This window comes from Myzus persicae, unplaced genomic scaffold (assembly GCF_001856785.1).
Source record: "Myzus persicae strain clone G006 unplaced genomic scaffold, MPER_G0061.0, whole genome shotgun sequence".
Taxonomy (NCBI): domain Eukaryota; kingdom Metazoa; phylum Arthropoda; class Insecta; order Hemiptera; family Aphididae; genus Myzus; species Myzus persicae.
The window spans coordinates 36,850-163,324 of NW_019104073.1; the positions used below are offsets into that span (position 1 = coordinate 36,850).

General features: G+C 30.9%; 1 protein-coding gene and 1 long non-coding RNA gene across 4 annotated transcripts; both read left to right on the top strand.

The window, feature by feature from the left end:
- Window positions 1-3,747: 3,747 nt before the first annotated feature.
- LOC111038364 lies at window positions 3,748-19,993 on the top strand. Its single transcript, XR_002604977.1, has 2 exons — window positions 3,748-4,097; window positions 19,936-19,993. It is a non-coding gene; the product is annotated as an uncharacterized LOC111038364 (long non-coding RNA).
- A 31,636-nt stretch (window positions 19,994-51,629) lies between these two features.
- Window positions 51,630-119,415, top strand: LOC111038363 (putative polypeptide N-acetylgalactosaminyltransferase 9). Of its 3 annotated transcripts, none has more exons than XM_022321427.1 (10): window positions 51,630-52,412; window positions 82,885-83,054; window positions 89,350-89,514; window positions 91,014-91,162; window positions 111,738-111,920; window positions 112,457-112,642; window positions 113,974-114,102; window positions 115,158-115,268; window positions 117,633-117,761; window positions 118,659-119,415. In XM_022321427.1, exons 1-10 carry the CDS (start codon window positions 51,883-51,885, stop codon window positions 118,821-118,823), a joined length of 1,917 nt encoding a protein of 638 aa, XP_022177119.1. In that variant the 5' UTR covers window positions 51,630-51,882; the 3' UTR covers window positions 118,824-119,415. The 3 variants fall into 3 exon arrangements, with proteins under 3 accessions (XP_022177119.1, XP_022177122.1, XP_022177120.1); XM_022321430.1 differs by lacking the exon at window positions 115,158-115,268 and adding an exon at window positions 115,725-115,820; XM_022321428.1 differs by lacking the exon at window positions 91,014-91,162 and adding an exon at window positions 104,803-104,948.
- Window positions 119,416-126,475: the final 7,060 nt, after the last annotated feature.

The following is a 126,475-nucleotide window of genomic DNA, read 5'->3' on the forward strand; positions in this document are numbered from 1 at the left end:
TACCTAACACAAACTATTAAACATGAAAAAATGAAATATGTACTTGTATGCAATATGCTCAAGCTCTGAAATATGTATAAAATATACATTTATGAAATATATAATTTCATGCACAAAAGCTAAAAATAGAAAAAAAAACTAACTTTATTTTTATAATAATATGGTAGTAAATATTGATGATACGATGGGTATTTAAGAATGTCCATTTGTAATGGTAGATTCTTTAGGCTGATAAGTTTTGTAGCATACTTGTGGTGTGGGATAGTCTTCTTAGGTTTGCAAGGGCTATACATTGGAGAGAATATGTAATCATACTATTTGAGTGGACCTAAGACCTAACAGTATCTGATATGATGGTTATTACACGGTTTGGTTAAACATCAACTTTACTACACTGAGTGATTCTAGCTACCACGGGTGCACAATATTTGGCAACGCTATACATCAGAGCAAGTACTGTAGTCTTGAGTACACCGGTGTGGCAACCCTAGCTGGTACCAGCGACATTAGTGATGACGTCATAGCACTTCTTCAGTTTATTTTTAAGACCTTCCAAGAGTTTCAAACTGGTTACTTCTATGAAGGTTTACTCTTTGATACTTGGGACATTCTTCTGAGACGATCTTTTCCCAACCAATATGTTTAATTATCTTTTTTATTCCCGATTGTTGAGATGGAACTATGGAAGAGGAAGACTTAAGTCACCAACTTGAGTGGGTTCACTGTTATTAGTTGTCCCTTCTGGAAGTATCTTTGTGTTTTTATTAGTTATTTTATATAGTTCAATTAAATCATTGTAATAATAAGCAATTTCACAAGATTTTAACAATAACTAATAAATTATACGTCTATTATGGTATTATTACATTTTAATATTTACTATTAAATTATTGTAATTTGTAGGATATAGTGTGTAGAATAAAAGTTTTAAATGTATGAATCAATTTGTTTAAGTTAACAGGTTAGCCACTATACTCTTGTTGACAGAGTTAATAACGCTACAAAAGAGTTTTTCATTTGTCTTCGAAGACCGGGATACAAAAAAAGTGCTTAATTTTTAAATATGTTTATTTCTAGGTACCTGCTATTTCTTGTACGTAAACAGTGATGAATAAAATATAGAGAAAATGGTTGTACCCAGAGAATGCCGAATGATGTGCAGTAAATATTTGAACAGACAGAAAGAAATATCTTGGACACGGCTCAAAAGTATTTTGAGGTAATAAATCATGGAAATACAAAAACAATAATTATTGCATCTAATCCAAAGTAGGTATGTTAGGTTACTGAAAAATATAACGATTCAACAGCGTCTTCTACTTTTATCTGTTCTGATTGTTAACGTTTATAATATAGGTAAAGGTAAATATGAATTATAGAATGTATTTTATTTATTAAACCTACTGTGTTACAGTTCATCTTGCCGATGAGGAAATTTCCACCAGTATAATATGATGGTTTTTAAAATCTTATGATAATTAAATAAGAATTTTTTTTTTAAAATTATAAATTGTTTAAATTTAATCTGAATATAATGTATTTATTTATAATTTGTATAAAACATTATTACTTTTCTTAATTATTAGTACAACGAGTAATTTAAATTTTAAACTGGTTACTAAACGAATTCGAAAATTTGGAAATTATAAAATTAAACGAAATAGGATAAAAGGCTCATTGATGGCACCCCTGAGGATTAGTAATTACTAATTATTAAGTAATGAGTATTCTAGTGAGAAAAAATTCCTGGACTAGTTCTTTTTCGAGCATTTAGAATTATACGTGTCACCTATATGGACCATCACTGTCTGGAAAATGTTTTGCTTTTTTATGAGAGGTTCTTCTTGACAGCAACTAATACTAAAATATTTATCATTTATCAGTAAACGTATTATTTTATTCCAAAATAGTATTCAACTAATTTTCGTCCTTATAGTTCCCATGCGAACTTGTCGATTATTATTATTATTATTATTATTATTATTACTAATATTATTATTTAATCATTTTCTTACAAGTTAGTTATTGTATATTCAATTAGACTATATAGGATTTTAGCACTTGTAACGTTATGTAATTTTTTTAAATATTACTTTATCGATTATTGGCTAAACAGCATCTGCAGTGGCTTAGCCAGAATTATGTTATGAGTGGTGACTGGTGATATTTAACTAAGTATTTTTACAGTTTTCGTTACGTTTGGTATTTACAATAATATAAATAATAATACATTATGAAGGGTGGGAAGTCAATGGGGGTTAGTGCAAAATCAAATCTCCCTGGCTAAGCCACTGCATAACATAAAATACAGTTCGGGATGATGGTGGAAGTGTTTTAGAGATCAGAAATATTCAAACTTCTACTTTTTCTAAACAAACCTATTGACGTACCTATTATTGGTTGTTGTATAATATTATACTAATAGACGATAATAAACGAAATAATCTTAATTAATTTATAAATCGAATTATTCTTTTCTCAAACAACTTTCTATTCTTACGAATGAACCCTATGTTATTTTAGTTGTTTAATAATAATAAAACACCAAGTCACCATTATAAATTTTTTCGCTAATTTCAATAGATGTTCAGGAATTTGTATACATTTTTAACTAACAAAATGTTCCACAATAGTGTAGACGGTAGGTCTATTAATTATAATACATCGTTAGGTACCTACAGGTTAATTACCATAAAAACAAATCGTGATCAAATAATATCTTCATTAATTCATAATCTCATATATTATTATAAGTGAATATAATAATATTATCAAAGTGTGTCAGTTTTATTACTTTTTATTTGCTTTGAGTAAATGCATCAGTTGTGTTTTCTATTCGTTATAGAATATATTTTATTAAATGTCAGCCCCTGCAGGCGTATTTATTAAATAAATAAAAATGTACAAAAAACTCACAGTATAATTTGTAATTTTCAACAACAAAAAAAACCAAATCGATACAATTCCAAAACGAATTTCACTTGGAAATAACTAATAGTTGGTGAACGAAAATTGATTGCAATATGCAACATAAATAAAAATATAAATTATTCTGGCCAATGACAACAAATAAAACAACAATGTACTCTGAATTTAGTCATTTTTAGACGACTATACTGAAACACTGGAAGGGCATCAGGTGTGATGTGTGACTGTGCGAGTGACATTGATAAGGGCACGGATGAAGCACGGATAAGGTTAAGATGAGGCACGGATAAGGGTCCTTAAAAGTCCTGTCATTTATCTCACGGGCTTGGATTTTAAAATAATATTATTATCATCTCGCGATTACTTGTTGCACACGACCTGAGACAATGATACGTATTGTTTAAATCAGCCACGGAAACATTCGTAGTAGGTATTGTACTTCTATCTACATACTATATAAAAATTAAAATATGTTAAAAATAATCTTATGGCATTAGATAATAATATAAGTAATAAAATAATTATTATAGTGTAAAATATAAATAATAACTACAGATAATGTTATCGAGTAAACAATCGGGATTCGTACCCGGTGGTGCCATAGAGTAATATGTCTATGGGTGGTGCAGAGGAGGTCGAGGAAAAAAATTCGACCGATTGCCATAGAAGAGTTTTGGTTGGGTTAATAACAATAATAATAATTAATAACCAACAGAAAAATAATAAATAACAACATAACGTGGTCCCAAGAAGACGCGGTCGTAGGGAACAGTTACTGGGTGCCGGCGATAGGTGGCATTGCCGTCGCCACGCCGCCGCCGTCCCGTCCGTCAGTCTTTGGTCGGTGTGCCACCGCTGCCGAGGAGCGCGCGCGATTTCCATTATAATATTTTTTTCTTGTTTCTATCCCCGTCCGATTTTATTCGCCCGCGTCGCGCGACCAGTTCACGTCCGTCGACCGTCTGGTCTTGTCCGTCGATCGTGTTATCGCCGTCGCCATTAGCCGGCTGTGTACAAAATCGTTTCGTTTTTCTCGATCGGGAGTTTTGGTTTTTTTTTTCTAATTCCATCGCCGGGTTTTTTGTTATATTTCACTTTCCGTACCCAACGACTGTCCGTTAAGAATAAGTGCCGGCGAACGACAGAAAACCCTCTGCGAACTTTTGGCAGTGAGTACCTATGACATACAAATTATTATAAAATAATACTCAAGTTAAGATAATAAATTTACGGTTGATTATTGTCATCTCCACGACCTTTCAATTCATCCCTTCCCTCCCCATGGCCGTTATGCTAATCGGAAATCACCATATTATTATTATTATTATATTTGACGCCAAAATCGGAACGATGAACTGTTTTGTATCGATCTATTTAATATTAAATTATTTATTTTATTTGTATCGCCTTCTCGTTTTCCAGGAAATTAATTTTGTCTCATCTTATGATATTATAATTTTTTAATGTGGTTGGATGTTTTAAAAATCAACGGTAGGTAGTGGTACAATTTATTTTATTATCTCGTAACGCAAGTAGGTACTCGTTGAAGTCGTGTAACTATTATACGAAAGGACCTATACATTTGAATTAATTGGTGAAAATGAAGTTTGTTCGTAGTTATACGACAACAACTGATTTCACCGTTATCTCGATTTAATAATTATCTGAGGCACGCAACATTTCTGCGCTTTAAATGTAAGTCGATTAATTTTTCAACGACGAATGTTCCCTGATAATTTAAATAAAACGTTATGAATCATAAATCATACAAGTTATAATTATAGGTACCTTATAGTAACATACAATTTGGAAAAAATATAATTTTATGTTGGTAGGTATAAGAGTTACCTGCCTATTACTATAATTTTATCGTCATTCTTTGATAATATTAAAGTTGTGTACAAAAAGGTAAAACAGTGTAGTTATTATCAAAACAACACAGAATGTTGTAAGTAGTGATATGTGTACTTTTGCCTATTTACTTGCATTATTTAATTACGTAAATTAGATAGGCAACTAATTTATTTTTGACGTCTAAAATATATTCTATTAAATCATGAAACTTTTCATCGATAAAAATTGACGGTAAAAATCGGAACTAAATATTTTACGCATTATATTAAACTCCTTTTAATATTATAATAACGTCTTACAGTTAATTATATTTTCAAATCGAACTTCTTGAAATACGTTTTTTTGATAAGTTTACCTAACCTATCTGTTTATTTATTAAGTGAATAAATTAATTTTACATATATTTAAAGTTTAAATTAATGTGAATTTCATTTTTTAATATAAACATGAACATAATATTTTTCAATATTTGTATTATTTATTACCACGATGGCTATCAAAATTAATGCCCTAAAATTAATGCTCTATGTTCAAATAAAATTGTAATGTGTCAGTATATTTTATTATTGTGAATTATAAAATTCTGTGTATCTGTTATTTTTCTAAAATAAGGAATAACAATTCGTATTTAGAAGCCATATACGATAAGGTTCAACAACATTTCGTGGAAACAAACCATACATTGTATCATCGATTTCTAGAGTCGCGTTAATAGGAAAATATGCAATTATCATAATTGTATGATGTATATTAAATAAAATATGTTGACATAAAATGACTGTCTATAGTGGGTTTTTAATAGAGCTTATCAATTATTACGTATACTAGGTTTTAGTCGCTCTAGATAATAGATACCTACAGGGTGAACAAAAAAAAATTATAAGTATCTATGTAATATTCAAATGCCAAGTGGTACCTAAGAAGATACCTATACATTTTAGTTGTAACAATAGTACCTTAAAAATATTAAAATAAACTTAGTTCCAAAGGTTTTTTAGTAATCAAGTAGTTGGTAAATACCTATAAAGTACCTATATTAAATAAAATAAATAAAATACAGAAATAAACTAAATTATTTTTTAAAAAAAATTTTCTACTTAACGCAGCAGCTCTGATTTTAAATGATAAACCATACTATTTGATAACACAATGATTATTCGTTACCCGGTAAATATGGTCTTGGATCATTATTATTTGATCGCATGGTATTTAAAATAAATTAGGTAAGTCGTAATTTGACACTTAAATTAAATTATTAGTTTAAGTTCTTAAAAATTAAATTGTTTTATTGGGTTTATCTAAGTTACATTTTAAATTATTGGTGGATTCTAAATTCTTGCTGCAAATGATCTGAGGAAAATATAATAGTAGCCAATAGGTACCTACTGTAATTAATCAATTACATGCACATCATTTTCTAAATATGACGAGTAAAATGCATAAATATAATTCAATGTATAAATAATCATTAATTGTACTAAGTGTCAATTGTATTAACAAGTGTCTTCCCATAACGGTGTCTCAGTATGTAGGTTAATTTATTTGAGTCACCTTTATGATTGTGTGTCTGTATGTCTGATTACTGATAACTGATAAGTGATTAACTTTTTATGTAAACGTCAATATTAAACAAACGAGGTCAAACATATATTAAAAAAACAGAAGTTTTTCAAAAAATATAATGATGTAAAGTTTTGGTATAGGTACCTACATTAAGTAACATAATAAAACATTTTAATAGATATTTGATTTCATTTAAAATAGTTTATTATAAATGTGAGTACCTACAGTAAGTAAAGTAACTTTAATACTTATACCTAGTTCAAGCTAATTATGACGTTTAAATGTATAGTACATACATCAATATCCCGTTTACTTAAGGTAAGGCCTAACCTAACCTCTATAGGAGGTCCTAGACTAGTTCCTACCTATTTCACTTAAAAATATTACAAAGGATTAAAATTTAAAAATAAGTAAAAATAAAGGAAGGTAGTAGGTAGTAGGTACCTTGCTTGGGCTTTAAATTATTTATTAAAGATACATATACTACGATATACTGTATACATTTTGGCTAAAAATGAATAGGTAACTTTATTGTTATATTATTTTTATGAAGCTAGACTATAATTAAAAAATGACTAACCTCTACTTACTTAGTTATCCAAAATTCTAATATTTAGCTACCTATAGTACCTACCAGCAACAAAATCTATTATAATTGTTTATTACATTTGTACCTATAATATTATTATTTTATTATTATGATCCGATATGTTAGTAGGTATACTATTAAAATTTGAAGTATAGGTAAGCAATGTATATATTATGCCATAATGTTTTTTTTTTTATAGCTGTGAATAATTGGGCATTGTAAATATATTATTATCGACCATAATATGTCAAGTACCTATAGGTTTCCGTAACACAAAATACATATTTATTAGTTATTACTTAAATATAAATAAAGTTTGAGATAAAGTTGTTTGCGTGTAATTTAATTTACTAGGAAAGAATTGGAATTGAAGCCACGTGTCTTCACTCTAGTCTTGGTAATGTTTTTTCATATTGTTTTAAGTTATATCGTACTGAAGCCTACTGGTTACAAAATAATCCCCGAAATAATCCAACAATTTAAAAAAAATGTAGGTATATTTTATAACTTTGTACGTACAAACACAAAGATGAAAGACCTAGCTTATATAGTTATAATTTATATTCCCTAAATATGTACATTGTATATCCATATTCCATACATATCATATATTCGTATTTAGGTTTTAATAAGTAATAAGTAATAACACATATTTAGTTCGATGATTTTTGTCACTTAAGTTATAAACGAGGTTATAAATAAACATATAATATTAATTAAGTGTTATAGGCATAATGCATGTACCTACACAGTGCACAGTGACGGGCGTGAGAAAAGTAGCAGAATTCATTAAAAGTCGTATAAATCTATACATTCATGCTAAGACTGCAAGTTTAAGCAGAATATAGTAGATTATATTACCTACTATTTTATAATTATGATTATTGTAATTTGTATGTTAACATAATTAACTAACTGGATAGTTAGGTAGGCTCTAATATTATTTATTTTATAAATTTATAGAATTTATAAAAAAATAAAATAATACTAGGTAGTTTAATTCTAAAAATCTTTTAACACGAATTTTATACTACATGGGCACTTCAAACTCGTAAATACTCTACCCTAACTATTGGAATTAGTGAAAGTATACAAAGAAACTGACAATTGTTTGTTAATACCCTGAGTGGTGCATTTAATAACTATTATCCAATAAACTCAAAATGTCTTTCTGTTTCAAACAATATTCAGAGTATATATAATCGTAATAAGTGTTGACGTATCATGTATTATGGTAAGATTCTTGAGAATGATGTGGATGTGGGTTCCTACTAACTATAGTAGTATACCTATTTATTTTGTTTTGGTTTTTTACAATTAATATTGTATATTCTATTTTTCATAAAAACTCAATCCTAAGTACACAATTCGTTTAGTCTGGGTTTTATTCTTCTTTTAGCATGAGCCGAGAAACTCAATTATACGTCAACAACAACCCATTTATGATCATTATTACTCTTCTAGCGTTGCAATATTATTATTTTTACACATATATAATATATATGTATAAAAAGCTGATATATAAATGACATTTGTTCTCTAATGGTAGCTTTGGCCCACCTGCTTCTTGTAAAATACATATTGTAGTCTGTTTGTTCGTGGCTGAGCTGATTAAATTAAACTATAGAGGTCTTTCGCACCTCATAAAAAGCGCACACTGTTTTTAATGGATGCAATATTCCAAACGAACGCAAACAAAAATGGCCATCAAAAGTGCTTTTATATGCCAATGAATTTTGTAATAATATTTCTGTTATCAAAGTTATACTATCAGAGTTATTGTGTTATACTTGGTTATGATTACTATTTGTATTTATATTTTTGTACAACTTTTAATACATTCATTATGTTCTGAAGTTATATGGATTGTGTTTAAATGGTCCTGTTATGTGCTCATTATACAGTTCAATGAACAGTATTATATAGGTACCTAGGTCCAAGTCATTTTTATTGACTGTTGGATTTTATTTTCTTATTTTGTTTCACCATTTAAAATCTTTATCACCAAGCAGATCTCCAAAATTAATATTCTTTCTTTTTATCTGTGTTCTAATATATGGTGATATCCATAGGCTGCTCCTTATCGCTATATCTATCAATACAGCAATGTAAATTTTTGGTTGCAGATTTGAATACAAATATATTTTTTCAACATCAAATTTTGATTAAGATTTTATTTTGACCGAATGAGCTGCAGAAATGTTCACTCATATATTATGTTTTATGATACCGTGTTTCTATGTCGGCCGTCTTAGTAATAGTAGACACTAAACTATTCATTGTTATGTAATGTAGCTACAATTTCGTAATTTTTTGTCTCATGAGCTATAATGGTAATTTTGATTTATAGGTACCTACAATCAAAATTACCATTAAAATAAAATAATTTTTTTAGTTATAGTACCAACCAATTATTTAAAGTTATTATTAATATTCTATTTCTTTTGATGGAATTCAAAATGTGTCATTTTTAGTGTATTTCTAATGCCTTGTGTTTAGTGCTCCTTATATTATTAAACATAATTTATCTGACTCTTTATTAAGCTTATTTCATATCACTTTTTATGCATTGCCGCATTACAAATGTTTTGTACGAGTTTAAATTTAAAAGAAACAAGTTGGATTTGTTGACTCGCATACTCATTGTTTTACTAAGATGGAAATTTCAGGAACGTGAGTTATCGACAGATGTCGATGAGTTGAGTGGAGGTTGTAACAGAAAAACGATTAGAGTGTCCGTCAAAGTTGTTTGCGCTTCGGAAAACTCGCATCGCAGACGAGTTACAAGTTTTATATAATCAATTCGGCTCGACGGCGACCGGCTACTGATTGATAACATTGTGTCAAGTAGTTCTTCTTTAAAACGATCTTTCCAGACGTCCTCTTATTATGGTTGCTCGTAATCGATTAAAAGACGTTTTTCTCAACACGTGAATGTCCTTAGCTATATCAATCCCTTTTTTTAGACCCTAACACAAATGTTGTTAGAGGCAATTTTCACTTTCCTCATAATTAATCGACAATTGTACAACGCGTTTAAAATAATTAATATCGTTAATTTAGATTATTTCACACGTTTATTGTTACGGTCAATTTCTCATAATGTATTGTACAATGTAAAATTATTTTGTTTTTTAAAAAAATATTGTAGTAATAATATCTATACTTTGTAAACAACAAACAATTCTTTTACTGAACTTGCAGCATATTATGTACAGTTGAGAAATGTATATATTATCAAGTCTCAACTATCCAAAAACGTTGAGCTGTCATAAAGATAACCTTTTTACTTAAGATTATTATTTACATTGTAATTGAGCCACGCGGGAGTAGTGTTTGTCATTTGGATAAAAACCGGCATCGTTTATGACGTGGGGGACGGTTGGCGAATCCTGACACTTTTGGAGCAAATAAATTCTTTGCCAGTATTTTGATATGTGAGTATAACATTAATATCACTACCTACTTTAATTATGACAATTTGTTATAATATTTGTATTAAATAGAAAAACCACAGATCGTCACTGGCATGCTTATCATACAGGTTATAAATGCGATTTAAAAATAATTGGTTGTGCAGAGGTTCCAGAGGGGAATGGAAAAGTGGGTATGGAGTTCGATTACTTTGAGCAGAGGCTTAAAAGTTAATAAGTTTATTATAAGATTTATTTTGCGCTATACAGCTATATACACCTATTTATATGTACCTAAATTATTTTGAATAAGTATTTGTAAACGTTTCTAAAATATAAGCAAAGTTCCTGATGTACTTTATGTAAGAAAAAAAGTTTTTGTTTCACAGTTTTCTCTGTTGTACCTAATATTCTATGTTGTCTTGTATGTTAACGTATTTTATACTTTTTAGGCTTTGACGCTTTGTTAATCCATTATAACTTTTGTTGTATGATAAACTCTTTATATAGCATAGGTACATATGTCTTGCCAATATACCATGGAACTAAATCGTATTCTCCTGAGATTTCCAGAGATTTTATACACTTCAGTAGATGATATATATTTCTATTAAAATACTCCCGGACCAAATAACATTAGAATTTCATAATGCCACAGGTATCTAATTATATTTTATCCATATACATACATATTATGTAGATCAAAGCGGAGAATTTATTACTCAATGCCAAAATATAGTATATAGACACATACTTATATGATTTAATTAGGTATTGAGTAATGATAATAATCTGAACATACATTTCAATAATGAGAAATAAAACAATATAGTTATAAATAAAAATAAAGAAGATAATGTTAAAAATTCTTTTTATTTATATCTTTTATATTTTATTTTTGTGGTCTTACCTTTAGTTTTATGATTATATTCGATGTGCGCCGAAGCCGGCGGGATGACATTGAGGTCAACGAAGGATGAAATTATTCTTTATACGCAGCAAAAGCGGTGCGAGAATATATTTTAGAAAAAGTATTGCCCCTGGGAAGACGATACTATCATAATAATAATAAAAATGACACTACCTAGTACAAAGAGCACAATAACCAAAAAGTGTATAGGTACCAGGTACCTACTACTGATAGATGAATACAGCTATTCAAACCAATGAAATATTGAGTTGAGTAATTGGTTTTTATTCTTAATACATGTATCGGCGGTATCTATAGTTTAAATGAATCTAGTCGAGACACTTGGTATTTTACTGTATTATTGTTTATTAGTGACCTGGCTTTGGCTACCCTTAGTTTGAGACTGTAGACCAATTATATATTTAAATAACATTTAAACATTCACCCAATAACTGAACTAAAATATTTAAATATGGGCATAGGGTGCAAGCCATCAAGGTAAATGTCGACAAATATTATTTCAAATTAGTAAATTATTATATATAATATATTTGATTATACATATATGTACATATATTGTTGTTCTCAATAAACGATTGCAATGTCACAGAAACACTACAAAAGCTGTTCTCTTGTCATAGTCAGTTTAAACTTGGAATAACACATTTACCTACACTGCTATACAGACGTCAGACATATAATATTATAATATTAACATTTAAAACCGATAAATTAATTATAATTATAGTTAAAAGCTCTTTGAAATTTTTTTTCGGTTTTTTTTTCTAGAAAAAAAATAATTCTGGTAATAATTAAATTTTTTACAATTATTATTATTATTTTTCATGTCGATTATTACTTTATTTTTTGTCTACATTTCACAAGAATATTTTACTAAAACTTGTAAGATCTTTGAATTACATGTGAAATACTTTTAACTACCTTATAATCAATGTTTAAAAAAACTTTTTACAAGCCCTTCATTTACATAATATCAGCATGCGATACTATATAGCTCTGTTATGTTAAGGTGAATGGGGTCAAAAGCGCTTTTTAATTTTTACATCTTATAACTACATCAAAGTTTATATTGATACACTCCCATACAAAATATGCAGTTGATATATTTCAGGTAATAATCTGCCAGATTTAAAATTAAAATATTTAATTATTATTATTCAATTTATTAAATATATTTAAAATTCTGTTGGAATAAAATATTAAATATATGCTTTAAATATCTGCTTATATGTATTATATTATTTACCCCGTTATTTACTATACATGAAACATAATATAGTTAATGTGTCTTAATATAAACATTAAAATTGTATGAAGGTATTAGGATTGGGCACATATTAACTCGAAAATTGTAAGAAACTATTTTTCAAACTCAGATCTTGACTCTTATTGCAATTATTATAGAAGATAATATCCATTTAGATTACAATAATTTAACAGCTTAAAAATATTGGGCACGATGTATCATATTATGCGGTTTTAAAATATCGCAGATATCACAATAAATTGGTCCCTACCTGTTTATTTACTTCCACCTAGGTATTTATTTATTTATTTTATTGAAAAAAACGCTTCAACGGAAATGCTTTTTCTTATAAGCGTATACAGTTATTTAATTACTCTTTTCTTTTTTAAACAATACTTTTTTGATATTTTGCTAGGTATATTTATTTGCAATTTAGAAATAGGTATATGCAATTTTTCAGACTCTGTCAAACTCGGAATTGTTATAAATTGTAGTGTAAGTACTAAATATCCATGGTAAAATATTTTAATTTTATAATATTTCGAAGTTGCTATCAAAATAAATTCTTCAAACAAATAATTGAGCAAATTATCATTTGTACATTGAGAGGATGGACAATTTGTTGATATTAAGTATATCGTATATATAACATAATGTATAGTTTATATGACATAATAATATATATATATATTAAAAGGATAAATAATATGTACAAAAAAAAACATTGTCGTCATATTTCGCACCTATCGTCCGTTCTCGAACGTGAACGAATTCGTTCGCTAGGTATACGAACCCGCGAAAATCGTATCAGGTTCAGGTAGTATAGACGTGTATACACATACACACACACACACACACACACACACACACACACACACACACACACACACACACACACACACACACACACACACACANCACACACACACACACACACACACACACACACACACACACACACACACACACTCACACACACGCACGTACGACTTAACCATAACCATTATTATCCTATATACCGGCGACCGGCCGACCACATGCGTCGGCGAACCGTGTAGGATGCACACACATTGAGTCAACGTCCTCCACGCGTGCACTCAGTGTACGTACCATGGTATACGTACGAAGATGTATAGTTACTGTCCGTCGAGACGGTTTTTAATGTTTTGTTATTACTGTGGTAGGTTATAGGCGGGCGGAGGTGAGTGCAGATGTGTAATGGACGAAAAATAATAATATTAATGGCAAATAAACTGACGGATCCGTCGTGTCGTACCGGTTTTCTTGTTGCTTGACGTCTGTAAATCGAGATCAAATAATATAAGAAAAAATGTATAACGAGAATAATGATAATATAATGTTTTCAACTGTACTCCTGTGGCGGCTAGGTACTACTGTACTAGTATAAGAATTACAATGAGTATATTGCGTGTATGAGCGTTTTATCATTATATTTACATGGGTATAATATATCGTGTATTTGTTATCCACTATCCGTATTTGTCTTATTCGCTGCGTGTGTCTCTCTCTTTTCTCTCAGCTACTCCTACCCGGCTTCCTTAATAATAAACCTTCTCGCCGAGACCGCCATAGTTGTCGCGTAGTGAACTATTGAGGTAGACGGGTCGCGGTCGTATATAGCCGTCGGGTTGCGCGTAAGATTATTAGAATATCGATCTATCTGATGTACGAAACTAGGAACCTTTTGTTGGTTATAAATTATAATCGAGATTATATCACATAACGTATAATGCCTATATTATTGATTATGATTAAAATACTTATATTTCGTACTTTTCTCTCTATACCCCACTTTTATTTCTGTTGTCATCTCTACAATCTATAATTGATAAGTATAATATTATGTACATAGTACATTCGTAGCAATAGTAAGAAATAATTATTACATTTATAAACATTCAAAAAACACTTTATTAAATATCTTGAAAATACTTGAAATAATCGACATTTTAATGATTGTTAAATGAAAAGTAGAAATGATCAGTCTGTAATATAAATTTATTTGTGACAAATTGTTTTATTTTTCGAATTATCATAAACACCATATGATTTATATTAACGCATTGTAATATGTCTATGCAATACGGTTAACGAGTGACTACACTCTGTTCTAAAAAACCTCTCGTAAGTTGGTATAATAGTATAATAGTATTTATATATTATTTTTAATATGCTCGATGAATAATAAACCTATATTAATACATAACCATGTAAATAAAACAGATGTATAATGTCTCAGATAAATGTATCTGTACGCGTATTTGATAATTAGTAAATACACTGACCTGACCTCTGATATTGTGTCATTAACAGTCATATTTTTCTTCCAACAATATATTAACCTTATTTACCATTATGAAATCGTAATTTAATTACCTATTGTACCATAATGATTGCTAGTATAAAATAGTTGCATATATAATATAGATATGTTGGTTAGACGTCATATGGTACCTACTAAATAATTCTCGTTAACTGTAATAATTTTAAATTTATATGTATTGATATTTTAATTAAAATCCCAACTCTCAATGCTAATTAATGTAATAACGATACATATAACTGAAAAATTGCAGTAATTGTAATCATTTTATTCTTTAATTTTAAATTAAACTATAATTAATATGATGATTGCCGATATAGCTCTGTATTATTATTTATACACTTGATATTTCAGCCGTTGCATTTTTTATTCTTAACTTAATTATTCTGTTTTATTTATATCAAACGTTATTCTTAATTTTTTTTTTTTTATCATTACCAATAATCTTTTTGAAATTATTTTAAGGTCTGTATTACATTTTTTGAGCCATTGCAGATATTTACGTACCTAAATATGAACTACAAATATCTCTTCCGCAATATAATAAGCTTATTCTCTCTAATGCGGCTTTACTACATTTGGTAGGTACATTTTATTTCTTTTCACATTAATATATATCTTGTTTATATATAGTTACATATTAAAACTGCATTTTAATTTATATGTAAACATAATTTTATAACACAATTTGTTCAACATAACATTACATAGCAAATGACCCAATGTAACCTTGCTCCCATATTTCGTTGAAATTGCATAATTTTTTTTCTCCCACGAACATCAATGTAATGTTCTTTCCCACGTAATTCGTCATCATCGTCGTTGTCGTCGTTGTTGTTATTCGGATCTAATGGAGCATCATTGTATCTTACATATTATCTGAAATTGGGGTCACACATATACATAACACGTAAACCTACGTACATACTTGTATAGTAACTCCTTATTAAATTGAGTTTATGTGTAAAACATTGCGAAGCACATAGAAATTAAGAATAACTACCAACCGTGTCTTCTGCTAGATTCCTAATTTTTTGTAGGTATTTATTATACTTAGTATACTTATGTAATAAATCTATTGTATATACTAGATACATATTATGTTTGTGCAAAATAACCTAGTAAACCAAGTTTATATTGGTTTGTTATCGAAGGATAACAGATTATTATATGTGTGTCCACTTTCCAATTTACATTTATGAAACAAGTTTTGTAACTCAAAATCACCAGAGTTATTAACGTATACATTTTTTAATTATTGTTTTTACGAACAACAATACTATTGAAAATTAATCTTACTATAAAAAAAAAAAAATAAAAATGTATTTAATTAAGTTTTTGAACTATAAATCAATTAGACGATTTTGTAGTTCTATGCATTTATATATATTGTTAATTTATGTTGTATATTTAACAACTATCAATTATTTTAGCGTGCAGTTAATTTGTTTCTTTTTAAAAACGAAATAGTACTATTAATTATCATGTATACTTATATCGTACTTTTCAAGTTTATGATGCTACTTACATTTATGACAATATGAACCCTTCATCTGTAAATTTATCTAAACTTAAACTTGATATAATCTGTAATGGTTATCTATAAGATGCTATATTAGCCATGATAATTAAACGGTACAGTTTAGCAAAATAAAAATATGATGTTAATCTAAGTATTCAATATCATGATTATTTTTTTGACAATAATTATACGTATAGTTTATTTTATAATTATATTAAATAAATTTAATTTAACTCGAGTTAGGTATATTAATTACACTCACGAATGTATTTACATGTTGAGACCAATTTGACTATTATTTAACTTGCTGAGGTCTATTTCACTTAAATACAATTTATGTCCATTAAAACTGATGTATTTGGAATTTTATTTGACTATAACATCACTTTACAAACAAGGAAACTATAATTCGTGCAATAGTGGCCTTTCTACACTTTTGAAACAATTTTAATATACGTTTAAAGCTTTAATAATATTAAATGTATTTAACACATTTTATTAAAGTATACTCCATCGTATATGAATGTAGCTCTATGGCTAAACATAAATATTGAAAGTATTTTGTATTTTTATCTTTTGAACATATTAGTCGATTGAATAAAAGTTACTCTGTACAAATGTATAATAGGTATTCTCAGTAGGTACCTACACCATTAACCTTACCACGCGGACTACCAAACATAAAGTGCAGGACTTAATTACAATTCTAAGCCACACTCTTTCACTACCTAATAAACAGTTCTTTACAAGTTAGTGTCCGTTTTTATTATACCGCATTTAGTTTTGTTTACAGTTATAGAAATAATTTGAGTACTTACATAGGTAATACGTTATACGCAGGGTTAAAAAAAGTCACGACATTATCGAGGGTGATATGATTTTTTTAAAGGGCGTTTAGCCGTTGAACTTTCCCTGAGATATAAAACTAGGTGTCAATATAAATACGAACATTTTAGTAGCCGTTATATTTTATTATTACGACCTTGTGATGGGCCCGCGTATGTATACATATAAAATATACTTAGCATTACAACGGCAATGTCGACCGGCGGTTTTGTGGTCCCCTCCCGCAGTAGTTACTTCCTTCTCCGGAACGCACAAATGCACAATCAAATCGGATTAGTATATTATTAAATTATATATTATTGTTATTACTATCATAATCTTCATAATTTGTTGTCACAGTTATGTTAATTGTTAACACCTCTGCTGTATACGGGATTAATATTGCAGCGGTCGTCAATCTCCTCCTTGTCGATTATTGTTCACTATCACGTCATCATGTGCACGTTCGTTTAATAACACTATATTATACGACAATCTGGACACGGTTGGTAAGATATATAGATGTAATGATCGCTTCAAGGTTGTGACCGGATACGACGACAGTGACCATCGGGAGAAAGACCCTCATCTGCGTTCATGACTTAAGTTTCCACGCGCGCAATGGATACGACTCGGTTTATACAAATCGGAGGTTAACTCCCCCCTACTTGAAAAACTCCGTATACCATTTTTACTTTATATACCTGTATATAGCGTTTGCGCCGTGCAAAGGTTTTTTTTCGTATATTTCGACACGATAATGGAATAAACAATTCGTCACGTCTGACCATTGGCGGCCTAGGTTCACGCGCGCGATTTCTTATATTGTACAAACGGGTGGCATGTTCTCATCTAACTAACGTGGTCGTCACTGTACATCCTTTGTTTGTAAAAAAAGAAATTCCGTTCAATATTTTCCAAAATGCCTTGCTGAATATTCTTTTTATTATGTATATGTATATTTTTTAATCAGTCATTTAATGTAGGTACTCAATATATTTAAGCTTTAAGTATTTGGGTGTGACGTTGTAGTACACCTTGTGACTGACTTTGAAGATTTTTAAAAAATTGAATTATTTATATTTTTGTCTGATGAAAAAAAGAAAAGATAAATCACTCTTTATTTTGGTTTTATTTTGCAACACCTATTTAAATTTAATTACTTAATTTTATTTAGGATTTCAAAGTACAAAACTATACGAAACGTAGATAGTAGATACTGTTTAAGAGTTTCTTTAAGAATACAAATTATCAAGATGTTTATAAAATGGAATTTAAAATATTAATTATTAATGTAGGTACATTTATAATTAAAAATTAATAGCATATTATTTTTAAAATAATGGGTAGGAAGTATTAATGAATATTCATTTTTCACATCTCTTATACATTATAATTCATATTATATGTTACTATAATAGTGTATTACTGTGATATACATATATCTAGGTATTTTCATATTAACTATATTAATAACTGTTGAAAAAAGTAATATTTAGTCCTTAATTATTTGAATAGCAATAATAATATATTTCTATATTTAAATTTGCTAAATCATTTATTTTTTCGTACACTTATTGGCAGTATAATAATACGAGTATCTACCTATGTATATCCAACGTAATACACTATAGGTACTGTTAAACTATTGGGGATTTTAATCGATTCGATGGGGTCAGTGGTAAGTGTGACTGATTTTTGGTGTGTGAGTAAAATAAAAATCTGGTAATACAAATAGTTAGGATTAGTTTGGTGTTTTTAACTTTATGTTACGCCTGCTTTCATTTAGATGAACAGATTTTAGGCTGTTTAGTTTATTAAAAACATTTTTAAATAAATTCATGAAGCTCATATCAGTAACAAATCTTTTGTGTAGCCCCTAAACAAAATTTCCATGTAAACTCTATCAATGATAACGACTAGAACACGTGAGATTATCTAATAAAAGATTTCGGAAAAATAATTACAGCAGAAAAAGAAAAAATGAACTATGAGGTGTGATAAATAGCGGAACAATTTAGTTATGTAGGTACTCTTATAGTTGGTTACCGCTGGGTAAGGTGACATTTTGCTAAATCTATTATTGTATCCGTTATTATTATACTGTATTAGTTTGTTCCAAATATTTTTTTCAATTTCTTTCGTAGTCCTTTATATATTAAAATATTAAAATATTAATAATTTATTGTTAGTTTTTAATTTATAACTGTTTATGTGCTGCACGAAAAAAAAAACAAAATAATAAAAATAATAAAATAATTAGTATGTAGTTTAACATAATATTAAACTCTTTTTACAATTAAAAAAAAATGAATAACATTATTAAAAGTTATTCAATTTATTTAAAAAAATCTATTGTTTAAAACCTACCTCGTAAAGATTTCAACTTCAAGTCTTAGAATAGTCAAGTCGTTAGGGACTTTATTTCTATTAAATTTATTTAGGTTTTTATAAAAGTCTTCAAGTCACGAATTAAAATTAAAATTTATTCATAAAATCTGTTTCTACTATAATAATATTCAATCTGCGAAAGAAAATAATTTTTAACCATAATTATAAAATGTAAGTACTTATACATTAATATAACATCTAATAACCGAGTAAAAATCTATGTGTTGTAAACATTATGTATGTTATGTAGAATATCTATGGTCTTGAATACCTATATATTATTTATGTTATGAAATTACTAATTTACTTTTTTTTACATTATTTTTCAGAATTACATTTTGTATGAATTGAGAAAAATCAAATTTTAGTTATCATATGACGTAGGTAAGTTCAACATACAGTTTTATGTTATACCTATCTGTCAACTTTTAGATTTAAAATAATAGTGATTTTTACCTTTTGTTAGTATTTATATGATAATGATATATGAGATGATATAATATATAAGTATGATGTTGTTATAATATATATGTACCTATTGTACCTTTTATAATATATATATAATATATATATTTATTTCCAATTTGTTTGGGGTCGTTGTTTTAATTTAAAATTATCTTATTTGTATTTAATATGAAATTACCCGGAAATATTATATAATGTACCTAATATTGCAAAGTAAAATAATATATATCATATATGTATTATCTTATCGAGATGACATTATGCATGCGTTGTTACTTGTTTACGTCTAACAAACGCACTACAAAAAAAAATTTACGTTTAGCATAATCCTGTTATTCTTAATATATGAATGTATTGATTTATTATAAAACTAAAGGTAATAGGTACCAATTCTGCAAGGTTTTCAAGCGAGGATATTTTGATACTTAAATTTTGAAACAATCAATGAGTATTTAAAATTTCACAATAAAAATGTATTGTTATTATAATATGATCAAATATGAGAACTTGCTCCAAATTCAAAATATAAAAAAACTTTCGTATTGACCTAAATAATAATCTTATTAAATTTGATATAGATCAGTTTACTCCAATATTAAACCAAACATGATTAAATGGATTATTAATAACTTATACAATTTGTAAGACGGAATAAACACATACTATGGAACACTCTTAAATATTAGTTCTTGATTAAATGTGTAAAACGTTTAAGAATAGTAAACATATAAAAACCATCTATTTGTATTCAAATTGTGAATTTTCGATTCGAACATTGGTACACTTACACTTTACATTTTGTAGACCATATATGTATATTGAAACTAATTAGTTTTGATGTTTAAATAGCCCAGACTCTTTGCTGGTTGTCCGAATCATAATCATCATGCAAAAAAATAAAATAAAATACTAAAATCTTTATGCATTGTTTTAATCCTGGTTTTCAGATACTATATGTATAAATATTTTAATGTATGTAAACTGTAATCTCGCTAGATCGTAATAATAACATACTGATTTACTATTGTTCGAAGCTGTTTTACATATCGTGCCGGAAATAGGGAAATGAAAATAGTAGAGCATAATATGTAATCATATGAAGTTGTTGTTGGTGATTTGTTTTCATATACCAACATAACCATTCCTGTATCGATGCGATTTTTTTACATTATGCAAATTAAAATAAAAAGGCCAAGTTTTACTACATCTACATCACTACCCTACCCACCTATATATACCAGTATACACGTGTGAACCTATCACAGTCGACATAGCAGTTGTAGGGTTTTGGAATAATAACGACAAAATACAATAGCTAACGTAAACGGTTTTGTTGGACTAGATTCTCCAAAAACGACATTAGATAATATTGTAATAAGGTTTTTTTCATGTTTTACTATTTTATTAAATGATTGGAAAACATGGAAAATATTCTGTGCGATATTACATTTAACGAATACCTACCGATTATTTTGTTTGGGAGTATTTTACAACTCGGATTTCAAAGCATTACAGAGGTTGGTTTTATTTTTTTTAATATTAAACCATTTTCTAGCCTGGGCACTTACCGCTCCCGGGAGACTATTGATAAAAAGCGTTTATGACCTGTTCTCCGTTCACGAACACACGACTGTCAACGCGCAACGCGATACGTTACTGCAGTTAAAAAATATGTTACCGGACACGATTAAACACGACTACAACTGCACGAGTGGATATATTTAGTTGAAATCACAACGATATTATGTTGAATGAACCGTAACAGTTTGATTTCCTTGTATAGTTTTTTTTTATTTCGTTTACCAAAAATGACTAGAACCTAAATCAATAATGATACAAAGTGTCCTATACGCACGGAACTCAAATGAATCCTATTATTGACGGTTTCACTGTTACTTTAAATAGTAAACACTCCCAATAATATAGCGCTGAATGCAATGTGACAATATCCCACACCGAGGACGGTCGAAAGGTTGCCTTTTTAGTTTCAACTGGGCCCTGTGCATAGCTCCGCGAAATATTTTTCAAACGCAATGATTATGATCTGTATAGTTATAATTATAAGCCGGTAGATTTAGACATTTCCTCATTTTAGTTACAATCTACATAATATGATCTTATATCAAGATGACTGAATTTCTCTGATGTCTTTTCCCTAATGTCCCTTACATATTTTTGTTGACTTTATTCGACCATTTTAGTCGAAGCGTGCCTAGAAAGACAAATGCCGAGAATTGTACGAATAATACATTTATAAGTTATCAAACTATTATGTGATAATATTAAACATTAATAATTTAATAACAAATACAGAATATACCTTCTTATAATATCGTGTGTAATTTTATATTTTGTGATAGTAGGTATGTTACAATTTATTTTTTTTCTCATAATTCTTTATTAGGCCATATTTTATGTTATTGAGCTGAAAAATAAGTTTAATTGATAGAATATAGGTAGTAAATAATAACATACAAATATTGTGTTTAAAAACTTCCCGGTAGAGGTACTTGTCTAAACGTTATTATATATTCAACTATTTTAAAACAGTTAAAGATTCTATCATTTTAGTGAACTGCATTATTTATACATATATGATAATATTACTACAGAGTATTTATGTTCCAACTCAATGACTCAATAGTGTTTTAATTTTTAATTTAAATATAACAATTATTTTCTACTTATCTACATAATTTCGTAGAACTGTAAACACTTCACTTATGGCTCATTTATGTTATAGTTAAAAATCAAATTAAACTTTTAATTATAATCAAAAAATTGTATACCTATTATTCTGTTCTATGATAAGTATGAGTTTTTTAAATTGCTATATTGTGAAAAAAGTGCCCTATTATATTACAAATAAAATTACCGAATTCGTTTACTAAAAAGCGAATTTATTATTATAGTATAGTGTTATAATTAGTAATATAAGCATGGTTATATATGTGTAGATAACTGTGGACCTAACGTACAATTGTTCATGTGATATTTGTATGTATAATTTAATTTAAATATTAATACCTATACAATATAAATGTCATAATTATTTCCTTGTGTCTTAATGATTTATAAATTTCATTTTCGTGAGAATTATGTAAAAGAGCGACTTTATAGTTTATAAAGTGTAAATATACTGCCTGTGCGTTCGAAATTGTTAATTTGCAACCGTGGTTGGGGAGACGATCGATCCCCACTTTACCACGCACTGTAACAGTCGGACTTTAAAAACAAATATACGTTAATAGTCGACGGCCCAGTACTCAATAGATCTCTATATATTATTTCACAAACTTTTTCATGTGAACTACTTGAAACGTTTTGTAAATTACCTTTTCGGGAAACCGTAACCGTTCTGTATCTATATTATATCACTGTGATCGATATTATTCACGTTAAAATCTCTGTCAGTGACGATATATCGAAGAGAGTTTGGAGGTGAGACGTTCCACCGGGTAGATCTCACCTGCAGAGAAAAGTGAGTTGAAAGAATTTTCTGGATGTGCCGGTGAAATCAGATAAATCGCTAACGTCCAGGACTATTATTCGTCGTCGCATAGGGGTCGTAGATGCTGCAGTACACCGGTCCTATCTGTATACACTCCTCAGTCATATATTTGATGTCGCCGTCAGGTTTTACACTTTTCAAGACCATTGTCTTTTAGCCCACACTCACTTTTTTATATGTGAATAACGGTGGATGTATATATATTATGTGGAGAGAATACTTCACACGCATAACGTAATAAAATATTATCACATTAAAAAAAAACATTTTAGAAGTTGACGCTTTACTTTTCTGCCCCAACGACCATTTATCTCGAGTACCGAAGCAGGGTTTGTGATAGTCTCGCCGTCTCGGTGACTACTTACTATATAATATGACTATTGACTTCTACCTGAACGGTATATAATATATATGCAATATTGGTACCTTCTATATTATGATTTGATGGCAATCAATGATCGTGACTTATCTACCGCCCATGTGTAATCACGGCCCGTCGTGTCGTTCACACGGCTCTCCGCAATACGCGCGTGCTATAGGAGCACCCAAAACGATGAGTTGTGGTCGTCCGATTATATAGACGACCACAACTTGTTTGTCGGTCGTGTATCCCGGCAGTGGTATGTTATTTGTGTTGACGACAACGACGACGACGACGACGACATCGCATCGTCTTCTCTTTGACGCGATTATTTTACATTTTTCTTAAATTCGTGCTTCGATATCGACTTTCTAACTGCCGCGGTTTTCTCTGTTTTCGCGTTTGATGATTTGTAGTTTCATTCTTATACTTATCCCGAATGCCAAAAGTATTTGATGAATTAGGTGGATACTTAGTTTAAGATTATCAGCCAATATTCATTATTGTGATTGCTTGAATTTATAATTTTACCAATTATTACATATAGATTTTACATAATTTCATGACTTTAAATTAACTAGTTGTATTGCGTTCCCAACATATTCCAATTCACGAATAGTTTGTGTATGTGACTATTATTGATACATATCCCGAGTGTTATGTTATTATTCATCAATTTTTTATCAGTACCGAGTCATTTAATCTGCTATAATGTACGCTTCGAAAGTTTCGTTCAAAAATTAACAATAATACTATAACAAACCAGCCGCGGCTCGACTGTGGTTCGGACGACGCACGCGGTAAACCGGTTTGGTGACTGGTTTTTTTTTTCGGGGAGAATTTAAAAACAAGTAAGATACCTGGTACGCCAGCAGAGGATTGAGAGAGTCTGGTTTTAAATGTATACATATTATATTTTATCGGTTCCAAGTGGAACATTCTTGAAGACTTTCCCCACCCTGCTAAGCTATACGTCCACGTTAAAAATAATATGTTTTTTTTTTTTTTTATCGAAGACGACTACGACTCCAACGTGTGACCATGTGACCCAAGGTTGTTGCATTGTCTGCAGTCCGAGACACCTGATTCATTTTTGCATGTGCAACTTTCATTTTCCTCCTTTGACAGTGAAATAAAGAGATTATCTGTTTGTGGAAACGTATAACAAATAGGCCCATATTTTTCATGTCAAGAAAGATGGGCAAAATAAAAATGTAATGGAATAAATACTTAATGCGAGTTATTATACTTATAACCGCTTTGGAGCTTTATGATAGTAAGCGTTTTAAAGTAATTTGACAAATTAAAGAGCTATTTTTAAGATTTACCTTCAAGAAGCCGGAATCATGATTAAATGTAAACAATAAAATATATACCTAGATGCTATAATGTATATTTCAACTGTGGATTATTATATGATTTTCAATTATTTATTAGTAAGATTTTGAATTAAAATCCAGTTTACAATAATATTAAAATTACACATTCAGTTTTAAAATAATATTAGTCTTATAAAATACATAATGAATATTAATAGATGTATTACAGTTACTAATTAGTCTAATTTAATATAGGTAGTGTTATTAAAGTGGTGATTTAAAATTTAGTTCATGTTTTATTGTGACTAATGCAATTATAATTATAATAAATATGCTCATGTTTATACTTCAACGATTAATTAACAATGAACAGATTTTAAAGTATTTCAATTATCATATGTATAATAAACATTTTAATTAATACATTATTCAATATTTATGTAAAGTGTAATTATTTAAAGTAGGTATTGAATTGGAAAATATATTTATATGAAATACTTACCAATCTGTAGACGCATAATTTATAATGTATTATTTATAATAGGTATTTTACAAAATTTAAGAAATATTATGACATTGCTAATATTTGTAGGATTTCATTATAAAAAAAATTATGTATATTGTATATAATTAATATAATATTATGTACCTAATAATTCAAATTCTCAGTGAAATTTTAAAATCAGTAATTTTCAGCTCCTCATTCTCCTTTTCTAATTAACGTCGATTACCCAAACCGTTGCTGGACGTTTAGTAGGCATTATATTGTAAAATAAATAATAATACCTATTTCAATGGGATTGGTAGCTTTATATTCATACACATTTTAAATTAAACCAACTGTCGAAAATCAGAATAGGACATATCTCATTTATAATTCAAATAATATATATACTATTTTTTATCATTCCGTCTACTATCCTAATCCTGCTAGTAATTTATTATTAAACTAGGGTTACAATAGTACATGACATCAATATGTTATGCTAGATTAGAAAATAACAAGATTTATTCCAATTAAAGCATCATACATTTAACAAACATATTTTGTTAAGATTTGTATGGATTTTTGTCCTGGTACAAAAAAAGGTATTTATTTTAGGTATTTTATTTATTTAAGTATTTTATTTAAGGTACCTTTAATGTATCCTAATGATACTATTTTTATCTATTTAATTTCTAAAATATTATAGCATTTTATTACAAATGAAATTCCATTATTAAACTCATCATTAAACATAGTAATAAGTTAACCATTAACGTTTAGATTATTTTTTAATTTTTTTTTTCGGCACTCTAATGTCTCCAATTTTAAAGCACTGGTTAAATCATCTGTTGTTTACTACTAAGCGTTAAGCCACAAAAAATAAATGTCATATTCGTATGTGGCTACTTAACGTATAGGTAGACATTCTTATTAATTAATTTGGTTCAAAGTCTAGCATGGTTAAGTGGAAATAATGTAATCCATTAAGTGGCTTTTGAATTTGGAAATATTCAAGCACCCAGTTCATTCAGTATGTATTTTATTCATATCTGCCGTAGATATTGTATTATTATTATTGTATAAAAAATGGTTTTCAATAATTTAACAATAATAGTTATATAATTATAATGCATAGGTACTATACTTTACTATACTTAGTATATATATTATTAATTTCCATTAATTTAATGTTAGTTTAAATGTAATGAAAAAAACAATACTTTGCTCCACTCAAAATCTTCAAACAGGATATACATATTGTACAGTAGCTATGGTTCCTGGTAGTTGGGCATGAGTCTGGATTCGCTCGCTTGAAAAAAGCCAACATTATATATTAATTTATTATTATTGAATGTAAAATGTACTCATTGCGTACTTGGCATATCTAAAAATAATATGAACGGCGGAATGCATAAAAAACACTTAGGTGCCCATAAAATTTCAAAATGTTTGTATAACCTAAAAATTGAGTTAACTCGCTTAGAGTATGCAGTTATATTTATATATTTACTACAATGCAAAAAATGTAATTTAATTATAAAAAAAAAAATAAACATGTTAAGTTGTTTTTTTAGGTATGCTTTTTTTTAAAAAATAAGACAGTTATAATATTCTCAATAATTTTTTGGAAAATACAATGTTCAATTATAATTATACATAAATATTAAATTGTGCTACTTTTGAAAAAGACTGGCCTTGTCTGATTTTACTAAGTTTCATACTATAGTTATCCAAAATATTTGATAAAAAGATGGTTTTGTCGGGGTAGCGTGTATACTTTTTGTTGTTTAGTTGAAATTATATTATCTGTTGTAGTAATTTGTTGTTTTTGGTCTCTCTTTCTCAGAAATTGTATATAACGTTATTCAGCTCGTGAACCGTTGGGAATTTTATCAATAGTACACTCGCACCATCAATTTTAAGGTTTAGAGACAACTACAGTGCAACGTGGATAAAAAGAAATGTATAGTAGTGACTAGCGGGTGAGAGAGACAGAGACACCCAAAGAATGAGAGTGCAAAGGACTCGTAAATGGCATCAAGAGATAGAGAGACTAGTGCATTAATAATTTCCTAAGTTTCAAAAGCTCCAGAGAAAAGTTATGTAACAAAAAATATTAGGTATAATAAATATTTGACGTTAGTGACTCCGATGTGACAATATCCAGCAGATACCTACATGTCAGTTATGTCCACAAGGGTTTTATTTTCAAAAAAAATGACGAAGCAATATCAATATTTTTTCCTCGACATTATTACGATATACCAGATTATATATACTGTGAAATAGTAACTTTTATGTTGCTAACTCTGCTTATACTCGTCCAGAACACCTGTTGGAGAATTTACTAAAACTGCAAAACGCAACATTTTTTAAAAATGTTCATTCATTATTTTATCGAATTTAACTAGTAATTACCTTTTTTCATCAAGGTCTTTACATTATAATCTATAAATTATTTTTTTATTTGGCTCTATATTTTCGTGAAAAATTTCTTGAAAATGATTCATACTACATTGATATTAAAATTATTAAAATATTATTTGCCATAAAGATTACTTAGATTATTTTATTAATATTGTCGGAATCGTTTTAGTCAACAAATTGTTTGTAACTTCTGCACCATAACCAAATTATAAGTTGTATATAGAATGACATGTAGTGGTGGTGAATCTTTGTTCTCTGACCGTCGATGAATAGTGTATACATTACCTATATATATATTTTCGTGTTGACACTTAGCTGTTTTTGTTCCATAACATTTTAACCGATAAATAAGTTGAGGAACATTGTATAATTTGATGTGTATATTATACCTATTCACTACTGGCATAAATTTTGAACTCATGACTTGTACGACATCTATATTCGTATACACCGTACAGGAGCTGCGTATCTTCATAACTATTATCATGCGGTGGTTAAGCCAAAAATTAACCTCAATGTAACTTTTCACAAAAGACTAACGGGATTAAAACTTTCCGGACGGGAGCCAGGTCGCGCTCGTCGTGTGTACACAACTGTATATACTTTTGTTGTTTCGTATCCCATGATCTGCAGACTAATACATATACTACACGAGCCCACCGCGGAGCTACAGTGTATATATAATCAAACTTCCGGATTCCAATTGTGTAATGGGCGTACGTATACGCATACACGCTGCACTTACACTTATGCCTACCGTATTATAGTCGGTCCAATCAGAAGTTGATTCTGCGCCGGCAGAAAGGCGGGTCCGACGAAACGAGAGTTTAGGGTGAGCAAGAGCGGTGTTGGAAGAAAATTAATCAACATTGATTAGAGGTCTGCAGAAAATAAGTATATTTACTTCAATATCGTAAGATATTATTGCGGTGTAACAATAATATGACAGTAATTCAAGATGCATTTTATAGGTAGACATATACCGCACTGCAGGTATAAGCTGGACGAATTGAGCTTGAGAACTTTTGTACGACGAAAATATAATAATATTAATAATAACTTAAGTTGTATCACTCTGCACGTGCATGTTGAAGTGTGTTTTTTGCAACGATGAAATAAAGTGACTTATCCAAGGATCTTGTGGTCTCGTATCGTGCTGTACACGCGATACCTTCCTATATAGTCTACCGATAAAATATGTTCAGTGTATTTACGGTTACAAAATCACTCGCGTCGTTCATATTATTATACAAACGACCTACGTCCGCTAAAGTAGACCTGTTTGCCGTCGTCTAGCTAGACCGTGACACGTACACCACTCAGTTCAACCGCTTTAGTCGGCGTCACCGCTGCTCGGAAGTATAAAAAATATGTAATGGTATATCGTTATATTATATACATAGGGGGAATCTCATAATTTTCAGTATCTCCACTTGTATCAATTTCATTTTCTTAGTACGAAATTATTAAATCAGTACCTATAGTGACTATATTACAGGGTATAGTGGATAGATATTAGTAAATATTCAACAATATATTCAAAAGAAACTATGACATGTGACATCGATTTGTCTATTAGTACTTAAAAATATATATCCCATACGTTCAACATAATAGATTAAAAAAAAAACAACATAATAGTAAATAATAATCAATATTCGTTTGTGATACAAGGAGTTAAGAAACGACTGCACGTTCTGTTATAATTTCATTTTTATAATTGTTATTGGTAAGTATATAATTATTATATTTTCATATTTTTCCTGTTTAAGTTTGTTTAAAATGTTTTCCCCGCTGCCTCCGCGTTATCACTTCAGTTCAATAAACTGGTCTCGGGTGTTATTTAATTTATTTGGAAGCATTATTATATATACACCATACAGACGCTATTGTTGTCGAGGCTTGAACCAAGGCCAATTGTGTCGTGGCACGAGTGTGTGTACACACGTACATTGTGTAGAAGGAACCGTGCTATTATGATTGTTATTACAACCAGAAAGGGATAGATGTGTAAGGGTCGATATACTGGCGCGAGTAATGACTAACAATAATAATAATGATCCTAAGTACTATTGTCCACGGAACCTAATATTAGCCGTTTATTCAAATTTCACGGTGACGGGGATGTTGGGAAAACGATTCACGGACCTCCCACGTGACGGGTGGATTTTTATATTGTTGGACCACACATCCGGCCGCTGTGAGAACTTTTTTTTACATATTCTTTGACAGCATGACTTATACACCTTAATCTTCAGATGAATATATAAAAGTCAATGTGGTACTGAAATATAGTTGATGGTTTGTTTGGTGATTGATTTATACTTCAAAAATGTAGGACATTGGCTTTCATATATTTCATACCTGGCACAAGAACAAATTTTTGTTACTTAGTACTTACTAATCTTTAATTATTTCAATAGGAACTAATAATTTTACATTCATCTTTATTTTTATGGATATAAAATAGTATATTATTTCAATACATAATATATAATTTATTTGTATATATAAATAGGTGGACACGTGTTACATAGTGCATATGTGTACACGGATTTTAATTTCAATGTCAAAGTTTATTTAATTCGCTTCCGTACATTAATTCACAATTTTCATCAAAATAATTTGCACTCATTGATCTCATACTATTTATGATCATTTATAAAATACATTTTTGCTCTTTTTAATGTGATGAATTTAACTAATTTAACTATAATGTACTAAAATTATAAATTATGCAACTCAAAATCATCAATAGCCTATAAATCTATGACTTTTGGTTTTTATACAATTTATTATTCATTAATACCTATATGTAATAAGGTGAAATATTGATTGAATGAAACTAATGCACACTCTAATATTATCCAAATTTGTAATACTCTGTATGATTAATAATGTACCTACCTATTAGTGTAAAGAAAATTAATTTTGAACGAGAAAATTTGTGCTTCCATTTAATTTATTATATTATACATAATGTTCATCCATATAATATGTCTTTATTTTTAATATATTTGATGACTGAAAATGTATGCCTTAAGTTACCGTTGAATTACATTTGATTTATATCAATGCATATTATGGAAATGTGATTGCATTATATCATGGTATGTGGTACTTTTTATATGTTGTTAGGTTCGTACACTTCCTACCAAAAAATCATCATAATAAATAATAATTAAATAAATATTATTCTGTCATTTTTTATATGTGAAAAGTTATTGAATCGATGACATTTGATTGTTTGGGTTTAATAATATACTGTAAAATTAAAACCTTCAGGGCTTTTTTGTACAATAGGCAATTACGTTATTTTTATTTAATATGTATTAATATGAAGGTTCCATGTTTCAAAATATTTTAAATAAATATCAATAGCTGAAATATATATTTTACAAGTTTATAAATGTCATAAGAACTTATACTATTTTTTTACTTATCAGCTCATGAATGGCGTGTACTTCGAACTCTTGTTTAGGTTTTAAAAACTAATATACTTTAAACTTAAATAAATAAACACACTTTTGTTTTAAAAAATACTCGGGTGCATTTAAACGTCGATACAAAAATAACAATTAATCACTCCAGCAACATGCGTAGTCATTACACTCTTCTGTGGTCACTGAACAACCGTCCCCTAGAAAAATGTTATATTAGGTACTTATACTTTAAGCTGCTTGAATTTATTTATATTATTATTTACTTTTATTTACTTATATACTATCTAAACGTCTTTGATATTTGTATATTATTAATTAATATTACTTTATTAAATTATACAATGTGTAATTGTTAATGTTTGTACAAGTGTATTATCATGTATGATTTATATTAAATAAACAAATGTCTATTACCAATATAATTTATTATGATTAACAATTTTTTCCAATTTTTTATCGTCTGACCTCTAAAAATATTGTTGCTTATTTATTCAAGTATGGCTGTATGACATACATATTATAGCATTATATCTACCACCTAAAAGTTATAAGTTTGCATTCTACAGAAAAAGTTACCCACACAGTTTATACTGCCACAAAAAGTTTTGACGGCTTACTTTAGTCATGGCAGTTTTTTTATTCATTTGATCCCTTTTTGAGGTGTTTTTGTTTTTTTTCTACCGCAATAGCGCATAAACGTTTCATCAATAATTCTGATGCTCGGTTTTTGTAGCATAATATTATTAATATGAATTTATAATTGTGTTTGAATAACAATTAGGCTTTTGTATATTTACATTTTTATTATTTTTGATTTTCAATGGTTACATATTTTTATATTTATAAACGTTACACACAATACGTATCATTATATTTGTGTAACTCATATGGTTTATTTATTACGAATTCACTTCTATGTTAATGAATATTAATTATTTGTAAATATATTATGTACGATCAGTACCTTGATCTGCAACACAATAAGAAAATACACAAAGTGAATATAAATAAAGCAGTGCATTTATTGATATATTGTACTAATAGTGGTAACACAAGTTTTTGTTTTTAATTTGTACCCATGTTTTAACTGGGGTTTTGACCGCTTATCAAATCACTGCAATAACAATTTTGTTGAGCCGTATCGAAAGATCTCTTGGAATATGAATGTGATTGTGTCAGATATGACTATATGAATGGGTTGGGATGAAATGTAACTCTGGAGTACAATCGTTTGTTTTATTAAATATTATGTAAATATTGTTGATGTTCCAGCATTCAAGTTTTTTTAATGTTAAATAAGGTAGGTACCGTAGGTATGCTGCTTTAAATTAGTGATATGTGGGCGTATGTTGTTGGTTTTACAAAGTGAAGTATTTTACAAAGTTTGTATTTTTGCATCACCCCAGAGTCTAAGCTTGGCCTATTTTTGTTATTCAGAAATCAATCGCTGTCAATGAAAACGGTCTAAGAAGTTAGTATCAAAAACAATAAAAAATGCTAAGTGTAAAAGCAAACTTGAATATTGTAATAGGTGTTCACAGGTTTCCAGTTGTTTGAAAAAAACGATTACTGATTAATGTTTTTCAAGTATCTTGGGTAATTAATTATGGTTATTCATTTATTGTTACAATTTAATTTTTAATAATCTACCGTGGTGAATAATGTCGTGTAAAATATAAGATATATAGATGAAATAATCATTAACTACATTATAAACGGAAAAAAAAATATTTAAACTTTTATTAGGTCTGTATTTAAAACCCACATAAATGTTATTATACAGTTTGACATACTATCAGCTAGTAAAAAATATTATTGTTTTTAAATAAAAAATATTGTTAGTATATTAGCCGCTATACCTACATATATCATAGTCACTAACTTCTAATAAGGAGATGTTTATATAAAAAGCGAACTTTAGCGATATGAAGTGCTGTACGCGTGTATTGCAGTATAGTGGTTCGTAAGTAATACTTAGGTTGTGTAGTTATTTTAATTTATAAATTTAGCAAAAAAAAAGAAAAAACAGAAAGTAAACCATTACATTCCGAAACGTATAATATTGTTATTGTTTTGTAGGTCACCCAGCTGGATATTGTTCTGTTATTTTATACGCTGTCCTCGTATATATGTATATAGCTCTTTTATCCCTAGTAAACATCAACGAATTTCCTACTTCAATTACAAATTATTTGAACAGAAACATCGAGTAAATGTGTTCCCTATACAACGCATATAATATAGTTTCTACGCCATTTCAAAAGTAATAAAGAAGATTGGTAATTGGTTCCGATCAAATTGTATTTTTAATCAAAGGAAGGAGGCTATTAAGACGGCATTTGAGGTCCAAGTGGATGAATAAAAAAGAAAGAAAGAAAAAAAAAACAAATGCCATTGAACCAAATGCCGTGTAGTAGCGAGTGTCAAGTTGAAATTATCATTGCAACTATAACAATCTTTTAGACAAGAAAAACACACAGAGTTTAATTTTGTGATGACCGACACGTGAATTCGAGTGTACACAAAGAGTAAACGTGTTATGAATATGCCCTTTTTATTGTTATGGCCTATACGAAATTCAGTTGATATCGTATATAATTTATTGTTACTATTGTTAAAGAATTTATCACTGATGTCTAACGAAATTGTGTACCTTGTTCGTTAGTTTCAGACGTTTCAGTTACTGTGAATTCGTTTTTGTGAGCTAATCATTTTCAAGTTTCGTATTTACATTTATCTTCATACTAAGTCATCATTAATTATCACATTGATATTGCTATAAAAAAAATGAACTAAATATTTATTTTGTCAACATAACCGTTCTATTTTAAATACATATTTAAAAACGTTAGTTCTAAGAATATGTATAGTACATAGGTAGCAATATACTGACTATACTGACAGATGACAGTTGTAAGTACCGAAGTGCTTTATCATTTATGATTATATAAATACATATGCATATATTGCATAGGAATAAAAACATTAACATACTCTAAAATAACTATATTTAGTAGATTTTATAGAAAGAGTAATAATATTACAATAATATTTAGGATTGCAATATGTTCAGTAGCATATTTATTCTCTTTTTTTGTGTATTTTTATGATTTATTTCAAAAATAAAAACAATAGGTACCTATTTAAAATAATTTTTATTTAATATAATATTTTCATAGTTTTAGGTATAACATAGTATATTAATAAACATATAATACATAATATATTATATATAAATATAATTTAAAGGTATGGGTATTACTTTATTATTAGGTAATCGTTGAGTGTTTCGTGTTAATAAACAATGACTTTTAATCTGCAATGGTTAGCACATTAGCAGATTATAAAAAAGTTTTTATTTATTTAAAATACAACACTTTTTACTACAATACTGATATTAAATCAAAATGAGCAGAATAAAAAATAAATTTCAACCACATTATAATGTAATAAAGCAATCTTTTCTTGAATCATATGCGTTACAATTTAAATTCAATATTTCGAAATCAAATATATAACACGCGGTGCATAATAATATTATATATATGCGGCATATCCTAAATTTTACTTACCAACCAATGTTCATACGAGATTTAGGATAATCAATCTTTTGCGTGGTGTGTTCACAAACATGGTGATGACAATTTTGATTGTCTCCTTGGGGTCTTAATAAAATATACATATATATATATATATATATATATATAGTAATGTCTGTAACAGACTCGAGCTAAGCCAATGGATCGAAGCATCCGTATAGTGGTTCACTGTAGTAAATAGTAATTTAATTTGTAACCGATCGGCGTCTACTTCGTCCTACAAATTAAGTTCGCAATTCCGTCTCTCATCGTGCTTTTCTTTTTCGTGTTCTGCAGACCACACTTCGAACACTTTAGGACTTTCTAAAACTGTTATTCTTCCTCCGGTGTTTTATAAATAATGTTAACTTGTTCGAGTTTGTATTTTCAGTATTCCGCTTAAAAAGAATAAAGGATATTCATGAAATGAATTTGTAACCATCTATAGGTAATAATTATCTAACCATTTTACTATGGCATTTTCATTAGTTATAGAAACGCCGTATTTAATAGTAATAATTATTAATATTGTAGTTGATAACAAAAAACTGAATTTTCCTCATAATCATTTTTAATAAATGCGTACATAGAGTTATAGTTGTTTACTTGATAACAAAAAAAAAAAATGCGTTTTTATAATATACACCAAATATTATGTTTAGTATTGAATCTTTCCAATGACAATATAATATATTGTAGGTATAAATTAATACAAATTTATTCACGTGTTTGTGGATCATATTTTAATAAGTCATATAAATAACATAATATTGAATTACGTTTACTCATAGATTATTATTATTATTATTATTTTTTTTTTTTTTTTACATTGTCAAAATAAGCTGATGAGTTGCGAATTTGTAATTAAATGCCACTAAATCATAATTTACTATACTGTGTAGCTACTACATATTATACGCACTGTAACGTATGTATATAATTTCGTATAATTTAGGTACTATTATAACTATCTGACACGAGTGAGTGTTACAATATACATTCAAGGACAAAACGCACGTGACCGATCGCTCGGGCACGTAATTTTAAAATCTATAAACCAATCAATACGGATACTAATTTCAATGCAGAAACGCGAATGCTTATTTTCGTTTCCGTTGAGAGATCGATCAAATCATGTTTTATTGTTGCGGACATGTATAATAAAATTTGGTAGGTAGGTATTGATGGTACCTATAGATGTACATTTGAGCGAGGTCATATAACTTAAACCAAATGTAATAAATGGACAAGGAAGACGACAATTTGCGGAGTACAAATATAGGCACTTAACAAAAGGTGGTGTCGAACGTGAACATAGGGGATTTTTCGCGTAGAAATCGTAAAGGCTATGTGTGTAAGGCTGGTGCTAAGGTGTCGATAGTGGTGGAGAGTGGTGGTTGGTGCGGTGTCGACGCCAGTGAAACCACGAGTGAAAAAAATGTTAGCGAATATCTCTCTAGAGAGACTTGCAGTCGCTTTGTAGTTTTCGACGTTCTGGTATCTATAATGTTACTGCGTGTTCAAACACCCACACAAACGACCTGCGTATCACCGGAAGTGCGATTAAAGGTTGCCGTAAACTTGTCCAGGACAAAATCGAACTGACCAAACGAAAAAAATGTTTAATTTAATGTACGATATTTTTAAATATTAGTCTGCATACTTCATAACTAAGCAAAATTGAATGGAAAATATTTTAATAGATTCCGAGGCGTTCATATGTACATTTTCAAATCATATATTGTTCTATATAGTTGAACTTTTTGTTGTTAACCTTTTACAGTGTACCTGAGTATACGAAAATAATTTTTACTGTATTAAATTATTATAAAAATATTAACCAACTGGTATTTTACTTTATACTTTTAAGTTCGTAATCGTAAAACGTTACCAACACAAACTGTTGCAATACACTGAAGTACATAATATACAATATATTATTAAAACAAACAAATAGAGACTAAAACGACCTAATAATACTTTAAACCACATTTATAAATTTAGTCATGTAATTCCAAATTTATCCGATTCAGATATTATATGGATAATGTGCAGATAAAATTTTGATTTTAAAAATGTCTGTTCTACAGTTTTGTGCAATGCTTATTGCTTCATCTCTTATAATATTTATAATACGTATAATTTTGAATCTCGACGACGAATGTTTTGTGTACCTGAGTAAGTGCGTCGTCGTCTCGCTGGCCATTATTCCAATACATCGCGAATTTATTCATCCCACATGCACGTATCGTAGTATGATATATAGGTACACCCTACGCATATTATTAACACGTGTTGGATTGCGAGTTAGAGTTCTACGTAGTTTTTCACACGTCGCTGAGTACTGCAAGACGTTCACAATAATTTTGATAGTTTTTTGTGCCTTATATTTGTCCACGACGTCACGACGAAATAACAATGGCGTGTCGGCAACTCTGCAATTTCGAGTTATAAAAAGTGAAATGACACGCGTACCTGTGTGATATTATCGCATAACACATTTTGTTCGTTTATTAAAACTAGACGACGATGAGTTTTTTTTATCCTCAAACCAAGTATTATGTATATAATATAACTTTTGTGTTCATAATAGTTGGATAATTAAAAACGTACATACCATTATATGTTGTCCCTTGAAATTACTACAGTAAAGTATTGTAATATTATATTTTATACCGCTTTGAACACGCATACGATGTTAGACTGAAGATGACTTGGAGCCAAATACTAATATGAAGCTCATATTATTTTTCAGGCAGATATCGCAACTATCTAGCGTAGTTCTTAATTTATGTTTGACTATATATAGGTGATATAATACGATTCCATTAATATTTTTTTTTTTAACAAACGTAATTGATACATTTTAGGCTTTAAAGAAACATTTTTTTTGGGTATTATCCTTGAATGAACAATAATACTTAGTATTAAACATTGAATATTTGTTCTTTAACAATCCTTATAATACAATAATATTATAAAAGGTAGGTATATCCATTATTATAGATAATACTGAAAAACAAAATTATTATCGTTTGATTAATCTTTTTGATTCAAATATTAATTCAAGTATTTATAGTTATTGGAACGATTAGAAATTTAAAATTCTACTTGTATGGAAATATATCCTTTAAAATATCTTTAAACGTTTTCTTAAGGATTTAAGTAGAGGATTTACCTTGAAAAATTAAACCAGCGCGAAAAAAGTACTATACATATATTGAATATAAATGTATATATCTACAGGAAATTATTTAAAGAATTTAGAAAATGCATTAGAGTTTGAAGACGTCGTTGACATTTTGTAATAATTGTCATCTGTAACCTTTATTGAATTTCATTATTTTAAAGAAGTCGACAAAAGAAGAAAGCAACTTTGAGTGGTTGTGCCGGGACAAATTTCGTCATTGGTTCACTTTAAACAACGTTGACGGTTTTTACTCTGGTTTTTACGTTTAATTGGCTTCCGTTCGCTATTACAGGTCCTTTTATATACATGCCTTTTCAGAGCCTTATTAAAAAAGGAATCTTTATAAAAAATCTTTATTTTCTCTTGTTGTATTACGCGTAGGGTATATATTATGAGAATATCTTCGTGAAATAATTTCACCCTTCGTCGTATAATTACTGTATTCTGTGTGTGTACTCACTCATGTGTGCGCGTGTGTGAGCGTGTTTATGTTTATGTTTTTAATAATAGTACCGTCGCGGAGAGAAATAAAGGTTTTCGCATTAATAATAATTGTTTACCGGTCGGGCGAGAGAAAATTTAATGCTCGTTTTCTCGCCCTTCCTCGATATATATATATATAATATAATATATTTATTTATATATAATATATATATATATATATATACGTACGCGTTTAACACTTCACGTATGCATATATATTATATATATATATATACGGTTAAAGGTCGGATGGTTTTTATTTTTTATGGTAGTTGCCTATCCCAACCCTATAATATATATGAAGCGGAGAGACCCTTGTTTTTTCATGACTTGGTTGTATATGCTAAATATAGGCATTATATATATATATATAATAAAAATATTATGTTTAATATAATATATTTATTGTATACACACGAATGAGATCGCATAAGAAAGAATGGATATTTTTCTATGTATTATGAATACATTTGTTTTTATTATTATTATTATTGTCGTGCACAAACGCCGGAAGTAGAAAAATATTCTTTTCCGGTGACCACCAAGTGACGACGAACGAACGTCGTGCGCGCACACGCGAATTAAAAGGAATTATCGACACACGTGCCACACTGTACCTATAATGTTAATTATACCCCAAGTACAATACACGCTGCCGCCTTGTGGTATATATAATATGATAAAAATTGATACTCATAAAACGCATTTTTTCAGGTATAAATTATAGCCAGTCGCAGTGGTAAATTCCTGTAACGATGATCGCAGTTATAAACGTCATCATCAGAAAAATCAATCAATAATTTCGATGTACTATCAATATTATCAGTCTTTCGTGCGTACCTAAATCATATTATTCTGATTCTATTGCCGCATGGTTCCAGCTCCATTAATTATCGTTGTAATCTATTGGAGTATTGGTTATGATATAAATAATTATTTGTCAATCGCGTTTTTAAATTCAATTCGAATATAAGATTTTTGTCCCTAAGAACTAGTAATAACGGGATTTTCATCATCGCTGGGTGTAAATGTTTTAAATTAGTTATAAGCAGAAAATTATTACATATTTTAATTTTAAACATTCTACATTTTTCTTCGCGACACAATTAGATTCTTGAAATTATTTGGAAATTATTTCCATTATTTGGATACATTATTGATGTCCCATTTGTGTTTACAAATATTTATATTTCAAAAGTTGATTGCGCTAGACGAATACAATATTTTTAAAGTCAACAGTTTGAAATGTTTTTTTTTTTTTTATAGTAAATTACTCGTTGGTTATCCTCGTGGTCTATAAAATGTTGAAGTAACTCAAACTATACTTTTGTCATTCATTTTACGAATATTATTGTATGGAGGTTACTAATTCTTTTGTTTTAACAAATGTGAAAGCTTTCCAACACGATAAATATACAGATAATATTTTCTTAGATATAAAGTTACTCAAATTGTTTGTTAAACACAAGTCTTTGTTACAAGACAACAAAAAATGTTGATAACTCTGTAAAATGAATATATAATATATCGGCTGTAATTAGCGATTACTTTTTTCTAAATTTCCTTGTCCTTTATGTTTTAAGTAGTTTAAAAATACCATTATTATGGTTGATTTGGTAAATCACAATGCTGGAAAAACTTGAATACGTCTCCTTCTGTTTTTATGTGACTTACTATTATTTTATTTTCTATTCACTTTATTTTTCTCTTCCATTTGTCTTACGTTACAGATGAATCTGGATTTTTGTCTAAAATTCTCGCCACTCGCCACTCGAAATATTCAACAATCAACCGTATGGTATTCATACAGAAAAACTTTACTAATTATTGGAACACAAAACATCAGCTGCTTAACTGTTTAAAGTTTATAGAATCGTATTCTTAAAAGTTTTCCGGAAATCCATATATTTAATACACAATTTTTGTTTAAATCTAAAAAATTAAATTACTCAAAAAGTTATTGGTACCTATATCTATGTAAGTATAAGAATTCGGAGAAAAAATAATATTATTCTCACAAATATATTACTTATGTAGATAATTATATAATATATACTACACAGACATTGCAAATAGTACAGATGTTTCGAAAACATCCAATCTTGATCGATTTTTGTTCTTGTCTCTATATACAAAAATCTCGAGGCACCCACCTAAATAAGTTGATTTATAAAATAAGTGTTGGATATCATGGATATCACGGATATCCCAGATACCATGTCCGGTTGGGGAGCAGACCTTTTTATAAGATTGGTATGTAAATAAAAACATTGCAATTTGCAATATATCGAACTATTTTAACTTAATGTGTATTCGATATTGACGCGTAGAGGTACCTCGTATTTTTTTCGGATATACGTTACCTCCAGCACGGTGACCCTCCTGTAAAATTGAAAACAAAATATTATTATGTTGTATAAATTTTGTATGATAAATATAAAATGCGTTATACAAGTAAATTTTCTCAAATAAAAAAAAACCGTTATATTCACGTTTTAACATCGGAGGGACTATATGTATAACGCGGGTGCCGGTTCTCATCTTTCATTCGACATGTGATTAAATGTACTTACATATTATTGACCATTCCGCTTGAATGTTCCATCGCGTGGCACCGACCTTCAGCTGCAGCGTGTGTCCGCTGGAAATATTATTATTAAAGTCGCAGTATTTTACGATCACATTTTCATATACGCGGTCATCCGTCTTGTGGTCTCTGAGAATTGCTTTTATTTTGTACACCCTTGATGTCGTCGGTCGACCGATCAGAATTTCGTCACATCAATTACAGCCCGCTCGTGTCCTGAAAATCAGATTATGATTTTCGGCTGCTGCGGATTCTCTGAGTATTTTCACCGTCGACGTCGTATATAGTTTCACGCCTAAACAGTCCCGACCGTAGTATGTATTGTTGCACCCAATAATACCATGTAGTAACCAGTGCAGTGGCGTGCACCATAATATATTATATGTACAGGTATATGTATACATATAATCGGTAACAGCTATTTGTTCTAGCCGAGAAACACTTATAGAAAATGATTTATGACCGTTTATGGATTTGTGAACGGGTAAACGATGATTTATTTTTGGCCTATGCCTACCGCCGATATGTCCGTGTGCGCGGCGAGTGTATATCATGCATATATATGTTTCAGCGACGATGCGATGGGGCTGTGGGCACCGTTAGAGGTAGGCACACGCATAACCTGTTCCGAGGCGAGTGATTGATGAGTGAGGGGGTTGAGCGTGACTCGCATGTGTACCACACCCCCGCGGTAGGTTTTGGGAATTCGTGTTAACATATTCGACCCATATTGACAATCGGCCGGTAGAGAGGAGAGGTGCGTTTGCGTTTGTTTTTCGACGTCACTCGACGTGCAGCGTATATAATTATTAAAATTAACTGCATGAGCGGCGGCGGAGATCAATTGTAGACGACATCAAATCTTAGGTATAAATGCTGGTTATAAATACTTCTACGAGCGAGGTGTATACTACTCCGAGACGTACGCTCCTATATATGCAATACACTTACTTACATATACGTCGTACGATTAATCTTTTTTTATTGAAAGAAAAATATTCATTTACCTTTCTCCCGCGGCGTACATATTTTTATTATTTAATATAATATACCTACCACAGATTTTAACATTTTTTCTTCGTTCCAACCCTTGTGTGGCTGTGTTCCTTGTTTACCGACAACGTATTACGGAAAATGCCGCCTTTTGTCGATATAATAACGCAAATGGAGATTAAGAGCAAACTTCAAAATAATTTATCCAACTAAAGAATCTTTTATATATATATTTTTCGTCAATACACCTTACAAAACTGACGATCACTGAATAAAATTACTAAATCAAATTTTCTCTGATTAAAATATAGCGTGTCCTATATCTTCATTGTTGTTTGGCGATAATAAACATAGTATTGTTATCGTACATTTAGGCATTCCTATTACATAATAAATATATTTTTATTTCGTGCGGCTGTTGAAACTAACCATCGCAATTTAAAATTCACATTACATTTGTTCGTATTGCATTCTGGTTTTTATATATAATTTAAACATATTTTTTTCTAGTGTTAATAATTTATTTTTATAATCATAAAATACTTTTTATTCTTATTAATAACTCTATATACCTATTTAAAATATATAAACATTCATTGCATTACTATGCAAAAAATTCTTGATTGTTTTTAAGATAGCTTCGGTGAAAAAAAAATACCTTTTTAAATATATTAAATAATATACATATATTTGCGAGTATGCACCTACCTATGTAATGTTTTTACAGTTAATATTAATATCACATGTTAAGTATATCATAAAATAACTAAAGTTCGCGATGTCAGTATTTTACGATACTGTGATATACCTACAAACATTTATCTTTACAGTTAAACTCGTTACAAATTTAAATACCGAGAACATTGTTTTTCATCGAAATGATAAGTTATTTTATATTTTTTTATATTGATTATACGGTAACATGCCAAAAACGTACTGTACGAATATACAGTATATACGTATCTGCTGCATAACTCCCGTGATAGGTGTGGTAATGTGTGTATTGAGTTCTCTTCACGTCGTCTGACTGTAGAATTATATAATATTATTTCGAAAAAATTGTATGATTTATCTTTGGTGTGTAGTCCTCCCGAGCGACGACCGAAAAATATAGATTAAGAAAATAAACAACAGACAATAACGGACAATGAATTATGTCTTCGTGAATTTACCGAGACCGTTGCACACTTGCACTCCGGGACATCAAGTTGGTTGGTGCGGACGTCGGTAAACAGCAACGTGAAAATATGATTTATGTTTCGGTGAGTTTCAATTTTATTCTACTTCCCGGTAGTCAAGTTCAAGGGTGAGTGATTCATTATATTTTTTTTTTCGCCGCAGACCTCGCAGAAATTCTCATTTCCGACGGTTTCTCGATTTCCGGCCAACCGCGTGTTTGTGCGGCACAGTTAATTAGAAACGCACTGCGCCATCTTTCGCGCGTATAAACAATGACGTTGTAATTGTGTTGCTAAATAAATATATATATAATAATATGTATTATAAAGTGTGTGTCTCGACATATTTCTCTACCGATGTTGCTAATGTCTTAAGCTAAGTCTTGACTTTTGTGGTCTTTATATTGTTTCTCGTGTGCATTACAGAGTATAACTGCCGGATTTTGGTTAAATTACGTTTGTGAGTCTTATAGTTATATGCGCGTCAGTTGATTCGTTTTTCACATAACTGCAATGTCAACAATAAACATTTTTGAACGATGATGTCAAGTTTCAATATAATATTTCCACGATCTCCAATAATATATTTTATAATTTAAACACATCTGCCATAACTATGAGATTTCTGGTCGGCGGGACTTTGTCGTTATCCCGCAAAATAAAATATGTCAGGCTATATATACGATCATTGAAATAATGTAGTAACTCGCTAGAACTTATCACCCGTATTTTTTTCACTCCGTATACAATTAATACAATAATCAAATGAAGAGTACGATAATATACGGCTAAGGTTTCCCGGAAGGAGATCCTCCTGTCTCGTTGTAAAAATTTTATGTACCACGGCATCTACCTATATAATATGATACGAGTAACGAATAATATCATATAATAAACGGTGTCGTAAAATTTAGTCCGAAAATAAAGTCGTCGTAAAACCGATGAACTTTACCATCATGTGCCTACGTGTAATAAAACTGTAGTTTTCGATTTGAATTTCAAACTATAGTAGTTTATCGATCAACGTGGTTCAGTATTATTTTAACGACCAATTTTTACGGTATGTATACTGATATATTATTATGTAATATATCGACGATTCTGAGCATCGCAAATAGGTATACATAATTATTAGTCACAATACCGTGCGCTTTTAATAATAATCATCACTCACTCCGTCGTCCGGGTCACATGCATCGTATTATGCAATTTTATTGGACCCAGCAGTGGCTACAGACGATGACAATATTAGTTGTCTGTGTACATCTAGTGATGATCTGACCGTGATGCAGCGGTGCGAGGCACGAATTCCGGTTGAACTTTTGTGTATGTGTGTATAAGATATAAAACGAACTTCCGTGTGGCCGCGTACACGTGGATCCACGTGCCAAGTATCGGTTTTAGAGTTTGTCCCCCCGGTATAATTGACATTGTCGACCGCAGCGTGCAATCCCAGATCTGTGTAGCCATTTCCTTGTCACAATAATAAGCCACTGCACCACGACCGGGCGAGTGTGCGTCGGACAATAGTCACCGATCGATCGCTGGTGATGACTATTATAATATATAATAATTTAATTTACAATACACTACCTAGTTATTCGACAACGGTTCCCGATGAGTGTGATTTGAACTATTGGTTGAACAGTGTGTTACATTTCTTTTTTGACACTCGCGGCCCCTGCTACTGCAGCGGCGGCGCGGCGTTAAGGTGACATTTAAAAATAATACAATTAAAAGTGTACAGCAACTTAAAAAGCTCTTGACAATTCGCTCGATTCAAAGTTTAAATAACAATGACAGATGTATAGATGTATAATAGTAAAATAATTTATTCATTAGTAACACATATTTCTTTTAAATTTTCAAATACATATAAAATTAATAGTTAAAAAAAAACAACTTATGAACATTATTTAAAAAGTCGTCTTCAGTTGCTAAATAGTTCCCCGGTATTAAACATTCTGTACCATATGAACTATATGATATAATGTACCTATGTGAATGCAAGACGAATGTTATTAAAATATTATATGATGCTGTTGCAGAATATGATCTGCAGGAGTTTGATTAAATTCCAAAAAAAAGTGAAAATTACAATAAGCAACAATTTAATAGGTATACTATTTGTAATCATAATTGCTATGAAGCAAAGTTTCGTTGCATATGTCGAAATTCAGCTTTTTACATATTTTATTTAAATATTCGCTTAACGAAATTTGACGTTCTTAAAATTGTTATACTACAAGTATACGTCATATTCAAATATTGTGTTTCACAAATTTTCAACAAACACAAAAACTTGATTAATACTTATGAAATTGTAAAAAATAATAATAATAATAATAACTAATTAGCTAACTTTTTTTTAACAGAAATAAAAGTTTCAAAGTTTTAATGTCTGGTATATTCTTATATCGTAACAATAGAAAAAAAATGCGCTTGATATTTTGACGAATTGCAACCCGGTGTACACCGCCTATTATTATTATTATTATTATTATTGTTATAATATAAATAGTATAATAGTATAATATTATAGGCAGATATAACGTGTTTGCATTTCGGATTATTATAGTTTATTATAAATTATAATATGTATAGATATATCTAAAGAGTCGGCGAAAAGGTAATGTAAGAACAGGCACAGCAGGCTAATCAAACCATCACAAATATTGCAAGTAGGTTCGTTGTTATTATAATTTATAACATATATGATACATACTCGAATAATAGATTTCTGGTTAGACGACTACGGCTATGATATTATTATTACTGTATAGTGACAGTCTGTATTACAGCGCTGACGTATCGCCTCGGGATACTTAGTCGTATAATACGTTCACCGACCGACGCTACTCGTACAGTGCGTATTGAATTAATCCATTTTTGCACAAGTCGCTGACCTATGCTCGTCCGTTGAAAACTGTAGTGTTAGACTTTATATTTATTATAAAGAAATCATGTGGACGCCTTTAATAGTTTGACCTATAACTTTGTCGAATATAATTTTCGTCGTATACGCATGATTTTGGGTTGATAATATGTTTAACGTTCTTCGAATCGATCATTTGTTTATTCATACAAATAATTTCCGGGCCAAAAGTTCCAGTCAAAGATGTGATTTAAGATTTGCTTCCCCATTTGATGACATTTGAAAGTTCCTGTACACATATTGTCACCTATATTATATTTATATGAGTCCAGACTCGAAGACTGACTAAAACATATGACTGTGTCTCCGCAATCGCCGTCCATAGAAATCCACGCGGGAGAAATTCCAATGACTTGGCCTCTTGGGTATGTGCGTTTTGCGGGGACGGGGTTGTCATGGTCGGCAAACTTTGTATCCTCATAGCGAAGTCCCTCGTGAATTATCAGCTGCTATGCCTCGACTTTCGTGTACTGTAGGGTGATCGGAGAACCGGCACCTGCAGCAGCACCACCGGAATAAAACGTATGACTTCCGGTTCGGCGTGTACATACACATTGCCGCTTCCGTTACGCCGACCCACACCCGCCGCCACTGAATTGCCGTTCGAATTGGATGTATCGCGCGGAACGCTCAGCGGGCGAGAACAAAAGCGCCTACGTTTTCGCCGTGTGTATATACAGTATATACATGAACGAGTAATAATTCTTATATAATGTATAATAATACTCATACCAAACCTACCGGCTACCTACACAGATCTCGAAAGCGCGGTCTTTCCGTTTCACGGTCGCATATAATATATATATATATAATACATAGGAACGTGATACGCAAAACAATGATCACAAACTATACTGTTTTATGTGTATAATACGAGTATATTATTATATGCATATACATGTATATTGCATACTATGTGGTACGCGCTTCGTGCAGTGTATTTAACAGTAAAAGGGAAAAGGGTGATGACGTTCTCCGCGTATAATTGTGGCGACGAGACGTTCGACTTCTAAAGGCGCATACCGATCGTCGGTATATTATATTAATATGTGTGTGTGTGTGTGTGTGTGTGTGTGTGTGTGTGTGTGTGTGTGTGTGTGTGTGTGTGTGTGTGTGTGTGTGTGTGTGGGTCTATGTGCGCTTGTGCGCAGGCGTATTTTATAGAACAATAATTCTGTTACAACAAAATCGTGTTTAGTGGACCGATTTTGAAAGTTAAATCTTCGCGTTCAGTGGGATGAAAATGAATTAAGGTGAATATTGTACAGTGTACACAAATATAATATTATAAAATATAATGTTACTCGCTCGAAACGACGGTCTCGAGACAATTTCATCGTTTTAAGCGGTTTGGGAGTACTTATATAATAGTTAGGTGGGTATATCGTACATATTTAATACCGTACCGTATTTTTAAGCTTAAAATATAATTTAGATTCGAAATATCGGTACTATTATTATATACTCATCACCCTTGTGATTTCAGTATGCATTGTGACAAATTTAATAATTTTTTTTTATATATATTTTTAACACTAAACAATATACAGTATACTTATATATATCACGTTTGCATTAATGTTGACCACATTTTTGATGAACCGTTAATAACATATATCAATGTTATAGTCGCTATGGTCATCTGTAATATACTTGTTATGTGGTCATTTCTGGTCATTTACGAGTTCCTCACTTTACGCTACACATATATCCTTGCCCCAAGGCTGCAATTCGCAGAACGTTTGAGACATGATGAAAAGTGTATACTGCAATAAAGTGGGGAGCAGCAGCCGATCTGCAATTACCGCATATGATTTAGTCGTGTACGACGAGTGAATGTTTCGAATATGTGCATTGTCACTGTGGCATTGTAACATACGATAAACCGAATTAAGATATCCGTTTGGGAGTTATACAGAATGATTGTTTTCAACCTAAGAACTCAATATTTTCAAAAATATTGACATTTTTGAAAATAATTTTTTACACAATTAGTAGTGATTAAAAATTAACATTTTTTAAAAATATACAAACTATGCCGCTTCACAAATCCGCTTATCTAACTTAAAATGATAACTTGTTATTAATTAAATGCTCATTTGAAATTTGATTTCTGCGGGTCGAAATACTCCAAAATACATGTATCATTCCTAAAAATTAGAAACTGATAAAATGATTATGATAATAAATAGTATTGATACAATTTTAAATGACTCAAATCAAGTAAAAAAAAATATTTTCAAAACCTGAATAGTTATCAAAATATAATAAGTCTGTTATATAAAAAAAAATCATTTTGCATGTGTACTATAGTCGTAAGACCACCAACCAGTACTTAAAAAAATAAAAATAATAGATATCTATAGTCTATGACATCTAGCCATCTAGGCATATATTAAATAATATCTAATAATTATAATAAGGATCCACGGGACGCTCATTAAATCGGAATACTTATATCAGTAATGCAACATATAATTTTGTATACTTTTCTAATCATTTTTCCACTACATCTATAATATATGTAATCTGAAAAATGACACAAACTTAACGTCAAATGTTTTTTGTCAAATGAATCGTCTCCCATACATAATATATTATGACGTGCTATAAATAAGTATTAATGCATGTACGACGTACGTATGTATATAAAAATATACATTAGATATGCGTAAATTATGAGGGATAAAAATTGAAAAATTGGCCATATTATTAAAAATATAATTCTATGCAGTATGCTCATAAAATTCTATTATTCTTATGTTTTTCATTACATACCAGTTGTAAGACCGTTATTCTGAGAAAATGTTATTCATTACGCATAACATTTAATATAAATTAAAAACATCAAAACCGTAGTAGAAAAAGTTAATTTTTATAAAATAAAGGCATTATATTTCTTAGTAAAAGATTGTTTGGTTTTAACTTTTAATAAGATTTATTTTAAATAACACTTATTTTATTACACTCAAAGTTAAAAAACCAACTTATATTATATTTTATTATGTATAAATGTACACTTACATTTATTACTTTTTGAATTATTATTTTGAATTTATATTTTCGTTGCTATTACTACCTACCTATAATGACTAATAATAATTAATAACCGACATGTTTAACTTTGTCCAATATAATATTATATATTGTTTTTGTTTGATTCGATAAAAGTTTGTCTGGAATCAAATAAGTGTCTAAAGCTTTTAAGCCGTGTGACTTTTGTTGTATTTGTTTTTTTTCTCGGACCTTTCGAAATGAAATAGTATTGTAATCCAATGTATATCTGCTATGTATAGGTAACATCGGGATTACGCAGCTTAGCGGTGCATATTGTTTTGCGCCAAAATTATTGCGGGTTTCCCGCAGGTAAACGTGCTAATAGTTTCGTTTATCGATTCCGACCAGGTTGCCGCGTGTTACGTTTTTCGGCACCGGGCTGAAGATTTGCAGCGAACAAATCCGCTTTCTATAATATTATATTATTATTGGTGTCGCCTCGCAGTTCGAATCACCTTTTTTCCGCAAAAAAAACACATAATAATAATAACCATAACGACAAAATAACACCGGTCTGACACAGTTCTCGCTAATGCCTCTTACACACGTGAGACTATTGTGGCTTCGTATAAATCACTTACGAACGGTGACACGTGTTCATGCGTTTTTATATATCATTTCAACAATATTCGCTCAATTGGCGCATACAGTAAATCACACATAATATTATAAATGTTTCACTCCAGCCATACGATACTATTATTGCTGTAATAATATATCGTACATGTATCGAGACATGGCGAGGCTATAGTAGTACAGAGCAACGATTTGATATAATGTCCAAACTCTATATTATATTCAAATGCGATTTCAAATAGGCATTCGCACTCTGTATAATGCCTGTGTTACATATTACGTACGTCCAACGTTCTTAGCAGTTCGCCGGTTGAATACGTAAACGATCGCAAAATCATTACGAATTGATGAACAGAGAAAAACGCCCTGCAGCAGACGTGGGAAAATCGTGTTACGTTTGGCGAGTATGTATATATAAACCGTGACGATGAAAGCAATAGGACATCGCGTCCGACCGAAATATCTCCACGTCATCGAAATCCCGGAAAACGTTGCGAAATACTGCATGGGGAAAGGGAAAAAACCTTTAGGGACGAAGTTCCATCACGTCTTGAACCTCATTAGTAGCGAGTCCCTCGGCCAAAAATGTACACGCCGTTGAATTAACTCCTAATGAAATCTCAGCGATCCTTCCTCCCTGCAAATACGTCTACCAGTCTTTGAACGCGCGGTACGTCTGAACACATACGAATGGTTCAAAATTAGTTTTGATTATAGAAAAAAAAAGTTTAAAACTCGGTCTTTCCCGTCGATTCGATTGTAAACGAAAACTCCGAATTCATTCTAGGTTTGGGGGCCGGTTATAGAAATATTAAAGAAAATGCCTGTATTCCGTTTGATATAACATTCAAGTTATTATATACTTATATTAGGTAACATCGAAGTTCTAAGAAATATATTTTTTTTATTTATTCTTTTAATTTTTTTTTTATTTAACTCTCGGCAGCTAAGGCTATTAAGATTTACAAAACATATTTACAATTTATAATGTACGATAAAAGATTACAAATCTTGTACAATAATTAGTTTTACAATTTATTCTTTCATGTTGACGAGATGATGAAGTTGACTATTGATTTAGTTGAGTCCGGGAAATTTCTAAGTGATGTGGAAATGTACTCTGTTAAGTTAGCCTTTTCTCTGAACTCGTTGAATGTGAAGGATTCCGTTTGAATGATAACCAAGATAACGTTTTTCCTTATTGTATATTTTATGATAATTTTTTTTTATTATTCGAAGTATATTGTTATGTGGTAAAATCAGTCCAATAATAAAACTCTATTGCGTCTTGCTGCAGATTGATATAAATTAATAATTATTATTTACTTTTGTATAATATGATATTTAGGAGTGTTTCATCATGATTTATGAGTCGTGATAATATTACGATGAGTGCAAGTGTATTCATGACGTTTTGTTTTTGTTTTTTGCAGGCCAGTCATGAGGGAACAACTACGGCTGGAGTCGCTTACGACCTCCCCGCGCACGTCTCGGCCACCGCCGCCGCTGCCGTCGTCGTCGCTGTCCGACCACCACTGATAGCTGGTATCGCGCTTGCCGTCACACATTAACGCGCCTGACACCCGCACCACCGCCTGCGCCCGTCGTGTGACCTCCGCCGCAACAGCATCAAGTCACCGCAACGACCACTAACACGACAAAAATCACCACAACCACCGCCCAACGATGAAAATCGCTTCATACCTGTACCGCCGCAAGTCAGCACTGCTCAAGGGCCTGGTGCTAGGATGCACTGTCTGGCTGACGGTTACCGTGCTGCTTTTCATGGAAGACAGGCGCATCACGCCAGCGTCCAACGACCCGTCTGCCGCCGGCTACCAACAGCAGCAACCTATCGCGGCGGCGCAGCGGCGTCTGTCCGACGACGTGGACGCTGACAACGCGTTGCTGGACGACGAGTTCCCGCTGGAGGGCGGCGTGGAACAGCAACCGGCTGCTCCAGTGATCGTCCAGCAACAGGCTGGGCCTCTGAACGGTGAAGGGGTTCTGCCTCAGCCCAATAGGGGGGGAGCCAATGACGAGGACCGCGGCCGGAAATTGTATGGTGAGATGGGCAAACCGGTAGTGTTGCCCGCCAACCTGACGGCCGACGTCAAGAAGCTCGTCGACGAGGGCTGGAAGAACAACGCGTTCAACCAGTACGCCAGTGATCTCATATCGCTGCACAGATCGTTGCCCGATCCTAGGGACGAATGGTGAGTGGCCTTGTTGTACTTAGACTATATTATTAAAATAAACACCACTGCGATGAATTCTTAATGCATTTATCTTGCTGCAGATTATGATTTTCGAAATGTTCAACAATATTATACGCTTAAAAACACGTTTTCGAATGCTGTAGTTTTACGACAGTTTAGGGACTGTATGTCATGCTTAATATTTTGTTTCAATCGTGTACCTACCTTTTTTATATGCGAAATTTAAATAAGACAGAGCTTATTCCTCGTGCCTAATCCTATTTTATGTACTGGACGGTTCTTAAATGCCGTAAAAACTTATAGATCTTAGTAGCGCAAGAAAAAAGAATTTGTTTAAAGTCTACATTTTATAATTTGTAGTCCATATTTTTTACCTACTATTTTTAAGTTATTATTATTTTATGTTTATGTACATCTGCCTGCTGGTTATTACTAAGGTACTTAAAATCCTGTTTGTATACAGTGTATTATGTTATGCATACTCATCAAGTTAAATATTTCATTTATTTTTCTTGTATCGCGTATCGTCATTATTATATTAGTAGGTAATCAATGATAAGATACAATTTGATTTCTTAAATTTATATGAGTACTAAATATTGTGTAATTTGTGATTTCGATTTGGTATTTGGAAAAATATAACGAATTTTTGTGTCAGCAGATGTTTTAAATCATGACTTTATCATATTTTTATAAAGTACCTATGTAAACCCTGTTAACTTAAAATAAATATAAAAAGAAAATTATCTTATACGATGTCATTTGTCATTAAAATAACCGACTTATATCACTTTGAATTTGTAACAAAGACCAAAAATCATTGCTGGTTACAGAAAACCAAAATGAAATAAATTGAATAAAAGCCTCAACCCAAAATGTATGCATACACAATGTCTCTATTTATTACCAAAATCCTGTGGAACACCCTTAAAAATTATTTCGGATACGAGCGAACCGCATATTATTATTATTGTTATTATTTAAGTCAAATCGAGTAAAGTCAAGTTTCCGTCGAGTATAATATGTTGAGTTGGTAGGTATAACGCCATCAGATCTTTAAAACCATTTGTTTCTTTTTTTTTTTGACATTTTCGCAGACACCCATCACAAACTATATAATATGATTATACGTATAACGTCCGAACGTGAACTTGGAGACTTTAAATTATTTCCACCGTCGTAACCAATCCTTTTAACAGAGCCCCATGGATTTAAAAATAAACATATTTATTCACTTTGGATTATGTGCATTTAATTCCAAAGGATTAGAGAGTTTTAAGTAGGCATATGTATATACAATAATATAATTCCCTCCCATATTCAACAAAACTTTTATGATACTTTAATTGCGTTTATTCAACGATTATCGATAGGTAGATTCCCAGGCTTATTGAAATTAAAATTGTTCTTCAGTTAATGTATTTTCTTTTTTAACTAATATATTTAACATTTCATTTTACTCCCGGTTATTAAGAATACAAATGAAAAAAATCCAGACAATTACCATTATCTATCTTTGCAGACGTTAAAACGACTTATAATAGCAGCAGTTTCAGCCATCATTTGTCTAATTTATTTTTAATGTTTTTTTATTACAACACAAAATGCAAAACATTATTTTTTAATAAATATTTAATGAATAGGTACTGATACATTTGATCAAACAAATATTTTTGGGATTTTTAGAGGATTATTTTTCACTATTAATCACAATATACATACCGCAGTAGAACCCAGGTTATATAGGTTTGTGTAGTTACCATTTGTCATTGTCTATATTATATCTCCATTTTAAAAACGAATTTGTTTTCAGTAGGTAGTTTTTCTCTATCTATAACTGTACAAAGTCGACTACTTAAAATTATACAATATACAGGGTTATTCACCAAGCATGCTTACCCAAATATTATCCTTTAATAATGGATGCATTGAAATTAAAATTTTTGAAATTTTCAAGTATACACTCCATATTTCCAAATACTTAGATTTTTATACCATTTGAAGAGTTGTTGCGATAAAAACTGATTATTTAAAATGAGAAGAAACGTTTTTTACTGTACATTGTTAAGAAAAAAATATTTTTTTAAATGTTGTTCTACCTACTTAAAAATTCCCAAAATCGAAATTGAGCGTAAGAATGCTGGGTGAATCAATTTCTATATTAAATAAAAAAATTACTAATAAATAGTATAAATAATTAAAACGAAACGTACGTGTAACGTACCAACATAATTTTGTCAATTTCTGACTTTTAGATTTGTTTTCCAATGTAGTAGATTCTACACAATTTCCAATCGAATTATTTGTCATCATATTTATTATTAAAGTAGTATTATGTTTTTTTTTGAACAACGAGGTTAGAGCTATTTCTTATAAATGGTATTGGTTTATTTCAATTTTCTCGAGAACTATGGGAATATTGATAATGTAGTTCTGAAGTACCACGTGTGTCCAATTTCGTAGTGGTATAATAATATTATTATAGGAGTTACGTGAATCTTTTAAACCATTTTGTACTAATACCAAGTGTTTCCGAAAAAAAAACAGATGTGAGTATTAGTTTCCTTACTGAATTAGAAATATCGGCGGTTTGATTGATTAGTTTACACTTGTTGCAAATCAATTACCTAATTAGATTAAATAGTAGTTGGGTTGCATTTATTTTAAATTAAAAAGGAATTCGAATAACATATATAGAACAGAGCATTGCTATATAATATAACAGTGATGTATTAATGCTATATTGAATAAACCCGCAAACGAAGCTTCAATTAATACAACATTATAACATTTAATATTTTCACAATATCTTAAACTTGTCATCATTTAAACCTTATGGTAACGTTCTTCCTGGGTGGCATCTAAGCAAAATAGTAAATATAAAATATAATTAAATTCATCACCCTATTCCTTGTTTTATTTTACTTTCATTATGTTATCAATGATGTGAATACTGCGATAGGTACAATTTCTCGTCGACCCATATCTGGTGAATAATATTATTGTGATAGAATGACAAATTTCTCATGTGAGATCATATGTTTTACTAAACTTACATTCTACGAAATAAGTAGGTAGGTAGTAGGTACGCGTAAAATGACTAATGGAGGATAAATTATTATGACTGAGCGGCAAAACATCTATAGTAGGTTATACCTATATACTAAGATGAGCAGGAAAGGTATTAGTACATTATACTCATTGAATACGTAGATACGTAATATTATGAGCCATACGTCTCATAGCGCCACAGTTGAGTCATCTTCAAACTATACGAAATTAAACAGGTATATTATTTTTACTGACTTAACCAACCGCACCTGTAACTATATGATATTTATTTTTATGAAATTACTCATTCAATCATTAATGATCATCACCGTGTATAGTAATTTATACCCAATCATCTTTCAAAACTTTTGATTGAAGTTAGTTCCTACCGATATAAGTAGTTAACTGTAAGTTATTACTTATTATGAATATTGGTTTTTACAATTACTACACGAATTGAAACTATAATATGGGATGTATAAGGTTTCTACTAGACTTTTCGGAACTAGTTGAGAAGAGTATTGATTTCTCATTTTAGAAATATAATATATTTTATATTTGGTGTACAACATTTTATCTACTTCAGTTTTCGTCTCGGGAATTGTCAAAAACTTTGATTTCGCATCAGTTATACTAGGAACGTGGGCTTGTCATTTAAATTCGTTCGGGAACGACTTACCACGAATAGAGAATATTTTTTTTCTATGATATTATATTGGTAGGTATGTTAAACTGGTAGGTTTGAAACAAAGTTTTTTCATTTTGTGAACCTGAAATAAACTTAGTTTATCACATCACACTCATAGTATAATAAATACGTATAATTGCTATTACAAAAAAATATTATACCTATTTATTGGTTTCTTGAATTGGTCAAAAATCATTTTCGTTCCCGAATCTTAACAATTGTCTTTTGTTTTACTTATGTATTACTTTCATCTTTATATACTTTTTTAATTTCTTGCAACCCTAATTTATTTGTTAATCCAAAGTAAACTTTACTCGGTAGCATTTATATCATTTGTCGACAATCTATATCGTATCAAGAAAATTATATTTTATTTTTATGAAGTTTGTTTTCTATTATATATGATTACTTTTACCTCTTTCACTGTACATATTATATTTAATTTATGTCTGATAGTAAAGTGAGTCCTTTTTCTTAGAAAAAAGGATTAGTCTAAACAAGTTAATAATAATCTATATATATATATATACACACGTTGATTTAAAAAATAGTTTTCTCGAGTAATTTATCATACAGACTTTAATTTATTTTTTCTGTTAGATTGTCAAAGAAATCCTCTTGGATTTATATTATATTAAAAATATATTTTTCATTCGTTATATTAAGTCTGAAATGATGATATTTCTATTTGTATTTGAAATGTAATCAAATGAAAAGTAATTATTTTTCTTACTTTTCCTAAGAAGTCAAATCCATTTAAAATGTCCTAACCATAAATTGGCTCATAAAAATCACTTTTAGTAATATTTACAAAATTATGTTCTCGCAAAAGAATCGAATAAAAATAAATTATACCCGTACAAAGAAAAACATAATGCATAACATACTTACCTAGCCATTATCAAATACGATTACATAGTGTGTGTTTTATAAGTTGAGCGTTTGGTATACATTTTACTAATTAATTATTGATTCATTATTTTTTTAGTAGACTAACCTATTAAATGTATTGTAGTAATGCATGTTAATAAAGCATGTAATTATTGGTGAATACCTACTAGGAATATGTGATACATAATATTATTATATGTATTCTTTGCTATATATTATTTCCTATTTGTTTCGCGATGGGTGCCTACAAAGAAAATTTTCAACGATATCGTTTTATAAGTAAACTTTATTTACTAGCCATTATCATTAAATGTTCTTTCAAAAAAAGTAATGAGCGATTTAAAACTATTATCATACGAGTATAATATAGGTACTCGCATTGTACCGCATTATACGTTGTGCTTCAGTTATAAACTTTTAATATTGTCTTATGCGTTGGCAGGTATCTTTATTTTATAGAAGAGATAACATTTAAAAAAACTACGGTTGATTTAGCACATTGGTGTATACCTATAATATGAGGAGAGTCAGAAAAGCTCAACACTACTTTGGGAAAATATTTTCTTAGCTTATCTGATAGGTGCTGAAATTAATTAGTTACCCATTTAGATATTTGTGACAAAATAATATTACTTCAATTTTTTGTTAATAGTTGCATAGTTAATTGTGGAGTTTTTAATAACTATGATGATTTTTTTTTGCTATATTTACTCGAATGTTCTATTTTTCAAAATGTTCTTTATTTTCAATGAAACTTGTGTTGTACGCAGTTACTAGTAACTAAACCAATTGAATTCTATATGTGAAAATTAAATTCGAGGCCCCTTTTAACCATTCAATATAACAAACTATTATATATTCATACCTAATTCAAAGTTTGTGTGAATTCGTACAATAATAATATACAATAATAATGTGCTTAAGCATATGGGGAAACTATAATATATATTGAATTAATATTATTTTAAGTACGATTGTTACAACCTAGAGGTTCTATTTATTCATTTCATATTTATATAGATAAATACAAAAAGTTAAAAAAAAACTGTACAACAATCTTGATAAATATAAATAAATTACAAAGAAAACTAACGATACCAATATAAAATATAGTTAAGTTCTCCAAAATGTCCATTTACTGTAAATTGACAATCAGTTTAACGTCATCAAAGAGATTGGTGGTTTTGAAGGAATACATATACAATTGTCCACATTTTACATAATATAATACATTTATCATTGCCTATTTGCCCATAAAATATAAAATACTTACATCACACTTTCCCCCCTGTTTTTCAATTTTTAAATTATCATTGCTGTATATTAACAGTTTACCTTAAAAGCGTATTTTCAACAAATGTATACTTTTCAATAATCATAATAGTTTATGGTTTATTACTATTTTGTGTTATGAAAAACCATGGTACATTAAAAAAAGCACTTAACAATATTCCAAATTTCAGCAGGGTGGTCGGAGATTTGGAAGTGTCTTCATGCCTCGTCGTGTATATTCTACATTTGGTTAAAATATATTTAACTGTGAGTTGGACCTCACAACATGTAAGAGCGAGGGGGTTCTTTTTTCTTCATTAAATGGTAGAAGGTAAGGCGAGTGTGCCCTATCCTGATGGTTGATATGGAGGTTTCGTGTTTTCTTGAGGTATTGACGGGGAAGAGAAACAGTTGAACGAATTCCTTAATTTCTTTTAGTTTGGTGGACACTTAATTCCATTCCGTTAGACACAAGGTTCCCCTTCGATGACTTTTTTTATATCATTAAAGGAGAAGATAGGTTAGGTGAGGGCATCTGGGGGTGAGCGATCGAGTTTGGCGGCTGTATCTGCACAGTTCATTACCTCTTATGTTGCAGTGGTCAAGGATCCAAGAGTATGTAATATTTTTGCCATATTGTTGTGCCACAATGTTTGTGTACTGAATTTTCCTGGCGATGTCAGAGGGAGATATACTCTGATTTTGAAGATTGGAAATGTATAGAGAGGGAGTCATAATAAAAAAAAAAAACGAATTTTAAAATATCATTAAAAAAAATAAAATATAGTATAACCATACTTTGTCAAGAGCTAAGGGACAATAAAGTCAAGCTAGGGCACGTGTGCCTGCCCTCATACTCAATTTATATGACACTGGTTGTATGAAATGTAATTTACTTCCTAAGTCACCTATACCTATACTGTGAACTCTTCGATACAGGTTGTCGTTGTTATGTAGATATTATTAATGTACTTTAAACTGTATATATTACAATAAAATAAAATATTAATATTTAAAATTAATCATAATATTATAATTATCATATATAGACTAATAATATAATTTATAATTTAAATAATATTATAGTTTGTAATCGAATAAAGCTCTTTCTTTAATTTTACTACATTTTATAAGCTATTACGCATTGAATTATGCTGAAATATATACTTATTATTGCATATTGGTGCTAAAACCTAACTTACCGTGTTATTATAGAAAGGATTTTTTTAAAGTAACTGGCCTGCAGTTTGGTTTTAATTATACCATTATAACGATCTTTTAAAATAAAATAAAATTTTATTTTCGTAAATTTAAGTCGTTCTGGCTTGGTATAACCCGCGTCTCAGTTGAGCTTATACCGTACACGCCAACTATATAATAATAAGATATTGTATATAATATTGTATAGGCAATGCACACAGATCGCTATTACGGCGCCGTATGTATATAATACTATAATATCGTATAAAGACGATTTCGTATATTGTATTGCCGGCAGTCTACTCGGCGCGTTTTCTGAATATATTACATTTAAGAAGCTGCGCGGGATTTTACTAGAATTGAGGTGTGGCGTTATAGTATACAGAGGATTATACTCTGGGCAACAATATAATAATACAGTCCCATTGTTGTGTGCTGCAGAAGTATATCTTACTCTTACACACGAGCATAATATACATGCAGCAATAATGTACACGATCCGAGTTACCTAGTTGAACGTACCTACTAACAGTTAAGGCATTATTATAGATAAATGCGGAGTGCGCGTCTGCGGCGCATGTATGCTTGTGCGTGCGTGTAAACAAATTAAACTAACGCGTGTTCGCCTAGTTGGATGTGCCACGTCGGATTACACGCGTATATGAAGTTATAAGTGTCCCATATTTAGTTTTAATCAAATTCCATCACAATGCAAAGTGCTGTCGCCATGATGCACTGCACTCTACAGGATGTCCCACCGACTTTTCGTCGCCCTCCCCTCCACAACACCAGAAAATATTTTTTTTCTCAACTCTTACTGCTTCTTAAAATTTCCTTTCTATGAATACGGTAAATACGTTAATTATTTTTTTAACTTTTGGTTATGCGGTTGTTGTATGCGGCAGATCAACTAGAAGCAAATATACTCGAACTTTTATAGGTCCATGGTTGTCACCATTTATAATTTTACGTGTACGTTTTCTCAACATTTTCAATTTTCAGCACTCGATACGTGAAATATCCACCTATATTATTATGTGATCTTTGTCTTTACATATATGATATATACCGCGCAGAACATAGTCAATAGTAAACGTATGTTCAACATAATCGATACAGTTAGGTTATTCTGTTGTAGTCTTCAATACTATAGTATAAATTAACTTATTGTGAACTTAAATATATAATATCAATATTCATACATATATATATATTCATATATTTCCTATCTTGTTTAAACCAAGTTTGTCTTGTAATTAGTATATTTATTCAAGTTAAAGATAACAAAAAAAAAAAAAATTCTTTAAATTTATAACTAACGTTGCAATGATAAATATTGAGCAAATAAAATAAACAAAGAAAGCACGTCGTCACAGATTATTTTATTTTATTTCAGTGATAAAATAACGACAAAACTGTAAGTATACAATATTTACTAAGGTTAACCTATAACTTAACCTAACCAATATTTACTAAACGTATGCTGTTATTGTGTGTATTTCCTATACTTGATTTAATTTATCAATATTTAATTGAAATTAATGATATAATTTAAACATTTTATGATTATTAAAGCATAAATAACAATTTCCAAAAATTGAAAAATCAGATTAAAAAAAAATGAAAGCAGTAAAAATGTAATTATTGAGGTCAGATGAAAAGACTGTATGAACAATTATAGTTTATTAATTGGGTGGTTAAAAAAATCTTGTGGCTGTGTTTGACGAATTTTTTAAACCTCACGCGTTCATTCAAGTAAGAATTTTACTACGTACTTAACTTGGTGAGTTGTTTTTGCGTAGGTATATTTCCAACGGTTATCAAGCTCGCAATATCGATAGAATTTGGTTTTTAACAAAAAATTAGAGCTTGCAATTTTATGTAAAATATACACATATATTTTTTTTAATCCCTACAATCTCCACCCCCCCCCACCCTTTATAAATTTTATCAAACTCCTATAAGATGTTTACTTAAAATGCTTATAACTTTATATTGATATTAATACTCACAAATGTATTTAAACAATTAATTTTTGTTCATTATTTGTTTGGTTGCCAAGACAATTATAAAACAACTTTATTTTAAAAACGGGTTTATTCATTATAATATAGATATAATATAATATGTCTTATATTAGGTGTATACCTATATTTTAATTTGTAGGTCACAAGTTATTTACTGAAGTATTGTTAAAAAGCTTTTTATGGTATTTATCGAACAATAATATAATTTTATAATATTTTGTGATTCCTTGAAGTATATAATAACTAGATGCTTAAAGAACATATTTTTAAATGCTTCTACTGTTATTATTACTAATTGTTCAAACTTATCATCGCCAGACTGTGCACCACTCAATAATTCAGTGCGCTTAATTCTCATTTTAAATTGGCGACGCATAAAAAAACCATCTTATAATATGAAAAAATATGCATAATGATTAAAACAATTATTATTTGTTGTTCTATTACATCGATATTCGATTGCTGACTTTCGGTATTATGTTTTTATGATTTATATATATAATTTATATTATGTAAATTATAGATGTTAAAAATAATAACGACTTGCGTTTCTTAAATTGTTTTTTGTAGTTATGTGCAATATTCCATATTATGACAATATCAATAGCTCTCAGAGCCTTACGATAGCGCCGTTGATTGTTTTCGTCTAAGTCGTTAGTCTGATTTAAAATGGTTATCAATTATAATTAGGTAGTATAATTTATAATTATCCAATACTTCTTATACAAAATAATCTAATTACAGGGTCACTTCTTTACAGTTTGAAAAATACATGAACAATTCTTACAAACGAAAATCATAGACAAAAAAAAAACACGATATCAACATTTTTAAATATAATTATTAATATACTAATATGTTACATATTACTATCATGTTCCATGCGATAAAATGTATGAGGCGGGAGCATACTAATTCTTTCCATTATCCAGTGCCCCTCCACCCACCAACCACAGCTGTGCAATACGTTTTATGCGACAATTTATAAGCGATAGCCGATAGTATAGAACTATATAATAATATTATATTATGCGATTGTATGTATCTGGTTTATAGGATTGCCCTGAACTAACACTCGCACAATTTCCTACGTTTGTATTCGAGCTTACCGTAGTACTTTTCACTCACACACGTACACACACACACACACGTACACACACACACGCGCGTACATATATACATACATAAGTGCATACATACATACATACATACACACATACACACATACACATGAGACACATAAATATTAACGGAATAAAGTATAGGTATTACCTATTCACCGTTGACGGCGGTCGGGTTGGTAACGCACGTCTACTTGAAATGAATCATTAATGCAATGTTATTGAAATAGAATTAATATATAATGGTTTTTAGCTCAGATAAAAACCTACAGTAATTAACCCATTATATTGTTTGATGTTAAAATATTGTCCACGATTATATATATAATATATACCCTATAGATCGTAATATCATGGTGCCTACATTATAATGTTGGTATAGTGTGTATGTACCTATTGTACCTGCATACATTGTTTTAATTAGATATACGAATGAAATACATTTTTACTATTATTCTTATGCAATTAAATATTTTCAAATGATTGATAGCAATGTAACATCTGTATACATTACTAACTATACCAGTCATACCTTTATAATAATATGTACATACGTATCAACTGGGAAGAAATAAAATTATTCATGAATATTTCAATTCCCGTTTAAATAAAAAAAAATTTCCATAAACCGACTAAATGTGTAAATATTATCATAATTACCTTGTAGTATTTTCAACTTTATGATAGTTATGTTTATTTACTTATATATATATATTTATTTATTTATTTATGTAGATACTTATTATATTTTTATACAGTTATGATTTTGTCTTAAATATTTTTTATTCTTATTATATAATGAAACTCGCAATGGGGCAAGTGGCAGTTCTTATAACTTCATAATTTAGCAAGGAAAAAGGAAAAATACATTTTAAGATGATAATCATGGCCGTTCGCTTAAGTTTCAGGCACTTAAATATAGGTAAAACATATGGGTATAAATTATAAAAACTTATTTTAATTTATTCCTCTACTTACAAATGAAAATAATGTAACATATTAAGTATTAGGTTCATAATCTAATTTGCACAGAACTATAGAAGGACGTACGGAGATTTAATAATGATTAAGTCTTAAAATTATTACTGATTAAAAATTTTATTACCTTCCACAAAATCGTATGTCTACCTAATCTCAATAAGTAGTTTGAATATAATAATTTCAGCTCCTGTGTTAATTTTGAACATACATTTAATATTTTAAGTACATAAAAACATGGACTTTACATTTTATTTTTATATACATTATAGTTTGCTAATATTATATTAAAAACGTCTAAAATAACCCATGATTATTCTGACCTTCGTATAATTTCACGTTGCATGCTAAGCGTTATTGACTTTGGGTGTTCAATAATAGATATGGATTATCAACGAAACAAAAAAACTTTGTTAACAATATACATCATACATTATGTTATGTTTATGCGTATATTTATTATTAATATTTAATCACCCAAATATTTATTTACATCCTGTTTGAGCATTATAATAATTGTACTACGATAAATACGGCGAAAAAAAGATTTCCGCACATGTTTGAACATCTTTTAGCTTCATTGTTTTTCGATTCGTATAATATTTTAATATAATATTTTCAATCGGACCTTTTTTGATCTCGTCGACGGAAACGACGCCCTGTGGCAATATGCATCGAATCCAATATTTTTGGGATATTTCCAAAGTTTATTTATTTTTATAGATTAGACGGTTAAGTAATCGATGATCCCGACATATACACATAAGCATATAAATCACCTGTTAAAACCGCATTGGAAACACACCGGAATTAACAACGACCTCCGAAGTGTGTATTCTGCGTGTATATATATATATATTAGTACAAAACTGCAGCCCGTATATTATATTTCCGTTTCATGCCCCTCCCGCAGGATGATGACATGCACGATGCACTTTCTCCACTGTAAGCCGTCACGCGTGCATCCTTCGAACTTCCTCTGAACAACGGGTCATCTGACGTTCCACACAGACTTGTTCTCTCAACGATTATAAACACGAACTATACGTGGGTAGGTTTAAGTAGTCACACACACTCAGCACATAGGTACTGGCATCTGACCAGCGGGTCTACCTGCAGTGTGCCAGTGTTCATATCACATGCAAGTACAGATATAGTTGTTATCTCTCTTCGCTGTGGTGTCATCATCGCGTACGACCTCCTCTATCTCTTCAAATATACTGATGTCATCCACGGTGAAAGAGCTCTCGGAACAAATCGCAGTTCGTGCGAAACGTATGTAGTCTGTATATATATATGTGTTATGTATGTATTTGACCGATTTAGGTATATATTCGAAAGAGACGTGGCTATTATTATAGCCTCAAGGTGAAATTAACGGTTTGCCGAAAATAAAATCTCTGTAACGTCCGTAATTTGTTTAAGTTAGTACTTATAGTAATATTATTGTTTTTGTTATTATATTATATTTTGTTTTTTACGCCCAACGAAGAAACGATGGTAGATTATTATTACTATTATTTTTTTTATTAATATTCCAAAAGTTGTCGGTGAATAATTTTCCAAAATGATTTTGTGACTTAATATATAATATATATACATATATATATATATTATTCGTTGATTCGAATAATCGGGAGTTTATGTAGGTCTAGGGCAAAAAAGAGTTTTTCCATCCCAAATTATAGCTGGACCGTAAAAAGTTTTTTTTTCATTTTAGAAATGTTTGAAATATTTTATTTTTTTGCATCGTTAAAATTCTTTTCGGTATTTTTTTAAACCCCATGCGCCCACTCGAACGCCTCTAAAATATATATATATATATAGCAATAAAAACGAGCTAATAATAAAACACAAAAACCGAGAGCACGGCATCGCAGAACGTTGGTTTTTGATATCAGGTTACGGAGATATAATATATATTTTATAAAGTATTATACATTATTGTGGTTACAGCCTTACTTTTTATATTATGCAGCATGCGAGTACGACGAGTCCGCTGACACATAATAATATGCACTTAAAAACAAAGAACATATCCAAATACAATCCGTCCATAATACTATTGTAGATATTTCGTATGGTCCATTACACACAGAGTACATATTAAATAAATGCCGGCGGCTGTCGTGTTCGCTTTGCGATGTCGCGGTGTAAAGTTTTTTTATAAAAACCATTTTATATAATCGTAATATATAAATTATAAAAATCATGTATGTAAATTAAAAATATTTATGTTAATAGTTTTGCATTTATTGCCATTCGCCGTTAAAGTCAACGGTCACGCGTCTGTTGTAAGCATATATTTTTCTTTTATATTTTCCTTATGGATTTAGTCATGTTAAACCCCGATGACATAAGATTTGTTTCGATATTAATTGAGAAACAGTGTATTACACACTCGTACTTTTTGTAAGAATATACATCAATATCAACTCAATAGTGCCTTCCCAGTTTATAATATTTTTAAGCAATTTCCACGGAATTCCTATATGAAGTTATGGTGGTTATAATTTTATAAATATTGGCATAATATAAAATGATCACTTATAATAATACAGTGTCTAGTAGTCTCTACTAGTCGCTAATAATGTTCATAATCAAAGAGTCTTTAAATTTGCTAACAATGATTTTCAAATTCATATTATATTTTAATAACTGTCCGTGGCTAACATTTCACCCAAATCTGCAGCAGCTACTCACGTGAGAGAATGTCCGTTTCTTTATAATTAAACTTAACATTTTTTTTAAATAATGGAAAATAAACAAACACCCATTCGACCAACTAATATAATGTTCATAACTTAAACAAACTAAAATTTTAATACTGCAGTCCATAATCCTAAACAAATTAAAAAATATAATATTTAAATAACTTAATGCCTTATAAAAGTTAATTTATTATTGTTAACAATTATTTTATTGAATGCCTTCTGTAATTACAAAGTATATTCATAAGCAGAGTAATGTAGACTATAAAAATAATATTTATCATTCAAACGTTTTTATTTTTTATACACATATGTATATTTTATGTATTAGGTACAATTCAAGTTTTTATTTTATTGATATATTTTCCAGTATTATATTACTTTGTTTATTTATTATAATTCTATGGTAATTATTTTCAAAATAAACTTAAATTGTGTGATGCAAAACTAAAAATAAAGTTGGACCAAGAGTGAGGTATAATAAGAAACGTATAAATAAAAGAAAAATATGACTATGTAGAATAAAAAATACAAATAAAATATCACTAATATATTATCCAATTAAATATGTTACAAATTATTTAAATTATTTTTTATAACACTATGAACACCAATCCACAATACATACTCTTACACATAAGCAGTTTGCATTTAAATTAGATGATACACATATTAACTTCAGTTTTACATTTGTTTTAGTTTTTATCAATTATAGGTACAACAAAACGTATATCACCTATGTTCGTAAGAATTTTAAGGTACCAATATTTTCGTATGATATAATTTTGCGAAATTAAATACGGCATGTTTCGACAGTTTGACTTATTAATACATTTCTGGATATTATATCTTAAGAAGGTATGCTAAACTTTAACATTTAAACGGGGACAAACACATTAAAATTGAATTTGTTGTCTAAAAACTATAGCGTGAAATTCATTCTCCGGAATCGTAATCATATTTGTAAACAATATCTTGTTTTCCACGAATATAATATTTAGTATTTTATTGATATGCTGGTGCTAATTTACATACATACCATTATAGAACCTAACAAAAATATGTTTATCAAAAAAATATCAACTATTATTTATTTTGATAAATATTTGTGAAGGAAAACAAAATATCTGATTCTGCGTTTCCGGCTACTTAATATATCTCGTAAGTATATTATTATATTCAGCAGCGTGCGTGCTTAAACAGAGCTCTTTTATGCAAGTGCGTATATTATTATAATAATATATTGTTTAGTATAAATATAAAAGCGTCGTCCTAGTACGGTTTTTTTTTTGTTTTTTTAACGTTTCGTGCTGGTGATATAATTTGATAATATTGTAAAATATACAATGCACTAGTATATAGCTACCGCCTACAGTATATTATGTACAATATATTATGTATATTATGTATATTATGGTAATATAATATAGTCACTGTGTGCCCAAACAGAGCGGGGTTTGGACACACGTTTGACGCGTACTCATTATCAGCTAAATACGATAAAAAAGTGGGTTGGTGAGGAAGGTGTCGAAAAGACTACGGCGGCGGTCTTTGAAACGAAACGGAAGAGTGGTCGACCGGGTCAAAGGTCTGCCGGATTATTAATAACCGGTGACATTTTGATAACCCGGTGCGTAAATATATAAAATAATAATATGATCATCCTACGCTGACCCTCCTCTATATACACATCACATACCTGCACTATATAGTGCCTCATATATCATATTATTTTATATGTACATAAATATTATATATACTTGTCTTTTTCCCGTGACCGAAATGCGACACTACCCATCTCACCCCCTCCACACCCCATCTCACCCCCTCCACACCCCATTGCTTGGTTGGGTTCTGTTGGGTGCACAGTCGCCGCGCAAAGGCCACTTAAAATTAAGTCGGACGTGAACGACGCTATATAATATAAGCTCCGACGACGGCGGCGGCAGTCCTTTATATTAATGCGTGGCGACGCGATCCCGCAAAAACCGTAACGAAAATATCGTCAGACCTCGCTGTGTGGCTAATGTGCGTGTACGGGACGGATAGGGGTTGGTTTATACACACACACACACACACACACACACACACACACACACACTGAGTTTTTCCCGATCCCTATTGTACGATGGTTTTCGCCCAAGACTTGGGTCTACAAGCCGTATTGTTTTACGAGTCACCACTTTATAACACCACCCCGTCGCGACCTTCCCGCCACCAATCGCCGTCGAGATATTAATCGAGTTTCTTATAAACGAAATTTTACCCCTCTTTACCCCGCACTGTCATCATCACGATTCTCACATCATATGCCCCCCCCCCTCTATGTTATCTGACTGTGCAGTGTGTCTGTGCTCCGAGTTGCTATATATTAAAAAAAAAGCGGATATGTTATACGGTGACATCGTGACGACCTTTGTAAAACGTACTCAGCAGATAGAGTTTCATAAGATAATTCATTACGACTGTATCTTTTAAAGCTTATGCTATAGCACGTGCCTTTTATTTTAATAGGTATAAAGTCATATTTTTTTGATGCAATAAGCTTTTTTACTTGATTAATTTTCACATTTTCGGGGAAAAATTAGTAACTTTGAATTTGAAACAAAATTTTAAAAAAATGAAGTTTTTAAATACAATTATGCCGTTATTCAAGGAGCGAAATATTTTACCGAAAATTTCGAAGTTTAATCCATTCAACTTTGAAGAAAAAAATATAAAACATTATTAACAAAGTCAACGGGTTTCTCGTGTTAAGATTCCATCCTTATAAGTTATATTATATACATTATACAGATGTGTAGTAATGTAGTATAATAAATAATTATATAATACATATACATTTGATTTGGTTTTTCTTTTATTACAAGTATTTTTATTTTATGATCGTATTTTATTTTCGTTATAAATTTTTAATTTCGTACACGGTTTGGGTCGACCAAATTATTAACGTGCAATCCATTTCGTTAATGGTAGACCCTGTAAAGCGTATATATTGTGGCCCCCCTCGAGTGTTTAGGTTATTTAATTAAAAGAAAATATTATATCATAATGTATTGTCTTCTATACGCACTGAGCATGAGATAGCAATTGTTCATACCATACCTACAGTATAAAATATAATATGCATTATTATTTTATGTATTTTATGTTGCTGTTATTATTATACTGCCACTATATAATATTATATTTCAATAACAGTTAACATTCTATAGTTTTTATCGATAAACTATTTTATAACACATAAAATTGCGATAATAAAAAAAAAAAATAGTCATACGACACCAATGGTATGGTATATACGTATTTTAATTGTGCTGATATGAATATATCGTATACATGCAATAATAAAATATGTATATATATATATATGTATACATCTGGTAATTATTATAGGCAGGTATGAATTTCTGTTTTCTGCCACATGTATGCAATTTTTTCTAAAAGAGGTAGGTAATTATAATAACGGCTTTGAAATAGAAAATCTTTTAGATTCTTTAACTTAGTGCAGTCACTTTTTGAAGAAAAAATGAAATACCGTTATTTTTGTTATAACCTACAGTGGATCCATTTGTGTAATAAAAGAAAATATACTAAAAATTTTTTTGTCAACAAATCATTAAGTAAAGTGAAAACACTATTCTTTTTTTTTGAAAAAAATACTAAATACTATTTCCACTTTTTCACTATAATCAGTATTATAAAGTGTTGAACAGATAAACGTGGAGTTTGGAGCTTGAAAAGATTTGCTTTTCGTTAGTAAATTAAAAAATATTAATAAATTGCAACTGAATATTATGTGAGTATACCGGACGACGTGAAAATATGTCATTATAGTATTATTATAGTCTACGAATTCAAATCATATATTATGTTGACATTTCAAACAGATTTCCAAAGTGAAAGAATTTCTGTGGACAAATATCAGTGCGCTGTAGTCAACGACACTTATATTAGGTAGGTACCTACTTATGCTGTTGCTGTACAATATCTTTATTTATTATGAAATACGTTGATGATGAGATAAAAACGTATACAGTCGATAATTTATAATATGCACTTTGGGTACTTGCACATTAAGTCCACCCATAGTATATAGAAATTTACTTTCACAGAACTAAATTCCGTTTATTATACATTCAGACACAATAAATTGTCTACGGTGCAGGTATACGCACTGCCGGTTTAGTCTTATAAATGAGAACCGGGTGTAAAGAGCAGCACAAGATAAATTGCCTCCTCGGAGAACTCCAAATGACATATTTCTGACACCTTCTCGAATTCGAAAACTGTAGCTCGTAGTTTCCTTGAATAGTATAATATACTACTATAACTAAAGCATCGTTCTAAATTTCTAATCCACGGCAGTAATAATGAATCTCTAAATGTTCTAACCATCCGATCTAATATTACCTATATGGTAAGATAGTATGATGTTTATTGTAGAGTCTTTTTGAATAAATTATCTCGCCATAAGTTGGTATGCTCGATGTGTGCGTCACGTCATTATTGAGTTAAACGTAGGTATTAAATAAGTAATAATATTATTAAAATGTACTCACAAAAACCGGAAAACTTAACATGTACCTATAATACATTAATATATTATAATATATTAGTATTAAATTAGTATCAAGTAATGTGTTGAGTGGGTTTTGTTAATTTTTGTTCGTCTGAATATAATATAAATTAGGTATTAATATATGTTTGTACCAATAATATTAAACAACATGTCAAAATCGTTGGAACAACAACCTTTGATTGCCCCTCTCGCTTTGATGATATCGTTATGTACGATTATAAATTATAATTATAAAACGTCTTATACTTCATGTTTAAACGTTTGTGATGGGTATTCATTTTTTAGCTTTTAAAATACTTAATTTCAAATCAACATTTAATTGGATATTAAAATAGTGCTTAATCACTTTTTTTCATTCTTGACTTCGCGTTTAACACTTGACACTGTTTATAAATTATAAAAAATTCAAATTGATAATTTTTTGTATTTACTTTATTATTTAATTGATAAAACTAGTTTCTGTTATAGTATTTGAGTTTGCTGAAATTGTTTTTATTATTCTTTTAATAGCGTCGTATAAAATTAGATATTCATGTTTTTATATTTCAGATGTTTCAGCTAGAATACAGCGTAAAACAAATTCAAATGCATTCGTAACAGTCGAGATATATTAATAGCTTATAAAATATTAGTGTAGGCATGTATTGTATAGGTATAGCTTTTTATATATTAAAAAAAATCCGTTGTGATTATTATTCATCTATAAGCACTTTGCCGCTGTCATCACTAATAATGATTATAATAATCATAATAATAATGGGACATGGGCCATGGCATTTCCATATTTTACTGGAAATTTCGTGTTTTTATTTTATACACATTATATATTTATGATGTTCTTGCTTTCGGTCCGTTATTGCGAGACGACCACAGCGAAAGCAAAATCTTCCGACAACAACGTCTGCATTATAAGTAAAACCTGTTCTGTAGCGGAATCGGAACAGTGGCAACTTATCAAAACCGGATATCGATGAAAACATTATGTTTTTCTTTATTTCCAAACGGATGTACCTACATAATGTATTCTTTCATTAAACGTAGCTAAACAATTACGAATGTCATTAAACTCATTATAATATAGATTATACTATATTATGTTAAAGAATTCTGTATTTTTATGACGAATTTGGTTCATCGCTGCAGTGTTCAAAATACTGCATAATAATATGAATATGGTGTCTGATTATTTAACATTACCTGATAGGATTTTATTTTGCCTAATTTATTCGTTTTTATAGTAGAAACATATTTTATAAATCCCGTTTCTTATTATATTACTTCTCATTGAAATATGTTTGCGTTCTCTTGTGATGTGATAGATTTATACAAATGGAATATCTAAAAATTTAAAAATTGTATATTATATAAACAACATCCAACAAGGCCATTTTTGACCAAGTTTTACCAAAAGGTCGATTCGAAGTCATCGTATCCTCGGTTTAAATAAAAAAAAAAGAATATCAATTCTTATAATAACATTTAATATACACTACGTGGACCTCATTGTTGCTATACCAACTACCGGATGTTGTTGTTTAAATTATTTATTAAGTTTCAGAAAGAGATTTCTATAAACGATAACTTTTACATACAATAACTACATGAATACTTATTAAGTCATAATATTATTTCAACCAAGAAAATACTTAACTCGACCACTTGGCATTTCAATTTAAATAGCAACTTAATATGTTATAATAACTGACTGTTTGAATTCCATAATTGCTATTTATGAACTAAAATGTTGTAATAATTCATTTGGTCCGTTATTTCCATAAAATATGGAAAATAATACAACACGTGGTACTTATAGCTATTTTTTTTTTATTATACCTACACTTAAATATGTGTATTACATGACTGACGTTTATTTTGTTTTACATAAAAACCATAAAACTTTATTGAATGTTGACGAATAAAAATAACAGTAGATGGCATTAAAATATACATTTTTTGTATTATTAATTGTACCTATATTACTTTCTTTTGTCGAAATATATACTAAGGTGTCCGAAAATATTAAGACTAACGTTTTTTTCATAAAATATTTTATTTAAAATTTAGTTAATTATTTAATGCGTGTATACTAATACCAATATATATGGTATACCTATATATATTCCTACTATATTTTTTTGAATAATTACAATTAGTTGTTCATATTTTGTAGTTTAAAGTTTCAGTCTAATTAAATTCACACACTAATTATTTAAAAAAAAAATAGAATTAAAACATTTTTATCTAAATTAATTAACTTGAATTTTTCTTATCATTTAAACTTTATATCATATTTTTTGTTAGTTATATTAAAGTTTAGTTGTACTTAAATCTGATATTTTGATTACATATGTTTATTCTCTGGAAATAAAATTACAGCTTATACTAGTTACTTATGTATTTGAAAAAAAATATATTTCATTTGTCAATTTGAAGTGCCACGATTGATATAATCTATTTATATTCAGACAATAATTCGCATTAACTGCCACACGGCCTATAATCCTAGTTACATCAATATTTTTTGTAGTAATGCAATATTATACCTACATGAAAACAAATATAAATATATATTTATTCTTTTTTTTTTTTTAGCTTTTAGTAATAAACTATAATAGCTCAACAATTAATACGTATATATTTATTTTTATTCGAAGTTTTCTAACCAAAAAATACTATGGTTTTTACTAATTGTAGATCAGTATTAATTTTCCAAAATTATTACTTTTTTTCAAAATGAATACCGATCGTAAGACAATCTGTGTATTTTAGCATATTATATACAATGAGGTTGGCTAGAACTGTTTCCATAATTCATGATATATATATATCATATGAGGTATAAACCTTAAGCAATCTATAACTTTTCTGTTTGAATTCATGAAACTTTTATTTATTTTTTGTAATACTATAGTTTGTTAATGGTACGTACCTACTACCTACCTAAAATATAGCAACTGCGTTGTTTTTAGATACACTCAAAAATATTTAATTATAATTTGTTGACTTAGATTTTACTGTAGATTATTGGAGAAACTTAAAGGAAAAACATTACTGAATTGAAATATATTAGATGTAATAACACGATATAAATATTGTAATAAATAACACGTTATACCTATCCCTAAAATATTATAAACTGTTCGAGTTATACTATATTTAAACAATTATTGGCTTGTGAAAGTAATAATTATTATGAACACTAAGTTCTAAAAATATGTGAATATTTTAAAAACTGAAAAAATACATAATGAATATCTACCTAAGTTTTTAATTAAACCGTTTTTGTTATTCGTGTAAATTACAGGTTTTAGCATGCATCATTAAAAAATTTCAAAAATAATTGATTATTTCAAACTTAATGAAAACTCTTCCATTTTTGGTTGTCCATAATATTACACGTTTATTATTTAAATCACTAAACACATGTTTTGCTCATTATTAGTTTTTATTTATTACCATACACGGGAAATGCTACATTTATACTATATATATATATATTATATTATATTCTAGCTAGGTGACTGTGACTAATGTAAAACTCGTAAAGTTTCGATGTATTTAATTTATCTAATATTTCAAATATATCACGTCCACCGTATATAATTTAACGTAGCACGTCTCCCACATCGACAGCCAGTTAAAATAAAAACGTAAATATTTACTTGTTTAACCCATTGGTACCATGTTACATAGACGCGTGTAGGCATATAGGTAAATTATATAATATTTAACTATTTAGATATGTATCTTGCGACCTTGTCACGAGTCACGACCTTAAGTACATTATAATACGCACTCACGCTTACGCACAATTCCATTTAACCAGTTTCCAATTACCTTATTGGGATTTTAATGATGAAAATTATAAACTAGCAGCTCGTAGAGCGTTACATGGTATACGTGGTGAGATTATCGTACAGATTTTATCGGTTTTCATCGAAATTATCCACAACCACTGGAGCCGGAGCTTGTTAAATCCCGACTCTCGCACAAATCATCGCCGTGGACGTTTCGCGATTTCCCTAAAACGATTTACACTACCGTTTTCGAAATATTCTTTTACTATAATATATTTATAGATACGCATTACGTACGGTCGCTAGCGTTTCTATACATAATATATCCCTCCTATACACGCAATACGCATATGAGTTTTGTGTTTATTTTATAGCGCAAATATATTTATACGACAATAATACAATATGTCATGTAATAATGTGTATTTTGCTTAAACATATACATACATTCTAGGCATTATATACCTTTTACGTAGGTAATATATTGGTTATATATATATATATTTGTATATTTATATATAAATAGCAATCCAGGCGAAATTTAAGAGATACGCTTTAGGAATTGTCAGGGATATTGTGCGGTAGCGAATTCGGTCCAACGGTCGTCCGTAAATATAATATATACGTATACGTATGTGGGTGTGTGGGTGTGTGCAAAGCTCGTGCGATATTGCGCGGAGAATTTATGGTGTCTTTGATTTTATCGAAAACGAGAGGGAAAAAATAACAAAATCGTATATACAATATATCAGGAACGCATTCGGTTAAGTGGACGTGCATTTTGGCGCACGCTATACCGGCTCTGTCAATTATAACAGGTATACATATGCTATATTATGTACATATATGTACACGAACGCCCACACACGCGTGCTCGCGTTGTATCATGTATGTGTAATTTATACTCGCGTAAATTATAATACGTGCTCAAAATCGTAATATAATTTATACATATATTGTTGTACGCGTGTAGCTTAAGGCCGGGTTTTTATCGGCATTTACGTACGAAAACGCTGATGATATTATTACGTGTCGAACGCGAATCGGATTTTTACGAATCGGACGAACCGCTCAATAAAGCGCACGAAACTATATTGGGATTTTGGATTTTCGTGTCCGATTTTAATTAAACGTCGTCGTCGTCGTCGCGCGTGATGTATTCATATAGGTACACCTCATCTCCCCACAGGTCACTGCGTGTATTGTTTGCCCGGATAACCCTTTTTTTTTGCGTCGAATCTTTTTTTTTTCGACTATATAATAGCTCACGCGAACCGAACCGAACATGGTCCCGTAATGCGTATTTCGACGTTTCCCGCGGCCGTTTTTGACGCGATCGGATTGGAATCGAATTAATCGTTATCGAATAGGTGTACCTATAACCTACACACACGCCGCCTCGTTGTCGAATACTTTCGCATCAACAGAATTCGATTTCTCTCGGCGAGCGGCTGTAACTGCTCGATGAGAACGCACGCGACTCATGTATATTATAATGTGTAGGTACACGATATTTATTAAACGGTCGGTAATGAGAAGGTACCTACACGGCTACACCGCATAAAGATACTCGAGGTGTACGATATCATTATGTTTTCACCGTGAACCCAACGTTTTAACGGTCCCCAGTCACCGCGCGCATCATCTCGGGTTGACGGAAAATGAAAAAAAAAAATTACAAATACAAATTTAATACAATAATGATAATGGTATAGGAACTCCAAAGAACCGACGCCGCCGCTTTAGGTAGTATGATTCGAAATCGTTACGCGCGTCGATTTATTATTATTATTATTATTATTATTATTATTATTATTGTGTACCGCTCGTAATGCGCGTTATTACATGAACTTATTATACGCACGCAATCCTTTAACGCGTGACGCTGGCGATTCGTAGTTTATAAATGTGCATTAAACAACGGTTTTGCGTTTTCTTATTTATTTTATTATGTACGAAAAAGATAATCAAAATCACATTAATTTTTAAACCCTGTAGTATTCAATATATTATGACTCCCATAAAATGCTATGTTATTATTTATTATCACTGCAATCATAATATCTATGGGAATTGATTATGACGATCTCATCACTATCCATATTATAACATTTTATATTATCATTAAAAAATATAATAAATTTTACCTCGCTCATTAGTGTGCTTTAATAATTAGTAAATGATACATTGTACTTTATAATATGCTATGTTTAAATTTATTTCATATTTCATGACTAGTATCGTCTGTTTAGCGTGATCACAAGTCTGCGATTTTATAATATATTATAGGTAATAATTAAATACGATATTTATCATCGTTTATACTCAATTAAACAATTAATTAATGCTCGAATACAATACAATATTACAATATTATGACTAATAATGTTGACGAATACTGGCTACAGGTAATTAATTTGTTTAAAAAAAATCTTTGAAAAGCGTTGAGTCCACAGTTCATTTCATCGTTTCGAAATTCAAGTTTTTTTTAAAGTGGAAACACTATCAAATAATAATATTGTTATATTTGATCTGTTTTGATCATAATATCATGTTTAACAAAACTGACATTCTCTAAATATGTGTCTGTATTATGTACATATTAATTTCGAAACTCGAACAAATTTACGACTATCTGTAAAAATTATATTTTTAAAATAAATACCCATTGGGAAATCGCCGGTGCACGTTTTCAACATTGGAATTTGTTTACGTTTATAAAATAAAACAACATGTACTGTCACATTTAACAGAGTATTTACAACGCAAAATACTATTCTCCATTTACTAATCATCAATCATTAAAATAAACATTTATGATATTTTGTATATATAATAATACAAAAAAAATGTATTTGTAATAAAATAATTGTTTAACTACATAATATTTCTTCGTTCGTTTTCTTCCTAAATGTATTTAATTTTAAAAACATTGTTTTGATAATATTGTAGTTTCATGTATTTAAGGCATATTTCCATCATAATTATTATTGATCTATTACATAGTTTTCTATTAACAAGTTATAACTAATAGTATAATGAAGATCAGAACTTGATTTTTGTCTTCAAATATTACATAAATAAAGTGAGAAAACTATTGTGCAGTGATGGAGCTGTTGTCTTGCAAATCCGTAACAGTTCGCTTGCTTAAATTAGGGTTGATATAATATCGTGGTTTATGAACGGAGACAATACAGCTTATTACTGCTTTATTATTACATGGAAATCGAAAAAGTAACGTTGCTGGCAAGATAACTAACTGCTTCAGCAGAACAAGCTGAGGTCAGCTTAGTGTGAAAAAGGTTCAGCAGTAGGAATGCGTATATGATGTATACATATTAAATATATATATAGACGACAACGAGCTGCGAAGAAAAATGAAATTCGCCCTTTTGTGCCGCCACCGTAGAGTTTGCGTTGTATAATACACCGCCGTCTCACTCACCCCATGCGCTGACACCGTCACTGGGCGCGAAAACTTTCCTCCGCAGTAACTATACTCCCGCTGGCGTGAAACTTTCCATTTGTCAGCACCACCCTCCCCCGTCCATAAACCCTTCGACGCGGCTACTGCGACACCCCCGCAAACGTTTGGCGCGAACCGGCTTTAGACAAAATATAAATAAATAGAATTTTGTGTCAGGCTGCAGTAAAAACTACATCCGCCGAATAAATTCTACCAAGTCCTGAATGCGTATATGAACGCGTAATGTTTGTCTAGTTAGTGTTCGTTTGTTGTTATTGTCATCGTTGTTTTTTTTTTGTTTCACTTTTTATTTATCACCACTTGTGCGTGACTATCGGCGGGTGTAGACCAGTAATTTGCCAGTTGGGGGCTGGAGTCCCAAACAACACACAATGTATATGACGGTCGACCCGGAGGGTTTAATTAAAACCGAATATGTACCAAATGGCGGGCGTGGACGTGAACGGCTACTGTGGGAGAGATGTAATGAAGTTAATTAAAAACACCAACTATACTTCCCCCGGCCACCGCGAGTGTATATATATGCAGTGTACGTATTCACTGAATTATAAACTCTGACCAATCGATTTAAAAATAAAATGATAGGAAAAAAGTTAGATTTTTTTTCGTTTTGTGAAATTTGTCAAAAATACGCTGCATTGTATATTATTATAATAACGACCCTCGACAACGGGCACCCATCGCACAAAAATAATGGTTAGAAACACTTTTTGACACTTGGCCTCGTTTAGGGACGCCCTTCGTCCCACGCTACTCCCACTAATCGATTCTCGCTGATGGAATATTTAACGATAATTACTATGTCTAAAATTGTGTGTGTGTGTACTGTGTACTCTACTTTGACCTGTCACAAACTGTTGTTGTTCTCGCGATACGATGTTTTACAGATAACCAGGGTGAATAGCAGAATATATATACGTATATTATATTATATATAATATATAGTATTGCGATCAGATAAATTTCGTATTTTCCATGTTTTGCGTTTTCGATAGTTTGCGTAGTAAATTACGTTATGAACAATATATAATACCATATTAATAATAATTCGCTCTCGCGTGACATTTCCGGGCGTGCATTATTTCCGCCGAAATTTAATATTATTTATCCATTTATATATCGTTTATCAGATATGTAGTGCGAAACAACGAACGACAACAAACTTGCAAGTTATTGTATGATAACTCATGATTTTGATCGACAGCACTATCACTCGGAAAGTGTACATGTATATAACTGCAATGAGTCATTGCAGTTGACCAGTCTACATAATATTCGCTGATGCACTTACAGCCACTTGTCGCGTTGTGACTTGTACCTTTTACGAGGTGTTGAATGCGTATGAACCCTCCTCATCTGTACTCTCAACGTTTTCAGTGTGTTTTAGAACCGCGGTCGCGTGAAAAAATCATTTATCGCCGTCGCATTCCAATTTCCCACGGATTTCTACCTAATATGAAGACGTCTGAAATACACACGTGCAGCTCACGTTCTTCGCACGGAGTGCGCTTATCGATCGAAATCGTGTGAGAGACTACATAATTTATTGGCATTTGACTATTTTAACCATATATTTATATATACGAGTATTATTATATAATATAAACGGGGTCGTAATCGCAGGTGATGTACACTGCCGTAGTGCCGTGTGTTTCCTTGTACGCTTGTACCCCGTAATTATAAACACATGATGCATTATAATACTTGCATACCTCACCCTGCGTCCTGCTTACGTATACCTAATACTCGTACACATGTATAATATTATTAGTACAAGTTGTCTGGTCGTATTATTATACACGCGTGGACGGTAATATAATGAATGGACAAATACAATTCGTTATCACGTGGTACTTCGACATGACACACTCCAACCGTCAGCGAAACGTCGGCGGCGGTGGCGTGTGGGGCGGGCTAATGTAAAGCATTTATCGACCCGTCTTCGCACACCGTGAACAACTGCGGCCTTCGCCGCTGCGAATATAATTTGATTCTGTTTTTAAGGCCAGCGGACGTGAGCATTGTCTCTATGAGTATAATGTTATATTTAGTTATACGTTGTTCATTAAATTGTTTTGGATGTATACATACTACATAGGTATAATACTGCACACGAGCGTCATGTAAGACGAACCATCTCGCTCACGATCGTCGAACGCCGCCGCCGCCGCGTGCACAATCGAATCCGTACGACTCGCGATATTATAAGGTCGATCGTGTTGTAATAACGGTTGAAACAACGTCGTTGTCGAGTTATGTCTCTATTGTTTCACTAACCCTGAAATCCAAACGATTTTGTGATCTTAACGATAATCGTTATTTCGTTATGCATTTTAACACTAAATGTATATTAGAGGCACGTCCATTGGAAGGTATATTATGTATATTATTAGCCTACTGTCCTGACCTATATGATATAATATTATTGTGTTGTCAGAAGGTGCCTTACTACGTGTACATTTTATCCGAATCAAACTGAGCCTGAATTTACTATTCTTTAATAGAATAAATAAATATATAATATAATTTGATGAGTATATTATCGTTTACTAGGTATAAATAAGGTTTATGTTGTTACATAACATATAATATAAGTATTTATTTTTTAATATTTAACGTTTTCCCTATAATAATATACAGGTAGTAGATATAATTGTATTTCTTCGGTTTAAGAAATATTTTATAGTACTTATCAAATTATTCTTCGCTAAACTGTGAATACAATGAAAAATACATTTACACTCACTTATTTCTTTTTTTTTTTTTAATATGAATGTTAAAGTTATAAAAATAGGATTAGTTAAAATTTAAAAATACTAGAGCGTTTTAGCAATTAATGCATTTTGAGTTTAATGAACATTTTAAAAATAGAAAAATAATATAATCAGCATCGGTTGCTTAAATAAGCATTACATGTATACATGAAACGATTTATTTTGTTTAAACTTTAAACTATCAATAACTATATAAAATTTGTACTACCTATACAAAATATTATAAATTGAAAATGTTAAACAAACTATTACACTATTAATTGTTTCGTCTCGTTCAATACGTTTTGTTTTCTCTTTTCGGATGTATGTCACTGTTATCCATTTATTCTATGAAATGTTCATTTGTTGCGCCAATGGTGTATCTACAGAACACATTACAAGTAAATAAATGTAACAGAACTTCGGGAATGCCCCTATATGCGTCGCGTTATCAGCATTTTCCTGAGACCCTATATGATATATTTTTTATTATTTATTTATGGATTTAATTTCGTGAATAGTCCTATAAGTTATACGCTGTGTTTCAATGCTTTTAATTCTCCTCTTTCGCTTAAATTAATGTTAAAAAACCTTATTCAATTTAGAAATAATAGTATTTTGACCACGCTACAGATTTTTTTAGGTGCCTTTCTTCATCATCCTGAACACTGGACATCTATATGCACAAAAAGCCACCTGTTGTGCGTGCTTTTGACGTCGCACAATTCGAAATAATAGCCTTTTTCACCTCCGTCGAGTTCGCACACAATACAAAGGTCCAGCATTTACCTTCTATCACCCGCTCTCGTTTACTTCGTATTTTTTTGTTTTTTCGTTTTTTTTATTTTTATCCGTGCGTATAAACGTGGTGGCTAATTCGACGGGATCCGGCGATAAATCAAAAAGCCACCGGTTGAAAAGCGTTTTGTTTTTTTCCCTATGCTAGTCCCTCTTTTAAACACAGACCCTGGGACCTTTTACAAATTTCCGTTTATTAACTTTGGACCCCGCGCGTTTACGGTGTACACACACGCGTGCATATATATAGTTTATGTATTATAGTTCGTTCGATATCGATCTCTGTGAATTAGTAGTTCATTGTCCAACCTCTAGAAAAAAAGGCGGCTCCCACTGAATCCCACTCGTGATATATGACCTGCCATATATAGTGCCATATAATAAATAAACGGATTTTTTTTGGGGTAACCCGCGCTCACATAACTTCAACGTTCAAGTTATTTGGACGTAGATGCCTTTTTTCCGCCGAAGACCCGAAAACGTTTTATCCTGTTCCCTACTCACTGCCTCCTAGCAATACTGATTTAATCAAAATTGTAGGATCTATATGTCTACTCATATTACTAACATATACTTAATAATGAAAGGTACGAGCTCACGAGTGCGTTTTTATATGTGTACATATACGTAGGTCTCGCGATTACCGTTAGGGATCAATTTACAGATTTAACACTATACCACAACCACGGTTCTATTGCTGTCATAGGTTATTTTGTGCCCTGCGGACGTGCTGTATGTACCTAAGCGTGTGTATAAGGAATATATAATATAATAGTGAAAAGCCATAGCCTAATGCGTCAGTTAATGACGCGACGTCCGTGCGGTGCACGTGTAATTGATATTCATTGCTTTGGGAACCATTAGCCGGGCTAAAACAGGTATATGATGCTGATGTGGGGGTAGTCACTATAGGAGAATGGTGTGATGGTTGGGGTGGAAGAGACGTAGTCTGACTAGAATACACGTTACATACAAACATCTATATAATATAATAATTCGCCTCGCACACGATAATATAATAACATTTCACATAAAATATAATATATTGTATATATCATGTTCGTACTTCTATGTATTAAACCAAGTAATAACCATTGTTTTCTCGTATTTCAGGTGCAAAAAACCAGGCAGGTATTTAGAAAACCTACCCCAGACATCTGTGATCGTGTGTTTTCACAACGAGGCGTGGTCAGTTTTGCTGCGAACCGTGCATTCCATACTGGACAGATCGCCGGAACATCTTATCCGGGAAATCATTCTAGTCGACGACTTCTCTGACATGCGTGAGTCACAATATTAATATTTTATCGTATATAGGCCATGCGGAATTGTAAGTATTTTTATTCAAACAAATTACACGTTTATACCAATTTGGCGATAAGGCAATAGTGGTAAATGATATTATAATAACGGTGCATAGAAAAAAAACCGCCAAAGTTATTATTATTTCAAGATTATAAACGAGTTAGGTAGTTATATTGTTTTATGTGGTGAATTATTTTGCAAAAAAAATAATAAACAAAAATAAATATTCTAATTTCACTGTTTACGTGAGAGCAATAGCCTATATGGCCTATAACTATATGCTGAACACGAACATATTATGATGTATATATAGATAAATTCCTTTTGGATTATTTCGTATCGAACTGCCGTGCTTCAAGGGTATAAGAACAAATATTATGTGTACGCAACGGCAGCGACGCGCGATTCATTTTAATTTAAAAATAAAAAAAATAACGCGTATAAATCATAAAGATTAAAAAACAACATTTTAAAGTTTTTGCATAGTTCAGTAACATTAATTCCGTATAGTATTTTTAATTTATTGCAATCGTTAAAAAATGAAAGTAAAGATATAGTTTTAATTAAATATTAACATTCAATTTATTACTTATTTTTTTCATGTTCAATTAAATTTCATATTTATGCCTATGAAAATATCTATACTTTCAAAAATGGGTCAAAGTATGCGATATAATAATCGTTTAACTCAACGTATGTAATATTATACGTACATAAATATTTTATACCAACGTATGTTATAATATTATTTTTCTGAGTATATTTTTATAACGAGCTTAAATAACTTGTGTTCTTGGATTTTCTTATCTTGTTAGATTAAAATTAGATGCCTATATTATTTTTATAAATTACCCATTTTAAAAAACTTTATTATTTATTATTTTTTTTTTTTTAGTCATAATTTCATTATGGTTTGTATGCAGGTAAACAAATATTATTTTAATTAAAATATATTATATTTATCTATTTCATAAAGATTATACATTGCAGGTTAGGCTTAGGAAAAAAACCACACTTAGGGAAATTCTGTAACGTCAATTATTACGTTTCACGATGAAAGGGACAATTAAATTTGGTCTTTTGATAAATTATACTTTTTTTTTTTTGTTTTTGTAGCGCTGTTAAGTTGTTCCATGTACGCGTAAAAACATGTTTTTAATTAGTTCTTCACAAAGGCGTATGTGTCGTAGGGTTTACATTATTATTTTTTGTTCTAACGATTTTTTTCATCCTTCTGTGTTCGTCTTTGAACAGGCGTGACCCCAATCCTCAAGTCCCGTTCCTTCGGTCCTCTGAAATTACGTATGCGTTTGGCGAGTTATTGTCGCGCGCTACGCATTAACCTCTCCACCTCTGCAAACTGCGCATTCGCAAAATAATATATTAATACAGACTTGGCGTTTCGCCGATGCGACGAAAACCGAAAACGGTCCTGCGGCGGTAGACGGCCGCGCGTGTTTAGAGTGTTAAATAATGACATTATAATATTATTATTATTATGACATTGCGTAAGACGGCGCCCAGGGTAGGCAATTGCGGTGCACTCGCGTATTCACCGCAGGATTATTACTATATAGGTATATACGTCATATACTGTATAACCTATGTAGTATGATATCCGTTTATACAGAAGACTATTACTTTTACCATTGGTGTATGCCACGGTCAATGCAACGACGTGTTCGTGTGACGATGATGATGATAATAACATGAAAGGTTAAGATCGTAATGCGCAGTCTGATAAAACTGCATTTCGCACTGCAACAATATTCCGTCATTCGACCTCGACGATATCAAAATGCAATTTTCAATATACATTGTACATCCATTATTTTTATTATGATAAGCTGCAGTTATATTGTAGACGGGAGCGTGATGATGGTTGATTTATAGATTATAATTTTTTTTTTGTTACAACGGTGTACAGCAGGGGTCTTCAACCCGCGGCCCGCCTTGTCATAATATGCGGCCCGCGATCACATTTGAAATTAAGCATGTATATTTTCTATTTCGATAAAATTATAACTATAATAATATATATTTTTGTATAAAATACATGTTTTTACTAAGAATGCGGCCCGCAAGATTATTAAAAAATAATACGTGGCCCGCTGCATAAAAAGGTTGAAGATCCCTGGTGTACAGTCACCGGTTGGTTATCAATCTATCGTTTCCTCCCATTGCAGTTTTAGACTTTTAAAACGGTCCCGTGATTTCAACGTTCGACTACAAGATTGCCCATTTGTTCTATTGATGCTGAGCATACCGTTTCATTTCGCCCGTCGCATCGCGTAATCGGTAATTGACTACGTACCTGTGTTTATTATCTATTATTCCACAGATAAATGTGAGTTTAAAAACAACCGAATATCTTGAGAACTTTGCAGTTAATCGCGACTGTAGAGTTGGTATTATAGATAATACGTCGTTAATTTTCACAGTAGTGTTTTTAAAACCAACGGGACAGACAATAATATAATAGGCCTACATAAACCGTAAGCACTTCGTTTGTTTTTACTGCCCGTTCTTAAACTTTAGATATGTACATAATGTACAGCTCAGCGGAAGGTCCGCAACGGTTTTCAATTTTCATCAGAAGTAAATAAAAAAGGAAAAAGAAGTGCAGGTACCTATAACGATGACGACGACTACAAATAAATAACGGTCGTGGACGTTTTTCAACATTTGCCGACCATTAAAAAATAGACTGATCGATATCGGAAATGATATTGAATATTCGGAGTATCTAGGGAGGTGGAGGGGAGCGGAGGTCTTTGCGAGTTTTATGTTTTTCTTTCGTTCCCTATAGAGTCGATACGCTATATTTATGTACAATATATTCTATATTATATATACCTGTATAGTGTATAGTGCAAAGGTACAAAAAATTTACATTATTATATTTCCGACAATTTTAACGCAGGGACCAATACAATAAATACAGGGTGTTTGGCCGTTTATGTTCACGTCAGTAACTTTTTTACCGATAAACATGTTTGACATACGATATTAGATATACTGTATTTGTGGGCCGTCGCTCCATTATTATAAATCATTATAGTTTTTGCTTTACTCAAAATAAAAAATAAAATAAAAACTCGTTTCATAAACTTTGAGATAGCTGATTTATAGAGTTAATTTATGTGAATATTTTATAAGTAAAATTATTAATTTCCATTAACTATTCAAATACAGTTGGGGAAGTATATTATAAACCTGATATATATATATTATATATATACTAAACAAACGCGTTGATAGTTTCTACCCTGTAATATAATATATACATACAAATAAGCTAGTGGCGTTGGTGGTGAAACAAAATATAACAAAGTTCTTTCATATAGCATCCCTTTATTATAAACGAACATTCTTTTTATTATATTATAGCTGCGTATAAGTTAATTTTCTCACCGGTCACGTGCACATCCGAGATTCGCATACCTATTTTACCGAAGTTAACCTTGGTGTATCTAGTTAACATATAATTTTTGTACAACACCACAAACTGGAGGACTGAACGCTTTTCTCCCCTTTGTTGTTATAAATCCATCCTAGGCTGTGTGGTTCATATATTTTATATGCATTAATAATAATTCTCGCGTTGAAACGACCCAACATGGCCACCACGACTGGTGGCACTGTCAATTACGTGTGTTTGTGTATATATATTATATGTATATATATTGCAGTAACCTAACCTAACCAACAGCAGCGGGCATAGAGGTTCGCACCGACCTCCTATAAATTTGGCCTTTTGATTTTCACTCGCCGATCTCAGACGGACACGTCCGCTTCCGGTCATTAAAAGGCTTTCGACCCAATTAATCCCGGGCTGCTGCCACCGTCGCCGGATACGTCTTATCCACGGGTAAATTTTCAAGAGAGAGGAAACGCCAAACATAAATCTGACCTTTGGACAAACTTAATGGGCGGTAACGCGTTCCGGAGTATGAGTGAGCTACGAACCGGCGTCCTGTGCTGAGTCGATGGTTGGGTGGTTGTAGAGTGGAGGATCAAACAATGTATTATATCCTATAACATGGATTTCGTCGCATGGCAATGTATAGTGGTGAGGGGTCATCCGATGGCGCTTTACTTCTAGTCATCACGACGCAGCCTTAACTCTGTAATTTGTCATGCTGCATGACCAATTCTATGTCCCGACAATGTTATAATATAATAATATATATATTATGCTATGAGGCAGTGCGATCAGAATATCAATCTCCGGTGGTCGGCAATATATATGATTTATAGTTAGCCTAATCGAATATAATATATATATTATATATTTCATTTCACCGACTGAGGCTATGCACGAAATATTACAATGTAATCTACGTCGTTGTATTTTGTGCTGTTTCTCTACGCGCTTTGACGAATTAATGTGTTATTGATTTATTGTCCTCATCTAACAAAATCTATTAAATATTTTAAAAAAAAAAAACCTAATAGTATAAAATTATGGATATGTACTTACATAACAAAGTACTATATTACTGTTTATAAAATTCCTTTAAATAACAAACAAAGAGCTCAGAAAAATATCCACCAGTGCAAAAAGCTGGCTTTAAAGATTTATCAAAAGCATAATTCGAACTCACAAATTATTATTTGTGTTGATCAAACATACGGTGGGCAGGTGGTAAGAAAATGAATTCAATTTGAACGAACGCATATGCCCATGCAAACAATGTAAATCGGCTGATTGCTACGTACACACTTGTGCATGTCTATTGTTTACGGGAATTGTAAAACATCACTTTGCATTGTTAACACTTAATATATCATGTCCCTTGTGCTAAAGATGTTTTTGCTCACACGACCGTTAGTATATAACTGTTGATTTATAGCGTTGTCGTGATTGCTGAGCATCGCAATCAATGTACCTGAACAATGCTGCAATCGCAATGTTTCGTTACCAGACGCATTTTTCATCAATCGAACATGGCCATTTAACATTTGTGGAATAATTAGCAATGTACCAATTCCGCCTACCTATGTCCTATATATTATATATTTGTATGTAGTATATACTATATATTTGTATGTAGTATATACTATATACACTCGTAGTCCTTTCACTGTGAATAATAATACAATGCGACCCACCAACATTTTAATAGTGAAATTATTCTCGTTGCAGTATAGCACTGCATACGCAATAATATATTATTATTATTATCATTAATACATTATTTACGTTAAATAATATTTAATATAACGTTATTTCCATACCTCCATACCACTTTTTGAATTAATTTTATAAATAATATTGTATAACAATATAGTCAATATAATATACTATAAGTTTTTATTTGAAATTTTGGAAAAGGAAAAAAATGAAAAGCCAATTATTATATTCGCTATATTTGAAATATTTTCTTTAAATTTTACAGAACCTATACAGATATAATATTATTTCCGTCAAATATTTGGAATTATTGTAACGCTACTATGGTTCTCTTTTTATATATATTAAAATAATTTTAGTTCAAGGAAATAAAAACGCAAATCACCTTCAAGTCCATTATTGTATCTAGCCAATACGTGTACGAATTAATTGCTGAGGTCTGTTTGTAAGCGTTTGATAGTTGTATTTGAAATGTATGGGTACATTATAGGTTTTCGCTGTGCTCTATTCTTCTTTGATATAATACCTATGTACAGTATACGCAACACGTCCGATAACGTTTGGACATTCGCTTTTAGATATTGTATAGTTAACCCCGCGTGTTTTCCAAAATCGATACGATTGTGTTTGGAATATTGATGGGGAATTTCGTGTTAGCGATTACCGCGCACACGTCTGTTTAATTAGTTTCATATTTGAAATAATTAATGAACACACATTGAAACGAATTACTCAATTACGTGTCGGAGCATTTCCACCGGCTATTGAATAACGTGGCATGTTTGACGTACACATATACACACGGTTCTGATGAAATCATGGCCGTCAGTCGTTAATTCGTCATTCCGTACGATTTTCGTGTCTACAATATCCTTCAAACGTATTTGCGTAATGTTCGCCTCAGAATTTCTCACAATATTCTGATGAATTATTGGCGAATGTAAATTGTTCAGAAGGAGATCCCCCGGCGCGACGCTTCCGCTGCGGCGTATGCCTATAAATATCAATAAAATATTTTAAATATGAAAATAATTAATATCTTCGGCGATGGTGATTAGGTATATGACTATGTATACTATGTATATGACTACCTATATAATAATTTTAATATGTTCATGATTTTATTTTTTCCTCAGCTCATCTGAAAACTCAGCTTGAGGAGTACTCGGAAAACTACCCAAAAATTAAAATCGTCCGCGCCAAAAAAAGAGAAGGACTTATACGGGCCAGGCTGATGGGTGCGAGGTACGCATCCGCACCCGTTCTCACATATCTTGACTCGCATTGCGAGTGTACCGAAGGTAAGTCCCGTCGACCACGGAAAAAACAAAATATAAAATGATATTATACGACGTGTTGTATCTGTATATATGTTATTTTATCTACTTGTATATTTCATTTCGTCTCGGATACTTGCGGATTTTCGAAATGGCAATTTACGCGAGAATTTAGTGGTCAATAACAAAACGCGCGCGACAATCTCAGCTCGAATATCTGTGCCCAAAACAATAAATTTCAATATCGTCGCGTGATGTACATCATATTATTATTATCCCGTACCGACCGGAGAATATAACGCAGCCGGCAGCCGTAATAATCATTATTCGTCCGAATTGTTTCGAAATCCGTTCGTACCCGTCGCATGTTATGCCGTTTATTGTATATATTTGTGTGGCCCGCGCACGACCGTTGTTGCTTTTCATCATAACATATATAGTATATACCTCTATATAGTATATATAATATCAAGTAAATGGGCTTTTATTTATTTTTTTATTCGGAATCGCTTCTACACTCGTTCGAGGTCTTGTAGTGCGTGGTATTGTGAATGGCATATTATTTGGCAGCAGCTTTGCTAACGTTTCCATATATTTATCATAATATATACCATCAGGCGCGGTGTAACGTCTTCGCGGTCACTTCGATTTATTCGTTTAACCACTGCTTCTATTTATCGTTTATTTTTGTATCGGCTGAATAACTTTTTGATCAGTTTCAGAAACGAAATAATAATAATTATATATTTAATTCAAGTCTCATCAATCCTCATATCAATGGTTCATTGTATTGTGTTAACGAGCTTTCGCTGATTTAACACAAAATAATTAATTTCTCGATGTCTTTAATTTATTTTTATCTTTACACATCCATTAAAACAAAACACCCTCATTACCCCATTTCGAATCAAATTTTGTCGATAATAACACATTTTTCGCGTAAGCTCTAATATTTGCACATATAGTTAAAGTTGTTTATTTTATCATCTGTAATATAGTAACTACGTATGTATTAGTGTTTTTTACAAACTTATTGTTCAACAGAAGTTGAGAAACTTCTCCACTTATGTAAGTTCACCTAACATTTTATCATTTAATTTCGGTATGCTCCAAATATAACAATAGGATTGACTATCCCAGTTACAATTGATGTCAATTTAATCCTCGATATTGCTCTGAAATATGAGGTTATACATTTTGAAAAATGTATTCAATAAATATTAAATATGCCTACAATGCAACATTTTCGACTCGACGTATAAAACTATATTTTCCCGAAATATTCGATTATAATAACTTTCGTGTAATGTACAACTATTAGGTATATCAGTTCATTGAAATATTTCACACTCTCGTCTGGTGGTACTTATATAATTATAATATTAGGTATGCACGAAGTAATAATTTAGTGTCATATACTAACAGACGGTTAAACTATATGATATTTGTGAACGTTCGCGTGCGAATAAAGCGTGTGCTAGTTTGTGACGACTTTGGTGGCTATTGTTGTTTTTATTTCTCAGGATGGCTTGAGCCATTGTTGGATCGGATTGCCCGAGAAGCGTCGACTGTCGTGTGTCCGGTGATCGACGTAATCGACGACTCGTCGCTGGAGTTCCATTACAGAGACGCCGGTGGCGTGAACGTCGGAGGATTCGATTGGAACTTGCAGGTATGAACCTACAAAATTGTTTATTAAATGAAAAAAGCAAACATAATTACGTCAAAAGACAATAGACGTAAATTGTGATTGCTGTGTACTGCGTGCACATAGAAGTCGAGACTGACTATGAATTACTGCGACCACTCGACCGTGGTTTAAGTTTTTTATGGCATATTATAATACGTTATAGTATATATATATATTACGATTATGATTATTATTATGTTATGTACATAAAACGGAATAAAGCTTTTGTAGGCGACCCCCCACCCTTATGTACCCTGTATAAATATTCGCTTAGCTTTGCGGATATTTCGTCTTCTGAAAAAAAATTGTCTTTGTTCCTTTTAGCGCTAGCGCGTTAATTAAAATCAAATAGGACCTTTTTTAAGCACCTAATTTCGAGTACTGGTTTATTATGGAAAATCCTCTAGAGTCTTTTGAAACGTGAAGTCCATTATATTAAGTATGCGCTTACACTTTTAAAACGGACTGTGCACGTAATGTAACGTATCCATGAATATAATATATTACATGGGTTTAATATATATGTATATACTTTTGATTCGATTGACAGGCTTAACGTATCAAAAATATGCGCATTGACAGTTTTTAAACAATTATTGGGCAACGCCTATTAATTTAATTAAGGTCTGAAATCCTATAAATACTGCGTTGCACTATCCACTAGCTGTTGTCCGATGACGTCATTGTTTGTGTGTTAGTTACACAACGTTCGAATAGTGTATATCCTGTTATCGGATATATATTAATATTATACACGTTGCCAAAGTATATATAATTATTTGGCACATTTATACCTCTAATTTCGTCATCTTGGTAGTTTTTTACATATAATATAAAAAATATCAACTAGTGTTTGGGTGCGATGATTTTGAATCGGGTAATACAATTTGTATAAATTAATTGAAATGTGTAAATAGGAAAAAAATGTTTGCAGCATATTATATAATATATACCTATTATAAATAAACGAACGAACATAATATAGATTATTGTTGTAAAATATTATACGTTTCGACGAGTCCGTAACGAAAAAACAAAGTCCAACAAGGTGGAAAATCGAATCTTCTGATAAAAAATTACGTTAACTAAACAAAAGTTTTTTCACATAGAATTTTGCGCAACAGAAATGAAAAATAATTTACGTTCATATGGCGTGGAATTATTGGTAAAAAATAAAAAAATAATATACATTTATAACTATTTTCAACTTACGCAGCTGATCTGATTTTATGTACGTTAAAAATTGACGAAAACCTGTTTCTAGTCAATGCGCCTAAAAAAAAATTACGGAGTAGTTATGACTGATTATTATTATGTATGTTTATATTAAAGTATTCGGGTACTAGGGTCGAATAAATATCGTTTAAGATATCACGAATGTATATATTGCCGACAAATTATTGTCATCGGCGGAGCCTTCGCCACCAATACCGGTCCGACAAGCTGCAAAATTTAGGATATAATTATATGTTTGTAGTCATAAAAAAAAACGCCTCATATTATTAAAATAAAAAATTACGAATCCAAACGGGCATAAATTAAAGGAAATTCAACAAATAATATTGTAAACCAGTTGTATCAGAATATTCAGATACAAACCGCTAAATAAATAATAGCGTTATATCCAGCCATCTGTTTCGCATTATTGATCAGAACAACAATTGTCGGGTGAACCTATAGGATGTCCTAAAACGTAGTCATCGCGGATGAATGATCTCGAATGATTCGCGTGTGGAAAACGGGAAATCCCCTCAGATTACATCATTCGACATCAACATAACGGCAAATCCTGAAGACCACGGTATTCGCAATTAATTATCGCTAAATATAACAGCACCGCTTTTGCGTCAGGTTTCTCCGATTCGGTCCCCGGTCGAGTTGGTCGGTCAAACCCGAAAATATCCTAATACTTTATAGAGATGTGTTCTGGATATACGTTGGTGAATATATTAGTATATATTTGTATAACACGGTATATGTATATATTGTATGTATACAAATAGGCGTAAACTCGACGCGATAGTGTTTGCCAAACAAATTCGCCTCAAACGTTTTTGTCGTAGGTACTCTGCGCTGCGGGATACCTGATAACGTGGACCGCGAATAATTATTATCCTGGTCGTTTCGGGCGATACACCTACGACGGGTTTTTCGGGGAAAACACCGAAATCGCCTGCCGCGCGAACGTTAAACATCGTCCTGGCAACCACCGCCTTACACGTGGGCGTGTATGTAGCGAATGTATACGTAATATAGTGCGTATATTATATAATTGTTCCGGTTTTTTCATCTCCGGCGTTTGAGATACTGTCCAACACTCAAACATATGGTCCCTACAATTACGTTATTAATTATGCCATATATTATGTAGGTATGACAGATTTCTTAAAACTGTATCATTTTTCGAGTACAAACTTCCTCAAATTTCCTAAAAAAATAAAAAAGCGTTTAACTACGACACAATTTTATACCGTACACATATTTTACACTCGGACATAAAATTTAGTTTTTATTTAAATGTATTAAACTAAAAATAGCATGAGCTATAGGTATCCGATTCTAATCTACCGTTAAAAAATATTTTATTGAAATTTTAAGTCATCCCCTTCTTCACAGTATCATTCAATTATAAATTGCGTTATCACTTACAATAGTTTGCTTCAATACCACAAACGTGAAAATAACTCAGTCAAACTAAAATAATTATAAAATAATACATCCCGTGTGCTATGGCTAGTATGTCTAACTTGATATCAACTGAGTTCACTAATTTGCAACTTGGTGAGTGCTAAGCCTCTTTCCACCCCGTATGTTCGTCGTCGGTGGTCATAAATAACTGTGTTGGTCTGGTTATAGAAGGATAGCTGGCGGTGGTTGTAACGCATTTCGACGTCATGACTGCGGCGTAGATACAACACAATTATTAATGATTAGACGGAATTTAGTACCTATATCGCACGAGTTTCACGACAGAGCACACGGATTGTCAGTTTCGGTTTGATGTTGCACTCCTGCATCAGCGTAACCGGAGTTACCTCCGAGCACTAAATTGCGTTTTCCCGTCATTTCTGTCATTTTGTTTTGTTTTATTATATTTCTCTAGCTGCCGGAACTCCGTTCGATACTGCGAACATTACGACTGTTCGGACAACGGATCTTATATTTTCATAATACTCAAAAATATATTGTTCCGCAAATCACTCATCTTTCCGCATTTTATAACTATAAATAATAAATTATATACAATAAACATATTTAATCATAATAATATGTTGTACAATTTAAAGGAATTTTATAAGACTTGCACTCGTCCATCGACACTTTAAATCCTACTTAAGTAGACAGTAGACACCCATAATATTGGTATAATGATTGCAAGTAATTATATTGTTTGTCGAGTCGTGACAAATCAAGTTGTTGAACTAAGTTTCGTGAAAAAAAAACGTCACGTAGACAGGTTGACGACGACGACTACATTTGTAGTGTTCTTTTATAATCATTTGGTTTGATAATCATTACTTCGTTTTTTTTTTTATTTCGCAAACAAACCATACTAAACAAAATAAGTGTTTATACCCTTCCTCTCGGTTTATTACGATGACAGCGTACGCTGTAGAATCAAAATTAAAAACACAAAAATTGAACTTGGCGTTTCTATTCAAAAGCCAAGTATATTGTGCTATATGCTCTCCATATATACACGACGTTTCGTGTATGCGTAGTTATATATAAATATGTACATTATATTTTTAGTAATAATACCACTCCTCAACCATCGAAACAATCCCTAGGGCTTTTATAATAACGACCTGAGTTCTCGAAACGAATGTACCGGGGTGTGAAAGTGGTAGAAATTAAAACTCGTCTACTTGTATATTTTATATATGTATAATAATATATATATATATATATATACGTCCCGTGGAATACAAACGTATAACAGCTCTTTCTAGTGACAATCGAATCCCACTACAGTCGGTGGAGTTTGTTTTAGTTTGTTAAAAATATATAGGTATATTATGAGTGTATTGTACGAATAGTATTTGTTTATATTCCTTTTTTTTAGTTTCATTTTTTCACGTACCTGTGACAACCTGTCACTTTGTGACATCGCTATAACTGTATGACTCTAATGCGTGCTCTTTAAATTATTCATAATTATTATGTTAATATATTATACTATATTACCTTTATGGGAATTCGCAGAAAACATTTTAATTTAAAAAAAAACATGTGTTTATGTATCTTTGCTAAAATATATATAAAAATATTAGTGAAACTAAAACAAAAAAGTACAGAGAATACACAAAACAAAAATCGATAAATTCTAACATGGTTACATGATATAAATTCACAACTCTTTTTTTGCTCGTAAAAAATAAACATTCAACCTGTGATAAAACCGTGTAAACAACTTTTTTTTGCAAGTTCCGATTATACTACAATAATATATTGACAACTCCCAATGGCCTCGCAGCTGAGGCGTATTTGGTATTTATTTGAATAAATAACAATTTTTAATAATCATGTACCAATTATCACGAAATAGGTATATTTCAGTAATAATGTTTTCATTTTGATTTCATTCGATTACCTATACATAGTGTTAACCCCATGTTGGGTTCTCGGAACAAGAATTAACAGTTTAACACTGAAACTCGATATCATCGTAAAATACACTAAACACATGCATATGGTCAAAGCGTGAGGATACTACTGCGTTAAAAAGCTACGCCAACAGAAGTTTACACTCGAATCGTTTTTCTTCCGTACCGTCGCCGCAATGGTTCGCTTCTTTATTCCTATATACTCTTGTCATGGATTTTATTTACGGTATAAAAAACAAAAACAAAAAAAAAAAAAAACATTTACGACCGTTTTATGTGCTCTTTATTTAATTCAAAGCGAAAAAAATATAGAAATTAGAAATTCGCTGTCTCGTTAATGTTAATTATTATTATTATGCGCCCACAATATATATAGTACCTACCGCATGAGCGAAATATAAACTATTTTCAACTCTGTACACCGTTCTCTTTGTGCTCTCGTTAATATCGTATAATTAAAGCCATCGTTTATTCGCAAATTTCCTACTTATTTTTCACTTAACCCACCTCCACCTGCAGTATTTTAAAAGTGTAAATAATAAAAAAGGCATTGGCCTATATCATTAAGTCCATTACACTCTGGACATCTACTAAGTGTGTACCAGCTCATGAATAATACTGTAGGTACGCTTTTTCCAAACTAATTTGCGTTAATTTCAATTATATAAACACCATATAAATACTTAAGTAACTGGCCATAACAAACGTGTAATTTAAATTCTTTATTTTTAATATGTAAATGGACACTTTTTATGGCTATTGCCTAAAATTTTATAAATTACATATTACGGTTTTTTTATAAACACCGAATTCCCAAAGTAAAACGTAAATGGCTTATCTTTTATTTTACTAAACATTATTTAAAAGAAGTTTTGGTCGATCGGAAACAAGGTGGCTTAAAATTTTATTTTTATTCTTAAAATAAATTTTTGAACTAATGCCAAGATGATACTGAGTAGATCTTATACAATACTGTAATGTGGTTACTTATACCTATACATGATGGTGTATAATAATTTATGAGTGCTTAGATTACAGTTAAATGTAGAATTAGTAAAATATACGTTTAATATCTTCATTGCTATATATCAAATAATAATAGCATATTTATATTTTAAAGAGATCTAATAATTTATTTTGTGGCTATTATTTATTTATTTATGACAAATAGTGTATAATAAAACGTAGATATACATTTTTACATTATGGTTCTTCTTTATAATTTAATGGGCTTAGAATAATTTTAAGATTTTATTCGAAACGCCGAATTTTGTATTCAATGTGTTTAGTTATAGGAAATTAAAATTATTATTATGAATATTTTATTGCATATAGAATTTAATAAAAAGTCACAAGTCCCTAAAATTATCATTTTTCGATTACTACAATAATAATAATAATAATATAATAATTATATACTAACTAAAATAGTTTTTCGTATTAGTATTCACTTTTTTTGGTATTAGAGAATTTCAAATTATTATTCCAGTTGTAATCTGCTACTGTTTTTCTCCTTAGCGTATTACAGCTTCAGTGGCATTATACAAATTAATAATATGCCCACACATGTATTTCTAATATTTTAAGACTACTATATAAAAATAACCTATGAGAAATCTCATATCAAATTCTCAAGCTTTATTTTTACCAAAACAAATGTAATGCATTATATATATGCACATTCCACAACATAATTGAACAATCTCATGGTTTTGACGAATTTCGTGGAAATTTAAACTTAAAAGTACTTATCTGAAAAAAGTTGTGACAATTAATTTTTGATTTTTTTTAAATATTGGGTGAACAACATACGATAAACCATCTATTAAAGTTTCAAACTTTTTGAAAACTTAAAATCATAAAATGTCTATAAATAGCTCAAAAAATATCAAAATATTTTGAAAATTATATCATAAAATATGGTATTCTAAAATATGCTAATATATACATAAATATTTAGTGGACATATTAAGTATCTACAGTTATTAATATTTTCATTATAACTAAACAATAAAATCTTTTTTGTCGACCACTGGTATTGCGTAAATACATTTTTCATAAATTTGTATCAGTTTTTCAAAATTAATTTATAAAAAAAAAAATAAGAATTATATTCTCTTAACTCTCCAAAGTACTAACAATAACAAATTGTCTTCCAAAGAGCACCCTCATAGTCTAAGCACTTTTATTGCCCCAAAATTTGACGACACACTCAAAAACAAATTAGGTACATATCATTGAAAACGCTCCACTGAGATACTAAAAATGCATAGTTTAACCCGAGTTTAGGTTGTAATGGTTTTGCTGTACTTAATTTGTCTTTTATTCATATACTTCTTAAAGGATAATAATTGTCCATCAAATTATCTCAAGTTTAAAAAAAAATACCTTATGTAGTTGGTTTTAAAGTTTTTTGGCGAAAGAGCTTTTATTTTTTTTAGATATTTAATACAAGTCACGTTCGTACCTAAACGCTTATCACATTTTCTATGTACTTATGTACATCAAAAACACTAAATTTATCAATTACTTGAAGACTTGAAGTCGCTTCGTGGCTGTGATGTCTACGCGTAATAAATTGTAACGTTGTAATAATAACTAGCTATATTCTATATATTATTGAAATATGCCAGGTGGATTAAATTGTATCATTTACCTCTAATTATTTTTGTTTTCTAAACCACCTTGATTTTTTATCTGATACAAAATTATTCGACACGTTTCACACACCGATTTCAATAAATTAATTTCGTTTTATTCTATATTAATATTTTTAAGATCCATAATAAATTTAAATAAAGAGCAACCTAGATTCTCAGTTGATTTAAACATCCACCATGTTGCAGTATTTATACTTATATTGCAACAAAATATTAACATTTAAAACGCACTATCGAATACATGTTCATTATTCAGATTTTGTAAAAAAAAGAAAATAACAATAATAAAATGTATTGTTTTATATTTACTTTGATATATATATTATTTACAATTCTTGAACTGATGAGTGATGTTATATAGTATGATTAACATGGCTTCGACTTTAACCACGGTGCAGTGAGCTCATGCTATTGTGGACCTTAAGCAATATGGCTGGTGCACTATATAAATATATGCCAAACGGAAAAACAATACATTTTAAGTAATGGTTGTATTTTTGTCAAAGAGAAATGAGAGTTCTGATTTTATAAGTTATAATGCATATTTTTATTTGATGAATTTGGATTCCGGAAAATCTAACTTAGCGTAAAGTGAATTTTCAACATAAAACTACATCAAATGTATTTATTTAATTAAAAATGTAACTATTGATGTATTATATTATATTGGTATATGTATAGTTTATAATATTATGACTGTTCTATATGAACATTTTCATAATAGTAGGTCGTAAATGCCTATGCTATAAAACTAGGCACAGTTAAACTGATTTTTGTGGCTGATTTCTGCGATTATCATTAACTCCTCACATACATAGTACAATTATTATAGTTGTAACTCAAGTTTCAGCACGATTCAATACATTTATTATATAATCGTGTAGTGTCATGTTAATATGTTAAAATGATTTTGAATGTTACTCTCTCTCTCTCTCTCTCTCTCTCTCTCTCTCTTTAAATCATTTTGGTAACTTCTGAAAAATGTGCACTCGTCCGACGTTATCTTATTCAGACACTGTAACGGCGGTGCAGCTATATAACGGAATCCATTAGAGGAACTGTCAGGAGATGAATCGAAATCATTTTTATATGAATACAAATTACTTCGTCGCTCTTACTAGTCGAGATTTTTTGCATCGCGTACCTATTATGAGCCAACGCTAGAGTCTGGCGTAATTCTTTGTCGATCGCTTGCTGTCCACGATGGTGATAATAATAATATCATAATATTATATATAGTCTGACGCGACGACCTTCTGCGTATAAAAATCACGTGATACATTAAACACGCGGCGCTGCGGCTGGGGTCGGGAAGATGATAAAAATATTGGTCGTGGGGAGGATAGCAGTGGAGGTGGGGGTACAATAAAAACAGACATCGGAAATCGTCTCGTTTCGCCAATAAACAACCGCCAGTTATTCGGCCAGGGTTCTTCGAGCGTATATATATATATATTGTATATATAGAATAACTATAATACAAGCAGAAATCCACCGGAGCCCGTATATTATATACAGACCATCACGGCTATCTTCTCGTCCGTTGTAAATATATATTTTATACCTGCCGCGTAGATCCGCTGGACCATAATGGACTTTATATCGGGCCCGCAAGACGACGGCAGCGCAGACGAGCTGTGTAGGATCGACCGCAGGGATTTTTCGCATCGTCGCTTGACGACCTGTACGTGATGCCGTGGCTATATACGGCACGATTCCCCCAGAGGCGATATTTTTTATGTACGCTTATATAGATATATATATATCTGTTTTTTTGTTTTAAAATTTTTATGACTCCGACCTTGTCAATGCGAAACGTTCCACAAAACGCTCAATCACCGGGTTTTTGACAGCGGTGGAATAATAAAAAATTGTATAAAAAAATTATGGTGCTGTCGACGCATCCGACGACTGGTATTATTGGGAGAAAAACGAGTTTTTACTTGCATCGTTTGTTGATTCTGTCTGATGTCTGAGACAAATTACTTTTCGAAATTTCAATATTGTGTTATTTCTCACGATCGTCTAATTCTATCGCATATATTATATTTAAATGTGATCGGTGACAACTCTTATTTATCAGCTTCAATGCATCATAAATAAATTACTCACGTATTTTGTGACATGTTTCTGGTCTAAATCTTATATCCATCCATATACTAACCATGTTGAGACACGGTTAAATGTCATGTTTTAAAACCCACGAGTTTATATACCATTGGATTGGTATTTGTTATGTTTTTCCAAATAAAATCGACTATCGAACACTTGCTTTGATTTGAGTGGAGCGGAAGAGCTATTGGTCTTACTGTGGTGACTTGTGATACTACATTCAAGAAGAATGAACCTCGGCAAATGTTAAGCATCACGTTCTTCGTAGATGGAAATTAATGGTTCTCTACAGTTTAAAGGGGTCAACATTTATCAAATCTTATCCAGTGACATTAGAGAAAAATTCAAATAACAGCAACATCGAATAATGATCGCCTTACATGTGGCGTATTCTAAATAAAACACCAACGTATATTATTATTGATGCATCGCAGAAGAAAAATAAAAGCGGTTAGGTAATAGCGGAAAATAAATCGCTATTTCTCGAAACACTCTAGGAATAATAAACTATTATACTGAAGTCACCGTGTATGAATGACGGCGGTGGCGTACCGGAAATGCATTTTATTATGAAGGGCTGAGCAACACCTGACCTGTACGACTATTACATATACACGTGTTTAGTACAATACATACGTAGTAATGATAATGTACGCAATGGCACTGTAGTGAGACTGCACCAACATATACCAGCTATTATACTCCCTTGTAGTATTATAAATTATAATATTATACTGTTTGCAGCAGCCATTCGGTAAAACTATACAGCGATTTCAAACAAGCGCGTGATAAAAGTTTTTATGGAGACGTTCAGTTTTAATTTTGTGAATTTTCGCGGAAAGAATATTACTTGCGCATATGTATAGCATAATGGTGTAGCTATATATTATGTACCTACGTACACATCGCAACGAGCGCAGGATTCCAATTCTCCATTATAACTTGTTGTTATATCCGTGTGCTCGCTTTTAGGATCTGAATAAAATATAATACCGTCGAGTTCGGAAAACTCTCCAGTTAGGTTAGACTGCACAGTACTTCGCGTGTATACCCTCGAAACGGCCAGGCGGCCGAACTGGTCATAAAATGGTCGACGGAGGAGGGAAAACAATTGTATTTATATGATGATATTATTATATAATATGTACCCTCGGCCCTCGCAAAACTTTAACCTGATAGCATATTATATGCGCGCATTACTACAACGCAGCCGTCAGCGATTACCCCTCTTTTTCCGCCGACGATCTTATATGATATTACAGCTTGACAAAAACGTAATATTTCCAAATTGCCCCGGGAACGAAACCGGACTACATCGGGATAACATGATACAGATCCTTACATTACATCTCACATACTGCTGCGCGGAGGTATTATTATATATACCTTCGCATATTATGTGTATTGTGTACCTACATGGAGACATTATAAGAGTCGCAAAACGTTGTTTCGTCAGACGCTCGTGTGCATTTTTACGGTCGTTAAGTTTTATACAAAAGGAAAGAATGGACAAGCGACGAATCTTGTGTTGTAGTGTACGCCGACTATAAAGTCCTCTTACGTTTTAATATTTTCAACGAACTCGCGTCAAACGCAGTCCGCGGAAACGAATAGTTAATATTTAATTTCTGTTCGGCGCGAGGTCATAGCGGCGGATTTTATATTTTTTCCCGAGCGTACATTGTTGTAGTACTGTTGCTGCACCAGAGAAAGCGAATTTCGAGACGACAGTTGTTTTCTACCCTGCGCAGTGCACTCGTAATAAAGTCACCATCTTTAGATCGTTTGCGAGCTGTTTGGGCCCGAAGGCGGACATATTTGTATGCTGTGTTCTCACCGAATAGTCATGCATAGTCTTAGTCATGCGAAGTTAATAAACGCAACCGTCTCTTTCACAACTCGATTAATCATCATAACAATGATATTTAGTTTTCACCGCCAAGTCTCTTCGGCAATATATTATTATGGTGCCTACCTATATACTATAATATATTATGACTCTTCCGCCTGAATCTTATACAAATATATAATATATATATATATATTCTTTAATATGATGAAAGAAAAAATCTCACGGGTGACAAAAAAGAAATGAACTTATTGTGTGAAATTCTAAATAAAATCCCTCTCGTATATCGATTTTTAGATTCGTTTGTTCAGGCAAGAAATATACTAGCGCTTTGGGGCCTTGCGTTTTTGCCCGTCCCTGTGCCCCCCCCCTTCGTACTCGGGTGTGTGTAGTTTATAAACATGCATTAATACTAGGTAGTACTATTATTATTATGTATATTGTATACACAATACGTGTACACCATGTTATTACTCGCTCGTATATGACGTTACGAAGAAAACGGTTATTGATGCGCGCTCATGTGACCGATATTAATATAATAATATTTAAACCCACCCAGGCGGAATGGCACGCGCGTTTTCCCATATTATATAATAATATATAATGTACAATATATATATTATGTTATTATAATAATATTGTGTGCGACCCCAGCGTGACGATGTGTCGTGTTAATGCGAATCGACTGGCAGAGGATAAGAAATGACCGACAAAGGACAAACGTACTGCAAAGTACATAGGTACTATTACATTGTATAATGTGTTATAATCATGGAGAATAGATTTATATACATACATACTTCGTATTCTTCATGGTTATAAAATGAATACTTATTATATTATATAGGTGTCTTCTCGATTCGATCGCCATGACAATAGAATAATATTGTGAATGCCATTATAATAATATTATCATGGTAATACGTAATTGTATCATTATAATAATAACGTCGTCGAACGACAGGAGGGTAGAGTCCATGCTCCATGGAGGCGTAAGAGGTGGGTGAATCTCAAACCTTTGAAAATATTAAGCACATTAAAATGTATACGAAATCAGATAATGTTTGATGGGTTGGTAATAAGTATACCTAAATTATATTACAATACAATACGTCTTTCTTTTTTAAAATTAATTTAATTTCTTACACAATTACGTTTTTGAATGTTTATATAAACGATTATAATTATAGGTGCTCATCGTAAAATAATTAAACTGTACATATTATGTAGCTAATAATGAATAAGTTAGTTGTCTCCCTCCCTACCCGCACCATTACTGTACGCGGGCGGTAATTTTATTTTTTCGTCTCTTTTGTTTGTGTTTTTATGCAGTCATTTTCGCTTGCTTTTCGATCGCTAGCACACTGCTATACATGCACCAAGCCTACATTATTTTTTTTCGCGACAACCGGCCATTTCCGGGTGAGTCTTCCGCCGCCGTCGCAATAATTCACTCACGCTCCACAATCGTCTCCCCGGTAGAACTTCCCGCGGTACACTACATATTATTTAATATTATATTATGATATGATACGCACGACGTGTCTCCATGCCGCGAGAAAATCGCAGTCTGTTTTTAACGGTACGCATAAATCACCCGCCATCGGCGCCATTACAATACGATATACACGCTCCCGTTTGTCGTATATAAAACCGTCCTGAAACGAGAACTGCACTGCACACTGTAAATAATATTTAATGGGCTGCAGTATATTATTGCAGTATTGCACCGTGTACCACGTACGTGGTCCAAAATCGCGAAAACGATTCACACGACTGTTAATGCTTATGTGTGTGTGTGTGTTTTGCGTACGTATACCTGGTATTAAACCATATATATTATTATATACTAACCACGTGGTAATTTTACTGTTGGAAGTGTGAAAGTTTTTTTTATTTTTGTATAGTGACGTGAATTCAACCTGAGCTCTTAAATCAGTGAACGGCATAATTGTTTTATTATGTTATTACTATCGTAATTGTTTTTCCGACAATCTAATTCTCCTAACAATGGTAAAACTAATTTCATTCAAAAGGCGTCGGTTGTAAAATGTACTTTTTTTTAACATCCCTTCGTTTTCCTATGTTTACTATATTTATACGCACTACGTTTGCTACTGAATTTATTATAACATGGTACATCTGCATTGCATTTTTTATGATCATTAGTGTATACCAGGAATTTGTTACGCGCTTCATTGCAGATGGCGAATGGTAAAGGGAAAAATATTGGATAATTGTAGTATACGCTCACGTGTGTAATCAATTATGAGCATGGTATATGTTTGGTCCACTGTCAAACTTTAGATAAAAATTTCGCTCATTGCCGATCTGTGTGTGTGACTTAAGCAAATGTTGTTTTGGGTTTTAAATCATATTGTAAATCATCAGGATGGCTAGAGCCGCTGCTGGACCGAATCACGAGGAATCCGACTACCGTTGTGTGTCCTGTGATTGACTCGATTGACGACAAAACGTTCCGTTACCATTTCAACCATGGACCAATAAGTGTCGGCGGTTTTAGTTGGAAACTTGTGGTTAGTATTTTTTTTCAAACCAAATCGAATTCTGTCTTTATATACTGCACCGTCCAAGCATAAGTCTGTGTTTCATAAATTATCTATTTTAATAAATCTTAATTTCTGGATGATCGATATTCTCATAAACCTTTAAAGTGTGCCATTATTTAATTTATAATAAATCAACGTAAGTAATTTATTTGCATCTTAGTCTATACTCTGTATACAAGCATACAACTATGTGAGAAAAAAATGCTTATTAAATATCAGTGAATTATTAAATTAAGTAGAAGATATGTCTACTCCTTAATCATCTAACCAACTTCACTATACTGATCATAAAATATGTTCGTTCGAGTGAACGTAATAATTAGTATTTCCTATAAGTATAAAAGTAATCATTATTTTCCTTTACTAATACATAAACTATTAGTTTAAACGTTAAGTGTAAAATAAAATTAATACATTCGCTTTAATCCTATAAGTGAAATCCACAAGTTTTTTATCATGTCGTATTCATATACTCACATAACTAACCGCGGTCTCCGAAAATACATAACATATACGACACATATATCTCAATCTTCTTTTTTATTACTCACTACAGCATTCTTCCAAGTTTATCTCTATTACGGCTTTTCTTTACAATCATATCTTATGTATACAATATAATATATATGAGTATGTATACACATATGTTTTTACATGTTCGTTATCCCTTTTCTTCTTTTGACACAGCCAAACTATCTAAAAAAAATTTTTCTTTTTACTCCCTCAGCCAATGACTACTCTGCACATACATTTACTTTAAAAAACAAGACATGAAAATACTGAAGATAATATTATTATTTGAGATATATTCATAATTAAATGTACTAAAATAATTACTTTATGTGATATAAATAAATTGGATGAGTGTCTAATACTGAAAATAATGAAAACATTTTTTTCAATTAAAGTTTTCATACCTGATTCAGTTGTGTAACAAATCCTAAACCTAAATACCCTAACTATAATAGTAAGTAATTATACAACTCTGGTTTCAAGCTCAGAATTTATTACACAAATTAAAATGTATAACTATTGTTAGTATATAAAATTAAATTATGTATATGCCATAAAAGTGATTTTAAAATTGTGGATAAAAATATATATGACGAATAATTATCATCTAAATACTCAAACTGAACATTATACAATGCAGATTACATAGTATTTTCTTTACATTTTAAAAGCGCAATTTTGTTCACATATTAATTATAACCACTAGTTATAATTAAAAATAATTCATGTATAAAAAGTCTGACGTTTTTTAAGTTATGCAAAGTCAAAAAGTCAAGCACAATGTGGAACACTATCTCTTATATAATAATGTGTGTCATAAAATATAAGAGATAGATGAAACTCTATGTTAAAAATGATCACATTTTCAAACTTTTTTTTCATTTAACATACAAAAACATTTATTCTTTAGAACAATGTTAAAACTACAACTGGTATATGCTCCACAAAATATGTCATAAGAAAAATGGCGATACGCTGTTTAAAATACGCCAATTTATACTAACGGTAAATATAATTCTGAACCTTAACTGTTTGTGCTGTTGAAACAATTTTGGAACATTTTTCTTCTGTTTATAACTTCAATCATTTAAGATATCGTTATAATTGTTGCATATAGGTAATGCGTATAGTATATAAAGTAGGTAGATTCTCATATTAAGTATATCAATTTTACACTTGGGTATATATTCAATGAATGCTTTAAATAATTTGATGTGAAATTTATATCACCATATTGATTCCATTCTTCTGGTATCTTATAACAATTATAACTAAAAGACACGCGTCCTATGTTTAATTGTATGCATTTAAATATACAAATTATGGAGACACGGCGCTTTAATTAGGCAATTTAGCGACACATTTATCGTAAGTTCACGACAGTAAAACAGGATGTCATAGCTATGATAATATTATATACAATATTAAACATTTTTTTACGAAACACTTAAAAAAAATATGCTTACATTTTTATATGTGACAAAAAACCACAGACACGTGACAACTGTATTTAATTAGCCTCTAGTGAATTACACTTTTATCACCTCTTTGTTTGTTGTGCAATGTTTGAGTTCAAACGATTAACGCCATTAGTTGATTTAAGTAAATTACCCTACCTCTCGTAGGTACGCATATTTTTTTAACTAGTATTAAACAAACACTCTGGTATTGACTTTGTTGATTCCATCTTCATTTTGTTTGTTTTTTAACTCGATCAGTGTACTTATAATAATTTCACTTTTCATTAATATTTTACCTTCTCTATATTCGCGAGGTTTCATATGATGAGATTTTTTTGGAGGTTTATATATTAAAAAAGAAGATACTACTCTACAACTATTAACAGCTTATAAAATATATAAGTACTGTAATATAGTGCGGTCGTGTATTAATACAATATGCATTATACGTATACACACACACACACACACACACACACACACACACACACACACACTGACACACGTGTAACTTTTAACATGTATTCAGAAACATAGTATCTATGATGTTTGTTTGAAAGAAAAAATATAATACACATTTATTATCTCGGAAAATTATAATTGTACCTTGTTATAACGAAATCCTCGTCTTATTGCCATTCGTCAGTTGTGGTGCCGTGCACGAACGAGGGAATGCTCTCAAGTTTCGTGTAATACATGACATGTACTCGACGGATCGTGTAGAACTCGGCGGCACATGGTCGTGCAATACGAATCACTTCGCTAAAAACTTTTCAAAGTACCTACCAGCAACCCCACACATCTTTTGTGGACTTGATTCTCATTTTTACTAATTGAGTATAACTATACAACTTTAGTTGGGCCTACAGGCTCTCTATATATAGATGATATTTTTTTTATAAGCAAACAGTTTTGGAAGGAAAAAAACTGACTACAGTTTAAAATTGATAAGTTTCAATAAACAAAAATTTATTGTATTTCTGAATACTAATCGATGAAGATAATATTTACGTTAATATAAATAAAATTAGACTGTGAAAAAACAAGTTGGGGAATTCATCATACTCTATAAGTAAAAATGCAATCAGTATCCGTGGTTTATTTTGTTCAGCTCTATTTGCATTGGTTTATAACTTATAACTTATAAAATACAACTACAATTACTATTTTATTTTGTCGACCTATAGGGTAGTGATAAATTTAATAATCTTGTATTTAATGATATTTATAAATTATACATTTACTATTGATTAATCGTTAAAGAATTTAATAATTTAATATTAATATATCTAATTTTAATTTTCTCAGCATGTTTCCAGTTTTCTCTATATATTGTACAACTGTAAGCTTCCATTGACGTTGAAGCCTTATTACTTCAAATGTAAAAAAAAATAATCATCGGTTAATTATAGAGTATTTTACCCAATACTGGTCACACAGACGAGTTACATAGTACCTATATAGGTATTGTTTATTGGTGAAGTGTGTATGATATGAATAATGGATTTCACCGCGGTCGTCAGTAAAGTATTTCCGTACGTTTAGTTTTTTTAAGTAAAATGGCAAAATATGATTTTAATATTACCAAGTGGGCGTGAATTTAATATTGTATAATATTGCCAACACAATATGATGGATCGTAATTCGTAGTAATAATATGATACCGCTGAACAGTTACGATGATATCGTTATTATTTCCTAACCACGATTGTGTTTTATTTCACATTGGGCACTTGAGTGAGTGCGGTTCCTATTATTAGGTATATTATCATAATAACAGCGATTGGTCCCTTTTCGCCAATTACTACTGCCGTAGCTAGACGTATAATATCGTAGCTCATTTGTAAGAGATAAATCGCACATCGATCTGGTTTCCCCATGCAAATCTTTCCCCAAGGACCTGATACACACGCATATATAAAAAGGGTCACGCTTCTTTCGCAACACAACTATAGGTATACCATAGCACGATATCATATATTATAATTTTATTCAATCGCCGTTTATGCGATTTCGTAACGCAATATTTGGATCATCCTGTATACATAAGTGTATAATATTATGTCCGTGTAAAACACGCGTGACAACGTAATCATTATTTTATACGTGCATGTATATAAATTAAACACAAATTTGCCGTGTATTGTATTGTATACACATATATACATGCGAGTGTGCGTGATGTAAGTAGCTTAACTCCTCCTCCTCCTCCTCCTCCTCCTCCTCCTCCTCCGCCACTTGCTCTTTGCGCGACACTCGAGATGAATGACTCGAGTGTAATTTATTTTTCCGCAAAAGCCGACAAATTGCCGTACAGCTAATGACGGCGACGGTGCACAGCCCGATAAGTCGGAAATTGATCGTAGGCAATAGATTTTACTTACTCCGCGTATAATATATAAGTGATCGCGGGCGCGCCAACAATATCTCCCCGTGTTTCGTCCCATTAAACACGAACGAACGAACGTCTACAACCACTCGTTTAAGATGGTGTGTGAGTGTGGAAAGGCGCATGTATTGTGTACATAATAGAGTCTCTTCTCGCGGACTTTGCCCTTGTGGCGGTGTATTTGTCCGCACAAAGCGAGTGCCACCTTTATATAATATGGATATTGTGTGTGTATATATATATATATTATACATAATATATAGGTATATATTTATATATATATATACGTTTCACAAACTCGCCACTATATAGCAGTTAAGAATAGATACGTATAAAATACGCTATTTATTTTCTTCGAGAATAAATCCGGTGTACATACAACGACACGATAGCGTTTCTGTCGTCGATATTCTTCGACTTTACAATAACTAATAAACAATATTATGTTAGGTATTTCCTCGCGAAAACGTTTATAATGCGTTTTGAAGCTCTTTAATTTCCACTGATCAGTGTCCAAAAATAAATTTTTATTTATGATTAATATCTCGAGTTTTTATGAAGTCGTTTCGTTCTGACCTGCATCCCGAAATGCCGCATCTGGGTTTAGAGATACAGTATTTTTTTTTCTGAATACCTTTTTTTTTAATTCAAACACTCCGAATTATACCACGAGCTACTTCATAATACAAAAACTTGATAATTTTACTTTCACGTTGATAAAAACTGAATAATAATTTAATCATTGTTTAGAATATGCAAATTGTACAACTACTAATGCGAAAATGTAGCTCGGAAAACGTAAATAAAATAATCAACTATTACAGCTCTAGAAATTTTAAAGTTTATGACTGTAGTGCGACGTTTAATGATTGTATTTATATTTCTAAACTACAAACAAACACACTCGCGGGCGCACGTGTATTCACGTTATCACGGGTGAGCACTTTAGTAGCTACTCTGTACAAAAATGTTGAGTTGGTCCCTTGTTCGCTATTTGTATAATAGTGTCTTGAACACGAACGTTAAATTCGGAATATTATAATTAGATTTCGCAATAAGCGGACTCTCTCGAATAGTTTATTTCCTTTATGTATCATAATAGTAAGTTTAAAAACCTTTAGAAATTAACATTATCGATGACTTTGTTTTCAATGAAAACCTTTCCGATTAAAGGATTTGTATCGTTATTTTTCGTTTTAAACCAGTGTTCGTCTTTTACACTGGATAAGAGTGCGGAACGCGCAGAATTTAATTTGGGGGCTAAACTAATGCTAGTTATAATATTATTATAACAGCATTTACACAAACGTTTATATTAAAGTATTTAAATTATTATTTTTACTTTTTGATCAGACCTTGATAGCTAATGTATACGGCATATTCAAAAAGTCCGAGTATGCGAGATTCATCATTCTTATAACACAAACATTGAAATAAGTTATTTTTTCGTTGCGAAAAATGTGAGGGTAAAAACCACCATTGCAAGTTTTTATGTAAGATACGATAATTAATAAACGTATAAATGCATAGACTATTATGCCCGTATTAACTCGGCATACTGCAGACGTCCAGCTGGTATACATTACGAATATCAATAATATACAGTAGGTACATACTTAACACAACTAGACCAGGCATCACAAGCTGCAAGATCGAAATCGAATGTTATAACTTATAATATTTTTATGTGTACCGTAAAAGTATATAAAAATGTACCTGGTACCTGTATGGCAATAGTGAATTTATTATTAACATAACTTGTATGGATATGTTAACCGAGCCTGATAAGTTATTACGTTGCTATTTAGATGCCTACATATTATTAAGACATATACATATTATATATATATATATACATAATTTCGACCGATGTCCACGTTTTACACCTCTGTAGGTTGAATGTAACGTAATATTAAAAGCGTTTTGTTTGTCAACCTCGAGGTGTGCACATTTTACACCGTTGGACTCCGTTTTTTTTTGTCCGACATTTCCCATCGCGTATGCGCTCACACACAAACACGATTGCGCGTTCTGTAGGTAGGTATAACATATTTCATAAAATATATACTCAGACCACACATTGAATATTTGAATATATTTTTTTTAATTGGGTGCAATACGACACTGATATAGTGTAGTACAACATTTGATTAGATCATAAAAAAATTTAAAAGTGTAATTTTACTTCAGTGTGTTTTTGTTATATGATATAGGTAGGTATAGGTGGTACTATGAATATATCCATTGCACTACTTATGCGTATACATCATATATATTTTAATATTTATGTTAATACAGTACAATATTTTCAATTTGTAATCATTGCCACTGGTGACGATGTTCTTAAAAATATTCATTGCAATAATATAAACAATTTTTTTAATTTTTTTTCAGTTCAATTGGCACGTCGTACCAGACAAAGAAAAAAAGCGTCACAAGAACGCCGCGGAACCGGTGTGGTCACCAACGATGGCTGGTGGCCTTTTTGCTATCGACAAAAAGTTTTTCGAACGACTTGGTACTTACGATAGTGGTTTCGACATATGGGGAGGTGAAAACTTAGAACTATCATTCAAGGTACGTTATTTTTTTTTATTTTTTAGGAAAAGTACTCAAGTATGAGTTAACCATATGGATAACTTCGGGATTATAGATAGTATACTAAAACTAGTTAGAACAGTCATTTATTACATAATTTATTATTTATCAACTATTTTTAGAAACGTTTATTTAAATATTAAACTTCAACTTAACACAAAATTGTTCATGCAGCAGTATCATTTAAATAGCAAACTGTTTTCTTCTCCTTTAATTTCTGTGGGAGGGAAACCTCGCCTCACCATTATCACCTCACACCCTGATTTCCCTGTATCGATTTCCTCTCTCAAATAATACCAGAAGGCAATTGCACCCCTCTCCACCCAAATATCATCGTGAAATATTAAAGCGGGACTGCGCATATTATCTGTGATCAAAATACGGGTACGCTTCTCACAACTCATAATTATTTATGATTCGCCATAATATTATTTTATATCAAAATAATATATAACATTAATAAATTATGGTACATATTATATTCTATCATTGCGTGTTACTTTTGTGTGTTGTAGACCTGGATGTGTGGTGGTACGTTGGAAATAGTGCCGTGTTCGCACGTCGGTCATATATTCAGAAAGAGATCGCCGTACAAGTGGCGAACAGGCGTCAACGTTTTGAAGAAGAACTCCATCCGTCTAGCCGAAGTGTGGATGGACGATTACGCCAAGTACTATTACGAAAGGATCGGCAACGATCTGGTAAGAAATGCATTAAACATATATTTTTATTTCACTCGTGCTCAGCATGATATTTCTAAAAATCGAATTTTTTCATTTTCGACTATTTTTAATGTTTGCATGTATATTTATATTTTTTACGGTTAAGCATAAAGGCGGATAGGCGGTCATCTAAATTTTGAGTAAAAAATCTGGTGGAAATTAGATTTAAATTGTATATGAAGTTTCTACAAATTTTATATTCTAATATTTAAACGACCCTGTACGTATGGCCATCGCGGTGCTGAAAAAAGAAATAAAGTGTCTTAGCTAAAAATATTCATTTAAAAAGTTAACACAAAGCTTTACATTTATATAAAAGGGTATATTATTACTAATAATAATATTACCCGTACAAAAGTACTTTTTTACTATTATGCACTTTATTTGATTGATAATTTTGTATTTTTGAGTTAAAAGTGATTAAAATACTTGATTTGATCAACACAACTGCAATATTTCGTCCTTCTAATTGTATTCGAATATCTACAAAACATTAAAATAAAACGTACAAAAACCCCAAAACAAATGTACCTATTTGTTTATATAAGTCAACAATGTATATATAATATATATATACAATATGTAATATAAAAATCGTATAACTTATCAAACGTGTCTAGTAATTGTTTAAAGTAGATCTTCGAGAGGGTTCGCATCAAATAATATGTTTAGTTGATTTCAATGATAACCATCTCCCAACATCGGAGAAATAAAACATTTTTGTTCCTTGAATATTTTTAAAAGATAAATAAATAAATGAATAAATACATATTCCCAATTATAATATCAAATTATTTCCTAGTCAAAAATGTATTTGTTGTTTAGTACATCATTGATCAGAAGTAAAGTTTAAATATGGCAATAATTATAAAAGTATTATTTTTATTGTCTACTTAAAAAAATTTGTCAGTGCGATATTCACTCGCCGAGCGATAAAACTTTGAATAAATCAACGGCAATTATTTACTCGACGATGTTCAGTGCATAAACATATTAATTGGCTGTGCGCTAAACTGTATTCAAGAAGGACAATATACATAAACATAATATCATTATAATAGTCCTACAACTTCTTAGTCGTTCAAACAATGAAACAACAACGGCCGCGAAGTTTGATTTCGTATGATTGAATAACCTTATTGTTTAAAAGGGCGATGGCACTATTATAACTGCTGTATACCTACATGTATTAATGTTGAATTGCCATTCGAAATAAATACATTCAATTATCTTTTAATGGCCATACTAACGCCCAATGCATATCTTACTGTTTCCATATTATATAAAATACATGATTTTGTTTGATACAGGGTGATTACGGGGACATAACGTCTCGCAAAGAACTGAGAAGAAAGTTGAAGTGCAAGTCGTTCAAATGGTATTTGGAGAACATATATCCAGAACTTTTCATACCAGGCGATGCCGTGGCGTCTGGAGAGGTAAAAAAAACATACATCGTGTACGAGACTGGGAATATATACTTAGGTCACAGTCATCATCTCTCACGCGCACAAAAAAGTTTTTAGGGAAATAAGTTTATCTTACAAACTTCCTAGACCCCTGTAATATTTTCTTATTTTGTTTGATTGGAAAATACTATTTCGTATGTGTTTCATTTCATTGACCCGCGGAAAACAATTACTGTCTGGTTCTTTTCTAAGTGGATTTCTCTCCATCAGATAAAACATTTTCAAACTTTTGTTCCAACCACATTTATTTTTCATTAACTTCGTGTTTATTTAACGTAATAATATCGGACATACGTATACGAAATTATATAGGTAAAACTATATAATATTTACGAATAATTCAAACCCATCGCAATATATTTTGTTTACAAAAGTAGGCACTATAAATAACAATATTTTTTGTCTTTCAGTTAGTACACTTTTTCCGAACAGTGAATTACTTATTTCCGACTATCATACTTTATTTAGCATTTTTATGCTTCACATAACCGTGTTTAATGTTACAAACAAAACACGAAACGAATCCCTACAGACCATATTGAATGCTGTACAAATATTTTGAAACAAATTGAAGCAATTAGATTGTTTTCCATGGAAATAGTCCCTCTATAAATAAACGTTGAAAATGTTCATAAATTAATTACTCCAACTACTTTCGATAATTACCGACCTAATAGGATATATTGTTGTAAATCATTCATCAGTAAAATAACAATTGTTTGACCAACTGCAACAATTAAATATGATTATTTTTTCATACGAAATTAAAACGTACAAACATGATAGGTACCAATTATTACTATGCGATTATGAATGCGACATGTTTATTTTAATCATTTGTTTTGTATATTCGAAGCGAGTTATTTTAAAATTTCATATATTTTACAAAAATTTTCCTGATAGTAAAACAGCTCGCTGTTATCGACATTATCAATACACTCGTATGGTATAATATAATATAATCTAAATTAATTTTGTGTAATATTTTAAACATTGTGTATTTAAATTTGTGCATTGGGAATCAGGTGCGCAATTTAGGATACGGCAACAAAACTTGTCTGGACTCACCGGCCAGAAAGACCGACCTCAACAAACCGGCCGGACTGTACCCCTGTCACAAAATGGGTGGCAATCAGGTGGGAATATTACTTTTCTTACGGCACAGAAGCCTGTTTTGCATACAGGATTGTCGAGGTCGAGCCGGTACAATACGAATCAACATATCCTGTCGTAACATTTTCCTTTCTTTTACGCATCCTGCTTATACACTTTGGAATGATGATGATCCGTTCTTATATCCAACGGAATAATTAGGCTTTAGAAATAAACGTCAGGTGAATTATGTGCACTGTGCATGCGTAGTAGAGACTTTTCTACTCACACATTATACCTTAATACAATTAAATATATCATGATGAGTAGGTAATGACTAATGACTATAACCTAAAATTATAACCCAACTCGTGTACTTACAACACACGACGGTCTCGCCTTATTCGAACGTCAAGTGACGCGTTCTACCATTTCTATTTTGCTTGTATTCATATTGTTTTGTTTTTGTTTGTTTGTTTTTTTTTAACCCCGCATTATAGATAAAAAACATTGTGTCGAATATGTGCGTAGACTCGAAAGGCGATGCCAACAAGCCCGTCGATTTGTGGCAGTGCCACCAACAAGGTGGCAATCAGGTAAAAACTAAATCACATACACACATGGTATATTTAAATTGATACATTCATACCGATTAGATCGATTAACGATTTGTTGTGCGTAGTTCGCATATACATGAACTAAAACATTTTTGCATAACATCAGCTATGGGTGCTGGTAATCTGAAAAATAAAAAAAAGCTTCTAGTTTGAGAGTAAAAAATAAAAACTCATCACGTAGTGTTTGTGCAGTGCATTTTATAATAATAATATGCATATACCATTTTCCACAAGTTTTTTTGAATTAAACTCCCTATTTCTACGTTCATTATAATTCAGTATCAAAAAGCATTGACCCATCTACTAGCATCATAATATAATGTATAAATATATACCGATATAAATATATAAACATAGGTCTACTGCCTCCATTTTTAGAACAATTCTAACAACACATACATTCATTTTTTTACTTTTTTTTCAGTAATTTAACACTCATTTAAGAATCGCTTAAATATAGATAAATATATTTCTTTTATATTGAGAATCCTAACGTTTTACCTTAAATTTGAAGCATAATATATATTTATTTTATTACAACACTTGAATATCATTTTTCTTAGCTTTTCTATACATTTTAATGCCTATGTTATTGTAATAAGTAACCAGTGCAAATGTTCGATAGATGATGTCAACACATAAAAAAGTTCTATTTGAAAAGCTCTACTTCAAAATTTAAAAAATAGAATAAAATTAACGTAAAAAAAATATATTAAACCTAGTTAAAAATAACAAAAAGGTAGTGACCCAATGGTTTATAATAACTTACATGTAAAAAAAAAATATATTATTTTAAAAAAAAAAGCTTGTGTGTACTCGCTTTCGTCTTGTTCGCGTTTTTTAAACTTGGTGGTGTTATTAATTTTTTGCTTTTTTTGCTCCATCCGCTTTTACTTCCGACCCGTCGCTAGCACGCCCCTAAACACGATCATATCGTATTACGTACTGGCACTTTAGTTGTAAGAGCGTTTCAAAAAATCGTTGGACCTTTAATGAGAGGTGGTTGCGCGCAATCGCATCATTTGACGATGACATGATGTCACGATGATAACATACACGATAATGTTTTCATGTTCTCCACTATACTATCAATGATCATAATATATAATGATTTCAAATTTTCAATACTTCATTGTAGTTTGTATTATCCAGTTCAGTGGATTGGTATTTTTCATGAGACTGTGCGGGCAAAATAATATTTTTTCAGTTACGTAACAACCACCGGGTGACTTAAAATGATGCAATGATAATAATAAGTATCTACAATATGTCGGTACCATCATTATCAATTCTTATTAGGTATTAGAAACTGTGGTTTTTTGAATGAATTTCGTTGGAAAAACTGCACTGCACGAGCTCGTATGCATGTGATCCGACATTGTTGCAACAAAGTCATGATTCTTACTAAATTAATGTTCTACTTAAAATACAGACATTTTCAAAGCTATTAATATTATTATAGTAATTGACTAATACACAAATGCATGCACGTTCCTCATAAAATATTATCATCTTCCTTCTCTGTACTCTATATTTAAATTCATGTCAACATACACACACGAAAATATTTTATATATATATATTTAATTATATAATATATCGACGTGTGTGTATGTCTATATACCTATATATACATAAGTATGCGTCATTGTATTCATCCGACAAACATTCTTCCCTGGATGTTGGTTTTACCGTACTCGGCCGACCTGTTCATTTAAATAATGTCCCCCTCGCCCCGCTCACAACTCGACTAATTATACTAATTGCGTGTTGTATGCTAAATGACTTTAGTACTGGATGCTCAGTAAGATCGGAGAGATCAGGAGAGACGAGTCGTGCTTGGACTACGCTGGCGGCGATGTAATCTTATACCCATGCCACGGATCTAAGGGAAACCAGTATTGGAACTACGACCCTAAAGTGAGTATTGACGAAACGTTTTACAATATTTACACATTACAATATAATATGCACTTTATTTCTATTTTTTTTTTTTTTTTTAATATTATCGGGTGTGTAATATTAATATAAGAAAGAAATTATCTCTTTTGCCATTTTTCATACATGTTTTATGGACTAAAAATCGTTAAACTTAATTGTTAATATATGTCTCTTTAATTTCTTGACAAGAACAAAAATTTATTGAAATGTATATGTATGGTCTGTTCACAAATTAATAATTATTTGATCGCATAAAAAAAGAAACTTTCATGGGTTGAAAGTAGGTGAATATACAAACATTTGTAAAAAAAAAATAATAATAATAATAAAGGCTGACAATTGATCAAACAGCTATAGTATTATTTTTACCGGTAGTGTTATAGACAACCGTTTTTTTTGGGGTGTGTATATATACTACTTCGTTATATTCGTATCAATATTCGTTTTTGTTCATACAAACATAATTTATTTTTATCTTTGTTGAAAACAAAAGTATATTTGAAGAATAAAGGGTTTGACTTTTTTATGCGTTCAATAAAATGAAACACAAAGTTATTTTAGAAAACCAGTATATGTCTGACAGTGTTTGAAATGTTTGAACAACACAGTTTTAAATAATAACAGTTTTCAATAAAATGGTCTGGATACGTTTCTTGGTCATAGCCAAAGGTCACATTAATTTTAGTTAAATATTAAAATTATAGATGAATAACAACGTTGTAAATTTCTCATATTTCAAGTTCAAAAGAAACCAAATTTTAAATTTATAAATATCTAATAGATTAACTTTTTAATGATTTCTAGTTCCCTATTTTATATTTTGAAATTTTGCTATTAAAAGTGTTGAATAATGTATTTCTTCGGACATGTTTTTAGACTAAACAGCTACGGCATGGTAGCAGTAGAAAGTGTCTGACCATCAATAGCACCAAAGACAAGCTGCTCATGGAAGAATGTGACTTAATGCTGGCCAAACAAATGTGGCAGTTTGAAAACTTCAACGCGACGTTGGCCACCGAGGACAGTCACATGAGGCATTAAAGACTTCTAACGAAAAAAATATATTAGAATTACTTCCTATATTATTATTATTTTGTTTTATATTATTTTTTTATTTTCGTTTTGATCAAAATTTTTCCCATTACAAAACTTCCGCGCTCCGTCGATGGTCGTTTTGTTTTTACGATTATTATTAACATGTATACCTTTGTTCGAACAAAACGAAACATTGTCGCGCTCAAACAAATCCAGCGACTTGTACATAACGCGTTCTTTTTTATGTAAACTATATATTGTCATTTGAATAATTATTATCTCTATATGTATTATATACTATACGATTGTACTTAAACAGTATTGCGGCTATACGACGAACAAAACATTCCCTCGTGACATTTCCACATTTTATTTTTTTAATTTCGTCCAAATTATTTTTTGTTTATAAGCAATTCGTGTTGATTATTATTATTATTTTCAATGTACATAAATTATGTCTATATGTAACGTACGTGTTATATTATGATGTATAATTATTATTTTATATATAATATTATAAGCTCTATTCGTGTGTACACCTTCTCCGGAATGCGAACAAATATTATACGAACGATCATTATACTATTATGTATTACTATTTGAACATATATATAATTATTCCTTTTAATTGTTATTTATATTTAATAAAAATTGATAAAATATATTTAAACTTCGCTGTTGCGTATGTACTTCTGTAGTGTTTTTGGTAGTGACCCGAGATTATTTTTTCTGTATATACGCGAGTATACATCATAATTCATAATATTGTTTTAGTATAAAATAATACTTATCATTTATTACTATACTTATATTTTCCATTACGTATTATATTATTCACTGCGAATTAATATGACGTCTCGCCGCCGTCGACACTCGCACACGCTGACAAGTAATGCGTTTTCTGTTGGATCGCCGGAGCGGAACAAATCGCAAAAAACCAAAAACAGTTAAACATATAGCCAACATTGACGTTATGACGAATTATTTTTTTTTTTCATCCACTGAAAATTGAAATCCGAACACGGGTGCAGAGGACGGGTAACAAATCCAATATTTTTTTCCACCGGTGCCCCACGTGTAGAACCCTTTTAATCTGTACCTCGCGAACAATATCGGAGTGCGTTTTATTGTCATCGCTTGGAATATAATATTAAACAGTGTCGAGCGGACACACACACACACACACACACATTCGTATAATTGAATTATTCAATTATCTGTGGTTATCCGAGGCACTCCACGAGCTCACAATTATTTATTATCCCAACGATTCGTCGTCTGGTCTCCGTGTACCTGAAATAAAATATAGCCCTGTTCCCATCCACTAGGTATTATATTATTATTATTGTGAATTTGTGACGAACTCTCGTTGTTTCTCCCGTTTCTCAATAACTATTGCATCGGGCACAATATACTAGCATTGCCTATATTGGTAATTATTGATATAGGTACCTACAGGCCCGTCGCTGAGGCATAAAGTAAGGCGTACGTTGCTTTAGGATGGGATACAATTTTAAATGAATTTAAGATGGAAAAATTAAATAAATATCTGTCAAGAAGAGCGAAATTAAAATTCTCGATTAGGAGCAGAAAATATCTAACGTCGATCTTGGGTAGGAATATAATATTATATCTATTTCGAAATGCACGGGTAAATAATAACATGCGTGTATGCCTACGTGAAAATCTGATATATCAGTTGTGAATTTGTGATACAATAAATAATAATGTATGTAAATATTGAATTACTTCAGTAATAAATTATAATAACTTATGACCGATGCAGTCGTGCTACACGATGCGTTTCTTCCGGCGACCAGACGATATGGCAGTAAAAAAATATGTTAAAATATAATTGCGATAATTTTTTTTTTATCGAGTTAAGGTTCACCTCAAAATCTGAGGTCATTAGCCTGAGGTTCTATAGTAGGTTTATTACTGTGGGGTTGGTTACGGTTGGTTAGAACAAGTGTATATGTGACGAGGATTTGTTACTAAAAACCCGGGTGGTCACCCATCCAGGAACTAGTGACACCGGCTGATGCTTGACCTAATAACACGTTAGCTACTGAGGCCAAACACCGCGCTACAATAGGCCACAATAATAGCGATAATTATATATATTTATTCACAATATAAATATAAACACCAATTAAATTGTTTATTTAAAATTGAAATCCTGTTTGTCAATGAAGACTATAATGCATTGTTGCAAAGTTAAGTGTATGATTGCTTGAATGCTTGACTGGCTCGATTTCATAACCATGAACGATAATACAACTATTGGAAAATATGTTATATTATGTGTTGCTGATGCCGCCGCGCCGATCGCCGGTGAACTGGACGAAAATAAGGGTATATTGGATGATAAAATAAAATTGAAAGGAGTAAATTTTGAATGTATGAATATCGACTGCTCGAGCTTGAGGTATTAACCAGTGGCAGAGAACAGGAGACAAGGTAAAATAAATGGAAATCGTAACAAATATTTCCATTTATTTAGTATGTAAACATTACTATAATATCACGTGTGGCTAGTATTTAATTTGAATGTATAATCAACTATGATATTACCAGAACAATACGATTTGTTTGTTACGACTTAGATCACTATATTAATACTAATATTTTTTATAGTATGTGAAGACTCAAGAGGAAAAATCTAAGGAAGTTAATACGAGGAACTAAATACGAGTGAGGTTCCAAGTGGAGTAATATGGACCACACTAGTATTAGACCTAGAAGTATAGACACTGCATTTGCGCATTTAAAATTCTGTTATTCTTCTATAATTGCCTGTTTGGATGAGTTAAGTCTGTCTTGAACTCCTAAACAACTTATTATAAGATATTTATTACTTCATTAGTATTATTGAATATAATATATGAATTTAATATCCAACTGAAGTGCTGAATAAACGGTAATATATTGTTATTATGTCTAATTCCAGTATTATTATTAATTATAATGAGTCATTAATCAATTAACAAGTTGGTTAATAATTAAAGTACTCATTTATAGATAGAATTATATAGACTTGTGAAAATCTGGTGTTACCAGTTTGGTAGTTTTTAAACTTTTAAAGTGCTCCTCAAAGGAGGCAGCCTGAAATGTTGCGTATTAAAACAAAAGTTGAAAACCAACTGCCTAAGTATGAGTAAAAGCCATATTATACATTGAGCATTTGAGCGCATACGAGTGTAACAAACAATAATTAGTACAACTGTATAAAATTAAAAATACAAATTTATATTATTATTTATGTAAATATTAATTTAAACGAACACAATCCATGATAATTGTTTTAATTTGTGTTATACATTTTATGTGAGCTCTTGGTTATAAATGCCAATATATGGCATGGTGTGGCGTGGTGTCTATATCCAGTTGTGTACGCGCTCTGAGTGTAGGAGTGTTACTAGTTCCCGGATGGGTGACCACTGACCACCCAAGATTTTTAGTAACAAATCGTTCGCCCACATACACGTGTTCTACACCAACCAGTACGTCCCCCTTTATTAAAAACCTGTTAATAACCATGCAGTTAATTCCATAAATATAAATGTCTATAGATCACAACTAAATAATGTCCGCTTATATTCTTAGTTTATAGTACCTATGATAAAAAGTTAAATAAAGTATAATTATTTATTGATTTTTGTTTAACGAAAAAAAAATTAATTCGAAATCATCTTTTTTCTTTTTTCTAATAATATTTTCAACACTACGAAATTAAAATTATGTAAATGGCACCTAATTAACAAAAATATTTTTCAGAATAATATAAAAATTCAAAATGAATTTAATTGAGGATATTCAATGAAATTAATTTGATTTTAAATTGTACAAGAAAATTAGTTATTAAGTTAATAAACCCATCCAACAAATAAGCAATTTTTTCTTTAATGTTTCATTATTCATATTATTCAAAAAACAATTGATGACTAATAAACGACAAAGTTTCTATAATATTTTTATTTTGGACACTACAGTATAATAAATACACGTTCCTCAGAGATAAATATATTACAATAATACAATCCCATTGCTGCAGTGGTCCTTTTTTCCAAACTCATATTCCAGAAGTATTGATTGGAAAAAAAACCGACTTGGACAACCGCGATGTGAAGCTTTCTGTATAATATTGTATCGTCGCCAAATATATATTGATATGATCATATTATAAAACCTGTAAATGTTGTTAGTCTAAGCAATTCCTTCAGCCTATCTCGAAGTCATTATTCACTTTTGATTAGTCGATTTTCCTCTATTTAATGTATGAATGTACGTGATGACAGCCAATAATAAGTGGAGAACTATGATTAGGAGAAGTGAAGAAATGTTTGGGAGGGGTGGTATGCAAACAAACAATTTGTGATCATACCCAGGTATATTTTCTCAAGTACCCATAATAATGTAATGTGTATATAGTGTAGTATGTGCGCGGTTCTTTCGAGTGGAAACAATTTTAACTAGGTACCTACCTATTTGAGGTACGAGCTGTTGTATATATTATACTATACAGTGTGTTATAATTAATTGGGAACTCAGTAACCCTACTTCAAGACGTAGTGCGAATATTTTATAATTGTTTTTTTTTTATAATATGTAATATACTAATTTATTACTAATGGCCTTTGAATGTTTACCATGACGTATTACAATATGTTATATACTTATATGTAACATAAAAAAACCGAGTTCAAATATTCACACTGCATCATCATGAACTAGGCTAGGTAGGTACTGACTTTTCAATAATTAATAATTAATTAACATATTTCGTAGTAATAATAAAATGTCATGTATGTATAATATTATAAGCATACCGCAGCTGCCAGTATTATACTATATCAGTACCTAACTATACAGTTGCCGTGAATCGCAATGGATATACTTGCAACGGACTCCTAAGATTTAAAGTCTTAACCAGACGTCTGGTTTGAAATTGCCACCGAGTACCGACATTATAGAATTCTGCAAACCTGGCTTCCGGTTAATCCATATTATAATGTATGATACTATGGGAGGCGAATGGCAGGTAAGGTGTATAATGTATAATATTATGTTATTATTCTCGCTTCACCCACCACCTGTTAATATTTCGACGTGCGGTCGATATGACAATCAATCAGCAGCTATATTATAATATACGTTACTCCAGTATAATATAACATAATATAGGTAGTATCTTATTTATAAGTAGGTACTCTTGTGTATGGTTCGCGTCGAGTACTATATTATTTCATTTTAGTTCAGGCGTATCGAGGATTTAGATGGATTGCACTTCGAACGCATTATTAAATGCGTGTGTGCCTATAATGTGTATTAAATTTATTGAACGTACACTGCGCGTTCGACGTTTAAAGCGGCTGCTGTTATCGTTTTTTTTCCCCCCGAAAACAGACGATGTGGAATTAATATCGTATTTATTTGAACGTATAAAACAACAACGATGGGGCGTCGGCAACGTTTGACAAGCCGATATCGGTATCACGCGTAACAACTAACAAAATAACAATGATGGAGTGGCGCAAATGCCATACTGCTGCGCTCACGCATAATAATAATACCTATACTTGATAGCTATTATTTTTTATTTTTTATTGTTTAGTATGTTTACAACATAAGGTTCCATATTTATTGCTTATATTTAAATAATACTATTTACAGATTATAAATAATAAATAATTAGTCAATAGATTACTTAGAAACGAAAATGCCTCCGAATAGAAAGATTGTCGTTGGATGCTCAAATCCCTCTAACTATAAGCAGCACATGGTCCTTTTGTCGACTAGACAGTGTCATCCTTTCGTCAGTGAGTGCACCGCTGGTTATCATTTGCGAATCGACTGTTTACTATTGTGCCAAAATACAGTACATTGTTCGCGCATCGGCGACCGATTGTCGTTTGCGTATTGTTTGCTTACCTGCTCCAAATTATCGTACATCATGGAGCATCAACATGCCGAACAATAGAAAGGTAGGTATAAGACTATACAAATAATTAAAATAACTTTTAATACCAAATTATGATTGAAAATTCAATAATTGTCATAATTTGCATCTGACAAATGTATATCTGATGTACGGTATACAAATCAGGTGGGACACTGCCATAAAATCAAATATACAAAAAATATAAGTGTTTCAATCGAAAATTCTCAGACTCATAACTAGCGCTCTCCTGTACTTCAAACCATATCATTCACAAAAATCTACACATTTCTAAACTAAAATAGCAAAGCTATACTACTCTAAATTCAGAAATCACTATCAAAATCATATTAAAAATCTACTTTTCATTTCCATTTCAATTCTCAATTTTCTAGTTATCTTGTTAATTACTACGCTGATGCACAAATATTGTACGATGATTTGACGTAAGGTAAATGGGTGATGCAATAACTACGTGTTACTGTCTTATGTACATTATGCGTACCTATGTCTAAATTTTATAAGCTTTAAATGCTATAATTAGAGAGTTTTTATTTGATTCGTGTTATTTACAACAACCTATAGTTAAACCTTCTAGGCTACTCTTATAACAGCATCATAGTCCATAAATGATAATTCAATAGTAAGATGTACATACTTTATACAAGAGTTGTGTTAAACGTTACTGTATTTCCTCAATTCACGAATACGTCATGAAATTGAGAATCCTCTGCAGAAAATCTAGAAGAAAGTAATTTCGTAATATAATTATCAGATCAGCAGCATACAAAGTATGAACTAAGACCCAATAAATCTTTATAGAACGAATTGAGTCTCTGGTTACTTAAAGCCACATATTTATTGAGTCCATACAATTTAAAATATAACACTTATTGAGTCGTCCATGTTTAAATATTAACTAAGTTCCCTCAAACTTAAACAAAAAATACATACCTTCTTTCAATTTTACAGTCTTAAGACTATAAGAAGATATTCTACAGGTATGGTTAAAAATGTTTTTTTTTAAAAAAAAAACACTTCAATTTCTTTCACTCAATATAACTTAATTCACAACGTCGTTTATATAGTTACATTCATAGTGCTCACGGTGTACCTCGCGCGTAAACGAGAGTGTGTAATATAATACAATATTAATAACTGTAGGTAATTACTTATTATTACTATCGAGTATCGACAGTACAAACAAAATCTGATATTCCTGGCCTATATATTATATTATTATTATTTGTATCCAACGAAAGACATGCAATTGATGAATGAAGGATGTCACGTATAGGTACCCACGCATATAATATTAAATATTTTGATCTTATATTATATTCAAAATAGTTTATTATTTTTTACATATTTTTTTTATATGTGGAGACTAAATAATTAGTACCTACAGACGCATCGTTACGATAACATTTTCCAAAACTTATTTGTGTAAATATCTTTCAGAAATATTATAACTGTTATATTTTTTTAGTTCATCATTTGCATGGTGTTATGGCAATATAATAGGATAAAAATATATAATAATAACTAATTCAGCTTTTATTTTTATTTTATCACTTATATCATATTTTAATGTATTTTAATAAATCATAATAACTCCTCATATAAGTAACAGAAAGACAAACTTACACAGCTAATCAGTTATGTGGCAGGAACACACCTGACATAATATCTACCTATATATCTATAATTCCTAATAAGT

What these genes read in the sequence shown, in the direction of transcription:
- LOC111038363 (XM_022321427.1), top strand. Translation starts at nt 51,883, where the DNA reads ATGAAAATCGCTTCATACCTGTACCGCCGCAAGTCAGCACTGCTCAAG. An exon ending in GATTCGATTGGAACTTGCAG is followed by an intron (nt 91,163 to 111,737) that starts GTATGAACCTAC and finishes ATTTTTTTTCAG; the next exon opens with TTCAATTGGCACGTCGTACC. An exon ending in ACAAAATGGGTGGCAATCAG is followed by an intron (nt 115,269 to 117,632) that starts GTGGGAATATTA and finishes AAATGACTTTAG; the next exon opens with TACTGGATGCTCAGTAAGAT.